The sequence below is a fragment of the Lupinus angustifolius genome, chromosome LG01 (assembly GCF_001865875.1).
Source record: "Lupinus angustifolius cultivar Tanjil chromosome LG01, LupAngTanjil_v1.0, whole genome shotgun sequence".
NCBI lineage: Eukaryota > Viridiplantae > Streptophyta > Magnoliopsida > Fabales > Fabaceae > Lupinus > Lupinus angustifolius.
In genome coordinates, this window is record NC_032009.1 from 33,887,743 (window position 1) to 34,031,921 (window position 144,179).

At 32.3% G+C, this 144,179-nt stretch overlaps 15 protein-coding genes and 1 long non-coding RNA gene across 27 annotated transcripts in view; 8 read left to right on the top strand and 8 right to left on the bottom strand.

Annotated features, from left to right (window-relative positions):
* The window catches only part of LOC109361689 (abnormal spindle-like microcephaly-associated protein homolog), a 15,446-nt gene extending 4,817 nt beyond the window's left edge, over positions 1-10,629 (bottom strand). Inside the window, exons 1-22 of one of the 7 annotated variants that reach the window (XM_019607222.1) lie at positions 9,879-10,629; positions 9,095-9,563; positions 8,909-8,994; positions 8,559-8,672; positions 8,273-8,461; positions 8,091-8,156; positions 7,911-7,967; positions 7,271-7,393; positions 7,040-7,156; positions 6,216-6,323; positions 6,002-6,127; positions 5,347-5,479; positions 5,024-5,200; positions 4,326-4,939; positions 3,575-3,752; positions 3,250-3,485; positions 2,986-3,064; positions 2,633-2,871; positions 2,113-2,302; positions 1,602-1,827; positions 1,358-1,513; positions 814-1,062 (exon numbers count right to left, since the gene is read on the bottom strand). In XM_019607222.1, the coding sequence (XP_019462767.1) occupies positions 969-1,062; positions 1,358-1,513; positions 1,602-1,827; positions 2,113-2,302; positions 2,633-2,871; positions 2,986-3,064; positions 3,250-3,485; positions 3,575-3,752; positions 4,326-4,939; positions 5,024-5,200; positions 5,347-5,479; positions 6,002-6,127; positions 6,216-6,323; positions 7,040-7,156; positions 7,271-7,393; positions 7,911-7,967; positions 8,091-8,156; positions 8,273-8,461; positions 8,559-8,672; positions 8,909-8,994; positions 9,095-9,563; positions 9,879-10,547 (4,446 nt within the window). In that variant the 5' untranslated portion in view covers positions 10,548-10,629 and the 3' untranslated portion in view covers positions 814-968. Of the gene's footprint in view, positions 1-813; positions 1,063-1,357; positions 1,514-1,601; positions 1,828-2,112; positions 2,303-2,632; positions 2,872-2,985; positions 3,065-3,249; positions 3,486-3,574; positions 3,753-4,325; positions 4,940-5,023; positions 5,201-5,346; positions 5,480-5,991; positions 6,128-6,215; positions 6,324-7,039; positions 7,157-7,270; positions 7,394-7,910; positions 7,968-8,090; positions 8,157-8,272; positions 8,462-8,554; positions 8,673-8,908; positions 8,995-9,094; positions 9,564-9,878 lie in introns of those variants that run through there. The other 6 variants (XM_019607253.1, XM_019607244.1, XM_019607214.1 and 3 more) reach the window with 6 other exon arrangements.
* Positions 11,706-12,000, bottom strand: LOC109343248. The gene is made up of 3 exons (XR_002107185.1): positions 11,970-12,000; positions 11,803-11,892; positions 11,706-11,726 (listed from the first exon to the last, which is right to left on the bottom strand). It is a non-coding gene; the product is annotated as an uncharacterized LOC109343248 (long non-coding RNA).
* LOC109343183 (RING-H2 finger protein ATL78-like) lies at positions 20,655-21,900 on the bottom strand. The gene has a single exon (XM_019581374.1). It carries the CDS (start codon positions 21,803-21,805, stop codon positions 21,113-21,115), a length of 693 nt encoding a protein of 230 aa, XP_019436919.1. The 5' UTR covers positions 21,806-21,900; the 3' UTR covers positions 20,655-21,112.
* Positions 26,466-27,783, bottom strand: LOC109361752 (RING-H2 finger protein ATL78-like). Its single transcript, XM_019607295.1, has one exon. It carries the CDS (start codon positions 27,686-27,688, stop codon positions 27,011-27,013), a length of 678 nt encoding a protein of 225 aa, XP_019462840.1. The 5' UTR covers positions 27,689-27,783; the 3' UTR covers positions 26,466-27,010.
* Positions 32,699-33,595, bottom strand: LOC109361763 (RING-H2 finger protein ATL78-like). The gene has a single exon (XM_019607306.1). It carries the CDS (start codon positions 33,560-33,562, stop codon positions 32,894-32,896), a length of 669 nt encoding a protein of 222 aa, XP_019462851.1. The 5' UTR covers positions 33,563-33,595; the 3' UTR covers positions 32,699-32,893.
* Positions 49,205-54,452, top strand: LOC109361774 (autophagy-related protein 13b-like). Of its 2 annotated transcripts, XM_019607323.1 has the most exons (5): positions 49,205-49,331; positions 49,711-51,073; positions 51,143-51,186; positions 51,272-51,447; positions 53,852-54,452. In XM_019607323.1, the coding sequence occupies exons 2-5, from the start codon at positions 49,831-49,833 to the stop codon at positions 54,201-54,203; spliced, it is 1,815 nt and encodes a 604-aa protein (XP_019462868.1). In that variant the 5' UTR covers positions 49,205-49,331; positions 49,711-49,830; the 3' UTR covers positions 54,204-54,452. The 2 variants fall into 2 exon arrangements, with proteins under 2 accessions (XP_019462868.1, XP_019462862.1); XM_019607317.1 differs by having other exon boundaries at positions 49,711-51,186.
* Positions 55,463-66,327, top strand: LOC109361790 (protein TONSOKU-like). 4 transcript variants are annotated; one of them, XM_019607336.1, is made up of 20 exons: positions 55,464-55,856; positions 55,932-56,729; positions 57,979-58,155; positions 58,965-59,056; positions 59,602-59,700; positions 59,894-60,342; positions 60,429-60,463; positions 60,544-60,771; positions 60,870-61,017; positions 62,027-62,143; positions 62,514-62,614; positions 62,744-62,867; positions 63,180-63,292; positions 63,766-63,877; positions 64,006-64,110; positions 64,195-64,261; positions 64,357-64,477; positions 64,589-64,756; positions 65,291-65,408; positions 65,495-66,327. In XM_019607336.1, the coding sequence occupies exons 1-20, from the start codon at positions 55,593-55,595 to the stop codon at positions 65,998-66,000; spliced, it is 3,942 nt and encodes a 1,313-aa protein (XP_019462881.1). In that variant the 5' UTR covers positions 55,464-55,592; the 3' UTR covers positions 66,001-66,327. The 4 variants fall into 4 exon arrangements, with proteins under 4 accessions (XP_019462892.1, XP_019462881.1, XP_019462886.1 ...); XM_019607341.1 differs by having other exon boundaries at positions 60,864-61,017; positions 62,514-62,587; positions 65,495-66,326; XM_019607329.1 differs by having other exon boundaries at positions 55,465-55,856; positions 60,864-61,017; positions 65,495-66,325.
* On the top strand, positions 78,352-81,535 carry LOC109361815 (uridylate kinase-like). Its single transcript, XM_019607353.1, has 7 exons — positions 78,352-78,600; positions 78,781-78,925; positions 79,013-79,066; positions 79,525-79,616; positions 79,862-80,088; positions 80,722-80,898; positions 81,245-81,535. Exons 1-7 carry the CDS (start codon positions 78,431-78,433, stop codon positions 81,352-81,354), a joined length of 975 nt encoding a protein of 324 aa, XP_019462898.1. The 5' UTR covers positions 78,352-78,430; the 3' UTR covers positions 81,355-81,535.
* LOC109361819 (protein MKS1-like) lies at positions 82,760-84,134 on the bottom strand. Its single transcript, XM_019607356.1, has 2 exons — positions 83,183-84,134; positions 82,760-82,856 (listed from the first exon to the last, which is right to left on the bottom strand). Exon 1 carries the CDS (start codon positions 83,983-83,985, stop codon positions 83,344-83,346), a length of 642 nt encoding a protein of 213 aa, XP_019462901.1. The 5' UTR covers positions 83,986-84,134; the 3' UTR covers positions 82,760-82,856; positions 83,183-83,343.
* On the top strand, positions 111,685-113,466 carry LOC109343194 (transcription factor HEC3-like). The gene has a single exon (XM_019581384.1). It carries the CDS (start codon positions 112,331-112,333, stop codon positions 113,147-113,149), a length of 819 nt encoding a protein of 272 aa, XP_019436929.1. The 5' UTR covers positions 111,685-112,330; the 3' UTR covers positions 113,150-113,466.
* Positions 114,068-116,501, top strand: LOC109361823 (ABC transporter G family member 5-like). The gene has a single exon (XM_019607361.1). The coding sequence runs from the start codon at positions 114,323-114,325 to the stop codon at positions 116,246-116,248; it is 1,926 nt and encodes a 641-aa protein (XP_019462906.1). The 5' UTR covers positions 114,068-114,322; the 3' UTR covers positions 116,249-116,501.
* LOC109361826 lies at positions 117,335-121,741 on the bottom strand. 2 transcript variants are annotated; one of them, XM_019607362.1, is made up of 8 exons: positions 121,515-121,741; positions 121,164-121,401; positions 120,296-120,407; positions 119,653-119,814; positions 118,836-118,882; positions 118,167-118,302; positions 117,677-117,734; positions 117,335-117,589 (listed from the first exon to the last, which is right to left on the bottom strand). In XM_019607362.1, exons 2-8 carry the CDS (start codon positions 121,353-121,355, stop codon positions 117,544-117,546), a joined length of 753 nt encoding a protein of 250 aa, XP_019462907.1. In that variant the 5' UTR covers positions 121,356-121,401; positions 121,515-121,741; the 3' UTR covers positions 117,335-117,543. The 2 variants fall into 2 exon arrangements, with proteins under 2 accessions (XP_019462907.1, XP_019462911.1); XM_019607366.1 differs by having other exon boundaries at positions 118,167-118,275; positions 121,515-121,736.
* Positions 125,341-130,607, top strand: LOC109361833 (probable methyltransferase PMT26). The gene is made up of 9 exons (XM_019607370.1): positions 125,341-125,488; positions 125,935-127,106; positions 127,195-127,344; positions 128,076-128,346; positions 128,531-128,641; positions 128,729-128,903; positions 129,466-129,735; positions 129,813-130,007; positions 130,112-130,607. Exons 2-9 carry the CDS (start codon positions 125,970-125,972, stop codon positions 130,347-130,349), a joined length of 2,547 nt encoding a protein of 848 aa, XP_019462915.1. The 5' UTR covers positions 125,341-125,488; positions 125,935-125,969; the 3' UTR covers positions 130,350-130,607.
* Positions 136,405-138,447, top strand: LOC109361838 (gibberellin 20 oxidase 1-D-like). Its single transcript, XM_019607376.1, has 3 exons — positions 136,405-136,974; positions 137,563-137,884; positions 137,970-138,447. The coding sequence occupies exons 1-3, from the start codon at positions 136,430-136,432 to the stop codon at positions 138,237-138,239; spliced, it is 1,137 nt and encodes a 378-aa protein (XP_019462921.1). The 5' UTR covers positions 136,405-136,429; the 3' UTR covers positions 138,240-138,447.
* On the top strand, positions 139,333-140,152 carry LOC109343203 (nuclear transcription factor Y subunit B-1-like). Its single transcript, XM_019581394.1, has one exon. It carries the CDS (start codon positions 139,382-139,384, stop codon positions 140,009-140,011), a length of 630 nt encoding a protein of 209 aa, XP_019436939.1. The 5' UTR covers positions 139,333-139,381; the 3' UTR covers positions 140,012-140,152.
* LOC109361847 (gibberellin 20 oxidase 1-D-like) overlaps positions 140,514-144,179 on the bottom strand; it is a 4,084-nt gene continuing 418 nt past the window's right edge. The window contains exons 1-3 of the mRNA XM_019607383.1: positions 143,969-144,179; positions 141,607-141,928; positions 140,514-140,971 (exon numbers count right to left, since the gene is read on the bottom strand). The exon at positions 143,969-144,179 is cut by the window's right edge and continues 418 nt beyond it. Of these exons, the coding sequence (XP_019462928.1) occupies positions 140,693-140,971; positions 141,607-141,928; positions 143,969-144,179 (812 nt within the window). The 3' untranslated portion in view covers positions 140,514-140,692. The remainder of the gene's footprint in view (positions 140,972-141,606; positions 141,929-143,968) is intronic.

Sequence of the window (144,179 nt, forward strand, 5' to 3'; positions counted from 1 at the left end):
GAGGAAAATTATGTTGCTAGGTTTATACTCTATATTCAAATTTTATGTTATACAACTTCTAATTGTGTTGACTTTAAAAAAAATATCTTTTGTGAATTCTTTCTTGTCTCATGATATTGTTTTTGTAGAGTAAATTACACTGAAACCCCTTGAGTTTTAGTGAAATTACACAAACCACTCAGGCCTTTTTAAAACCTACACAAACCCCCCTAATTATATATATACATTACACTGACTACCCCTATAAGATAGATAAATGTAATTTCTTAAATAAAAAATGGTGACGGGTGTAATTAAGTCAAACAAAATACGATATATTGTGAAAACAAGTCCAAATAGTATAAGAGTCGATATTTATTCTTTATTTTGGTTAGTTAAAATACAATATGAGAGTAATTTAAACACCTCCTTAGACTTATTGATATAGTTTGTAACGAATAAAAATAATGAATATACATTAAGTTCATACTATTTGGATTTGTCTCCACAATATAACATTTTGTTTGACTTAATTACATCCGTCACTATTTTTGTTCAAAAAATTACACTTATATCTCTTACGAGGGTAGTCATTATAATATATATGTATAAATAGGGGAGGTTTGTGTTGGTTTTAAAAAAGTATAGGTAATTTGTATAATTTTACCAAAACTCATGGGATGTCAGAGTAATTTTTTTTTTATGACCATTAATATGAACTATTTTAATTTACATTTGTCATCATTAAGTAATAATTTGTACTTTTTATTTTTTTTGGAACCATATTAGTATATGTAAATTTTTTTATGTACTAAAATAAATATTCACTCTTAATTAAAATAATCAAAACTTTAAATTTTCACTGCTAGACCTGCATCACCAATTCAATTAAGATCATTATTGTTGAATAAACAGTTACTTCCTTTTGAGAGAATGAGTTACATGTTACATCAATATCATACATAAGTAGTGACTAATTGAGTCACATGTTAGGCAGGTGCTATCAATTTTAGAATCTCAGCAGCTTCCTTCAATCTCCTTTCTCCATTCTCTCTAATAATTGGACTAGGACCCCTACCATTTCTGCATTTCAGGAAAAAATTAACAGTCAACAGAAAAACAAATTCAACAAACTTAGGATAAAAGAATTATTAGACTATCTTTGGGTAAAATAGCTCATAAGCAAGTTAATAGGTATGAAATTAAATAAACCTCACATATGTCATAAGCCACCTCCCAGTGATTTTTTTAATGTGGATTTGTAAGTTACTTCATAAACTTATAAACACAATTAACTAGCAATATGGATTGACCTACTTCTAATTCATAACACTTGCTAAGCATAGTCTTCTTAATAATCTATTAGTTATGATCTAACCTTTTCTCATAAACTGCCTTTCTTGTAAGCTCCTCAACGAGACCGTGCAGCCGTTTAAGTAGGGCAGGTGATTTGAGTAATGCCTCAGCTCCAATATGAGTTGAACATATCTTCTTCAATAGTTCAGAAGCAATGAAGTAGCCATCCTCCTTATTCCTGCAAGAACAAGTTAAATTTATTAGTAAAATAGAAAACAATCCTACATCATCAACTTTAAAGGGGTACCACTATTGAGTATTGAAACCTCAATAACTCCATGACAACGATCTGTAGAGAATCACGAGTCTGGATCAAGACTTGTAGTAGATGAGGATAGCGGGCAAGGTTTCGAAGAGTTGACAGAGCATGCTTTAGAACCTCCTGATCAGGTTTACTCCGACTTAGTGATCGAGTTAGCCTCAACAAGGTGACAATTGCCCCTGCTGCCACAAGTTCTTCACAACATTTCTGAGAATATCCTGTAGCCATATCTGTCACAGAATGTATTGAGTTAAAAGGCAGTACTTGAACTTGTATATATGTTTTCCCAATTTGTAGAAAGAAATAAGCATAGCAATAATTGGCTCTTTTATGTCTAAACTCTTCTACTCGCCTAGACACACTCTAAAATGAAAAATTACCACGTAGCTCGCTATGCAAATTGGAATAAGAGCACATACTTGAAGAAACTAGAGGTCAAGGTTGAGAGGTTATCTACATAGTTAAAAAATAACAATGATAGCAACAAAAATCAACTAAGGTAATAGAGCTCTTACCTAGTGTTGAACAAGTATGAAGGATGTCGCTTACACTCTTCATATTAAGTAACTCAGAAAGAGCTGCTAAGAGTCTGTTTATGAGGCGCTTACTATCTTCCACATTTCTGGCAGACTCCTGCAGTCTCAAACGTAAATCTAATAGCTGTTGTTTTGACTCTTTACGTGCAAGGTAACCTTTCCAGCAGGACTACAAAATTTATAACAAAAAATTCAGCTTGGGTTATAATCAACAACTGTACATAAGAATTAGATTGATATATAGTAATGAAATATATGCATCTGTACGGATATTGAGAAGGTTTCAGATAAGACCAAATATTAAGTAAGCAAAAAAGATTTCTTCCGTTCAACACCAGAAATTCCTTTAAAATTTCCCATGAAAGAACAAAAGCTCGACCAGTGACCAACAACCACAAACAAAATCTTTTGAACTATAATACTTGTGTGAACAGCTAATCAAACAAAATCTAAAAGAACTACAGCGTAGTATAAGTTGATAATAAGTAAAATATCATACTTGAATGACAGCTATATTGTGTCTATGAATAGTTGCCTTTCGCTTGGCCATCCACCCACGAGCACAAGACTGAATAATAATGGCAGACTTCGTCATCAATCTACGTAACAAGACACGCTTCCACCACCGTTGCAACCTCACAACTGAAATCAAGAATAGTTCCAGTTGAAAACTATAACAGCCAATTGGTCTTGAATTGAGACCAGCAGGAATGACAGCATGCAACTTAGAAGCATTGCCTACATCATGATCATGACAACATGAGATACGAATAGTAATAAAATGAGAAACCATAACTAAATCAAGAATTCACTAGATTAGTGCGATAAATATAAAAGCACTCAGCCAATTACCTAACAGTAGGTTTCGAGTTAAATGCCCCCTAATAAAGCATTGGATCTTCAATGCAGCATCATTCTGGCAATACAAAGCCTTTGATAACACATAGGAACTAAAGGTTAGCAAAAGGTAAAAGATATAGATTCATGCAGCGCTAGTTCAATCCTGAGGAATTATGTGTTAGAGAAATGTCATATCTGCATTTTCTAAATTACCTCAGGAATATAAAACCTTTTAAGGAATTTAAATAATAAATCATAAGAGCATAGGAAACCTACTTGAGGGGCAATAAGGTGTCTGTGAACAGTTGATTTTTGCCTGGCTATCCACCCACGAGTGCATGACTGAATGACGATGGCTGACTTATTCATAATTTTAAGCAACAAGATACCCTTCCACCATCGTTGCAATTTCTTTACTGAAGTCAAGTATAGTTCTAATTGAAAACTACAACAGCCAATTGGTCTTGAAATGTAACTAACAGGAATGATTGCGCATAACTGTGAAGCACCACCTACATCACAAAACCTTGACATTGTACTACGGAAACATGAAACAATTGAGTATAAAAAATATTAGCTTCATAAAAGTTGCACTAATAACCTAATAGCCGATTTCGAGATAAATGCCCCCTGATAAAGCACTGGATCTTCGATGCAGCAACTTTCTGACAATCAAGAGCTTTCTGGCATTTCAAACTTCGAATTACACACTGGATCTTAACTACAGCATCTGTTTGCAACAAGAAGTCCCGTTTTACCAGCCAACCACGACATTGCCTCTGGAATTGTTCAAGAAAAGTAGCAAATTATATAATATTTCCCACTAAACCAATAAAAACACAAGACATTTCTCCTATGTTCGGATAGACAACAGTACAATAGCAACTGAAAGACAACGCAAAATTGAGCTGATTAAAAAGTCCCTCAATAATTAGTTGAGTTTACTAAAATAATATTTTTTTGTCTAGCCACATGTATCGTTCACAAGAGACAATCTTATTCGAGTTAGGAATATCCACATTATAGTGGGGCTAGCTTTTAGAGTGAGGGTTTTCTCCATATATGATATTGGAACCTCGATTTGTTTAAGGGGGAAACGCATGTACCAATTGAAGTAACTTGCTAGTTCACTGAAATAATATGAAGCCAGGAAAATGCTACGTCCATTAGTTTACCAATGACCATATGCATTTTTCTGACCAAATGGGGCAATGGGGTCTGAACCTATACAAATTACCCTACTTCTTAGCCTTCTAAATGTAACACCAGAATCACTTATTAATTTCCTCATGTCAAACTGGAAAGTCAAACAATGTTAAAGGGTAGGAACAGAACACACGTAAATGTCTTACTTGAATTTCGACAACGTGATTCTTATGTGCATAAGCTTTCTTCCGTGCAAGCCATCCACGTAAACAAGACTGAATGACAATAGCTGCCTTAAACGCAATTTTGAAGTGCTGAAAAGCCTTTATGCATCTCCACATTCGAAAAGAAGATTGAATTTTTACTACAGATTGAATCTGTTGTAAAAATCTTTTTCTCGATAACCACCTACGGAAATTACATTGAATTTTAGTTGCAAAATAGTGCTGCTTCTGAGTAGACTTGCAGCACTTGAACTTCTTCCAGGCATGCTGAATAGTAAGAGCTGCATTTATTTGAAGATCTAATATAACTTTCTTCTGTGCTAAATATAATGCTTTATCTTTCTGATTCAGCTGACGAATATATCCAGATCGTGCTATCCAACCACGAACAAATTTTTGAACAATAGTAGCAGCAGTGACTGGATCTGAAGCCATAAGTTTTATACTACATCCTTGCAGCCGCTGATGCCTCCAACAGAGCCAACTCCTCACTCTTTGCTGGATAAGCTGTGTTGATCTCTTCAATCTCAAAAAGGAATGTCTATGAACGAAAAGCATGGCATATCTCTGATATGTTTCTGGTTGTCTCAGTATTTCTGTGGTTTAACATGCATGACATACCAATTAGTAATGAACCATAATAGAGAGAAATGTTTGCGACAAGCTGATAAACTGTATACCATGTGAAAATTTGTAGGCTGGAATGGTGGTGGGTATCAAGCATCTTGACTCCAGCCTTACTTTTAGCCATGCTCTGAAAACAGTTTGCAAAAGGGAAACTGCATTTTTCACCTTCAGAAACTTGTGACGTACAACCAATCCTCTGATATGAGATTGTATTGTTCTTGCAGCATTTTCTAAAGTAAATCACAGCATTTGAAGATTTTTTAAGTTCAAATAACATTTAACTAGAATTAAAGGTGTACACAAATCAATATTTTTTCACCTCTACAGTAAATATGTGAAAGTGGCAACAGGAACAGTGCATGTCGTATTTAGTTACCTCTTCTAATGTTTGTGCTGCACTCAATAATTTTGGATGTCTGCAAATCAGAGATAGCTGGTTTCAGGATTTGGTTTCGTTCGGCCATATCTTGCCACCAAGCCTGGATGGCCCTGAATTTTCTTGTTGCATCTATGTTAAGATAACACAAGATTTTAGTCAAAGATTAAGTTTGCATCAGACTTTTTAATTCTTGAATATGATTATAGCATTTTCTATTGGTGGTCGTATATTTATAGGGACTATGATATAATCACTTCGATAAACATGACAACTGCACACTGTGCTCTACTCAGAGCCTATCATAGTATCATTCAGTGCAAGAACCACATATGGATACCCATAAATTCCAGAAAAACCAATAATGGCACACAACGGTATTATATTATAATTGTATATTTATATATAGTTTAAAGAGAAAGCCCATTTAAGGTTAACAGGACTAATGCTACTTTAAAATGTGGATTTTTGTCACTTTTAATATCCTTAATTCTAGAGTCATGCAAATCCAACTGATACAACTATCTGAATGAAGGCTCCACTGAAATCAAAGTCATTGATATATGCACAGAAAAGAAGTATTATAAGAAATATAAACAATGGCATGCATGAATAACTAAAACAACTAGAAAGTCAACAACAAACCTTCATTCACAAGCACATCTGAAGCATCTGGGTTTTGGACAGGTTTAGAACTTGAAAGGCACTCTACCATCCTCAAATGTCTACGGTAGGGACTGTGGCAATCAAAGCCTAGGAGCTTATGGAAATTTAAGTGATCCTAGAAAGGAAGAAAAGAAAGACTATTTGAATACAAACTCTGGAGTACAACAATAACAGTATGTGACCAAAATCTTTGTTCAGTTTACCACATTTTTCTTGACAAATAATTGGCTTGCTAGGAAAACCAACAATATCACCACACTATGATCATTGCAAGCACCATTGTATTCAAGTAGCTCGCTTATTTGAAGTACCTGTAAAATAATGTATGCTCAAGTTCCATTATGCCACCAAACAGTATAAAGATACTTATATGCACATGTATAATTTTCTATTTGGGCTACTCAGCTATAATAATTGCGAATATTTATATGCATAAATTATATATACAACTTAAATGTCCATAGATTTTTTTTCACTATACCATAAGAGTTAATATTCAAATAATACATCAATTTCAAACATGAATACATACATATATAGTTCTCATGCAAGTTCTAATGCAATGCACTCTATAAATTTAGGAACTTTCACATGCATGCAAATCTAAGAAAATGACCACTCATTTCCATAATCAGTCCAAAGTTTGATATTTTCCACTACAATACTTATAATCAAATTTTAGCACAAGGTTTTTTGAGGCTTGTGCTTTGTCCAGATTCGGACCCAGTAGGCTTTCGCCTGAGAGAGTCAGATAAGCAAAATCAATCTTTTGTCCCATTTAAAACTGTAAATAGTTCAACTCAGTAATAAATATTAGACTACATCAATAAGGCAATATCTGTTAAAGAATGTATTGTTATGATTCTAGCATACGCTTCCCAAGTAAATCATAGAACAGTATATCATCGATCAACCACAAAACTTAATGAGTTTCTACCAATGTACTAGATATACGTGGTGTGACCATGTCTTAAAAATAATTACAGCATGCATACAAGTAGATGTTTACACAAATTAGAGAATTTACCTCTGGAAAATTCCCCAGTAATGTGGCCAATTTCTGAGACAATATAAAATTGTACAGTGCATCTGAATAATCATGGACTGACACAATTGATGACTTGACACTTTTCATTTTAACTTCCTATAAGAAAACATAAAAACAAATAAAGCTAAAGAACATAACAAATAAATAAATACAGCTAAAGAAGATGAAGTTGTTATTGGCATCCACCAGGAACCTAAAGAAATTCAAGACCTTCAATGAACCGGAATCATGAAGTACCTTCTGGAAGTAATAATCAAGTATGCACCAGATAGCTTTGCCATCAACCAGGGAACGAAAATTGTCAACTTCACAGCCATAATTTTCACAAACGGCCTGTGGAAAGGAAATGACAATGTTAAAAAGCAGATAAAATAATGACCGATTTCTTTAACCATATGCAAATGCATGAGATATAAGCAAAACGAATGCACCATTTGTGGAACCATACAAACATAAGCAAAACGAAATTGCTTTTATCTAACTATTAATCACATGATTCTTGATAAATTTGGAAGAAACGTTATGTTGTACAAGACTCCAGCATAAGTTCATGATACTGATCAAGCCAGCATTCTATATTAAAGCTGTTATGTTACCATATAGATAGAACATTACAAACGAGCCTCTTGTAAAATTAGAATAAAACATCAAGGGAAATTACTACCCTTTTTTATAGTCAGACCTTACTAGCTATCATATTATACTATAAGATGTTAGCAGCAGTTTGCAGTTGAGTATGGTAAGCAATTTCACAAAGCATGCAGCCATGAAAGTGAGATCAAATATTATGTGGGATTCTCATTCTTTTTGGTCTCTGAAGGAAACTATCTAAAGGAAACTAGGAACGTACCCGAATCCAGTTCAAAAGCAATTCCAGAGAACTACAATTTGCACTGTTTGTAAGGTCCTGTAAGATTGAAAACTATTACATCAGAATAATGATGGAAGATATGAGCATAAAGAAAAGAGGACAATAAGTGGATGTACTCCATGTTAACGAAACACAAAACTCATCTAACTGGGAACATACCGTGCTAAGTCCTCGAATTTTAGAAATTTCCGCAGCTAAACTTCTTTTGTCAACCAAAAGAGGAAGCTACAGGTCCAATGACAAAGTAAATTACATTGTTGTCTGAATTAAAATTTAATATTAATCAACTCCTGTCGAAAATAATTACAAATTAAAGAATCATCTAAAAACAAAGGTGTCACCTGCAAGTGAACAAACATATTCCAAAGCATGGAAAGTGTAAGTTCCTTATCTCCATTAACAAGGTCATCTGCCACAATCATCATCCCATCTTCATCTTGCAGTGAGACACCCGCTTGTCTAAGATATTGAAGGGCAAGAACACAATTTGCCATTTTTTTCTTAGTTGTATCTGAGGGAACTGCAATTTTCTGTCCAGATAATGATGAAGAATCAGAATCTATAAATAATGGCATTATCCATAAAAATAAATATGCTGATATATAGACATACAGATATGTAACCAACCATGATGATAGAAGAATTATGTTGCAATAGCTGAATAGCTCTACACAGTTTTATTCCATCCTGAAGATCTACAAATAAATCACTGACATTGAAATCATACTCAACAAGAGATCCCTACAAAATCAGAAAGCAGACAGATCAAATTAATAATCACCATAAATCATATCTTGAGCTCAACGCTATGTGCTTCACTAATTGATTAGGGCATAAAAATAAAGTGAAACATCTGCCACTGCCAAAAAAATGCTGCAAAACCACAAAAAATGTTGTTGCCAACATGCAGATGTGAGCTCACTAACAGACAACCTCACTCAACCAAATGAGAATATAGTGTGGAAGGAGTAACTGACCTGCTGATGAGATACTTTGTACCTTAAAATTACCAAATGTGCTAGAAGATTGCCTTCTCCATGCATTACATCAGACGATAGAAATTCTAATTTTGAAATTAAAGAGAGAAAAGTCACCCTAAGCACAGAAACTACTATTACAAAATATCATGAGATAATAGGACTAAAGCAAAAAGAAGGACTTACCATGGATCACTTGATTACTTGATTTTATCCAGGATTCTGCTTTGAATAACAAAGGGGATCCTCCATCTAATCCATCGATACCATATTCGAGTGGGAGGCAACTTTGACATTTAGCTCTATCCAAGAAAAGCACAAGTAACAAAATTCTCTTAAGGATCACTTTCCCTAAATTCTCATAGTAACCTGACCTATATACGCCTTCGACCATTTTGTTATAAACATATTGTTTTGCCAGACCCTCGTGTGAAAAGAATAGCTTATCAATGACCATTCTCAAAAATACAACATCTTCATCAGAATCAACTTTGCCATTTAACAACAAAGAGTCACCACCAAAAATTATATATAATCCAATTCGGAGCCAAATCGGATTATAACACATGAGGATTCTTGTGGCCTTATCCTTTAACCCAACATCTGTTACTATCGGGCAATGTGCCTTCAAAGTCAGCCTTCCATCATCAATTGCCTGAGAAATAAAACAATGTACATTTACACAAAATTCAATTCCATAAAAATAAATGCATCTTTCATTTGCCAGTCCATAGCAATGAAGCCTTTCCAGATGTTAATCACAGCTATTCAAATATTGCTAATTACTAACAACCAAATGCCGAGTTATGATCACAGGCTCACAGCATAAACAGTGTTTAAAAATCACAGTGCGATAATGAAAGCGCAGAAGACTAGAATATGAATAGTACCACTATCCTCATTCCTTAGCCCTCTAACTAATGGAATAAACTTGAAATTTCAATCTAAGTGAATGGAAGAGAAAACAAACCTTAGCAACTGGATTCAATGTTTGAAAGATCTCTTTACAACTTGAGAGGCTTAGATAAACCTTCATTCGCTGCTTCAAATCATCGAAACTGCACACATCCTTGAGAGACTCCTTCAAGTTCGAAAAAGTCGAATAAGGCAACTCCACTCGACCATTCTCTTTACTAACAGTACAGTTCTCTTTCTCATCACGCGAACACGTCTTCCTCTGGCGCTTGGGAATTCGCCACGTGGAATCAACTCCAACAGAAACTCCAGGAGCACTGTCTCTCTTGCCGTTAGTCAACGGCGCAGCGGAACCAACACCTTCAGAGATTGACACGTGGCAACCGCATGAGGAAGGGTTTTGGAGCAAGAAGTTAAGCCAAACGGTTAATGACTTGGCTAGGGATTTAAGCGACTGCTCCTTTTTAATTAGTGCCTTTCTAGAAGACTGAGATTGTTCTAATTGGAATGCATTGAGTTTCCTGGCGGCGGCGGTGGAGTGTTTATTTGGGGGACGGCGGCGGAAGGTGGAGGAGGAGCGAGGTGTTTGTTTGGAAGCGGTGAAGAATGAGGTGGTGGAGGGGGATTTCACGGTGAGAGAGAGTGGTGGACGTCTAGGAGTTCGGAAATTTGAGATGTCTTTGAGAAGGGGGAAAGGAGAAGGAGCTTCGTCGCCAGCATCCATTGATATCGAAAATAAAGAGAAATGAAGTTCAAAGTATGGTATCAATGTTTTTGCATTTTCGATTTTGAAATTCAAATGCGTGGAGGAGGGCGGGGAAGGAAGAGCTGGTGCGGTTCACGTGACTAGAAAGGTACTACAAACGTTCATAATCTATCAATAGTTGATTCTAGATCTAGCAAAGAACTAAATCAACTCGGTATTTAAAGTAGATGAAAATAATAGGAAAAAGTAAATACTTTATATTGTAGTAAATAGCAAATTCATACACAATACAATTTTTCACCACTTATAAAAATAAGCAGTGATACCAAAAAAAGTCAGAAATATTCATACAAAACATGACTATATACCAAAAAGCAAAAAATAGTAGATGTAATCTTCATATGAAAGGCAACTTGGATCACATCAACATAGTTTTGGTCCTAACATCCTACTTCATTTTGTTCAAGTCATGCATTACCAACTTTAGAGTAGTCTTCATTTGCACGGTTTCATCATAAAGCTAGGTTTATTAAACAATTATTAGTTTCATTGTAATTCACAAATTGAATATTATATTAACATAGTTAAAATAATTGTACATCTCCAATGACACTAGCAATGAATAAGTCCTCCATTTCGAGCTATTACATAACCTAAGTTGTCATAAAATGCTGAGAAAAAATAACTTTTTACAAATATTTATATCTATTTCATAAATTAGGTTGACCCTCTCCAATTTTTAATGTCTTAGGTTGACAACTTGGGAAAGTATGACATTTTTCTCTTGTATTCTGGTTAGTCAATGACCTTGTCCAAAATAGAGGCCTACATTGTGTATTATTTGTCAATAATTATTATAATTTACAAAAAATATTGAACAAGAAGGTATAAAGTATTTCAAACCAGTTTTGCAATATCAGAATGCTTTCTTTAGCAAATAGACTTCATATCCCAAGTGTCGAGCTTATAAATGGCATAGTCATCAACTACCATCAAGTACCAGTGGAAATTATCTTCAACTATCAGCACATATATCTTGTTTCATAAAAAAATATTAGGATTAAATTTTATTAATTTGTAGGAGAGCATAAAAAACTTTTAAAATATTATATATTTTAGATGAGGAGAGGGAGGCATCCACATATTCATATAATTTGTAAGGATGACATTGTCGGGCTTTCCAAGAAGGACATCAACCTAAACATAACAAAGTTGTAGTTAATTACATATTGAAAATTGTAGACTTACTAAATTTTTATCTTTTTGTCCTTACCGAAAATGAAGGTGGTATGTACCAAGTTGTGATGGGAGCATCACCATGTCTCTCCACATGTGTTCTTAGTTTGGCAAGAAGGGTGAAAACCTAATGAAGTTGTCTATTAATAATTTATTGCAAGTTTAAAAGTAGATATAACTTAGTTTGAAATGTTTGAATCTTACTTTGTCATTAATATCTCTTCCGAAAGCAAGATAAATTAATTCAAGACATGTATCAGTCTCATCCCTAATCATGAATAAGTCCTCACTAGTGAAAATAAAAAGTTAATATGTAACGATAATGTTTTGTATGAAAATTAAGGAATATTGAATATTTCTTACTTCATATCTAATTAATCCTTAAAAATATATGCGGAGACTCTAGAATCCTCCCAAGTAAGGTCCATCATAGGAGTGGGTTGAAAACAAGTTTTAACTTCCTGATAAAATAAATAAGTCATCAAATTAAATTCAATGTTTATGTAATATTAAAGAAATAAGTCATCAGATTATGTACGTTTACCCTTACAAACAAACTTGTCGTCCACATTATCATCGTTAGAGATTGTCACATTATTCGTTGTGGTGTTATAATGATATTTTTCTTTTCTACGTTTGCATTTTTAAGAATCAACATTTCATTTTTTAAAGTTCCAAACTCTTGCTCCAAATACTCCACCTGTTCAATCAAAAGTTGTATTTAGTGATAAATTTTTAAAATAGTTTCATTAAACCAAATTTAACAAAAATGAAGCTAAGTTCATTTGGCAAATTTTGTTACTCATAACGACTTTGATGTGGGTTCGAATCCCAGTCTGAAACATCTTAGGCTTTATTTTCAAAAGCAATAGACAAATAGAAAATGAAACAAATACTCCCAAACAAACTAAAATGAAGCTTAGTTCATTTGGGAAGTCGGTTTCCCTTGAACCAACATCTCACTATCGGGAACTCTATTTTCACGAAACCGACTTCGACCCATTAAGGCTTTTTGACATGCTTCTTCGCAGATAATAATAGTGGCTTGACTATATTGTATACGCACTAAATGATAAATTCAACTACCGAAAAAATTTCTACTACTACTCTATAAAGTAACACCACCATCCTATCAATATATCTTCATCAACAATTATATCTTACTTTCTACATCAACCATATACTATTTCATATTCTTAACTAAAATGGCTCAATTGTTAAAGTTACAAAACGAACACAGATCATCTGTGATTAATTATTCAGTTAGTTTATTTCTTATATTACTATATTATATAGTTTTTAATTATTTTACTTAAATACACGTTAAACATTTTTTAACTATTCTCTTAGACTAATATACTTCATTAACTATTCGGTTAGACCAACATATACTTTATTTAATCATATACATGTAAGGTTTTTAGTTTATTTCGTTAACTACACAACATTTCCTTTTAACCATTCCATAATAAAATTGATGATGTCATTCGCTTAATTTTTCTATAATTATTCAATACTTTATGAATAAAATAATAATTTTACTTCATTTACTTTATGATGTCATTAAAACAAATTTACATGACCAGGATATAGGATCAAGTCCTACCCTCATCATTTTATAAAAAATTTAAAAATATTTATGAATATCTATATAATCATATATAACTTTAGTATAATAAATATACACTTCTTGTTATATTTTCTAATAAAATTTATTTCTTATACAAGACTCCACTAGAGATCAAATGAAATTGAGACATGTCAATGTCATTGGAGAAGAACCACTACTAGAAGATCTATTAAAACGTAATGGTTTTTCACAAATATCTCGTCTCCAACCTTACAACATAGATACATTTTTAGTTACGACTCTAGTTGAAAGATGGATGCATGAGACTCACACATTTCATCTTCCATGTAGTGAATGCACCATTACTTTGGAAGATGTTTCACTCCAAGTAAGAGTTGTTAATGGCCTCCCGATAGCAGGACCCTTTTTTTTATTGGAATGAACTGTGTATGGACTTTTTGGGAAAGGTTCCAATTGAAGGAATAGACATGCGAGAGTGTGAGTTAAAATTAACTTGGTTAATTCAAAACTTTAGCAACCTCCCATCTAAACCTACACAACTACAATTAGAACAATATTGTAAGGCATGCATCCTCTGGATTATTGGGAGAGAGTTGATACCCGATAAATACAACAGTCGAGTACATTTAATATACTTACCTTTACTTCACGACCTATCAAGAGTTAGCCGATATAGTTGGGGTTCAGCTTGTTTGACTAATTTTTATAAAGAGTTGTGTAAGGCAACAAAACCAAATGTGTGGAACATGGGCAACTACTTGCTACTTTTAGAATATTGGGTGTGGTATCGCTTACCTTTCATTGCACCCGCGGTGAATGTTACACCAACTTATCCATTTGTTGCGAGGTAATATATATTTCTAAGTAAACAACAAATTTCATTTACAAGCAATATATTTCTTTTTTTCATGCTAATTATTATAAATTTATATAGGTGGGGTCTCGAAAATTGTAGCTTTACAGGAGTTCCACGTGGAGATTTGGCAGGATTTAGGTCACGTATAGATCAAATGGACATCAATGAAATAACATATTAAACTCATACAATTACAAGTTGACACAATATTTTCATTTCATAACAATATGCTTAATTCATTTTTTGTAGTTTAAATGGCTCTCATATCATGCTTATAGCAACAATCTCTCACGTCATGTCCAGAAAGATAAGAAGGTGTCAGACTACAGTTCGGCTTGGTTCAAGAAATTTCACTCCCACCACACACTATTGATTGACAAACGCGAAAATCAAGACACAAATTGGGTTGTCAAGCATGCAAAGTGGATTTATCAATGGAGTCATCGCAAGGATCAGTTCTTGCAATGACCTCCAATCCAATCTCCGTACCATACACAACAATATATGAATTGGTATCTAACCAATTCTAGACCTTTCTTGTCTTTTGAATTACTACTTCGAGACCCACGCCAAATAAATTACCAACAAAGTCAACCACACCCCTATACCCCTACAGCTCCTACACCACAAACTCCAATGTACCAACCTATGATGTCACAACAATTTATGTGTGAACATCCGATGTTTCAACTGTCAATGTCCAACTCTTACAATATTCAACCAGGAAGAATGTTTTTTCAATATGAAATGTCACACCACCAACGCATTGATGATATCATGTCTCACCGTTACTCTTTCTCTGCAGAGGATAATGATTTCATGAATAATTTATTGGGTACACCTTAATCAGTAAATGTTTTCAATGATATGAGGTTTACCTACAATCAAGATGATGGTGTTGGACCAAGTTCTTTCATGGTTGATGATAATATTTTCCCTACTAGAGAGATAAATACAATTGAACATCACACTACAGTTGAAGACCAGACTAGAAATGAAGATCGAGTAAGGTCACGACGTCATAGGCAACCACGTAGGTATGGAACAGGAGGACATTTAGGAAATTGATAAATTTATTATTATTGTAACTTAATTAGAAATGAATTTAATTTTTATTATAATCCTGCAACTACAACTATTTTTATATTCCACAAAAAAAAAAGTGCCTCAACCCATTAAATATGTCTAATAAATCAATTAAGTTAATGTTACTAAATATTTAAATCTTAAAAAAATAATCAAATTTCAAAAAAGGCCACCAACAAATAAAAAAAATTAGGCCCAACAAATAATTTTTTAATTCAGCCCATTCTAATTACCACATTCAGAAGTCGGTGTCGTCCAACTGAAGTTCCCCCTTCTCAGACGTCATCTTCGTTAGGAAAGACATCACCATGTTCAAAAGTTACTTCGTGCAAAACCGACTTCTGTGGAGGCAGAAGTTGTCTTCTGCAAAATCGACTTATGTAAATAACAAGTTCCCAGTCACCATTTTGACGGCACAGATTCAAACACTTTTCATCCAACGGGTACAAAAGGAATTCGCATGGAAGCGAACTAACCCTTAGTTCGGAGGTTAAACTCCACCAACTATTGTTTATGGATTTTATTGAAGGGAGTGTTTGGTGTTGGAAAACATTCATATGGGTGTATATCCCCTAAAGTAAATTTAGTGTAGAGCTGTCAAAATGGGTCGGTCTGATTGGGCCAGTCTGATCGGGCCGGGCCGCCAAAGCCCAAAAATCTATAGGACTTTGGTATCATTTTAGGTACTTTTTATAAATTCGGGCTCGGATCGGGCTTACCCGGGTGGGTTTGGGCTACCCGTTTTACTTATATGTTTTAATCTTTTTTGAGACTTTTGGCTTGATAATAAGCACTAAATGAACATTTACAAAACAACTTATAATAAAAAATAGATAATAAGTATTATGTTATTGTGTATTTAATTAGATTTAACTTTTACCAAAAAAATATAATAAAGAAAATAACGTTCACAACAAAACTAAAATCAAAATAAATTGTTTATCATAGAGAACTCCACACAACCAAAATTAATATAATTGTTCCCAATGAAAGTATTGACAAAGAACATACAAAAGATAATATTTTTGTTAGTATCCAAATGTTTATATATTAAAGTGAAGTTACAAATTATATTGTGTTAGAGATTGAGAGTCCAATAGAAATGAGAGATTTAATAAAAGAGTTATGTTAAAAATCATACACGTCGACTTAACATCACGTCTTAACTCAAACACAATGCATGAGATCTATAAGTTTGGTTGCATTTGCATAACAAATATGTTAAGAAAAATTATACGTTAATATCAAATGATACATATTTTTTGAATAGATTAAATATATTAAAAGTTTAAAAAAAGTATTTTTAGTTTATGCGGGTCGGCCCGCCACAACCCACAACCCGCTTAGGGCGGGTTTGGGCTACCATTTTATATGCATAAATTATATCCGGGCTTTTTAGCCCGGCCCAGTTTAGCCCAAACTCGATGTGGGCTAACCCAAACTCGTCTAGGTAGTCCATTTTGACACCTCTAATTAAGTGAATGAGTGAGATATGAAATTCCATTTGTTTAAACAGATTTTCCTCTTCATGAGAATCCACTCACTACTCACAAGTGGTTGATTTAAGAAGTGAAAGGTTGCTTTGCATTTGCATTAGTCTAGAATTTTGCAGTTTCTTCTACCAGGTGATTAATTTTTTATTTTGTTTCAATATGACCAACTTGTTTCATTAGTAATTAGTAATCACTAAACATCATTATCTATCTAGTGTTATGTTTACAGAGTTAGTGTCACATTTGAGACCTTAGTCCTAGCAAGGAATTTATTTTTTGGACTGAGAGTAAAGAAAATCTCTTTAGAGATATGTATGTATGGAGTATGAATCTTCTCTATTAATAGAGAGATATTAGTTATAAAAAAACAACATGATATGACATTTATAATATTTTATATACAATAAAATCATAGTTTTGTCATAGAAAATAAAAGAAAAAGAAGAACTTTATCTAGTAATGAAGATAATCATGTTTCGTACTTATCATGTTAGTATAATATACTCAAGTTACTAACTATCATGCCAAAAATATAGTTGAAATTGCAGAGGAAAAATATGAGATGCAGCTACAATAATCTTTTTATTGTTAAACTTCTTATTACATATTCTAACTATTTCAATCAAATCAAATCCTCACTATTAGGGATATATTAATAACTTAAAATTTAAATGTGCTTATTTCAAATCAATAATATAGATGTAATTAAGATCATTAATCTTGTACCATATAATAATACCCAGTTTATATATAACTATATTACATTCATGCATTAATCAACTATATTTTACTTTTATGTCACATGTCATAAACTGATAAACCTCCATAACACTAAAATTGCAAAATAAGTGCGATGCTACAGGAAATCAAAGGACACTAGTAGTATTGCGGCTTATAGTTTGTGCAGATAGGATTAAATTATTTCTTCCAAGATCTAGTGGTTGATCTCTCTCAGGATTGAATATTCACTTCTTCTTTTTTGCTTTCCCTTGTTTTTTTGCCTAGTATTTGTTTCTGGTTTATTAGGTTATTCCTTCATATATGATTTTATTTTTGAATTCATATGTGTTATCTAACATTTACCATAGGCACGATAACTAATAATATTAGAGATGTATCATTTCCGATCCTCTCGGACTAAGGAAATATCCTCTCAATACTCTAATTTCCCATACCGAATATGGACCGAACTATCTCACGACTTTATAAACTTAGCTCACATATTGATAATGGGTAAGTACAATCCTAAGTGGTGAGGAGCTGGCATCAAAAACCTAATCTTGGAGAAGATTAGCATGTTATCCTAGAGTAACTTTTATCTTTTGAGCAACTACCAAGCTTAACATGAATGCAACTTTCCCGTCGTTATTCACATGTCATGTACTGAGCATTACTTGAACAAAGTGAACTCAAGGTATATATGAGGACGAGCATCACATGTACTCATTCATGTCTCACTTCGTATCCTAAACCAATTAGAAAACTTCATTTCATTAAAAAGAAAAATAAAAAAACAAAAATAATATTTTAATATTATTTTATAAAGTTTGATTGATTATAAATATGAGTACATGAAAATTCTAAGACAAAGGATCCTTGTCCAGACATATGGTGATACTACAATTGATTTGTCCAAAGTGAACCTATCATTTTTCATTCTTATCATAAAGGACACTAAGCTTATATCAAATTTACAGAGTAGATTTACTCAAACTGTTGAAAAATAAAGTTGTCACATTTTACATATTTTACACATTTAACACATATTGAATTGTTTTTTAACATGTGTTTATTAGTTTGTTAGTTAATTAACTAATTAGTTTACACTATAAATAAGGTTTTTCATGCTTTGATAATTTAATGAGAAAAATTCACGATATTCATTTTATCATTTTATCATTTGTAATACAAAACTTAAATATGATACCTACATAATCATCTAGACTATATTAGGGTACAGTAGACACACTAATATTATACATACAACTAGCTAGCTAGTAGGATATATATCTTTCCTAAAGGAGGCATGCTCCTTATATATTCCAATTGGCACTGATAGCATTCTCCATGTGTATATATGAGTCAGCAGGAATTCTCATAGCACTTTACTACCAAACCTTATCCATAATTGAAACTAGTGGATAGGTTTGTTGGGAATAGAGAGGAAAGGACTGAATTATTGTTGTGTTGGGTGTATATGGGATATTCTTGTCTATATGATTGATACCAAATATTGAATCTAATAACAAATCAAATCTTAGCTTAATTATATAACCAAATTACATTAAACTTTAAAAAAACTAAATAAAATCCGAAACATATTCTAACATAATAGAAATTATAATTATATCTCTAACATCCCATCGAACTCAAGTGAATGTATATCAAGTTGAGTATGAAAATCAAAGTAATAAGCAGACAAAATAAGAATTATACTGTGTTTGAGATGTATCATATGCATTTGAAAATTGAAATCACGAAACATGAAATGAAACTGGAGCAACGATGAGATTAAACGGAGCTATCAGTGATAGTGGTTGGATCTTATATAACTGATTAAAGGCAACATGATGACTCAGAACTTAGGCACATAAGCAACAAAAATGACAAGCTTATAAAAAACAATCGAGATGACAATAACTACAGAGAACAACTCAAAATGAATTGACAAACCAACTAGAAGAAGGATCAGGAGCCTAACTTCTTCTTATCTAAAATTAAAAATTATTGAGTCAGTTGACACATAAATAGACACTATACATGAGGTACCGTTATCACATCATATCCTCATTTATGTCTAATTCCTATATCAGTTTAATGAAAAACTGTCATTTAATAAAAAAGAAATTTTTTTAAAATATAAATTAATATTTTTATATTACTTAGAGGATATTGATTGGTTAAGAACGTCTTGATTATAAGATAAGTGATCATTGTCCATCATGTTCCCCACTATTCACACTTGCACTCATGAGGTACCAAAATAATACTTTTTATTTATTTTGGCTGCTCTTTCATGACTTTGGGTGGTTGCATAGGGCTCTTATTAATCTTAAAATTTTGGTATTAAATTCCACATACTTAATTTGTTTTTACATTTGTTCTCTATTTTTATTTCATCATCATAATTTCCATGTTAGACCTTCTCATTTTTATTTAGTCTGCCTGCCTAACCTCCATTACCTTCCCTAAATTGATATGGCATTTTGGATTTTAGACTAAGTGGCATACCCATATAATTTGGAGTACGAGTACTCTCCATTAATGGAGAGACAATTTCTATTTTGTAGTGTATTTTTAAGCTCAAAATTATAACTTTAATGAAAATTAAAGGTAATAAGTGTTATTATCTTTTAATTTTTTAGTGTATTTTCCCATAACTTGTCTCTCCAGTAATGAAGAAGAGGAGTCTCACTCTATAATTTGTTCCGAACATGTTATTACTTAAAAGCACACTTTTTCAAAAAAAAACAAAAGATAATTTATTTTGAATTAAAAGTGATCATTAAGGCCATAAAAACATGATCAATGGAAAGCTATATAGCCTTGATCATGAAGCATAAGCAAGAAAATAAAAACCAACACACAATGAAAATAAAAAACAGAAACTGATGTGTAAACATCCTATTGAATTGATGTATTGTGATATATGGGAACCTTATATGGACCTATTTGATAAAGTATAAATTGAAAAATCCTACACAAAAAAATGATAACATTAAATTTATGATTGTTATCAAATAACTAAGGTTTGATCACTTGTTCTAAATAATATCTCATTTCATATCTGGGTCGATCAGAATGTTCTTTTTGTTTCTAAAAATTATTTTATTTTATTCATGTGACAATATCTCATTAGCCCGAGAAAAAATGATACTGTTTAGGACAGATAATCTCTATCCAGGCCTAATTATGCCAAAGCATACGCCCTCACTCAATTCCTTGAACAGCCAAGGACACTTCACCAATTCTCATGTGTATAGAAAGGCCATAGCAGAATTCCATTGCTGACAGGAAACCCCATGTTTAATGTGACAAGGACCTTGCTATTTAGTCCAGGGTGCCTATGTCATCTTGGGGATTTTGCTTAGTACTCCATCTCCAAACCTCCACAAGTTCTTCACAGCCTTGCTTCAAGCAATCCAATAGTGAATATTCACTCTTTGGTTGTCCTATTATCTGAATCATAGTTACATGGTACCTACCACGTATCGAATTGCATATACTGCATATCAGGTACTAGTACCGAGTATCATGTAACTACAATCCAAACCCAGCCCAACCATGATTCATAAAGAGCAGTTCACACTCGAACAATCTTTCAATCTCCCCTATAGTTACGTACCAAACTTTCTGGCTCAAGTGGGTCAATCCTTATAATGGTTTCTATGGTTTCTGGCACTGGCACTAGGAGTGGTACCACACGTCCAGGTTGTGATCTAACAATCTTGTGGCTTGTCTCAATGAGACACTGTCTGCACTTAGGGCAAGATGAGTGTGAACTAAGCCACTTATCGATGCAAGGAACATGAAAACCATGGTTGCATTTTGGTAAAAGTCGCACTTTATCATCATTGGTGAACTCTGAGAGACATATCACACACTCAGTGTCCAAACCTGGAAGATTCATCTCAGCTGAGTAGGTCACTATAGGGAAAGTCTTAAGAGTTTTCTTCTTGATTCCTATGTTGGCTAATTTTGGTGAAGGGTTGCTTGTGATGGATGATGATGAGTCAATATTAATGACTAAATTTGAACACCTAAGGGCACACCTTATGATAGAGTTCAACCCCAATGAACAAATAACAGCACACAATAGGATAGAGAGTATCATGACAACATTTGCATCAAAGTTATGACCTTCAAGATATAGATTTGTTGAGTTGTAGCTGTTAATGGAAGCTTCGGGGGCATTTGTTTGATTAAGTGGATTTTGAAGGAGTAATTTTCTTGAGTGGGAGTGCCCAAGAAGTTCATGGACGAAGTGTGAAGTAAAGGAAGTAGAAGCATACATGTTTGTTGTTGGTGTTCTTTGTTGTTCTTGATGAGTTAATTAGGTAGCTTACTTAGGTTGGTTACCTTCGGGGATTTATATATATAGGCTAGGGAAGTTAACGAGGTATGGGTCCTATAGGATATGGTATTTGGCTTTAATATAGAGTATGGAACAAACTATATTATAAGTTATTAGAGAATAATATTCAAGAGGGAGGGATTTTGTTGGCTTTTAAATTTTTATCTTGCTCACTAGTTGTAGCTTAGAATGTGAGTCTCATCATAATACTGATATTGATTATTTTATAACTTATAGATAATGAATTCAAATTTTAGAAATATCATTTTCACTTATAAATAAAGTTAAATTAAAATCATATACATCTATTCTCCCCAAATCCGAGCTTCACTACTAATTTTTTTACTTAGTAGGCATTATGTATACCAAAATGCCAATGAATCCAAATGGCCCCCTTTTTGCCACATGGAATTGTTTAAAATTGTCCAATGAGGAAAACCATGTCCTATAACCTTTTTTAATTTTATTAAGTTATAATTGGATGCACATGTTTCATCGAGTTTAAAATCAGGTTCAGATTTAAAAAAGACCCAATCATATTTTAGGGATGGATAAGGGACAAACATGACTTGTCTTATCATCATCAATAATTTTTATTTGCATGTGTTTGTTTAGTTGTATAAAGAACAATAACATTTCTTCCCCGAAGTAAATAGTATATTTTGTTGCAACAACCTATTTACTAATATAATTTTATATATTTTTAATAGAGTTTTTTCAATTGTTTGTGTTGTTTATTGAGGAGACATTTTTGCAAATGATTTATTGCAACAATGTGTAATTCATTTGATATGCCATTGATTCTCTAATGTTTTTATTATATGTATATGTAAATGATTAATATGATATTTATATATATATTTCATATGTCAAATTACATATACATAATAATAGATAATATTAAAAATATTTTATCAATACATTATATTAAATTGAGTTAATATAATGACTTAGAATCATATTCAACTCAAGAAATAGTTAGATCAATATGCAGAGTAGGTCCAGGACAAGCATTACCTAATACATGTTCACCCACCAACTTGCGTTGTGATTAATAACAAATCGTCCAAATGGCAATATGTTTAAGCCATGGATTTGATTTGCAATCTAAATCTACTATTCTCCTACTGCCCTTTTATTTGGAAAGTGCTTGTGTATAGTGGTATGCTAGTATAAATTTAATGAAAAAATGTACGAGGAGACTAGTGGAGAGGCTTCTTTTTTTGTTGCTTTTTATTTGTTTAACTTTGAGGTGCTTAACAAATTGGATAAGTAGCATATAGTGATTAGTTATTGGCTTGACAATCTTCAAAGGCAATGCACCTTTCGCTTTTAGCTCTCTGGCTATAATTACAATTATCTCCATTACTTGGATTCGTATCTTTTTGGGTTGGATCTGACTAGTGACTATTATTGAGTAGCTCTCTATCATAATTAAGTCGCATAATTATATACATAACATAGTAATCAATGACTTATTAGATTCTCTTTAAGTTCAAGTTGTTCTAGACTAATGATCATACTACAAATAAAAAGACTAATGATCAAGTTGATGCATAGGCACAAGCTACATTTCTTAGTCTATGATTTCCTTATGGATACCAAGAAATAATTGCAGAAAACTTATTTTGTCTCCTTAAAAATGTTCTAAAGACATTTGTTAATATTTTCATCAAAATTATGAGTTCACTATAAGAATTTTTTTATAAGTGATGTCTCACATTATATAAGGATAATTAGAATATTTTTTTATGAATGTAATATCTATGTATTCACAGTGTAAAAGTTTAAACACAATTACTTCATCATCCGTCATTCACTTAGATTATTACTTTTTTAAATAGTCGGTGATAATTAAATATGAATGATAGATAATATAGTGGCAGTGTATAAAACTCATATATTATAATACATACATTTTTTTCTCATTTTGTATAAGTAAAAAGGCTTATGAAATCAATGTTTTAAATTTTTAGTTCAAAACATGTAATCTCACTTGTGTTTGTTTAATCTTCTCATGTCCCAATAAAATAGATTTTTTTCATGGTTGAACGTAACAATAAAACTTATAGTATTGGTGGATGATACTATAATTTCTATATAAGGTGGATACACCCTTTTTCAGGTAGTTGAAATTGGTATATACAGCCATGGAAATTAAGGAAGCACTATTGCTTGTGGATTTAATTGAAGGGAATGTTTGGTGGTGGAAAGCACTCATACGGGTAGTGTATCCCATAAAGCTAATTCAGTGAATGAGTGAGATATGCTATTGGATTTGTTTAAAATGATATCCTTTTCCATCATACAATATATTGTAAGAAATCATCCAAAGAAATGATATTGAAACAAAATCAGAAAAAATAATAAATATTAATTTTTTTAATTGATATAATATATTTTTATTATGAGGAAATACAGCTTAGGATATGATTTAGGATAATAGATTATTGTCTCATTTCCCCGTTCACTACTCACTCATAAGTGGTTGACTTAAACAAATGAAAGGTTGCCTTGTATTTGCATTAGTGTAAAACTTTGCAGTTTTCCCAACCAGCTGCTGATTAATTGCTTCATTAATAATCCATGCCCAAATTCGTCTATTAGGTATAGCATCCCTTATACTTTTTTAATATATTTTTGACGTATAAAATATAGTTCCTCACCAACTTATTTCATTAATAACCACTATCTTTTAATTTGTAGACCCAGAATTAAACCTTAATTTGTATTGCTTTGTTGGGAATTCTATTTTAATTTTAGTTTTCCGCCATGGATTTGATGCCAGAATTTCCGACATCTTCACCTATTATTACCATCACTAATCCTCATCATCTCTCTGCTAGTAAACTTGTTCCTTAACATGTTACTTGGGGCATACTTTTTTTAAAACAAATGACAGTTCATAGAATTAAAAGTGATCATGAGAACAATATCTTACGGTATTACTTAGTTTACGGGGGATATGGGTAATGATTATCAGATAAGAATGACAATCTAACTCTCGGTATCCACCCAAATTTAACGGGGAAAAGTCACCTTGATTAGGTATGGGTTCAGGTTTTTTTCAATTTCAAATAGTAAGTCCATGGTCCTATTTGATCTAGGTGATATACCTGACCTTTTATAATACTAAAAGATAAAGAGAATCATTTAATTGATAAGATAATATGTTTTAATCGGGTCATACAAGTTTCGGATACTCAAAACTTGATAGAGTAAGGATGGTAATATTTTTTAAGTCATGATGTATTCGGGTTTGAGATTAGGTAAGCAAAAACTTTGCCTCAATATCATTCTAATATACACTTGGAAATTGCTTTTTTAGTCACGTCATACAAGTTTCGGATACTCAAAACTCGATAGGATAGGAATGATAATCTTTTTTAAGTCATGATGTATTCAGGTTTGAGATTAGGTAAGCAAAACATCTGCCTCGATATCATTCTAATATACCCTTGCAAATTGCTTTTCTCATACATTATCACCTTTATTGGTGACTCTTTCATCATGCAAAACAACAAACAGCTGAGGATAATTATTGGCAAGAATATCAATGTTTTTTTCAAGTAGCATCCTAAAAAAGTTTTGGATTAACTGTGTGCCTTGAAAAGTTTGTTGTTTGTTTGGAAACTTTTAAGAGGAAGATTGTCGATAAATGATGAACTGCTTCAAAGGAATGTGATAATTATGATTGTTGATATGAGTTGTATCACGTGCAATAATCATGTGGAATCTATTGAGTATTTATTCTTATCTTGCGAGTTTACCATGAGTGTGTAGAAAGGCTTCTACTTTTGGTTATAAATTCCTTTTCAGGCTCTGCCAACAATTATAGAGTTGTTTAATCTTCATGAATTGTTTGGTACAACTAAAGGTTTAAAGTTTTGGAGAATGATATGGTTTGTTGTGGTGAGGTTATTATGGATTACGAGAAATGAAGTCACTTTGGGGAGAAGGAAGTGAGCTATATTCATTTATTGGACTTGATTCAAACTAGATCTTGGAAATGATTTTCTTCATTTGTACCATCAATTTCTTTAACTTTTGCAAATTGATATAATGATCAAAAAACTTGTATTCATCTAGCTTCTAAAAATATCAATAATTGATCTTCTCTTTATATTAGGAGGGCACTCCTTATATGCTCCTATTAATTAAATTTTTCCATTATAGAAAAAAAACATATTCGAAGGACTATACATTTTTCAAAGAAAAGTGAAGAGTGACAGGTCTTGATCATGATTCAGTTTCTAGTTTCAACAATATGCACGTAGTACATTTTGCTATGACTGTTGATAATAATCCACAATTGTGGTATGCAAGATTTGGTGGCTTGTAAATCAAAGTATTGAATTTTTTTAGCAATAAAGTTCCCTTCCATTTTTTCTGATTCATACAACTCTTCTAGCTGTGAAATTTGCCATTTAGCAATATTTAGATTCTAGTATTTTCAATCTCAACCTAAGTCTAAACATTCTTTTGAATTGGTGCAATGTGATATATGGGGCCTTAATACCAAGCTATCTATGAGGGGAAGCTATAAATCTTGATTATTGTGAATGACTGCACCAGATTTACATGGACCTACTTGATCAAGTATAAAATCAGAAACTCCTAAGTTCTTAAACATTCAAGTTGTCTCTGTAAGTGAATAACAAAGGTCTTATAATGCAAAAGCATTGCCCCTCACTCAGTTCCTTGAGCAGCAAGGAACACTTCACCTATTCCCATTGAGGAGAGAAAACATCAATAGCTTCTTAATGTGACTTGGTACTTGTTATTTCAGTCCACAAGTACTTTTCTCATCAACAGAACTCCATCTCCAAACCTCCAAAAAATCGTCACTGCCCTGCTTCAAGCAATTAAAGAGTGACTAGTCACTCTTTACAGTTGGCACTCTACCTTCTTCGGTTGCCCTGTTGGCGTAGGTGTACGCATTATCGCGAGCAAGTCCAGTTCAAGCCATGATTCATAAAGTTCAGCTCCCACTAGAACAATCTTTCAAGCTTTGGCAATATGGAGCATTATAAATATGCATCATATTCACTTACATCGCAGGATGAAAAAAGGCAGCTCAGTGCACAAAGCTATCGCCTAGTATGGTCTGGGAAGGACAGATATATGCAATCCTTTTTGGCAAAATTAGTTTGCTTCCCTGTAGTTACGTACCAAACCTTCAGGCTCAAGTGGTTCAATCCTTATAACGGTTTCTGGCACTGGCAGTGGCACCACAGTTGCTTGTGATCCAACAATCTTGTGGGAAGTCTCAATGAGGCATTGTCTACACTTAGGGCAAGATGAGTGTGAACTAAGCCATTTATCAATGCAAGTAACATGGAAAGCATGGTTGCATTTCGGCAAAAGCCGCACCTTATCATCATTGTCGAACTCCGAGAGACATATCACACACTCAGTGTCCAAACTTGGAAGATTCATCTCAGCTGAGTAGGTCACTATAGGGAAAGTCTTAAGAGTTTTCTTCTTGATTCCTATGTTGGCTAATTTTGGTGAAGGGTTGCTTGTGATGGATGATGATGAGTCAATATTAATGACTAAATTTGAACACCTAAGGGCACACCTTATGATAGAGTTCAACCCCAATGAACAAATAACAGCACACAATAGGATAGAGAGTATCATGACAACATTTGCATCAAAGTTATGACCTTCAAGATATAGATTTGTTGAGTTGTAGCTGTTAATGGAAGCTTCGGGGGCATTTGTTTGATTAAGTGGATTTTGAAGGAGTAATTTTCTTGAGTGGGAGTGCCCAAGAAGTTCATGGACGAAGTGTGAAGTAAAGGAAGTAGAAGCATACATGTTTGTTGTTGGTGTTCTTTGTTGTTCTTGATGAGTTAATTAGGTAGCTTACTTAGGTTGGTTACCTTCGGGGATTTATATATATAGGCTAGGGAAGTTAACGAGGTATGGGTCCTATAGGATATGGTATTTGGCTTTAATATAGAGTATGGAACAAACTATATTATAAGTTATTAGAGAATAATATTCAAGAGGGAGGGATTTTGTTGGCTTTTAAATTTTTATCTTGCTCACTAGTTGTAGCTTAGAATGTGAGTCTCATCATAATACTGATATTGATTATTTTATAACTTATAGATAATGAATTCAAATTTTAGAAATATCATTTTCACTTATAAATAAAGTTAAATTAAAATCATATACATCTATTCTCCCCAAATCCGAGCTTCACTACTAATTTTTTTACTTAGTAGGCATTATGTATACCAAAATGCCAATGAATCCAAATGGCCCCCTTTTTGCCACATGGAATTGTTTAAAATTGTCCAATGAGGAAAACCATGTCCTATAACCTTTTTTAATTTTATTAAGTTATAATTGGATGCACATGTTTCATCGAGTTTAAAATCAGGTTCAGATTTAAAAAAGACCCAATCATATTTTAGGGATGGATAAGGGACAAACATGACTTGTCTTATCATCATCAATAATTTTTATTTGCATGTGTTTGTTTAGTTGTATAAAGAACAATAACATTTCTTCCCCGAAGTAAATAGTATATTTTGTTGCAACAACCTATTTACTAATATAATTTTATATATTTTTAATAGAGTTTTTTCAATTGTTTGTGTTGTTTATTGAGGAGACATTTTTGCAAATGATTTATTGCAACAATGTGTAATTCATTTGATATGCCATTGATTCTCTAATGTTTTTATTATATGTATATGTAAATGATTAATATGATATTTATATATATATTTCATATGTCAAATTACATATACATAATAATAGATAATATTAAAAATATTTTATCAATACATTATATTAAATTGAGTTAATATAATGACTTAGAATCATATTCAACTCAAGAAATAGTTAGATCAATATGCAGAGTAGGTCCAGGACAAGCATTACCTAATACATGTTCACCCACCAACTTGCGTTGTGATTAATAACAAATCGTCCAAATGGCAATATGTTTAAGCCATGGATTTGATTTGCAATCTAAATCTACTATTCTCCTACTGCCCTTTTATTTGGAAAGTGCTTGTGTATAGTGGTATGCTAGTATAAATTTAATGAAAAAATGTACGAGGAGACTAGTGGAGAGGCTTCTTTTTTTGTTGCTTTTTATTTGTTTAACTTTGAGGTGCTTAACAAATTGGATAAGTAGCATATAGTGATTAGTTATTGGCTTGACAATCTTCAAAGGCAATGCACCTTTCGCTTTTAGCTCTCTGGCTATAATTACAATTATCTCCATTACTTGGATTCGTATCTTTTTGGGTTGGATCTGACTAGTGACTATTATTGAGTAGCTCTCTATCATAATTAAGTCGCATAATTATATACATAACATAGTAATCAATGACTTATTAGATTCTCTTTAAGTTCAAGTTGTTCTAGACTAATGATCATACTACAAATAAAAAGACTAATGATCAAGTTGATGCATAGGCACAAGCTACATTTCTTAGTCTATGATTTCCTTATGGATACCAAGAAATAATTGCAGAAAACTTATTTTGTCTCCTTAAAAATGTTCTAAAGACATTTGTTAATATTTTCATCAAAATTATGAGTTCACTATAAGAATTTTTTTATAAGTGATGTCTCACATTATATAAGGATAATTAGAATATTTTTTTATGAATGTAATATCTATGTATTCACAGTGTAAAAGTTTAAACACAATTACTTCATCATCCGTCATTCACTTAGATTATTACTTTTTTAAATAGTCGGTGATAATTAAATATGAATGATAGATAATATAGTGGCAGTGTATAAAACTCATATATTATAATACATACATTTTTTTCTCATTTTGTATAAGTAAAAAGGCTTATGAAATCAATGTTTTAAATTTTTAGTTCAAAACATGTAATCTCACTTGTGTTTGTTTAATCTTCTCATGTCCCAATAAAATAGATTTTTTTCATGGTTGAACGTAACAATAAAACTTATAGTATTGGTGGATGATACTATAATTTCTATATAAGGTGGATACACCCTTTTTCAGGTAGTTGAAATTGGTATATACAGCCATGGAAATTAAGGAAGCACTATTGCTTGTGGATTTAATTGAAGGGAATGTTTGGTGGTGGAAAGCACTCATACGGGTAGTGTATCCCATAAAGCTAATTCAGTGAATGAGTGAGATATGCTATTGGATTTGTTTAAAATGATATCCTTTTCCATCATACAATATATTGTAAGAAATCATCCAAAGAAATGATATTGAAACAAAATCAGAAAAAATAATAAATATTAATTTTTTTAATTGATATAATATATTTTTATTATGAGGAAATACAGCTTAGGATATGATTTAGGATAATAGATTATTGTCTCATTTCCCCGTTCACTACTCACTCATAAGTGGTTGACTTAAACAAATGAAAGGTTGCCTTGTATTTGCATTAGTGTAAAACTTTGCAGTTTTCCCAACCAGCTGCTGATTAATTGCTTCATTAATAATCCATGCCCAAATTCGTCTATTAGGTATAGCATCCCTTATACTTTTTTAATATATTTTTGACGTATAAAATATAGTTCCTCACCAACTTATTTCATTAATAACCACTATCTTTTAATTTGTAGACCCAGAATTAAACCTTAATTTGTATTGCTTTGTTGGGAATTCTATTTTAATTTTAGTTTTCCGCCATGGATTTGATGCCAGAATTTCCGACATCTTCACCTATTATTACCATCACTAATCCTCATCATCTCTCTGCTAGTAAACTTGTTCCTTAACATGTTACTTGGGGCATACTTTTTTTAAAACAAATGACAGTTCATAGAATTAAAAGTGATCATGAGAACAATATCTTACGGTATTACTTAGTTTACGGGGGATATGGGTAATGATTATCAGATAAGAATGACAATCTAACTCTCGGTATCCACCCAAATTTAACGGGGAAAAGTCACCTTGATTAGGTATGGGTTCAGGTTTTTTTCAATTTCAAATAGTAAGTCCATGGTCCTATTTGATCTAGGTGATATACCTGACCTTTTATAATACTAAAAGATAAAGAGAATCATTTAATTGATAAGATAATATGTTTTAATCGGGTCATACAAGTTTCGGATACTCAAAACTTGATAGAGTAAGGATGGTAATATTTTTTAAGTCATGATGTATTCGGGTTTGAGATTAGGTAAGCAAAAACTTTGCCTCAATATCATTCTAATATACACTTGGAAATTGCTTTTTTAGTCACGTCATACAAGTTTCGGATACTCAAAACTCGATAGGATAGGAATGATAATCTTTTTTAAGTCATGATGTATTCAGGTTTGAGATTAGGTAAGCAAAACATCTGCCTCGATATCATTCTAATATACCCTTGCAAATTGCTTTTCTCATACATTATCACCTTTATTGGTGACTCTTTCATCATGCAAAACAACAAACAGCTGAGGATAATTATTGGCAAGAATATCAATGTTTTTTTCAAGTAGCATCCTAAAAAAGTTTTGGATTAACTGTGTGCCTTGAAAAGTTTGTTGTTTGTTTGGAAACTTTTAAGAGGAAGATTGTCGATAAATGATGAACTGCTTCAAAGGAATGTGATAATTATGATTGTTGATATGAGTTGTATCACGTGCAATAATCATGTGGAATCTATTGAGTATTTATTCTTATCTTGCGAGTTTACCATGAGTGTGTAGAAAGGCTTCTACTTTTGGTTATAAATTCCTTTTCAGGCTCTGCCAACAATTATAGAGTTGTTTAATCTTCATGAATTGTTTGGTACAACTAAAGGTTTAAAGTTTTGGAGAATGATATGGTTTGTTGTGGTGAGGTTATTATGGATTACGAGAAATGAAGTCACTTTGGGGAGAAGGAAGTGAGCTATATTCATTTATTGGACTTGATTCAAACTAGATCTTGGAAATGATTTTCTTCATTTGTACCATCAATTTCTTTAACTTTTGCAAATTGATATAATGATCAAAAAACTTGTATTCATCTAGCTTCTAAAAATATCAATAATTGATCTTCTCTTTATATTAGGAGGGCACTCCTTATATGCTCCTATTAATTAAATTTTTCCATTATAGAAAAAAAACATATTCGAAGGACTATACATTTTTCAAAGAAAAGTGAAGAGTGACAGGTCTTGATCATGATTCAGTTTCTAGTTTCAACAATATGCACGTAGTACATTTTGCTATGACTGTTGATAATAATCCACAATTGTGGTATGCAAGATTTGGTGGCTTGTAAATCAAAGTATTGAATTTTTTTAGCAATAAAGTTCCCTTCCATTTTTTCTGATTCATACAACTCTTCTAGCTGTGAAATTTGCCATTTAGCAATATTTAGATTCTAGTATTTTCAATCTCAACCTAAGTCTAAACATTCTTTTGAATTGGTGCAATGTGATATATGGGGCCTTAATACCAAGCTATCTATGAGGGGAAGCTATAAATCTTGATTATTGTGAATGACTGCACCAGATTTACATGGACCTACTTGATCAAGTATAAAATCAGAAACTCCTAAGTTCTTAAACATTCAAGTTGTCTCTGTAAGTGAATAACAAAGGTCTTATAATGCAAAAGCATTGCCCCTCACTCAGTTCCTTGAGCAGCAAGGAACACTTCACCTATTCCCATTGAGGAGAGAAAACATCAATAGCTTCTTAATGTGACTTGGTACTTGTTATTTCAGTCCACAAGTACTTTTCTCATCAACAGAACTCCATCTCCAAACCTCCAAAAAATCGTCACTGCCCTGCTTCAAGCAATTAAAGAGTGACTAGTCACTCTTTACAGTTGGCACTCTACCTTCTTCGGTTGCCCTGTTGGCGTAGGTGTACGCATTATCGCGAGCAAGTCCAGTTCAAGCCATGATTCATAAAGTTCAGCTCCCACTAGAACAATCTTTCAAGCTTTGGCAATATGGAGCATTATAAATATGCATCATATTCACTTACATCGCAGGATGAAAAAAGGCAGCTCAGTGCACAAAGCTATCGCCTAGTATGGTCTGGGAAGGACAGATATATGCAATCCTTTTTGGCAAAATTAGTTTGCTTCCCTGTAGTTACGTACCAAACCTTCAGGCTCAAGTGGTTCAATCCTTATAACGGTTTCTGGCACTGGCAGTGGCACCACAGTTGCTTGTGATCCAACAATCTTGTGGGAAGTCTCAATGAGGCATTGTCTACACTTAGGGCAAGATGAGTGTGAACTAAGCCATTTATCAATGCAAGTAACATGGAAAGCATGGTTGCATTTCGGCAAAAGCCGCACCTTATCATCATTGTCGAACTCCGAGAGACATATCACACACTCAGTGTCCAAACTTGGAAGATTCATCTCAGCTGAGTAGGTCACTATAGGGAAAGTCTTAAGAGTTTTCTTCTTAATTCCTATGTTGGCTAATTTTAGTGAAGGGTTGGATGATGATGAGTCAATATTAATGACTAAATTTGAACACCTAAAGACACATCTTATGATAGAGTTCAACCCCAATGAGCAAATAACAGCACACAATAGGACTAAGAGTATCATGACAACATTTGCATCAAAATTAGGGCTACCAAGATATAAATCTGTTGAGTTATGGCTGTTAATGGAAGTTGTGGGGGGATTGGTTTGATTAAGTGGATTTTGAAGGAGTAACTTTCTTGAGTGGGAGTGCTCAAGAATTTCATGGACAAAGTGTGAAGTAAAGGAAGTAGAAGCATACATGTTTGTTGTTGGTGTTCTTTGTTGTTCTTGATGAGTTAGTTAGTTAGGTTTTACTTAGATTGGTTACCATAGGGGATTTATATATATAGGCTTGGGACATTAGCACACTATATAGATTTGGTATCTGATTTTGATTTAGAGTATCAAAATATGGTTATTAATTATTTGGTTACTGATTGCTATATTAGAATATTCCATCTTGGTTTTAACCATATTTAGGTTCTTAACTTTTTATCTTGATAAATTGTAAGATAGATTTAGAAGCATACTTCGGATCTTCCACTCACTGAGCTTTTGTGTATCTGGCTTGCTAATTAAGATGTGTACATTTCAATTTATTTAACTTTTAATCAAAAATTTAGGTGAGTTGTATAAAGTATTGAGACTCATAAAGTTAGTGCAAAGCTCAAAACTCTATGACTTCTTACAAAAAGATTTATAGATTATCTATTAATGAAATCTTTATATCAATACTGGAATTTAAATTTATAATCTTACAAGTTATGAGTTAATTCTTTATTTAAGGATATATTTTCCAAATTTACTCCAAGCATGAATTGACAATTATGTGCTATTTATTTTTATTAGTAGAAAATATAATTTATTTATTTAATTATCACTCCTCTAAATTAATTAACCTATTAAAAAGAATGACATGTAATGGTATATTGATTCTTATTCTTGTATTGAACTATATCATAATTTGTAATTGAGTTGGTATCCCTTGTATCCGTTTCTAATGCATTGGCTTATTAAAAAAATTATATACTACTAGAGTGGCAGAGTATATAGTACACAACTTTCACTATCTTCAGACTGTGCAAATTGATAGATCACAACAATCTTTTGGACTTTACGAGTTGAAGCACCTAATTAGAAAAGTATTGTAATTAATACTAAAAATAATCCAAATGGCAAGATGTTTAAGCCAGATTTGATCTGCAATCAGAGTCTAATACTCTGCATAAGTACTTTTATGCTGAAAGTGCTTATTGTAGTGGTGTGATAATATAAATTTAATGAAGAAAGGTACAAGTAGACAAATGGAGAGGGCTTCTTTTTTTGCTTTTTTCTGTTTAGCTTTTGTGATGATTGATGAATAACAAAGTGGAGTAGCATATAGTGATTAGCTAGTAAAAGTGGAATACAAGGATAAGAAAGTAATAACATCTTGGCTTGACAATCTTGAAAGTCTCTTTTGGTTATAATTATATTACAAGTATCACTATTATTTGGATTCGTATCTTTGTGGGTTGAATCTGACTAGTGGCTACTATTGCTTTTTCTCATGACCCACATCAATGGAGAAATAAAAAAGAGAACTTTTAAAAATAAAAAGTAATCTTTTTATATTACTTATTAAAACGTGATTAAACTGAGACATGGAATGAGATATCATTGGTGATAGATAAATGATCTTTGTCCAAATTAAGTGTATAGTGTAATTATTGATTTTAGATTTTTTATGGAGATTGTGGATTTAATTGATGGACGGTCTTATTTATTTGGAATGCAAACATATAGGGTATCCCATAAGGCTAATTGAGCTAGATATGCAATTGGATTTGCTTAAACGATTTTCCTAATCCATTTGTCTGGTTTGAACTAAATTGTTTTCCATCATGGAGAATATAAGTGATTTTAGATTTAAAAAATGAAAGATTGCTTTGCAAGTAATCCCTTGATCAGAATACTTAATTAGTGATTTATTGTTTCCTAATATCTATTTATTGTTTAAACTACTCTCTCAGCCCATCACTAGTAACCCATGAACAAATTAAATTGCGCAATTAATATTGTGTTATACACCTCAGTTTTGAAGACAGTCTCCTACATTATTTCGTATCCATGAAAATATATTGATTAAAAAATTTAAATTTTCATTTTTATTATATTATTTTATTTCATTATCATTAACACGAGATATTCCATGAATTATGATCTAAGACATCCTATTTATGTTCCTCAATTTTATGGAGGACATATTCTCCAAAAGTGGGTACTAATTATGATACGGCCCCTGTTATACACTAGTACTAAAAATATAGTTGCATTTAAAAAATGATAACTTTAATAAAGTTGGAATAATACACATTTAATAATAAAATGTAATATTTATATACTGAAAGTATAAAAGTTTATACATAGTTAGTGATCATTCACCATTTATTTGTATTATTTTTTATTTAAAATATAATAATAATTGAAAATGAGAAGTAAATAATACAATGATAATATAAAAATTTTTACATTGCCTATACACATATCTTCTTCTCTTAATAATATGGGAAAATAGATTTTATTTTTCTCATATCAGGCCAGAATCTCTTTGCAGGCAAGTTGCAACAAAGTGAGCAACTAGTTTGCAGAAGTAGGGTACTCCGCATATACATAAATATATAAATATATGAAAAAGTATATATACACTCATGTTATTATGTTATGACAGGACAGCAAAAGGACCATTACTTATAATTTGTGCAAATTGGATTTTAATTATTTCCTTCCAAGATCTCTTTTTTCAGGATTGAATATTTCACTTTTCGGCTTTCCCTGTTTTCTTTTCTCCTTTTTCTAAGTTTTGATGTTGGCCATCATTAATCAGATTACCCACTCTATACAAGATTTTACTTCTGCACGCGTAGCATTGGCTAAGGCTTCTACTTTAATTTCGTTAATAATTTTTTGCCTTATCCAAAAAGGCCTAACAGGGATACAACTTTTTAGTTGATTCTGTTATATTTCCCTTTTTGTTAAACATTATCCAAACATTGAATAAATGAAACCAGCTGGCCACTAACCGACAGTGCGGTGTGCATCTTGCGTGGACACTTGTGGTAAGCCACTGGTACTTGTACCAGACATAATAACAATAAAACAGCTGAAATACCGATGACTATATTGTTACCTAGGTACATAAAGAGTGGAAAATAACTTGTGAGACATCACGTTTTGAGCCAAATAATTTTTCCCTCAAGTGTGGCAAAACCATCGGCTCACACCAGAATAAACCTAAGAATCAATGTGGGACTTATAGTGCATCATCCACTATCGGCTCTTTCAATCTTCCTTGCATATTCAATGTGAGACTTCAACTTAAATAAATTCAACAATCTCCCCCTCAAGTGTGGGTACTACACACTTTTCGGTATGCTCCCCCATAAGCCCACCATATCTCAGTCGAAGCATCGACTCTGATACCACTTGTTGGACCATACTGTGACTGAGGAGCTTCAACCACTGGAAGGTTCCATTGTTGCAGGTGTATGAGAAGAGCATAAAGCCACAAGTGAGACACCACATGAGAATAGGGTTTTGGAAGGGAATGAAAGGGAATGAAAGGGAAGAGCGTTTTGGAAAGTCTTTCCCTTGTTTGGAAGTTGGATGAGGGAGAAGAGAAGGTTTTGTAGGGTTTCTCAAACCCTCCAAAATCGTCTGGGTGTTTATTTTTAAAATTCCCCCAATTTGGGGTTTTTGGAGATAAAATGTCAAATTAGCTAAATATTTTTAGTAATATTATATAATTATTCATGATTGTTCATTTCTCATTGTTAATTATATTTTTAAAGTAAAGATAAAAAATATTCTTACATTATTATTAGTTTACTCTCCCTCATCTAAATATTATACTCTCAAACAAGGGAGAATATTTCCTTCCTTTCCATTTCCCTTCTTCCCTCTTTCTAACCTATGATCTATCTCCTTCTTTTTCCCTTATAACTCCCAAACAAAGCCTAAAACTTTGTTTGGGAGTATGGTTTTTGAGGGGAAGGGAAGGGAGCGCTTTGGAAAGTCTTTCCATTGTTTGAGAGTTGGATGAGGGAGATGAGAAGGTTTTGGAGGGTTTCTCCCTCCATTTGTCTATTTTTAAAGTTCCCACAATTTGAGGTTTTTTGGAGATAAAATGTCAAAATAGCTAAATATTTTTTGTAATATTATATAATTATACATTATTTTTCATTTCTTATTTTAATTACATTTTTAAAGTAAATATAAAAAATATTCTTATATTATTATTAGTTTACCTTCTCTCATCTAAATTTTATACTCCCTACAATGGAGATGATTTTCTTCCTTTCTCATTCTCTTCCTCCCCTTTTCTAACCCTTTAATTTATCTCATTCTCTTTCCCTCATAACTCCTAAACAAAGCCTAAAACATTAGTTCCATGGTCCACTTATAAAATATTTCCCTCCTTCCACACAATGGCAGATCTTAATGCAAAATGGCAATAATATGTACTTGCAATTAATAATTAAGATTAATTTATTAATAAAAATATTAAAAAATAAATATGATTGTTTTAAAGTTTTAGAATAACATATTAGTTCTAAATAACCATAATTAATAATTAAAAGCATTAAAGAAAAATATGTATTCATTTAAAGTTATATTATTCATTCTTTTAAAGACTTAAACTCATCAATGATTGAATTATGAGAAATTTTTCAAGTCATTTCCTTTTCAATATAAATCAACATGTTGTCTATAAGAAATTCATATCATATCTTACTCTATAATTTTGTTTTGTTATCTTTGTTACTGAAAATGACTTTTTTGTAGCACTTAAACCAAAATATTAAGATAAGACGAATAATTAAATCAAGTAAATAATATGCATTCACTTTTCTCGTATTGTCAAAGTTACATTTAATTTAGAGATGATTGAAAGTTTTCACACATGAATAACTAACAACATCAACCATAAAAACATTGATATTGACCATTTCAAACTAATTTGTTCTTACTCATTGAAAAATATATATATGTTATCAATATTAAATGATTTATAAAAAATACACAGCATCTTAAGACTTTTGTTACAAAGTTTGACAAATATAATATATGATCCTTCATAATATATTTTACAAATGTAAAATTATTATGAACATAATATTATAAACAATATCATCGTCTATACATGTAAAAGAATTTATCAATTGTCTATGAACTTTGGAAGGATTACACAAATTAGACAAAGTACAAAAAAAATATTTTAAAATAAAAGGTAAAAAATATTAAACTAACTTTGGGGGAAAAAATCTAGGGGAGGCAGTTGCCCCCACCTGCTTCAACAATGATCTGCCCCTGCTCCTGCATACCCAATGTGAGATTTCGCATTTCAATAAATCAAACAATGAATTTTTGATACAGTGGAAATGATCGTTGTACAGTGTTGGCCACAGATAATCAAATAAAGAGCATAGAATAAATAGAAGTTAAGAAATAAGACAATTTGATAACGAGTTCGACCAATTGTTCCTACGTCCCCTAGGAGCGTTGAGTGACTACCAAGATATTATTAGAGAATAAGAATTACAAACTCTATCACTCTCATGGGCCCAAGTGTTCATGGAGTATTTCTATTTGGTGCTTATATCTAGTGCACATTATAACAAGGGACTTGAGTATAATATATAACATTGGTTACTCTACTCTATTCCATACTAGACAATGTCAAACTAATATAATAACATATTTCAATCATCCCAAACAATCTTCGTCTTGATTGAAATAGACGGATATCTCGTTCCTTAAGAAATCTATACAAGAATCTTCACATTAGCGAATATATGACTCCACATTAATCAATGTCTAATTCTCTTTAACAACTCCTCCACATAAAAGTTTGCTCTCCTACAACATAAACCTTCTGAGTATTCTTGGCGATCTTACAAAGAGCTTAGCTCTCCAAACTTGTAGTGTAGCTTCTCGTACCGCCATTTAATGGAACATGCCGCTTAGCCACCTATTGCTAGGAAGTCTTTTGATATATTGGAACCTATACACATAATTTCACCAACAACTGTCATCTTCAATATTGAGTCAAACTGGACCTTGGAGAGCCTCAACTGCTACCATCTTGTCTAGTCTGACAATCATAGTTCAAAAGAACTATCTTACTCCACCATAAGAAGTATACCCACAGCAGACACTTACGTCAATCTTGCATCCGAGCTAATACTCATGTCACACCCCACATCTATACCAATGTATGTGTTACACTTTACATAAAAGTCAATGTTCATGTTACACCCTGCATCAAAGTCATTCAGCGCCTCTGTGCTTTTGTGGATCTACTAACAATTAATATCTTTCACTATGATATCTCAAACGCACCATTATGATATTCCACCTTCTGATCTCAACATCTAAAGAGATATTGTCAACACCTGACTCAGGGTCAAACTCAACACTTAAGTCTCTATCTCCACCTTGATCCTAATCGAGTACATGAACTTATAGGGTTCTTGAGCAACATATATCGCTCCCGCCACAGTTCCACCATGTTTTCTTCTCCTTCAACTCATATACTTTATCCTTGCACAAGACCTTTGATACGCCTTGTCTAGCCATCATGCTTTCACCCTCTTTAGCCATTATTTGGCGCATGGGTTAAGAGGCATCTACCAATTGACTTAGATACTAATTGTTGGTGCAGCGGAAGCGATCTTTGTGCAGGGTTAGCCACAAACAATCAAATAAAGAGCATAGACTAAATAGAAGAGAAGAAACAAGAGAATTTGGCAACAGGGTTCGACCAATTGTGTTTACGTCCCTAGGAGCGTTGAACGGCTACTAATATATTATTAGAGAATAAGAATTACAAATCCTAACACACGCATTAGTCCAAGTGTTCATGTGGTATTTCTATTTGGTGTTTATATCTTGTGCACATTATAACAAGGAACTTGAGTCCAATATATAACATTGGCTATTCTACTCTATTCACATACAAGACAACGTGAGACTAATACAATAACATATTTCAAGCATCTATAATATTTATTGTTATATTCACCATTAATGATTACTTATTACTAACTCTTTAAAAATGTAATACAAATATATGGTTAATAATGTGTTTATTGTATAAAAAAATTTACAATAACAATACATACATATTACATTTTAAAAATATTAGTAAAATAATTGTTTGGGATGAGTAGGATGATGAAAACTGATTACATTCCGCCTTAAATAGACTCAACGGATATAATATATAGTAGTCTGGTCATTTATCTATTTTAACTTTTTTTAAGGCTTAGACATAATTTGTAAGCCTATTATACTATAATGTTTTTAAATATATACCAATATGGACTCTATAAATAGGCTAACACATCTATTTGTAAATGGCTATCTAACACCAACAAATAATTACATTTTTTATTTTTATATAGTAAATTTCATATATAATATTAGTTTTATTAAAATTGTACAATATATCAACAATAAATTAGTCTAGTAGTGTATGGTCTCATTGAACCCTCAAATAGACCAAATGTTAGAGTTTAATTCTTGAGAGTGATATTTATTGAGTGAAAAGCACACAACCTAAAAGAAATTAATTCGTTATTCATAAAGTGAGATGATACCCTCAATTATAACAAAAAATAATATAACATAAATATTAATACTTCATGTAATGAATAAACTCGCATGTTAAGTTTAACATATTTTTAAATAGTTTAAAGTCTGACTCAATATTGTGAAACCTGAGCTGAACGTCAAACTGAAAGAGATCTCGTATTATATTTAATCGATTTAAATAGTTAAACCGTTCAGTCTGACCAAGTGGTTTTATACATAATTAGTAATTTTTATCTAAAAATATATAATTGTATGTAAATGTAAAGTTTTATATAATTAATAATTATGTATAATTATATTGAAGTAACATATATTCACCTTTTTGGACCAGAGTAAAACAAATATTTGATTGGTGTTCCATTTTTTAATTTTTTTAATTGAATCATTCGGTTTACTTCTCGGGTTAATGCAGTTGAACCGAGTTTAACACGGTCAGATCGGAATTTCTCCGTTCAAAGCGGTTTAACCCTCATTCAATTAAGATTACAAACCAAAATCATTTTCAAGTCCGGTTAGCGGTCAGTCGGTCGAACCGTCTAGTCTGGTCAAATTCTCAATTAAACTAAATAAGTGTTATGTACCAAAAAACTAAATAAGTTTTAATAAAAATCTTAACCTATGTTTATGAAAAAAATTTGGTTCGGCCTATTATTGGCCGAGTAATTAGCCCATGACCTGTTAAGCATGTTTCCAACCCCGTTAGGTGGGATAACTGGATAAGTAATCTTGCCAGTACCTACATAAGTCATATATTTATTTTTTAATAAAATATTTTATATATTATAATTTTCTATCACTTTAATATTATATATAATCCTTTTATTATTTTGAACTTATAAATTTACAAAATATATATACATATATATATATTTTATGTAATAATTATTTTTATATATTGTTTTATTATCATAAAATATATAAATATAATTAAACTTTAAAAAATATTTTCTACCTTAGATAGTTGCTACTTGAGCGTCCATAAATAGGTGTTGATATGAGCAGGAGTAGTCATTATTCACCTCTTCATAGAGCTAGTATAAGTATATGTCTTTTTACTCATCTTTACCCGCAAATAAAATCTTCATTTTTATTTGGATCTCATATATTATTTTATAATTTATTACAATTTTATACGAAATAAGAATAACATATTTTTTTCACAATAGCAAAAATTAATCTTATTTTTATTTGGGTCCTACAACATCTATCTTTTTCCCACAACTTCTATCTCTTTTCTCACTTTCTCTTGAACAACGAATAATTATTTATATCTAAGAACAAAAATCAGAAAATATGAATGAAACAGTAGATAATAGAGTAAAAATATTCTTATTTAATTAAAGACAACCTTAAAAACAACTATTGTGATTGTTGTTACTGTAAAAAATTGAAAAACTAATATACTTGAACAAGATCATGCATTATAAAAAAGAACCGTAGATTTTAACATAGGTGAACAAGGACACTTACAAATTATAACGTAAGTGAGCAAAGTCACTTATGATATCAAAAAAATTAAAACATAGTGAATCAAGATTAGGGTTATTGATGACACGCAAAGAGAGATAATGGTGGAGGTGGGTGAATGGGTGAGAGTGAGATGACTTGGGGAGTGAATGAGTATAAAGAAGAGGTGAGTGGGAGACAAGAAAAGTTAATGTCTTTATATTTAAGTGAGAAGATTGTTCCATGATTTCAAAAAAGAGCCTAGAGCAAATTTTAAATGGAAGTTCAAAAATCTTAAATTTCATGTGTTTAACATAGGGTTATGATAAATTATTTTTCTTTTTAATTATTCATTAAACTTTATTATAAAAAAAGTAGTCTATATATATATACATATATATTAAGTTCCTGATATTAATAAATTCTCACTTATACATTTGGTTTAATTTCTAGACTATATGATCATATTATTTAATTTTTATTTTTATATATTAATATTATTATATTGTCCCATTTTAACTTTGAAATCTAATTATCATATTCTGCTCAACCATATTATGACGATAATGATTTATTTTGGTCATTGACATTAGTTAACATGCAGTGTTATTAGTATTGGCAATTATGGTTGTATTGTTCATCCTACTCATATAATGTCCATCCTAAATATAACAAGGCAAACTTACTGGTCAATCTAAATAAAATTACAATATATATATATATATGCAAATATATAACTGTATATACATTAGTCATACAAAATAAAAAAATACATACTTTGCATATAAATATACAATTGTATTTATCATAATAAATAATCATACAATAGAACAATACATACAAAATACAAATGTATATATTTACAGAATGTACATATTTACAGAATGTACATAGTACATAATTTGCATACAAAAGGAACAATTCATATAGATATATAATATAAAAAATATAAATGTATATATATAATAAGAAAATAATAGCTTTTTTCACATTTGATATACAAATTCATGTAACAAATGGAACACACTTCCTCACAAAATACATATACATTTGTATATTTGATGTCTAATATTTTCTCCATTAATGCCTATGGGCCGCCCATTTTTCACGCTTGAAATGTCTGTGAGTGAATATGGCATGTTGGGCGGACATTTTAAGGCGGATGAACTCATTTTTATACTCTTCCCGTGCAATAAGTGCAAGAGGACAACCCCATAAACTTTGCCCAAATTACCTATGATAAATGTTACATCGGTGGATTTATTACTACTACTATGAGTCTCATCAAGATATTTTCTTTCTTAAAACATTATATTTATAGAGATTTGGATAGTTTCTAGGACAATTAAGAACAAAAAAAATTAAAGTGAAAAATTACAAAAGGCATAAAGTTACTTTGTGGAGTTTTTATCTATTGCCCCCCGAAATTTTTAAAATGCTGAGGGTGTAAATAAAACTCACGGTGAATTGATGATAAGTTCAAGATTCAAGAAGCCTGAATAACGAGGGACACATGATTCACTTAGTAGACTCGCAATGATCGGGTTATGGCCCATATTTATACCATTCATATGATATGGGCCAACACCGTGCACATCCTGTACATGTAATATCAACTTATCAGTGTAAAAATTTATATACAACTAGTATATTATTCACTACTTATTTATATTAATTTTATTTAAGAGTCAATGATAATTGAAAATAAATAATAAATAATACACTGATAGTAAAAAATTCATACACTGTCAGTATATATATCTTTTTTCTCATAATGAATATATATATTGTGTTGTAGATGTTTTTACATATTATTTATATGCTAATTATTTTTTTTGTGGTTATTAGGAGGGGAAAATGCATTCTCATACAATCAACTACGATTATATCCCTACACCCTATTGAAGGATGATCCATCACATGATAATCCATTTCTAATTATATATATATATATATATATATTATGGAATCCGTTACTTGATTTGTTTCTTTATGAATGTGAACATGACAAAATTGTTTAATCTATTTCCAACCAGGTTCTAATCACTTTCACAAAAAGTATGTTTCCTGTTAATTATTATTGATTTTTAGCAAAAGTAATACAAATACAGAGATCTTAAATTCATTAAATAGATTGAAGGGTGAGTAATGTGAGTACAAACCTGTGCAAGTAATGTTACCTATATTATGAAAATTATTTTAATAAGTATTATATTAAAATCATATCATTCTCCACGTCTTAATGAAATGAAATAAAAAATTAAGGTGGGGGCAAATCTTTCCATTTCATGATAGGCATGCAACCTATAATCAACCTTCATAAAAAAAATTAATATGAAAACAGTTTATCAACTAGCAAAAGAATTTTGGATTTTTTACCATAAAAACAAAGAGAATTATGAATTTAAATTCAATTCATACATTATTAGGGTAAAAATGTTGCTCTCTTTGTGTCCCAAAATAAACAATCACAATGTAAGTAACTATTAATCTTTATATTCTATTGAGAGATAGTGTTGTATGTCCTCTCAAAACGTTGCTTTCTTTGTGGAAAATTATAAAATAGAAAGCCTCTAATAGTAACATTTCAAAATTTTGAAACATTTTCATGACATTATTAGTTGCAAAATTTTGTTTTGTCTTTTTAATTTGGATAAGATTTAGTGTAACTAGTGTAAATTTAATTTGAGTGTAAACGAATCCTTTCTCTAATTACAAATACCTATATTTTATTTTAGAAATTTTGTAAGTCATTTGATATTTCATTTTCCATTATATATAGGAATTGCATGGGTTTTTGGCACGTGGGGCATTTGGATTTACCGATAATAATGTTTTTGACAATTGAAATGCAGCAACTTGCTTTCAAATTTTACTGTATTGTTTAGATGAGTAAGTTATGAATGTTGATTATGTTTTGACAAAGTTTTAAAATGTCTTATTCTAACTGCTTGAAAAACATTTAGATCTTTAAAAAATTGACCTATCATTGCTATTATGAACGGTATGATGCCTTTAGTATATATATATCGAGTCAATTCATGAACTAAACGAGTCAAACTATATCCAACTCAAGTTCGGCTCATTTATTTAACGAGCTCAATTTCCAGCTCAAGTTCAGCTCATTTGGTTTATGAGTCAAATTTATCGAACTAAATAACGAATCAATTTTTGAACGAATACCGAATTGCTTCGGTTCATTGTCAGCCCTATTATCCCCCATGTGCAAGCATGATTGTCTAAAAGTTGGTAACATATATAGTAGTTACAAAGCATCTTTTAGTCTTCATTTGATTGTGTAGAAAAAGAGAGGAAATAAATTAGGAGAAAAGTTGTAGAATAAAATATTTTCTCTCAAGTTGGTTGAGAAGAGAGAAAGAGGAAAGGGTTGGATAGTATGAAATAACAAATATGACATTGGTATATAATAATATAATAGTATTCTATTCTTTTTGTCATAGGGGTATTTTCGTATTTTCAAATATAATAATGTTCTATCTTAAATCTTTATTTTATCTTTCTTTTTCATTTCACTCGTACTGGACAATATAAAAATCAACTTCTTTTCTCATATATTTTTCATTTGCTTCTTTATCTTTACTATCTCTCTTACATGTTTCTCACTCTCTTCCCACTTTCTCCTCTCAGCTAAAGAAAAATGAGTGATGATATCTCTACTATGCTATGCTATTTTGTTTTCTAAATTTATAAGACAAAAGTATGTATATACCGATAATATAAGAGTTTCACATTATCATTGTATCATCTATTATTCATTTTCAATCATCATTGACTCTTAAATAAAACTATTATAAATGAATGGTATAGGATATATTGACTATGCATAAATATTATATTGTCCCTTAATAAATATTACACTCAATTTATAATAGTTGGTTGCTTGTGAAGACATTCTTTGCAACACTTCTCATTAGGTGTGTTATATCATAAACAGCCAAGATGATAAAATGATACATAATGACCAAGTTTTGCAGGAAATTAATTGCTAAGCTAGAAGAAGTTAGCATTTATTCATGAAAACTATAGTGTCATGAATAATATGACATGACCCTGTGCACATCTATTGTCTCAGACTTAGTGTCATTCCATGTATCATGATTTTGTGATTAGTCAGAAACCTACTTAAAAATTAAATTTTAATTTAAGTATATTTTTCAACCAATCATAAGGTCATAGTATAGGTAATAACACTAAGTATGAGATAACAGATGTGTATCCGACATGAGCTAGATATAAGACACATATAATTTAAAAGTTAGAGTGAGTCATTGTAAATATAATACAATACTAAAATTTATTTAATTATTATAAATATTTTAAAAGTAAGTACAAAATATAAAATACTATAAATATTTGTGAAGTGGTGAAAGAACCATGTTCTTGTTTATATATAGCAGCAGTTAGAAACTATTGTGACCATGAACAACAACTATGTCTATGTATTGCAAATGCCCAAACATGTAGAATGCTCATTCCAGGTGGATAACAATTTCCTCAAAAAACATACAAGGAACACTCCAATATGCGTATTACTATCTCAATTAAAAAATTTATTTCCTTAAAGTTAAAAAATAAAATTTGCAAAAGTTATCATGTCAAGACTACAATCAGAGTTAAATATCTTTATATTTAAAAAACATACACTAATGTAAAACTATTAATTTCGTTGTAGACAACATAGCAACATCACCTCATTATCATATTACTAACCAAAAACTTACCCATACAGTTTACATAAATATGCATGTCAAATTTTTATTTATTTATTTTCATAAATTCAAATAATAACTTAAATCATATCAACATTTCACTGTTATATGTTTTAATAAATGTAATTATGTTTTAAAATTTTGATGTAATCATTGTACACATGACTTAAGTGGTACAATTTATTAAATGTTTATTTATTTATATATATCAATCGTGTTAAACAAGGTATCAAAGAACCTACCACAAGGAAGCAGATATGAGTCGTCATAATCCAAAAATAAACAATAGTCAATATATTGTTTACTTTTTTTTAATATATATATATATCATATATCAAAATAAATGCTTATTAATTATTTAATTTTTTTGGATTTAAGTTACAACTCTGGTATAACAATGAATCACATAACATATTATGATAAGGCTGGACTAAGTCATCTACAAACATCTCCAAGTATTAATACTCTTGTATTTGAACTTTTTGTGATTAATTAAAAATGTATATCATATAAAAAATTACAAAAAAAATCTATTTTCATTGATTATAAACATTTTTTAAAGTATAGATTTCTCACAAATCATATAATTTTACTACTGTTTTATCAACATATTTCCAATCTGATGCACCAAGTTATCCTAAAGCCATGATAATGATTCATGCCTAAGTCATCTACAAAACCCTAAAAATTATATTGGTTCGTGTATTGTTATCACATCATTGGATAAATTATTTAAATCAACATTAAAATCACTACAGGTCTTCCAAAATTTTGAAGAAAGCTTCAATGTCCACCTTTCAACCACACATATTTTAATAATTTTTAACATTGTTCAAACATACAGGTGGTCATTTTTTATCGAGATAGATCCCTTATCCAAAAAGAGGATATCATTTTAAATCATTGCATAATAGTGCCATAAATTCCAAAAATTAACAACATGATGATTACATCCCGGTTACCCGTACTAACTTCATGTACATGTTGCAATGCAAGTTCTCACTCTCACCATGAAACACAAACTATTTGCTCATTTGTCGTACATTAATTACTCATTTATCCTACATTTATCGTACAATAATGCATAAATCACAACTCCATTTTATTGATAATTCTCTTTTGTGGGCTTATACCAATGTTTTGTATTTTGGTTCAAAATATGCATTCATTGTAATCAGTGAGAATATCGTTTTAATATAGATAGATATAGTGTTAATATATTCTTCAATTCATAGCCATATTCATAACTTTTGGTTTAAAGAACATGCTATCTAATTTGAACCTAAAAAATAATTTTCTATCTTTTAATTACAAAAAATGTACTATGACTCCAAGTTATTTAGGAGAGGTCGAAATTTAGTTCAATCTCTTAAGTCGTATAACTAGTGCTTAAATGAAAATTGATTCACCACACACATATATTTACTAGACTAATAATAAATTTAGTTATTTTATTTATTTTTGTTTGTTGATTGTTTAGCCAATCCCTTTAATAAGGGAGATTAGTTTGTTTTGGGTTCTTTTGGTTGTTGGTCTCTTGTTCATTAAAATATAGGATTTTTTTGGTACATCCTTTGACAACATCCAACTTTTATTTAAGGGTAGATTTATTATTTTATATAATTTAAACATATCATTTCATTTTCTTATAGATTATCTTAGGTAAACCAATTCAAACATATCACAACTTTCTTTTCATATTTATCTATGGAGAAGTGATATATATTTCAGGTAAAATAGACTTAAACAAAACGAACTTTCTTTGTTGCTTATTAGAGAGGAGTTCAACTCCTCTCCGGTACTGGAATATGAGGTTGAGAATTTTTTAAAGAATTTTTATTTATTTTTAATAAAAAACAACATGTAATTATAGTCATTAAAAATTTTTTTTGGCCACATGTCATCATCCTATCTAGCACTGGAGACTGGAGAGGATCCATTTCCATTAGAGAGAGAATGTGAGTGGGCTCCATAAAGTGAGTTATTAGGAATGAAAATCACAGGACTTGATCAAGTCATGTAATCCGGTTTGAGCCAACACCAGCCACTGCCAAATGGTCCCACTCTTCACCACTCCTTACTCTTCTTCATTTCGTGTATATGTCACTGGAATAAAATAACACCACACCCAAACAAACCTTATAATAATAGAAACTCACCCAATCACTCTTCTTCTCTACACTCTTTTAATCGAACCTTCCCTTCGTTTCTCACACAAGGTACAATCTTTCTTCTCTGTCTCTTAACTCCTCTGTGCTATTCCTCATGACCCCACCTACGATTTCTGAATATAAACATCAAAGCTTCAAAATTTAGAATATTCTTTTGTTAAGGATAAGAATTTCAAACGTGTTAATCTATTATCACGGGCAAACGTGTTTTTTCTTCTATATAACACAAACTTTTCCTTACTTCATTCTTCTTTACTAAAATCGTTTTTTTAGCACTGATTCGAGTACCCTTTTGATTATTAAGTGTGCTGGTTGGTTGATTTTGATGTTTTTTATTATGTTCTTACTTTCTCTTATAGCAACCTAGTAATTGGTTATTGCTTCAATAACATTTGAATTTTGAACTTTGTGTTTGATGTTGTTGTAGTGAATTAACTGTTAAGAGATGTTGCTTTTGGGGTTTAAGCTGTAAGCGGTATTAATTTGACTTCTGCTGAAATGGGTTTGATTTTGTTTTTTGGCTGATTGACACTTGACACATAAAACAATGACATCTTCTCATGGTAATGCACACTCGGAAGGTGCTGAGATGGAACAGATAATCACGGAATTTTTCGCTAAAAGTCTTCACATAATACTCGAATCCAGGGCACTCTATGTGTCCTCGCGTAATTCCTTTGGTGATCAAGTTGTGTCATCTCCATCTTCGTCATCTTCATCCTCATCCAGTGTGCGGCCGAGGGATAAATGGTTCAATTTGGCGCTCCGGGAATGCCCTGCAGCATTGGAGAACATCGACCTATGGCGCCAAAGCAATCTTGAGCCGATTGTGATTGATGTGGTTTTGGTGCAGAGGCCTGTGAACTGGGACCCTGCAAGTTTCCCCCCGAAAAGGGTTCTTCCTAGGAGTTCTTCAATGAAAGAAAGATACCCATTTTCCTGGAATAGTGATCAAGAAGAATTGGGAATTGAAACAAAGAGTGAGAAGATTATAGAGAGATGGGTGTTGCAGTATGAGAGTGGAAAAACAAGAGATTCTAATTCCAATAGTAGGAGGTCAAGCAACATTTCTTTGCATACTTTGTATAAGAAATCAACTTTACTTTTGAGGTCTTTGTATTCCACTGTTAGACTTTTACCTGCCCATAAAATTTTCAGAGAGCTTAATTCATCTGCGCAGATTCGTCCATTTACCCTTGTGCACCGCATATCTTCTTTCATTGAGCCCTTCACCCGTAGAGAAGAGGCAGAAATGCTGAAATTTGGGTTCACCCCTGTGGATACTGCGTCCGGTAGGCTCTGCCTTTCAGTGATGTATTTACCATCAGCCTCAGAAGTGAGCTCTGAACCGACAACTCCTATGTCCCCACAAGTTATAACTGATTATGTCGGGAGTCCTTTGGCTGATCCTCTGAGGAGGTTTCCATTGATACCGGTGACAGGATTACCGTCATATGGGTCTCCATCGTCATTGCCATTTTCAAGGCGACATAGTTGGAGTTATGACCATTTTAGAGCTTCTTCTCCTTCCATTGCTTGTTCACCTTCACCTACATATTCAGAATCACACACATCAGTGTCTAATGCAAATTCTCGGCATTTTCCACCTGCAAGTTTGCCTCCACAACCAACTGAGTTATCATTGATTCAGAAGAAGAATACAGGTTTTGATGATCGTTATCCCCATCCATCACACTCAATAGACAATTTTGGGTCATTACCAACTACAACAATTTTACGAACTGAAAGTGCTCCAGTCAGGATACCTGCTGCTGAAGTTACTAATTCCCCAGCGTTCTCTAATAGGCAATATTTGCTTCCATCTCCTCCCCTTGGAGGTTCAAGGCGGGCTTCTAAGACTGATACAAATATGAGCATACAAACAGGTGCGACAGCTGAGAAGGTATGCTGGATGATAACCACAATGCGCTTCTTTTCTTTTGTTTCAATGTATCAGATTTGTTAAGGATGTCTTCTGCTTTCTGTAGTTGTTTTCTCTTGGAAAAGATGAACCGCAAAAATATTCTGGAGTGAAGATATCAGCTAACAGCTCGCCACATATTTCATTTTCCAGAAGCTCCAGTAGATCTTATCAGGATGATTTTGATGATTCTGATTTTACTTGTCCTTTTAATGAAGATGATTTGACAGATCCAGAAAGCAGGTATTTTGTGACAGAAATTCACTACGATTTATGCTTCCTTTTACATTCATTTTGCACATAAGATATCTGTTTTATTAAGTAGTTGATGACTTGGTGCTTCCTATGGTGATGTTTACATTCTTAAAGAAAATAGTATGCATAACTTCTACCATGTTCTATCGTACTTGCATGGAAGGAAGGTCATGCTTTTGGTCTGGGCTAGTCTAGGGTAACAAACTTGCAAGTTCTTGGTGGCTTAGATATCAAATTATATGCTAACAATTTATCAAGGAATCCGCATGTTATATGAGAGACAATGCTCTACTAATTCTGGGTTCATAAATTGTTTTCCATTGACCTAAAAGGAAAAAAACCGACTAAACTGGTAAATCAAAGTAAAATAAGAAACACATTTATTTATTTATAATTCATTATTTCTGTCTCGGATGAAGTTTTTGACATGTACGATCAAAACAGTGTGTTAATCACTCCTCTTCCTCCTTGTCTGCTTTGGAGATTGACATCTAGACTAATCGGCATACACCACTGTGGTGAAACATTACATTTTCTTTTCTTCAGACAACGTTTAGGTTTGTACTATCGGATCTTGAAATTGTATAAATATTTATGATTTATATACCAATGACAATGTTATTGAACTGATTTAGATGCACTATTCTCTTATTTATTTAACCAAAGTTTGAAAGTGTATTTTATTGGTGTGTAATGCTATATTTCCCAAAGTAAGCAAACCAATCAATGTGGCATGTTTTACGTTAATGTTGTCCTTTAATGATATATTTTATTGGTTATGTTTTTTCTTCTTTAATGTTGTCTTATGGTCCTGTCACTTAAACAATCAACATTGATCTAGTTTACTTTTTCACCCATCTGTCCTGTTCTCCCTTTTACCAATTCTTTGGCTGGCAAAAATTCAATCCAGTTCAGGTGGTTATGTCTAAAATCCATTTATTTCCTGAAGGGATGTTAGCACGACTGAATAGACAAAGTAATAGGGTTATCATTATTTTATTTATTCTTACTGTTAATTTATTGCAATAGGGGATCCACAATTCTTTGTTGATGGAGAGAGGGATGTGTGTATCCTTTCTGGAATCTTCATTCTGCCACATTACTGATTCCAATATAAAACCAGTGTTAAAATGTCTTTCCATTTAATGTGGTGAGTTTTATTGTATTATGCCTATAGAAGAAACAAGGTTTAGTGAGAAAAGTGGGAAAACAGCTTAGGAAAGGATGATATATCCTTAAAAGGGCGACTTAGTGCACGAGACTCCCACCTAGTGGGGTCTGGGAGGGTAGAGGTACATAATCTTACCCTCGCAAGCAAAGCAATCAATATTACCGTTGCACTTGCACTGAGGCTCACCCTTAGGTTTGTACTATTGGTTCTTGAACCAATGACCTCCGGGTCACAAGGCAAGCAATCTTACCGTTGCACTGAGGCTCACCCTTAGAGGATAATATATCCTTCAAGAAAGAAAAAGAAAATACAACAGAGAATATGAAAAAATCCAGAGTGCATCAATACTGCTTAGTTTCCCCATGAAAGCTTGTTTTTTTTATTTATTATTCCTAAACAAGTGTGGTGCGCACACAATACAAAAACCATAATTATTATTTAGTTTTTATTGAGAAGGTTAGTGGTATTGGTACATGACTACTACTAGACACTAATTTCTGAAGGAGTTCTGGATTGTAATTTTATTTAGCAGAAACTCTTGTCATTCTTCAGAATAGCTGTTATCTACTGTTCAGCATGCGTTTAGGAGATTCAGTAAATTGGAACTGTCCTGCTCTGCTAATGAAGAAGGATTTGCTTTAGCAACTGACATGTCATTTTGAGAGATGATTGAAGACAAAGACATTAGGTGGTATGTTTGTGTGAGAGTATAAAAACTACCCTGATTGCTGACCATATATTGTTTTTTTGTAATTTAGATAGTAAGAATTAGTTTGTATGTCGGGTATTCGGTGTTGCATATGGGCATTGCTTGCTAGATAAAGAACACTGTTTGTTGGAATTTTTTTGTGGACCATTCTGATATGTCATTTAGTCATTCTTGTAAATCTTTGAACTGTTTTCTCATGCAATCAGATTTGAATTTTGACTGAATAAAGAAATGAGCTGAATTCAAATACAAATCATGGGTCGCTGGCAGACATGTTATTCGTCTTAATTTTCGTTGTGAATAGTTGTTATCCATCGAGATAGGGGTGTCCATTCAAGTTGGAGACGCGGTTCACAACTTCACTCTGATACTTGTGCTGATTACATTTCAGTTTTGCTTTTAGAATTAAAATATAATCTATTTTTGATAGCTTTTGTTTCACTATGATGACATAACTTTGCTTAATTGTCTTTTATTTAGAAATTCTAACACAATTCATCGCACATAACCAGAGCGGAATCTTTTGATCATGGACATATGGCTGACGCGCTCGAAGCCGGAGGATTCTTTCCTATCAGAAAGTCCCATGATGCTGCTGTTGGCACACTTGTACATTTGCTGAAGAAAGCACCACCTCTCCGTCAAGATCTCTCCACTTCCGAGCACTTGTCACAAGGCGCACACTCAGAAATCTGGAACAACAACATTAAAGAGTCCAACCAGATCCCAGATGCTCTAATGCCAGTGAGCATGACGTCTTCGGGTCTCATAGCCACTAGGAAAACAACAGCTGATGCATTGGAAGAGTTCCATAGTTACAGAGAGATGAAAAACTTGTTGCTTACGCGAGGTAGTAAGAACTAGATATAGTACACTTTTGCTTCTGTGAATAAGTTCATGCTGATGTTAAATTGGCAAAACGCATGTACAGCTTTTTTACTTGATAACTTCTTTGTATCGAAAATATGTGTAAATATGATGATCAAGAAAACCTTAGTCCTACTAGGTGGGTCGACTATATAAATCGAGTGCGTGTCTTTTGGCACACTACAACCTTATATTGTGTAAAATACATGAAACTGATGATCAAATCTGATCCATTTGGGCACACTACTATATTTTATTGTGTAAAATACATGAAACTGTAGAATCATCACCCTTACCTTATTATTTCATGGAATTGTGTGTTTGTGGTAGTGCTATATAAATTTATCATTAGTAATAATAACATATTTAATTTTATAGAGATATTAATAATAAAATGTAAGTTATAGCTAATTTAAGCCTTTTAGATTTTGAGGAAAAAAGTACATACTCATGATGTTTGAGTTTTATAGATTGTTATTGTATTATCTATCATTCATGTTTAACTATCATTGACTTATCAAAAAGTAATATAAATGAATAATGAATATATAATGAGTGTGTATAAATCTTTACTCTAACGGTGCACAAATATTAAATTCTTAGATTTTAACTAATATTACTTGAATTAGTTTTATCATATTTTACTTTATTACTGATTTAATTTTGTAATAAAACTATGAATGTAATATGTATACAGTGGTGTAAAGGTTTAAACACTATATTATCGATCATTTATTTGAATTTTTTTTAAGACTCAATGATAATTAAATATCAATGATAGATAATATAATAACAATGTATAAATTATAAAACTCATACATCGTCAGAATATACATTTATTTCTCTAAAACTAGTAGTAATTAGCATTTTAACACCCACTTAATATCTATTGATTTGCATTTTTAGTTTAATGTATTATATGAAATAGTAACTTAAATCAAAACTATATATATAAATTAAAATATATAAAATTATTTTTTGATATCACAAGTATGAAATTAATATATTTCGGGATACATAACTGCTTCTCAATATATAGATATGAAACAAATCTATTTTAGATTACACAATTATTATCCAACAAATTTCACTTATAAAAATAGAATATTTGACTTTTAGTAAAGATCTTGTGAAACCTTAAACCCATATACCAACATATAAAATTAGTTATGCCACGTAATCATTTTACATTATTAAAACAATTTTGAAAATAGGAATTAAAAATAAAATAAAATAAAATAGCTCTTGGCGGGACGGGGGAAAATTTCTTTTCAACCAGCAACAAGGACGGCGGGAGTAACATTTATTTTCAGAAATTGAACCCTCACACAAGAATTGAGAAGTGAAGAGAACCTAAAACGACACCGTTCCTCCCTTGTTTTGGAGATGGACTCTGAACTGAAGGCGGCGAGATCCGCCTACCGGAACGCCAAGGCGGATGGCAACCACCGCGAGGAGGCGCGTTGGGCGAACGTCATCAGCAATATTCTAAAAAACAAAGGAGAATATTTTGAATCCCTTAAATGGCTTCGAATCGATTACGAAGTATCGCTAAAGTACTTGCCCGAGAAAGACTTGCTTTCAACGTGTCAATCCCTCGGAGAAATCTACCTCCGTCTCGAACAATTCTCTGATGCACTCATTTATCAGGTAAATTTCCATTTATTTCATACACTAAACCCTAATTTTGATCGTTTTATAATATCGTTACATTTTTTGTTGCAGAAAAAACATCTAGATCTCGCTAGGGAAGCTAACGACATTGTGGAGCAGCAGAGAGCGAGCACCCAGCTCGGTCGAACATATTACGAACTGTTTTCGAGATCGGAACATGATCATCACTCGATTCGTAATGCGAAGAAGTATTTCAATTGTGCGATGGAGCTGGCGGTTACTCTCAAGCAGAATCCCCCGAATAACAAGTCTTCGTTCCTCAAGGAATACATTGATGCACATAACAATATAGGAATGCTGGAAATGGAGCTTGATAGTTTGGATGAGGCAAAGAGGATATTAAATCGAGGACTAGAGATTTGTGATGAAGAGGAGATTAGTGAATTTGATGATGGGAGAAGTAGGCTTCATCATAACCTTGGAAATGTGTATATGGAACTTAGGGTTTGGGATCATGCTAGAAAGCATGTCAGAAGGGATATTATAATTTGTAACAGGATAAGACATTGCCAAGGGGAAGCAAAGGGGTATATTAACCTTGGTGAGGTGCATTATAGGACTCAGAAGTATGAGGATGCAAGGTCTTCTTATGAAAGGGCGCTTGCTTTGGCCAAGCTGCTAGAGGACGAAGATGGTTTGGTTAGGCAAATTGATCGGAATATTGAGATTGTGAAAGAAGCCATGAAAGTGATGAGTGAAATAAAGAAAGAAGAGCAGAACCTTAAGAAGCTTAGAAGAGATGCAGCAAATGCAAGAGAGACACCACATGAGAGGAAATGTTTGCTGCAGACAATTAAGTCTCTTGATGGCCTCATTGATAAATCAAGGTCGATCTCTGTGTGGGAGAAGGTATTGATTATGTGTTCATATATTATAATAATTATGTTACCTAGAAGCCATTTGTTTTGCAATTACCTGAAAGTTTAACAATGTACAAATGTGGCAATTCTAGTTTTACTCTGATTCCAGAACATTTATCTGTACCAATTAGGATTTTTTTGGTCAGTTTGGTTCACTAATGTTGGTTGGTGGAACTATGTGCATTTAGAGTTGCTCATACTTCGTTATGGATTAACCACGTACTTGTTAAATTTTGCTGTAACCATGGTTCTTTCTTTCTTTCTTTTCTGCAATTTGTTAAGTTGGTTAGAGCACCCGTTTAGTAAATGGGAGGTCTTGAGTTCAACTCTCAATAAAAGCATTATTTTTAGAGAGGATGAGCCTCAACGTAACATTAGGTAGTCAATTGCGGATAGCAGACGACCCCAAGAACGCAAGCGGGATGACTGCTACAACTAAAGGATTTTTTTACAGAGAGTCGAAGGGAAGGAACCAAGGCTGAGAGTCACATGTTTTTAGTGTCTTTTAAAAGGTAAAGTGTTTTCACGTGTCTTTTTAAAAGGGAAGGAAGGGGAAGAGTTTTTTTTAATAAAAAACCCCAAAAAATCAATGCCATGTAATAACAAATAAGGGCAAAAAGGACATTTCACATTAAAATTAGGGTTCTTAGCGTTGGAGTGGTTTTTACAGCCAGTTCTGAAGCATGATTTTGCTGCTAATCAACCTGCAACGGGCACGACAACCAACCACGCTGCTATATGCCATTTCGTTGTGGGGAAGGCTGACAACGTCCACAACCAACCCTACTGTGTGCGATCGGCTACCTAGGTGTAACGGTAAGGTTGATACATAGTGACCATGAGGACATAAGTTCGAATCCTAGAAACAACCTCTCTGTTTGCAGGTGTAAGGTTACATATATCTATCCTCCCCAGACCCCACTAAGTGAGAGTCTCGTGCATTGGACCACCCTTTCTTTTGTTCAATTGGAAAGCCTATATATGAATTTATTACGAAGAAAAAGTGAGAGTTTATTTAGTTGTGTTGAAATTTTATATTGTTAGAGCACTAAAATATGTCTTCACATATTTTCTTAAAGCAAGCGTTATAGTGCATGTGTTATTGAAACTTGCTGATATGATGTTTTACTCCATGTTTGATTTATTTGACTATCTACTAGGATTATTCGGTGAATACATAGCCCTTTTGAAGCTATGGTATGTTTAGTAATTACTAGCATGTCATCATTCTTGTTTAGCAATGTGAATTTGCAAAGGAGAAGAAGAAAATAGCAAGTGAACTCTGTGACAGCCTAAAGCTGGCTGATTCATATCTGGATGTTGGAGAATCATATCAGAAGCTCAGAAAATTCAACAAAGCAATCAAATGGTATAAAAAAAGTTGGGAAACATACAAAACAATTCGTTACTTGGAGGTAAAATGTCATTGTTTCATCATATAAGTTCAACAGGAATGGGTCCTCTTATGATTTTAACATGACTTTGTCATTTGAAAAGAGAGATAGATGCAAATACTTCAGATAGTGGGGCCTTCTTAAAATGTGTGGGATCCTGTTTTTAAGTTTTTTCCTGTCTATCTCTCTCCACATGAATTTGTCCTTTGAAAATTTGACATGAGAGGATTCATTCTGTAAGTTGAACACCTTTGTTCTATTTTTCCTTCTGACTTTAATTCAATATGGATTATTACACAAATCTGACTTTAAAAACTCCATATGTGATCATTTGAAAATATTTGTAATGTGTATTGCAACTTAGTTGCTTGCACTGAAACATGGGGTCCTTTCTGGAGCAGAGTTCTGTCCATGTTAGTAGAAATTTATATACCCTAATAGTAATACACTAGTGGAACTAAAGGAGTTAGGTGACTCAGAAATTAACTATGTTGTGAGACTATCATTATAATTCTTCATAATAAAATCTAGGAAATTGAGTGTATTACTCTCATTGTACATCAGATTTCTTGTGTGCCAGACATGTATTGAACTCTCATATTATAATATTATATTCAACATAACACTTGAAATCCTGATGGGACAATGGAAGTTGGGCACTTCAATTTTTCTGTCTATGTGTCAGTGTCCTTGCTTCTTAGGTTGCTTGGTATCCAAACTCCAAAGATATATGTAGCTGAAATAGTTATACACACACACATGTTCTCCACTTTGCCCATGGCAAAGTTGCTGCTTGGTTGATTCTTATGCTTTGCTGGTAATGATTATAGGGGCAAGCGCTAGTGAAAATTAATATGGGTAATGTGTTGGATTCTACCCATGATTGGAGAGGAGCATTAGCTGCTTTTCAAGAGAGCTACAGGTAATGGTATCCAGATATTAAAATTTACACCTTGGTTTTGTTTTCTGAATTTTGAGAACTAGAGTGTGTCTAACAAGAATAAATTTGTAATTATAACTATTCTCCAAGAAGCTGAATTTATTCTCTCATGCTTTGATGCATCTGGGTTGCAAAAGACATGTGACCAACATGTTGTATATTGTGGGAGCACTACAGATGTTTCTTGGTGTATGGAAGAAAATTACTAGAGTGAGATTCTTCTCATCATGCAGTTCCTTACCGTGTTGATGACCAAGTCATACTGGTTTCTTTAAAAATTCTCAAAAGTTATTGCTGTGTTAATATATGTTTGGCTGCTATAGATTTTTTTATTTGATTTGTGACACATCATGAAATTCACATTTTAAAGGTGCAGTGAAGAACACATTGTCATGCTACAAGGTGCATCTAACAGTTGCAGCATCATATGCAACCCACCCTAAAGTTGTTTGACAAAATACATCCTTGTTGGCTTCCTTGTGGTGGTTTTATATGACCTATGCTCATTTGTTTGTGCGGTAATGCAGTATTGCTGTTGAAGCTGACCTCCCTGATGTACAGCTTATGGCCTTGGAAAATATGCATTATAGCAACATGGTACGATTTGATGACGAGGGCGAGACAAGGTAAATGATTCGTGGAAATCTATAATCCTTATATACACATTTCTGTGGTTATTAAGTTACTCAAGGACTCATTTTAATATTCTAACCCTCAGAGGCCGAAATCTTGTAATCTACAAAGTGGAATTTGTTTTATTTTGTTTGCGCTTACATATTACATGTTCTATTACTGCTGATCAATCGTGATCCTCTGTAGGAGGTTGAAACTTCTAATTGATAAGCTGAGTAAGTCAACAGAAAAAGATGCAGAAGCTAAAAACATAGCAGAGGATTGTTGCTCTGAGACTGATACTGATGCAGATGATAATCTGTCAAACAGTGGGTCTGATAATTTCTGCTCTCGCAAGACAGTTTCCAGATCAAAAACTGTGACTACTGGAGAAGTATTGAAAGATGACACACCTCTTATGTCACTCTCTCAGTCCATAAAAGGCTCATCCCGAAAGATAACAGGCCATGTGGAAAAAATTGCCAGCTCTACGAAGCAAGCGGAGCAGTCAACCAATCTAACCAGCAATCATCAGACAGCAGCTGGTCGTAAACGTGTCCGTGTAATTCTTTCTGACGACGATGATGATGAGATGGAGAGTTCAAGCAGAAAGGATCATCATTGCCTGTTTGAGGATTTGTCAACTGATGATGCAAGTATGTTTCACCATTACTTGCTTTGCTCTGATCCTTAGACTTCCTATTCCAAAATTAAGTACTGACTGATACTTGCCCGATTGCAGTTAAGGGGAAATCCAGTCCTTCTCATAATATTCAGGTAATGAAATCTCAGATTGTTGTTTTCATGAGTTTTATTTGAGTATCAACATGTGGGTGCTCAGCCTTTTTGGATGGCAGATGGTCTCAGAGTATGGATCTAAACATGCACATAATGTTGAAGAAAGTAGTAGTTCTTTCAAATGCTGGAGTCCGCATAGGGCCACTAGACCTGGCAGACATTCTCGATCTTTGAGCAATGATATAGTTACCGAACTAGATTTTCCTAGTTGTTCAAAATGTGACACAGATGTCTCTGGCAAACAAAATGTTGATGTCCATCCCATGATGAAATATTCCCAGAATGATGTGAGTTCTGTTATGGCTTGAATAAGAATATATTTGAGAGTTCATTCTTTCGCCAAATTTTTCTCACCTCTTACCTTGTTTATTTTCTCTAGTTGCAGCAATATATTACATGCTGGATTGGGAATGATCCAATTCACATAGAAGAATCCATGTGTACTGCCAACGATCAGTTGAACATTGAGTCTTTGAAGGCTGTAGTTGCATGCTCATACTATCTACAACTTCCCACAGAAAAGAGATCAGAGGGTAGGCAGTTCCTAGTTTGAGTGTTTTCTGTTGCAGTTAATATTAGCATAGAAGATCAACAAGCAGCTTACGAATTAACTTGGTATAAATTAAATCCAAAAAGAAAGGACAGTGGATTTAGGTATCCTGGGTGTGCACATAAAATGTGATGGATGCTCATCGTCGTTAATATTAAACAGGACACTGATGCTGTCTGGCAAAAACATTTCCAATCAAGAAAAATTAAACAGAGCTGGCAACAATATTTTCATGTTGGGGTACTGTTAATAATTCTTTTGGACATGGATCAACCATTATTTCCTACTTAAGTTTATTCTTCTTGAACTGCAAATATGTTTGGCAAGATTTCCTTAGTTATAATTCTCTATAATTCTCTCATTTTATTATTGGCACATGTCTGAAACTTTCCATTTAGTTACTATCAATATGAATATTTTTTGCTCAATGGTTCTACCAGGGTTAGGGGTGATTTGGTTTTGCTGTGTCTATTGGTTGGTCTACCTGAGGTATTTGGGTAGAGTAGTCAAGTTTCACTAAGTGACAGAATTCATTCTTCCCTTTGTACTGAACATAGTGTACTTATCTCTTAGACTTGTACTGTTGTACATGGTTTTAAGCTTTCTATAGATCGTAATGTTTGCTTTGGCACTGGTGGATGGATAGAGGCACAAAACGAGACACTGCATGAGGCATAGATTGTCACATAGCAAGAACTAATAAATGCTTGAACACAATTTTTGCCTAAATATATCCTGCTTGTGCCCAAGCTTTTTGCAACAAATTCTTGTACTGCATAGGACTATATTAAGTATCATGGACTTAATTCCATGCTTCGTTATTTGTCAACTGACAATTAATCCGCAGCTTTATCAACCCCCTTATTAACTTCTAATACATTTACTTCATTAGTTTTTATTCATTTATTTGTGTTGTTTTGCAGTTTTACTTCACTTTACCTTTTCTTAACTCCTGAATTCACTTTACTGTACTAATATAAATTTATGAGTAGGTCTGTTGCCCATTGTTCAGTACATAAAATGTGCTGGAAGAGATTTAGAATCTATGGAAAACGTTGAAAGTGTTAAGGAACACCTGAGAAATGGCACAGTTGAAGCTTCCATTGATGGTATGCAATACTAATGCTTTTTGGTTTCCATTCATCTGCATTATCACCATGCTATTATTTTTCTGCTATGTCCGTAACTTTTTTATTTTATCTGTCTTCTGTCAAGAACTTCTTCTCTAATTATTTCTTGCATGATGCCCATAAACATTTCCATCTCAAGAATAGCTCACATGTTATCAATGGATAAAAATTTATTCAACTCATTGTCATTTGATATTCATTGATCTTGCAATTTATGTAAGCATTGAAAGTAGACAGCAGAAGAGGTGTATGATTCATTTGATAAAGCAGACAGTCATAGGCATGTGCTGTATAGCTTTCTATCATTTATCTCCAACTGAGAAATGTGGTTGATTTCTATCCTTTACAGGGTGGATTCACAAGCGCCTAATAAAAATGTACACCGACTGCTGCAAAGAGTTGTCTGAGATACCTAATATGAAGGTACTGAAGAAACTTTATAATTTAGAGGTAAGAAAGATCTTAGTTGTATAAATTCTTTTATTTCCACTTCAGAGTGACAAATATGCCTTTTCATTTTCACCTGTTGGACTGAATTTGGATATTTACTACAACTGATTTACTTATTGTTGTCAACAGGTTTCAGATGATGAAATTGTTGTGTCTGAGTGTGATCTGCATGATTTGTCTATAACTCCATTGATAAATGCACTGCATTCCCAACAAGCGTTTGCAATGCTTGACCTCTCACACAATTTGTTAGGTACACTGTTCTGATTTGTGGTCTTTTTATTGCTTTAGATTCTGCTGTATTGTTTCAGCCTGCATATTGTCTAGTGAGTAGTGACCACTCTTTCTTTACTTTCCTTTTTGTATGCCTATGCTCCAAGGAGAGCCATTCTTTTTTACTCTCAAGTCTCTTCTGTATTTTATTGACAAAAAAGTCTTGCAATAAGTCCTTGGTTGGTAACTAAAAAGAATACTAAAAGCATAAAAGGATTAAAAGAGAAAATTAGATTATAATGAGTGAAATCTATTGAATAGTTTCTTATTTGTATTGAATTGCTATATTTAGGAAATGGGACAATGGAGAAACTTCAAAAGGTATTCACAGCATCAGGCCAATCTTATTGTGACTTGACTCTGGATTTGCATTGCAATCGATTTGGCCCAACAGCTTTGTTTCAGGTATGATACCACTTGTGACCCCTTTTGCCCTCTGCCTGTCTTTCTTCTTCCTCTTGCTCCATCTTCTAAAATTGGTTCTCGTTAAATGCAAATTTTAGGTATGATGGTCTGGGGTGATATTTTCACTTTATCACCCTTTATAGAAAAATATTCCCAAAGATTGAACTCATGTGAATATAATGGGGCCATGAGAACATACACTAGATATTAGTTGTGGTGTGTTGTGTTGTGAAAAATTAATTATTTATCAAGCCTTAGAGCACTGAAATAACAACTAACTTCACCTGCCTTGCTCCCTCAAGGCCATTTCAATAGTTTTCAAATCTCAGTCTCTTCCAGAAGAACTTTCTAATCAATGAAATTCTTCATTAATATATGATTAAAGAATGTCTCTATTTGCATGGCTAAGATACTATTAATCATCATGTGTTCACAACTTACTGATGTGTTAACTTTGCTTATTCTTCTGTTAGATTTGTGAATGTCCAGTCCTATTTGCTCGACTAGAAGTGCTTAACATTTCTGGAAACCGTCTTACTGATGCATGTGGATCATATCTTTCAACTATCTTAAAAAGATGTACAGGTGAGATGCATGATCTGAAGCTCTTTTGAAAATGTGGAGACACTGTCTCTTGAATGTGCTAGTATAGTTTATGTGCATTGCTGCTGCAGACATATCCTTATTTCTACTACAAGTGTTTTGTTTTGTAGCCCTCTGTAGCTTGAATGTAGAGAATTGTTGTATCACATCAAAAACTATTCAAAAGATTGCTGATGCATTGGACTCTAGATCTGTACTTACACATCTTTGTATAGGTATAATGAATAATGAATTTATCATTCTTTTCTAATCCCTTATATCAGAATCATATAGCATAATGGGTGATATTCCTTTGGCAGGAAATAACAGCCCTGTATCTGGAAATGCTATAACCAATCTTCTGTCTAAGCTGTCTACTTTGAAAAGGTTGAAACAACTACACTGACATCATCATCAGCCTCTCTGTAACATCTTTACATAATTTGTATTAACAAGTTTAAATTAAAATTTGCTCATTGTAGGTTTTCTGAGCTAAATCTGCATGGTCTAAAACTAGGCAAACCAGTCGTCGATGCCCTTTGCCATCTTGCAGAGACCATGACTTTATCAGGATTATTACTCGGAGACACGGGTATTGGAACTGTGAGTAAACTTTATCTTCTACCATGTATTAATTTTACTGTTGATATCATTATTTTTTTAGCATGCATAACTAACCTACTCTTCTGACTGGATAGAGGCATTATTTTGCAGGAAGGAGCGATGCAATTAGCAAAATCATTGCTCAAAGGATCAGAAGAGCTGGTGAAACTTGATCTATCATATTGTGGGCTAACATCTAACTTTGCTTTAAATATCAGTGTCAATTTATTTTGGTCCATCCTAGAGCTGAACCTGGAAGGAAATCCTATTATGTTTGAGGTTTGTTGCATGTAATGAAGGATTTCTATTGCTATTATTCTTGTAATGCATCCTGTTTTGTTGACTGTTTTATTTACTTGCTGTTATATGCTGCTGTAACATTCAACATAGAATCTGGCTTCTGTTCCCATTTCCTTACCCAACTAGTTTGCAGTTTCTAGGTTTAGTACTTTTGTTATATCTTTTGCTGATTTTAGTGATGATTTATGGGAATTTAACCAGTTAAATTTATTGTTTCTGTTAAGACAAGAAAGGGCAGTTACTTTAGTTGGTTAGAAGGGGTTGATGTAGTTAGTGAGAGGGAAAGGGGTGGAATAAAGGATGTCTATTGAAATCTTTATAAGCAGAGCTTCTGCTTGGTTGTGAAAGGAGCAACCTTTGGAGAACTCTCTCCGCTTTTCATGTTCAGTTCATTTGATCATTCAATAAAATTCATCCATTACATTTCCCAATTGTTATCAACTTCACAGTTATGTTCTTAGGTTTATGACAGTTATGTACAGTTTTAATATCTCTAATCTCTAATGAATACAGGGCAGCGATACTCTATTTTCTCTTCTCATGAACCCACAGTGCTGTCTTAAAGTTTTGGTCCTTAGTAAGTGTCAACTTGGGCTCGCTGGAGTTCTTCACATAATTGAGGCACTGGCAGGTAGGCATTAAATCCTATTTGGGTGGTAATCCTTATTTCATTTTTTCGAACTACTATGCCATGATTATTTTGTTTTCTTTTATCAGAAAACTGCTGCCTGGAGGAGCTTAATCTTGCTGCTAATTCCGTTCCAAATGAACTTACTGCTCTACAATGTGATGCATCAGTGCAAGGATGCTCACAGAAGCAGGAGCAAAAAGCTGATACTACGAAAGAGGATGAAAATCAAGAGTTCCGTTACACTGATTACGATCAGCTCGAAGTTGCTGATAGTGAAGAATTACCTGTTAGAGTAGAAGCTGCTGCTTCAGGAATCGATGACAGCTGCGCCAGTTCATGTAAAAAAAATTCTTCATCCTCTGAGTGCCATTTCACACAACAGTTTTCGGTTGCTATTGGTAAGGCAAAGAACTTGCAATTACTGGACCTTAGTGATAATGATTTTTCTGCACAAGCTGCAGAAACATTCTACAGTTCATGGACAACTTTAAGACCACTTTCAAGTCAGAAGCACATCACGGAGTGTATCATTCATTTCTCAATGAAGGAAAATAAGTGCTGCAGAGTAAAACCATGCTGCAAGAAAGTTTGATTTTGTTGCTCCCATCCAATGTCACTATCCTGACAAAAGAATAAGACATGAATAAAACATTATTTTTTTATTAATTTTTTCATCGTTAAGAGCTATAATTTCTGAATGTCAGTTGTAAGTAAGACACGAGTGCTCTTGCGTCATTTATCATGTAAAGTAAAAGACCAATGTGAAACACATTCATCCGACTTTCATGTGCATATAGTAGTATGTACAGATTGACCAGCCATACTAACTTGTTGGTAGTTGTAGTTGTGCATCATGCAAAGCTATGTTTCACAAAGCTATGTATTAAACAGAATAATAAGTATTAGGTGTGTAAATGATTAGAGGCAAGTCAGACACTTAAAGCTTAGGCCCCAATTAAATACCCATTAAATTTTAGAGCAAGGTTGAGTTTGGGAGTTTTTAAAGAGGATTTATGATTGATGAGTTAAGCATTCCAACAACTATGAGATTGATGAACATGCTTATAGGATTAGCAACATGTCCTTATAACATTCCATATTGTGTAATACCTACAAGTCCCAAATCTTTATAAAATGGCAGGAATAACCACAAGGGAAAATATGCAAACAGAGAGGAATGGAAGAAAAATGAAAATCAAAGATGTCAAGTTATCAACAGGTCAATATGGTTCAACTTCAGATGTTAATTAAATATTTGAATTTCCTGCAATGCAACCAGAGGGTGGGAAGGAAAACTATAAAAAAATATAACTCTCGTTTCAAATATAATCAACTTTGACATTCTTATTTGGTGAAAGTAAACACTAGAATATAACTTGTGAATGATACCCCGTGCTCAATGTTCAACATTACTGTTTCAGCTTATGGAATGAATTATCAGCTTATGTACCATTTTATTTTGTGGGAACTATTCATTACTTAGTTGAAAGTATTCACTTATTATTAAATCTCGTTTATGTTCCTTGCACATGTCTTTTAGGCATGATGCACTTTTCTCATTGCAACATGTTGTTTTTGACCGAGCCAGATTCCTGACCATGACCAAGCACTTTTGATGCATCATGACCGAACAAGGCAGGAGCACCTGACTGAAGATTTATGACCGAGGAGGCAAAACATGACCGAGCCAACCTGGCGCATCAACACGCATCCTTGGCGCGCATCAGCACGCATCCTTGGCGCACCAATCTGCATCACTTGGCGCAAATCCTTGGCGCACCAACCTGCATCACTTGGCGCACCAATCTGCATCACTTGGCGCATCTTTTCTGCTGCATCAGAATGCATCTTGGTGCCCCTAGATTAGTCATTTGTGCATCATTTTCCTTTACTTAAGATTAGTTTTAGTAGCAGAGTAATATTCCTTTCAAGCATATGTTAAATGTGTTAGTTAATTTGTTACAAGTTTGTTAAGTTTGTTGCATTGCTTCTTCCGCAAGCAATCTAGGCTATATATCATATGAGCCACATCTCTTGTAACAATTCAATTCAATCATTCAATAAAATCATATACTACATCTTCTCATTCATGGATTCCTTTACTTATCATCTTTACAATTCATTGCCTTACAAGTATTAATATTATTGATTTGATATTAAATACTACCACCTACACATTATATACTATGATTCTTATGATTAGGCTTTAACGTGGGGTCATAAATTCAATTATCATGAAGGTAATATAAGCTGTAATTATTATGCATGTGTTTCCTTTGTTTCAAAACCATGCTTGCTTAATGTAGTTATTCTTCTTGTATGGTTGTGTGTAGCTATGACGATGGAGTTTGATGGGTCCGGGTAGTGCATTCTCGATTTCTCATTACTTCATTTTTAGACCCAGATCCGTGCAGATACATGTTGGGTCTGTTACGCACAGATCATACTTGTGAATCCTTCGGTACCTAGTGGATCTGTAGGTACCCACAAATTAAAATATTAAAAATAATTGTGAGTAATTTATGTAATTATGTGTTTATTTTCTACACTCTTATATGTTATTTAAGGAATTGACAAGAGAAAAAATTATAAAACATAATTTAAAGTTTTAAACACAATTTAAGTTGACTATTAAACACAATTGATTTTACTCAAACGATCATAAAAAGACAGTCACTACTTCAATATTTTGATGTAAAATTGATTTAGTAAGAATTATTTGATGGAAAATTCAACACAATAACAATGTAAACTCTAACAGAGTATAGAGTATATGCAGCGGATAATAATTTTCCCAACTTGCTAGAATCTACGAGGAGCAATATCAAATAATGTAGTAACACATTAGGGACACCAAAATTTTAACGTGAAAAACCTTTCCAAAGTGAGAAGTAAAAACCACGAGCACAAGTCAGTCAATCAAGCTCCACTATAATCAAAATAGGAATACAAAAGTGTCTCCAAAATATAGCACAAAACATGCTCAACAATACGACATACAACATAGCAACAAGCTTGAAAATGAGGTCAAGAAAAACCAGAAACACAGCTGTTGTAACAGCTCGATTTCTACCACCTCGGACGTCGTCTCACCGATCCAAACGTTCAGAATGAAGTACTATAAGTTGTGAACCTGTTGTCCAAATTTCAGACCAATCCAACGGTGAACAAAGACGTAGTCGCGAGTTTCCCACGGCTGCTTGGAGTTCCTGCGGGTTGAGTTTACTTATATTCTCTCACACTTTTTAATTGTCTCTTCTTGCATACATTGCTTTGACTCCCTTGCCACATCTGACCCCTATCTATTAGATTAAGTGGGACAAGTAGGCTTTGCCCAACTGAGTCTTTATCCACATAGGAAGGGAGCCCAAACCCAACAGTATTTAATTAACATAACATTAGATTACTCATATGAATTAACAACATAATACTACGTTACACTCCTTAATAATATAGCATCAATGTTTAACAACATTACAATTATGGATTAACAATATAACATTACAATTACGATTAAATAATTTTACAATTATGATACTATATATAGATTTAGGAAGGAATAATGAGTCCGTGTACTACGGGTTTGAGTACCTCATTATCCGGACTCAGACCTATCCAATAATGAATCTCAAAATCTCGAGTCTTAGTTACCAATGAATCCAAAAACATAGACCCATACCCAACCCATTGCCAATATTATTTATGAGTACTAGTGGTCAGGGTCTCATTGCCATCCTAGTTGTGTGTTCACAATATATAAAGGAAGTTATAATATGTAAATGAGACAAAACCCTAAACACCTAAATCTGCTTCTTTTCTGTCTTTTGTCACTTCTTTTGTCACTTCCTTTCTCTGTATCCTTCTCAATATAAGAGTACATGTTCAGTTGTTCTATATTTTTTGAAAATAAGGGTTTATTCTTTCCAATAACACATATATTTGGTGAAGGATCTTCAAGGGGATGAGGATGCATGACTCAAAATACCAACCTTATCAACTTTTTTTTCAATCATATTCTAAGGTTTTTATCAACATTATCAGATTCAGAGCTAGTATATATTTCTCTTTTTTATGAATATATGATGATGTTGTCCTAAATATCACAGTTTAGGTCCTGGGTTTAAATTTGATTCTTATTAAGCAAAGTTTTGGGTTCGAATCTGATAGATGATAAAATATCTACTAGGAGAATTAGTCTTATATATCTGTGAATGTTCCCGACTCAGATAATATTACTTTCAGTGCGAAAATATCCATCGGAAAACGAAAAAAAATATCACACTTGTAGCATTAATCAGTAAGAGTAGATGATTGGTTGACATTACATCCGTGTAGAGGCATCCAATCTATGATAGTGTCCACCTATTTGTCAACATCCGCACAAAGCTATTACATGCCCTACCAATAGCTACTTTGAAAAATAATTTTGTAGGGGCCAAGATGAAAGACCCTTATTAAACAAAAATGTACCCAATTTTAATTAGGTAGGACACACATAATACTCAATTAATATGTATATTCTTCTTCCTTCTAGTTTTTTGTTGATATATTTCTTTCTAGTTTTGGCTAAGAAACAAAGATATTTAATTTGTAGCCTGTGAAAAAAACGTTATTCAGAAACACTCTCTTTATGGAAATGAAAATTGAATACAATTGAGTAAAAGTGGCTTTCAAACAAATAAAAGTTAAAGATATTTGGAAAAGAAATCTTCTATGCATTTTGTTCCCCCAAATCATTCCTATGTAAGTTACAATGAATTGATCTATTAGTATAAGACTTACTAGATTTTTAAGATGATTAAAATGTTAAATGTTCAATTTCTAAAAACGATATTTATTGGAAGAAATAATCACACACCCAAAAAAGTTATAATCCATTTAACCAATTGAGGAAATAACTAATTTTTTCCTCTAATAGTGTGTGAAGAAATAATATCTAAATATTTATTTTTTATTATTCTGGATAGAAACCTATCAATACATATTGAATCTGCAACACTGTGGGCTATTGAATTGGCAACAAATAAAAAAATCACTAACAACAAAACCAAAAAACTCCAATCAAATGGGCAACTTTAAGGAAATGTATAATAAAATATAAAATAAAGGAAAAACTCTCCTCTCATGGCCAAGTTTGGAATGAGAAACTAAAAAATATATAAAATTCCATTTCAATTACCAAATTAATAAAACATATATATTTTATAAACACTCCAACATGATTACTAATCTTGTTTAATTTAGGAAAATAAAATAACAAACTTGACAATTAGGTTGACGAGTTTTAAAAAAGTATTTTAATAATTCATTGAATTGCATCAACTAAGTAAATTTGTGGATTTTAATAACCAACTTTGCACCCTGACCTGTATCCTAAATCCACAAATGATTAAACATGATTAATTTCAACAAGAATGGTTATGAATTATAAATCACTTATCTTATCATAGTCATGTCCCATTACATCCAAACATCATCAAAAGTACAAACCATGAACTAAACTATTCAGAACTACTCTTGCTTCTAGTATTCTGTTTCTTCTTCATGGTGATCTCACACTTATTAAGCCAATACCATTGTGCTTCCTTGAAGGAGTGGAGTATGGTATAGGCATCCCTTTAGGCAAAAACCCAAAAAAGTGACCTTGGTGCTGAGATTTTGACTTCAATTTGTAAACGTCTATGGTTCTTGAACAATGGCAGTGGCTCATGAATATGAAGAGTAGGAAGAAGAGAAGCCAGAGAATTATAATTAGAGGTCTCCTACACATAACCATAGTGAGTCAAAGTATCACTATATAACTCAAAAGGGTGGTGATGAGTGAAGATTAGTAGTTGAAAGCTAGTTTTTGAGGAAACTAAGGTGGAAGTAGGAGGAAAAAGCATGGGAAATTAAGTGCATATTTGAAGCTGTGTGCTATGTTTGAGAGTTCATTTTGGTGTATAATTTGGTATATAGAAAGGGGAGAGACAAAGAGAGTGAAGATATTAAGTGAAAAAGAATTCAGATGGTTCTACAAGTAGTAGAGCAAAGTTAGAAATTGTAAGCAGAAAGTTGAAAAGCCTGAAAAAAGCTTTTTGGAACCGGTCTTGGAAATAGAAATATGTCAGTGTGAATGAAAATATGATATATTAATTAAAAAATTTAAATGTTTATTATTATTATTTTTTATTATCATTAAATGAGACAACAAATCTCTATTATCTTATTAGAGGGATTGATTATTATGTTCGAAATAAAAAAATATATATAATAGAATAATCACCAAACCTTCTGATTGAATATTAGTATTGGACATTTGGAATAAGCTTAATCTAATCTAATTTTATACCCTAAAAGCTAGCTCAAAATGAAAATTGATTAATTATTACTTATTTTTAATCAACAAGGTAGGACTTCAATGCTTTTATATAATAGTATTCAATTTAAAATGAAAAGAAATCAGGACATGAGGCACAAAGAAAAAGCAAATAAAAATGGGATTTGTTCTCCTTTGAATGCCTAGAAAAGAAGGGAATTAATCAAAAGGGTGAGTGAATTATGTCTTTTTTTGTATGGTCAGATCAGATGAATGTTTGGGACCTACACCATATTAATGGTCGACTAAGGTACTGGAAAACTTGTTCATTTGCCATGGAACTTGTTGTAGGCTCTGATTTGAAGCATTTTCTCTGCATCTTTTGTGTTTGATAACATTTTCGTTTTTCAGAGAATACTTACTCTATACTATACTAGTACTAGAGGCAATGCTAATAACAAGTGATACAAATATTAGTACCTGGTTCATTTAGATACTCATCTTGTTTATAATACTATTGTCTATTCCTATAATATTATTTTCTTGAAGATATGTTCGATACATGATGAACAATGAGAACTTTGTTTTCGATAATATTATCTCCTCTTTTTCTATTATAGGATAGGGCATCATGCATGCAATGCCATTTTCTTTCTGCTTCTTTTTTCTTTATCTATATGACTATTCAAATACTGTTGAAAGCAGCAAGGTTACGTTGCTTTTAATCTGTCACCATATTTAGGACACATCACCCTACCATATTTGATAATATCATTATTTTCTTACCACACCAACTCATTCAACTTTCTTTCTCTGACGTCAAAAGAGAATAATTGAAGCTATCCCATCTCATCAAATAAGAGAATAATTGAAGCCTTATATAGCGTTGGAGAGTTTTTTTATAAGTCAAATAATTCAAATAGAAAGGCAGTGTCAACCTAATACAAAGAGAGACTCAATCAAAAGCACTCACCACCATTGATATGAGCTATACAAAACCTAAGATTTATACATTAATGAGCAAAATCATAAAATTTTGTACTAATAATAGAGCAAAATCAAGTCTAAGAACAAATTTGGATCAAATCCATAAGTTGTATATAACTACATTCCTTGACAGAGAATATAATATCATTTCTCATAAGCCAAATTACCACATACCAAAGCATTTTCCAACACTTTCTTCCTTTTATTTGAAGAATTTGGGATGTTACTGAATTAACCATAGGATCTAATCCAGCAACCATATTATAGTAATCAATGCAAGTTACTGAACTTAATTTGGTGGTCCTAGATACTAGAACGTTGGAAGAGAACATCCAAAAAGAAAAAAATGAACATATATACACCACCTGCACATGGTCAATGTCTTCTTACTAAGGTCTTCCCATTGATTTGATGGCATGTTAATGTTGGGGCCCACTATTGTTTAGCAACTCTACCAAAAAAATATTCTACAACCTGTTTCCTCACATGTTTTCACTTTTCTTTATAGCTCTTATGATCCATGGAACAATGTCTAATCTCCTCACTCATGCCTCAGGGTCACTTTAATTTGTCAAGAAAGTGAAAAAATATACCATAACCAAGAAAATATGAGGATATCTTTTCATTGCCTCTCTACTTTACTCTTCATCAATTCAACTGTTTTTTGTTATTTGTTTTTGGGTATGTGGCAATATGATGGATGTTTAGAAAGTTGGCATCTAGTTACCCATTTGGGTCAAAATATCTCATCCCACGTAGGACCAAACATTTGGGACGTGTGAAGGAACTTCATCTAGATTTTGTGGAGAAAAGACTAGATTGTAGGAATGGAATACTATATGCTTTAAATTTATAACATGATTCATTTGGACTGATTTTTTAACAATAGTTGATTTTTTAAAACTCAAACCTGAGGTGTCTGGACTTATAAAGAGCTTTGTTTGTCTCATTCAAACTCAATTTGATATATCATTAAAGTGTGTGAGAAGTGATAATGGAAGGGAGTTTTCCATTCCTAACTTTTATGCTAGTAAGGAAATAGAACACCAAAAAAGTTGTGTTGAAACACCCCAACAAAATGGGGTAGTTGAAAGAAAACACCAACACATACTTGGTGTTGCAAGGTCCCTGATTCTCCAATCTAGAATTCCACACTGTTTCTGGAACTATGTGATGGCACATGCTATTTACCTAATCAATAGGCAACCAAGTAGATACCTATCAAATAAAAGTCTCTTTTGTGTCTTATATGGGAAACTATCTAGCATCTCCAACCTAAGGGTGTTTGGATGCCTATGCTATGCCACTACTATCACTTCTCACAGAAAGAAGTTAGACCCTAGATCAAGAAGAGGTGTTTACTTAGGGATAAAGGAAGGAGTCAAAGGCCACTTAATTTTAGGCACCAAGACTCATGAGATTTTCATATATAGAAATGTCTCATTTTATGAACACATTTTTCCTTTTGAGGAAACTGTTGAGACAAATCAAGATCCCAAACTAAACCTGAGCAGTAACCTTAATCCTGAATCAAAATGTTTTGAGAACATCATTGAGGAACCTGCCATACACCATTCTCAGAATTATACTCATCCTACTAAGACATGTGATAATACAATGGATGAGCATAGCAATGATACTCAACCTATTATCATCACCAATGAGGAGAACACTACTTCTAATAACACTCATAATCTTAGAAAGTCTATTAGAAATAGGATCATACCTCATTACTTGCAAGATTACCATTGCAGCCTAATTGCTTCCACTTCTCTTTCAAACTCATCAAAATCTTCAAAGGAAAGGTATCCCCTATGTGATAATATCTCTTATGAACATCTGTCTTTAGCTCACAAACATTTTTCTCTTAGCATATCTTCCAATATGGAACCTAGAACTTATAATGATACTGTCAAAAATATATGCTGGAGAGATGCAACTCAACAAGAGTTGAGAGCCCTTGATCATAACAATACTTGGAAATTGACCACCTTACCTAAAAACAAAAGAGCAAATGGGTTTTCAAACTAAAATATAAGACAGATGGGTCTATTGAAAGGCACAAGGCAAGACTTGTTGCCAAGGGATTTACCCAAACTGGAGGAGTGGACTACATGGAAACCTTTAACCCTGTAGTCAAGATGACTACCATTAGGGTCATCCTTGCTTTAGCCTCAGCCAACAAATGGCACCTCCACTAGTTAGATGTCAACACAACATTCCTCCATGGTGACTTGAAAGATGAGGTTTACATGAAGATTCCTCAAGGTTTAACAGTTGGCAATCCCAACCTTGTATGCAAACTTGAGAAGTCTTTATATGGGCTCAGGCAAGCCAGTAGGCAATGGCATGCCAAGTTAACAGGTTTTCTCTTACAAACAGGTTATGAAAAGGCTTTTGCTGATCAATATTTATTCATTAAGTCTATTGAATTTAGTTTTACATCTATACTAGTATATGTTGATGATCTTATTCTAGCAGGTAATAGCATCACTGAAATTGATAACATCAAACATCTTCTCAATAAAAAGTTTAGCATAAAAGACCTTGGGCAATTAAAATTCTTCTTAGGAATGGAGATAGCCAGGTCCAACAAAGGGATTTCTCTATATCAAAGAAAATACACCATTGATCTCCTCGAGGAGACTAGTATGCTTGCTTGTAAACCCTGTTCTACACCAATGGAATATGCAAAAAAATTAACCAGCACAGAAAGTGGAGTTCCTCTGGATAATCCAACTACAAACATAAGACTCATTGGTAAAATGTTGTATTTAACTCATTCAAGGCCTGATATTAGTTTCTGTGTTGGCCATTTGAGCCAGTTTTTATCTCATCCAGAACTCATAGTCTTGTTTTGTGACAATGAATATGTCATTCACATAGCTACAAATCTCATCTTTCATGAAAGAACCAAGCACATCGAAGTGGACTGCCATTCAGTAAGGGAGAAGATATAATCAGGCCTCATTCACCTGCTTTCCATTCCAAGTCTCTCTCAAACAGCTGACATTTTCACCAAGGCACTATCTCCATCTCTCTTTCACAAACTTCACTCCAAGCTTGGAATGTTAAACATACACATTCCAGCTTGTGGGAGGCTGTTGGAGTTAAGACATGATCCTTATAATATGATAAAGAAGAAGGAAGATGCAATCATAGAAGACGAAGAAGGAAGTTAGTTAAAAGACTCTTTAACATTCATACCTTCACACCCCTGTTTTTCGGTTTGGACTTTTTCATTCTTAGGCCCAACTTTCTGTTTTTATCTTTTCAGTTGGTTAAAGTTAGTTAAGCCAACTTCTTTTGTTTCTATACATAGCTTCTTCTTCTTCCCTTTGTAATCAATCAAGTTTGATAGAAAATAAAGATTTCAAGAGGCTATTCAAGTAATTCTTGTAATGCGGTACCATGTTCTTCAATAAAGACACTATGTCAGATATCGTAATAAACAATGGTCATTCAACAACACAATTTTGAATGACGTTGTTGAAAACAAGGCGGAAGAATATTGACAGCGCATACTAAAGCATGCACTGTCAATGCGTGTAACTTCAACAACGCATTCTGGACACATCACTGTTGAACATCAGTAATGTTAGCGCTAACTTGAATGAGTTATGTCTAACAACATATTTGATAGAAAGCGTTGTTAATATTAATCAATTCCACAATGCATAACTAAGAAAACGTTGTTGAAGATGACATAGTAACAACACTTTCTTAATTATGCGTTGTTGATTTTATACGACATTTTAAGTGTTAGAGATACTAATGATTGAGTAGTTATGTGTCTCTTTATTTGTTGAAATATTAATGGTTGAGTGGTTATACGTCTCTTTCTTTGTTGAAATATTAATGGTTGAGTAATTATGCGTCTCTTCGTTTGTTGAAATATTAATGGTTGTTTATCTATAAATATTGTGGTTCACTTCATGTTATATTTCATCAGTAAGAGTATGTGTTTCTATATGAGTATATTCAAAGTGTTAAAAATGCTAAAGTTGTGTTTCTGTTTCAGAATCATGTCAATGATGTCTTTAACCTCTTTTGTTTTGGCAAAAGCACCCAAATTTTAGAAGGAATGTTGCTGTTATACAAGATTTGCGTTGGATGAAGATTTAATTTGTAAATTATTTAGTTCATTGATCTCTTTCAATTTATTCAGGTCATTGATCTCCCTCATTAAAATCTTTTGATTTTAAAAAATGGCCTAGATTTCAGAAGGAAAGTAACTATTATACAAAATTTGCGTGAGATGGAGAATTAATTTGTTAATTATTTAGTTCATCGATTTCTCTCATTCGATAAGTTTATTAATTTTCTTCATTGAAATCTTGTCAATGAGGTCTATAATATCTTTTGATTTTCCAAAAGGGCCCAAATTTCAGAAGAAAAGTGGTTGTTATACAAGATTTGCATGAGATGAAGAATTAATTTGTAAATTATTTAGTTCATTGATTTTCTTCATTCGGTTTATTGCAATGTATTTTGTCTCTTTGAACGAAAATGAACAATTATTTTGGATGTTAATTTCAATATTTTTTGTTATTTATTTGAATGAATATTTTCTTTAATATTTCTACAGTTCCATATTATTGAACACAATAAATAAATTAACAAATAAAACTTAATAAACACAAAAAACAAATTAACAAAACTTAATGTTTAATATTTTTTGCAGTTTCATATTAATAAACACAATAATATAGTAATATGCTTAATGACAACTTCATGTTAATTATTAACGTACACTCATGTTGCATATATCGTGACTCGTAATATAAATTGTTAATTTAATAGCACATAATTATGAATACAATGTTAATTTGGAAAATGAGTTCAGTTTAAAAACGCATAATTAATATAGCGCTGTTAATATTCTATTCAACATCATATAATTGAGATAACGCTGTCAATTAGATTCTATTCAACATCGCATATTAGGGATAACATTGTCAATTATATTATATTCAACAACGCATCATCCAGGAAGCGCTATTGATGTATTCATGAAAATGAGTAGTAAACAATTGGATATATAACAACTGTGCAATTCTTAATATGCGCTATTGATGTGTTCATGAATACTTATCTCTCATTTATTTTCTTTTAGCTATACAATAGCGCATTTGATAACGTGCATGGTTCAGGTGACATGACTTGTCTTATAACGTGTAGGAATATTTTACTATTTTGTAGGTGTCGATTAGATGATATCATGTTGTTGTCGTCCTTTTCCCATAGCTATATCGGCCTTCTGGACACAACCGAGAGCAATTGCAGGCCTAATTTGATTAACCACACTCTTTCCATCACTTGAAAAATTGAATTTTGGAATTAACTAAAATACATCATTGTTCTTTATTTTAAATTAACCAATGGCATAAACTCAACATTCAGTACAAAACATCTCCAATATCCAATAAGCAAAAGTCTCTATTATAATTTTATTTTTGAACAAAAAATCCCAAATCAAAATATTTATTCTGGTTGGGAGCCTTGCCCATTGTCTGCTAGTTGCCGCGAGATATTTGGAAATAAGGGAAAAAGGAAACAAACAAATAATATATTCTTTTATAAATATTAGCATACAAAATTACAAATAACAATTTTCAAATAAATAATTATTGTATCCAAATAAATAAAAATAATAATGGATGGGATAAACCCCAGCAGTGGGATGTGAAGAGAAAGAGGGTTTGGCGGCAGAGTAAGTGAGACACAGAATTCTGTTATGGCAATCTCTACCTTCCCTTTACTCTCTTCCTTTCATTCTTCTTTATTATCTTCTTCTACCAAACTCTCTTACCCTTCTACACTTTTTAATTCAACCTCATACCCCACCCTTTTACCAATTTCCTCTTCTTATTCTCAAAATGGTAACGCTGACCCCTTCAATTTCAGGTACTTTCTTTCACTTCTTTTCTTAAATTATGACACTTGTCACCTTAATATATGTTGCCGACTCTACTTACTGAGATTAAGACTTGATTGTTGTTATATACTCGCTTTCAAATCTATACTATTTATTATGTTATGCTTAAAACTTAAAACTGAAAACTGAGAATATTTACTTTGATCCAGGGAACCAGAGATTCCATCTATGTCTTCGTTTCAACTATCAATGAATGAATCTAGCAAGCCTGCATCATCCAGATGGAGAAGGGTTTTGCTCAAAGTCAGTGGAGAAGCACTTGCTGGAGATCAGTTACAGAATATTGACCCTAAGGTCTCCATTTATCAACCCGATAATTGTATCGAGTTTCGGCTAAGGAATAAAATGAATCAACTTACATACACTATTTGTTGATTGTAGATAACTATGGCCATTGCTAGGGAGGTTGCATCTGTTACACGCCTTGGAATTGAGGTAATTGTAGTGCATACTATTTTACTAATATGTTTCTTTTTCTTTTGTTCTGGATTTTATGCTGCATCATTGCGTTGCTTTACATCACTTGTTTAATTTGAATATAACAGTAATTCTTTGGGAATTTATTTTAGAGTGAATACCCAATTTCGTCCTTATAAATTATCGCGTGTACCAATTTGATCCCAGAAACAAATAAAAATCCAAACATGTGCTCAAAGATCACGAATGTGAGTCAAAATAATCTGATATAATATGACCCACATCTAGTATTTTTTGGAACCATTTTGACCATTTCAAATTTTCATGGAACAAATTAGTAGAAACAAAAATTCGAAGGTTCAAAATAGGTCTTTACTCTTTATTATATTATTGCTCATCAATGCATTTAGACTGATAAGAAATCATATGAACTTTTTTTCACGCGTAAGTGTCGAATGCTTACATTGTTCTTCCAGGTTGCACTAGTGGTTGGTGGGGGTAATATATTCCGTGGATCTTCCTGGGCTGGATGTAGTGGCCTGGACCGCTCGTCTGCTGATTATATTGGGTGATCCCTTAATGTCTCTCTACATAAGTTTACCTTTGAACTTCTGTTAGAACTCATTTTGCATGATCACAGAAATCTGTCTTTATTCTATCTCATGCACTAAGTTCACAGCTCTGATGCGCTTGTTGTCCATTCAAAGTTCTTCTTTGTTGTGATTTACACTACCATGTACCATATTCTGGCTAAAAATGCATAGTATTCGGTTTCTGCTTTTTTATATCAATTTTGTATAATTTATCCTCTAGGATGTTGGCAACTGTCATGAATGCTATATTTCTTCAAGCGACAATGGAGAGTATTGGCATTCCTACTCGGGTGCAGACTGCATTCCGTATGTCTGAGGTTGCTGAACCATATATACGCAGAAGGGCTGTTAGGCATTTGGAAAAGGGAAGGGTTGTCATTTTTGCTGCCGGAATTGGAAATCCGTTCTTTACCACTGACACTGCAGCTGCACTCCGATGTGCAGAAAGTAAGATAATTTATTATTCCTGTGATCTAAAGCAAGCATATCACCCTTAGTTTATTTCTGTGATCTAAAGCAAGCATATTGCCCTTAGTTTTATCTGTTATATCATTGGTGGCCTTGTCAATATTGCTTTAGTTCTAGCTTCTTTACAAAGCATGTAGATTATTAAAAAAACAAAACTCCCAATATCCGTTGCAGTAATTCATACTGACTGTTCTAAATTTGTTCTCACTTTAGCATACATAATAACCTTAGGTGTTGTTTTACTTTTATCTCTTCTGTTGTTGATGAAATTAGAGGGTGAGCCTCACCATAACGGTAAGGTTGTTGCCTTGTGACATGAAGGTCATGAGTTCAAATATTGAAAACTTTATCTCCCCTTGCGGGTTATAAAACTATGTCTATTTAGCCGACTCGGACTCCACCAAGTGAGAGCCTCATGCACCAGACTGCCCTACTGTTGATGACATTGTACATGTGGTTTACATCTGGGCTTCTTCAGAAGATGTAGATTTTCAATACAATTGCAAATACATCCCACTGAATTATAGTGTTTTGGCTTACATTTGTTCTCACTTCAGCATACAAATTCAACTTCAGTGCTGCAAACTTATTTTTATTATACCATTTATTCAGTTAATGCAGAGGTTGTACTCAAAGCAACAAATGTTGATGGAGTGTTTGATGATGACCCAAAGCTTAATCCAGAAGCACGTCTTCTTGACACGCTAACTTATCAGGAAGTAATTTCAAAAGATTTGTCAGTGATGGACATGACTGCCATAACTTTATGCCAGGAAAACAATATACCTGGTAAGTCCTGCAGACAAGCATGTATATGAACTACTCTTTGATTTTTTAGTTGAATTAAATTAACTCATGTTGGTTAGTTGGTATTAGATTAATTGTCTCCACCAACAAGACATTTGTCTACTGGTGTTAGGCTCCACTAGATCCCCAGATTAGGCCAAAAGTTTAACGGTTCAATTCCTGGGAGCTACATTTGTTGGGAGGGACAACCATGCACCCCAAAAGAGATTAGTTCCTTACTCATAGGGTGAGGGGATACCCTTGGTTATACCAAAAAGATTAATGGTCTCGTAATCCTCCGAAATGACTCCTCTTTTATAAGCTGACATCCCATTTCCTTATGGTGCAGTTGTTGTCTTCAATCTAAACAAACCAGGTAACATTGAGAAAGCCATTAAAGGCGAAAAGGTTGGTACTTTGATAGGGGCAACTTGGAATTCAACCATGTCAATAACATGAAAAGATCTGAAGTCCAAATAGTGATTCTTGTGTTTCTCCTATACTGCTATACAGTTTTCTAGCTGGGGATGCTAAAAATGTGAGGCATATTATTTTGAAATTGGTTTTGATGTACTTTGTGGGCTTTATTTTGAGTTAGAAATATGTAAATATAAAAGTAAACTACTGTTGTTTCCTTCCACATGGTTTGGCATAATTTTACTTAGCCATCTTGTGGTTTTATATTATTCTTAAAATTGACGTTTTGCTTTTTGAGCTTTGCTCCATTAGCACACTGTTCTTGTCTTAAATTCACATGCTAAGTTTGTTTCGAAATCAAACATGCACTTAGAGCATCTTCAACCCTTCAACTCTATTATTGTCCTGAAGTCCTTAAATGAGTTCCACAACTTGGTTACACTTTCCATAAAATTAAACAACTTTTTCTGTTTTCATTCCAATGGCACAACCCTTTGTCCTTAAAATGTACCTCATGTTAATACAATGTACTGATTTTCTAGTTTATTTACATTCTTTAATTTTTTTTTATGTTAATGTGTAATACCACATATGGACAATGCTCTAATTAGTGAACCATACAGCAATTAGGAAAAAAGCTTGTTCTGAAAATTTCGGAACAAGTTTAAGCAATTGCTGGAGATGCTCTTAGGCTGCATGCCACTCTCCAACTTTCTGAAATATAATTCATTGAAATTGGAATTTAGGGTCATCTTGATCGCTTTGGTTCCATTTCAGCTAAAACATTGAACCATGCAGATAGAGTAAGTAGTAAAAATATTTTTTTAGTAGCTGTGATAAAGAAAATAAACACAAATACTTTTTTATGAACATATTAGGAACATAATCATTTGTAGTCTTTTATTCAGTTGTTTACATATTAGGAACAATTTGTATCCTTAAAAAACATCAACAAGAGCTCTTTCAACACTGAAGAAACATTAAGGGTCAAACTAATAAAATCTTGTATTGTTATAAGATCTGAGATACAACTTTTTGAGAACTAATTTCGAGGAGACCATTATAACGTTTTTAAGATTACTTCTTAAATCACAATCAAGAAAAGTATGCACTTGTACGGGAGAACTAGGATTCCTTAGTAGTTAGCACTAAAGTTTCTTCCTATAGTGATAATCTTGTTCTTAATCTTTATCAGATTCTGCTAAATTATGCCTTTAGTGTGAGAATGTATCTTGTTGGAGATTTATCAATTAATTATTGTTATCCTCAAATTTGTCCTTAATATAACAAGATAATGTTAATATTCACGTGATCTTCAAATTATAAATAACTCAAGACATAGCATTTAGTACTATAAAGATGTGTTATTTTCAACTTTCCAAATATGCCCAACATTGTCCTATGGAGTTACTCCAAATATGTTTGGGATGGGATCTTCAACTTTGGTTCTCTGGACTTTTGTAACCAATAAATTCAGCCAATTGTGTTACAACAGTTGAACCAAATTTATCCAAAAACAAAACAAAGAAACAGTTGGACCAAAGCTTAGTGCATCTCCATCCGTTCCTTTTATAGCATTCTTATTTATTATTTTTTCCTCTTTCATATCATAAGACTCTTATTTCTTAAAAATACTATTTGCACATAAACTTATGTTTATTTTTAGGAGGAAATGTGAGTCAAATGTAAAAAAAAAAGAAATATAAATCATTTATTATTATAAAACATAAAATGATGAGTATGTTATGAAACTTAAATAAAAATAAAATTGGTATTTGTTATTGTGGAAAAAAAATTATATATTAATAATCTATAAAAATGTGTGATAAATTATAAAAAAAGAATTAAAATGACACCAATGGAAATGCACTTAATTGAGCTTTTTTGGTTTCAGTGCAGCAATATACACATGTACAAAATTAATTAAGGGCACTAAAAGTCAGTCAATGTTGAATTTTCCACCCTCCTTTCTCAAATCTCAATCAATTAATAAATTATAAACAAAAAAGATATTGAAAATAAAAATAAAAATTAGTCAAAGAGATTGAAGAGATCCGGCGATGGCAGCGGAGAAACCACGGCGGCGGAAAGCAAACCAGACGGACTTGCCACGAAAGTGTTTGCTGACCAAAACGGACTCAGGTCGTTCCAAAACGACGACGTTTGATGCAGTTCCGTTACCGGCGAAAAAAACCCTGACGATATCGGCGGCAAAGTTGCCGGTGCCGGCGACAATATTCCGGGGAATTGACCCATTTCTACTCCATCTAACAGCCACATCATGTCATCATCATCTCCTCCGCCATGACCCCTTTCCTTCTCCGACGGGCTAGTTTTCTCGATAGACGCAAGTCTTGCCGCCGGCGAGACGTCACCAGATCGAAGTGCGGGGTCGTCGCCGGAGGATGTTCCAGTGAGGCGTTGGACGGTGTTCTTGAAGTCGTTGACGGTGACATGGACGATTTTAGGCGACACAGAGTATATTATTAGCGGTTGCCGGTGCTCCGGCGGAAGAGGGTAGTGTGCAGCCGGAGGCGGCAACGGCGGCTTGCAGATTTTGTGGGATTCTTTGCTTACTCTGAGAGCCGGTGGACGTGGACCTTGAATTTGAAGCTCTTTCTTTGGAGAGGGCGATGAGGTTCCTTCGCCGGAGGAAAATTTCGGCAGGTTCATGATGGAGGAAAATGGTTATGGTTATGGTGGTGGAGCTGAACTGAGAGGGTAAAAATGGAAAATAATATTGGTGTTGAATGCAGAGAGATAAAGTCTAAAAGGTTTAGAACTGAAATAGAAAAATGAAGTTTATAATTGATTGGAATTTAAATATGCTAAATAAATAAATAAATAAAAGGTGGGAGGGTTTGGACCAAAATGTTTGTATTTGTTTATTTTGGCACCAATGAATAATGGTCCTTTGTTGACTTTTAAGCTTATGGGAGGGTGTTTAGTCAAACACATGTTCTTGTTATGTTGAAAATAACAATTTGCAAAACATATGGAGTATACTTTGTGTTCTCCCCACCCCCAATACCTATATATCTCAGTTTTGTGGAGAATTTCAGGGTATGTAAAATATATAATACACTTAAAATTAGTGGATTATTTGGACATCTATTAATCACTCTTTCTCCTATCATTTGATATTTAAGGTTAAGAAATCAGTAAACAATGATATAAAAATATGATATAATTTAACTAAAATGATCTTATTTAAAAATAACTGGAAACTAAATAAAAAAATAAATGATGAAATAATAATAATAATAATAAATAAGTGTATAATAGAAAAATAAGTATAATATATAATATATATATTTAGTTTCCCATTAACATGTGGGAAATATGAAAACAAGTGCATCTAACACCTTGTATGCAATCATGAAAGCACGGGAATTAACCTATGCTTGGTGGTTGGTACCATTAATGAAGATAGTGTGTGAAAATAATAGTCTAGCTGGAGCCACGGTAGGAGATGCCATTATGGTGGTTAGGGGTAGTGTTATTAAAATCGTAGTGATTATCAATCCGGTCAGGATACTGGTACAGTGGTTTAACCGATGGTTCAGTAATTAAATTGCATGTCGGTTAAACCAGACATACCTACTTATATTTTTATATATAAACATATAACAAAAAAAAATTCAAATAGGTAGATACTCAAATTTATAATCTATATTCATAATCTACTCAAAATTCATATAAACAAACAACTTTAAGTCTTTAACAAATTCAAAGTTTAAATTACAAAATATATATCAATCCAAAAGTATCACTTAACAACCGCAAAATATAAATAAATAACACAATTTCACACCTCACTCTACAAAACAAATAAATTTGGAGTTTTAACATTTAACACCAATGAGTCAAAGTTGTCTCACATCTTAGATTATATTTTTTTGCATCAAATCCTATCTTCAGACAATACTCCAAGATTACACAAATACCACTGAGATTACACACGAATGTTATGAACCAAAAGGTGCAATCAAAGTATGCCTTGGAAGCATGTGTCTTGAAGAATGGTTGGAAAGATTGGTCACATTGTAATGAGTTTTGAAGTTTTTTTTAAAAAAAATATGTGTATAAACCAGTCGATTTAGTCAAATACCGGCAGGTTCACCGGTTTTGACCGGTGTTTGACTGGTTTTGATCGGTTTTGATATTTGGCCGGTTCAACATCTGTACCGTACCAGTTAGGGGTCTGGTTCGCCAGTTATCCGGTTAAACCAGCCTGTACGGTATGATTTTTACATCATTGGTTAGGGGTCTCTATTATGGCAAATTATGTCTCATATATTATTTCACATAATAAAGTAAAAACAATAATAATAATAATAGAAATTTAAAATTATTAATTGACATAATATATTTTTATTGACGTGAGAAATTGTATGTGATACAATATGGAATAACAAATTTATATTATATTCAACCGTTCAAATTTAATTAGTGCAAACCTAATGTCCAAGCAAATCTCACCTTTTATATTTAGTGTCACTTCATGTATTAACTTATTGTGATCTCTAATACATAATAAGTTTAATTAGAAACTGAGAAATTTATAATTTTTGGTCAAGTATAATACTTTAACACATAAAATGTGATAACTTATTATTGAACTATGCACACACATAACTTGTGCATCCAGAATGAATGTGAAGAAGAAGTGAAGAATAGTGAATGAGAAACAGAAATAGAACAATGTAGGAGAACAAGAAGTATGTGTATATTACATTGAAGAGAGAAATAATATTACAAAGAAAGAGTATATGACTTGAATTTTTTATTGAAATGTACTTGCTATTTATAGCTACAATGAAATTAACTATACTTCTAAAAACAGAAAGTATTCTAACTATATAAAGTAAATTACAAAAACTATCTAACACTCCTCCTTAATTCAATTTCTCATTGGCTTCTTTTACTCCTATCTTCATTCTTAACTTCTCAAACCTTTCCTTCTTTAAAGGTTTGATAAAGATGTCAACCAACAACTCTTGCAAAATTCTATCTTCAATCTTCCCTTACTTACTTGATCTCTTAAGAAATGAAATATGGTTTCAATGTGCTTGCTTCTCCCATGTGCCCCTAGATTCTTGCCAAGATTCATTGCTGACTTGTTGTCAACCATTAGCAACAAGCTTTCTTCCTCTTTTCCTAGCTTCAGTTCTGTCAGCAAAGTCTCTAGTCACAAGGCTTGACAAGCAGCCATACAAGCAGCTATGTATTCTGCTTCACATGAAGATAAGGAAACCACATCTTGCTTCTTTGAGTACCAAGAGATTGGAGCATCACCAAGCATAAAAATATAACCAATTTTGCTCTTTCTATCACTCTTATCTCCACACCAATCATCAGCATCACAAAAGCCAAGCATAGTTTGATTGAGACTGCTGGTTTTGTTGGGCAACATCAAGCCAAAACTAATTGTTCCCTTCACATATCTGAGTAATCTCTTGGCTACTCGTAGATGCGACTTCTTTGGTGCCCCCATACGTTTACTCACAAGCCCTACTCCAAATGCAATGTCTGGTCTTCTATGGCATACATGCCTTATGCATCATATCATCTGTCTATCAGTTTTATTGCCAACTTCAATATGAGTGGATACTGAATTGCAGCCTTCCATTTGAAATATTTTCAACACATCAGAGGTGTATTTCTTCTCATGCATGAAGATTCTAACCTTGGTTCTTGTGAATTCTATCCCAAGGAAGTAGGATAGATTTCCCAAGTCACTCAACTTTCATATCTTCCTTGAATGCACCAATTTCTTTAATGTTGCTGCCAGTTACTAATAGATCATCAACATATAAGCATACTACTAGTAATTCATCTATGTTTGAGCCCATAATGTACACTCCATACTCAGGTATGCACTTGACAAAACCAAGCTGCGATAGGAACCCATCAATTCTTATATTCCAGACCCTTGGAGCTTGCTTGAGGCCATAAAGAGCCTTATGCAATATATATACCAAATTTTCCTTGCCTGAAACCTCAAAACCAGGTGGTTGAGTGACAAAGACTTCTTCTTATAGTGGTCCATTAAGGAAGGAAGATTTAACATCCATCTGATGTATGGGCCAACTGTGATAGCTTGCCAAGGAAACCACCAGTCTTATGGTTTCTAACCTTGCAACAAGAGCAAACACCTCATCATAGTCAAAGCATTGGCTTTGAAGAAAGCCTTTTGCTACAAGCCTTGCCTTGTACTTGACCACCTCTCCTTCTGGATTTATTTTAACCTTATATACCCATCTCACAAAGATTTCCTTCTTGCCTATTGGTAATGAAGTGAGCTTCCAGGTTTGATTCTTCTGAATGGATCTATGTTCTTCTTTCATAGTATTCAACCAATGACCCTTATTAACTGTCTCATCAAAATTCACAAGTTCCATTTCTGCTAATAGGGCCATGTGAACCAATTCACCTTCTACAAAGATTTTGAATCTGGAAAGACTTCATAGTCACCCAATCTTGATGGAACTTGTCTAATTCTCTGAGATCTTCTCTAATTCTGAGCCTCAACAGCAGTTAGTTGCTCAACAAGCAATGATTGGTCTTCTAGTGCATCTTCATCACGGTGCACCATAGGATGCTTTTCTGAACCATCACTATTGTCACTTAAATTCCATCCTTATGTTTCATCAAACTTCACATCTCTGCTCAGCATTATCTTATGTGTCAGAGGATTGAAGACTTTTTATGCACCCACAGAGTGGTGGCCAAGTAGGACTAGCTACTCACCTCTATCACCTAACTTCCTCATTTTCACTTCAGGAACATGCTTGTATCAGATTGAACTAAAGATTCTAAAGTGGCCAATACTTGGTTTCAAACCTGACCAAGCTTCTTCACGAGTAACTTCACCAAGTCTTCTTGCAAGGCATCTATTCAACATGTACACAATTGTTGAGACAACGTTTCCCTAAAACTTCTTGGGCATTTTCTTTGTTTGGAGTGTATTGTTCTTTTACTTCATGGATCAACCCCTCCTTATCACAATACTCCTTTCATTCACTTGATAGGTATTCACCACCACCATATTTTCTCAAGGATTTCAGCTTCTGCTCACTTTGTCTTTCAACTTGAGCCTTGAAGTTGAGAAAAGTAGTAAATAAATCACTATTCCTTTTGATTATGTACACCCAAGTTTTCCTTGTGAAATCATCTATGAAGGTCACAAAATACCTATTGCCCCCTAGTGAGTTTTCCTCAAAAGGCCCACACACATCTTAGTATACCAACTCAAGTGGCCTTGCTGACTTCGTTGGGACATAGGATGCAAATGAGTTCCTTGTCTGCTTACTTGAAAGGCAAACATCACATAGCTCACTATGAGTTTTGATAGGAGGCAAACCACTTACAATTCCATTCCTACTCAGGAAGTCAAGGCCATTGAAATTAAAAATGGTCATACCTTTGATGCCAAATCCAACTTTCATGAGCAGCCTTGGACAATAAGCATTTGTGATTGTCCACTTGAATTCTAACTTTGAAAGTTCTGTTGGTGGATAATGGAACTTTGTTTGGAGTGTATTGTTCTTTTACTTCATGGATCAACCCCTTCTTATCACAATACTCCTTTCATTCACTTGATAGATATTCACCACCACCATATTTTCTCAAGGATTTCAGCTTCTGCTCACTTTGTCTTTCAACTTGAGTCTTGAAGTTGAGAAAAGTAGTAAATAAATCACTATTCCTTTTGATTATGTACACCCAAGTTTTCCTTGTGAAATCATCTATGAAGGTCACAAAGTACCTATTGCCCCCTAGTGAGTTTTCCTCAAAAGGCCCACACACATCTTAGTATACCAACTCAAGTGGCCTTGCTGACTTCGTTGGGACATAGGATGCAAATGAGTTCCTGTCTGCTTACTTGAAAGGCAAACATCACATAGCTCACTATGAGTTTTGATAGGAGGCAAACTAGTTACAATTCCATTCCTACTCAGGAAGTCAAGGCCATTGAAATTAAAAATGGTCATACCTTTGATGCCAAATCCAACTTTCATGAGCAGCCTTGGACAATAAGCATTTGCGATTGTCCACTTGAATTCTAACTTTGAAAGTTCTGTTGGTGGATAATGGAACTTTCAAGATCATATTCTTATCATAATCATTCTTGGCATGTTCCTTTTCTGTTGTGACCATGAGAAACACATGGTCCTCTTCTGATTCTTCTCATTGAGTCATTCTTGCTTTAGTTGTTGGTCCACTACTGATATGCTTGAATCTGCACTCAGATGCATAGTGGCCAAAGTTCTTACAATTGAAGCACTAATTTTTCTTCTTCTCAAGTTTCTTCTTATCCCTTTTGGCTGCTTGATATTTTCTAATGAATTTATGTGAGTAGTTTGTACTAGAATGTTGTCTCGTTCCATCATAACTCTTTCCTTTATCACTCTTCCATCTGCCCTTTGATCTCTTATACATACTTCCTTGGCCGGAATATCATTTAAAGGATTGGAACTGAAGAGCTTGATCATCACTTCTATCTTGGTTTGTCTCCTTAATTCTCTACTCATGTGCCTCCAAGGAGCTATGCAATTCCTCAATCTTGAAATTCTTAAGATTATTTGATTCTTCTATTGCAACAACCACATGATCAAACTTAGGAGTTAAAGTTCTCAACACCTTCTCCACTACTAACTGATCTCTCATCACTTCACCACATCTCTTCATCGAATTTGTTAGGATCTAATCTTGGTGAAGTAATCTGAGATGGTGTCACCATCCCTCATTTGCAGAAGTTCATACTCCCTTCGTAAGGTCTGCAACTTCACATTCTTGACTTTCTCAGCTCCTGTATAACATTTTCCAAGATTGTCTCAAGCTTCCTTTGATGTTTTGGTTTGGCAATCTTTTCAATGTTTGATTCATCCATGCATTGATGAATCATGAACAAAGCCTTGTAGTGTTTCTTCTTGCATTCTCTGAAGATGAATATCTAGGCTTCAGTGGCATCTTCTCCCATTGTTTGATACCCATCTTGCACTACTTCAAGAACCTCTTGATAACCAAAGAGGACCTTCATTTGAACATGCCATCTTTCATAGTTCTTACCATCAAGGGTTGGTAGTGTCATTGTGAATCCATTGTTATTTGCCATAAGGAGGTTGTTCCTGCTTTCTTCCTTCTTTTCACATATCCAAGATCGAAACAAGAGCTCTAGATACCACTATTGAACTATGCACACACACATAGCTTGTGCAACCAGAATGAATGTGAAGAAGAAGTGAATGAGAAATAGTAACAAAACAATGTAGGAGAAGAAGAAGTATGTGTGTATTAGATTGAAGAGGGAAAGAATATTATAGAGAAAGAGTAATGAAATGAAGAGTATATAACTTGAATCTTTCATTGAAATGCATTTGTTATTTATTGCTACAATGAAACTAACTATACTTCTAAAAACATAAAGTATTCTAATTATATAAACTGAATTACAAAAACTATATAACACTTATAATGTTGTGGCTTCTAATTTCATTCCAATCCAAGTTCAATTTGTAACTATTTTAGTAACATAAAGTATTCTAACTATTTTAGTAACGATAAGTTCAATTTGTATTGGGAATTTTTGAAATATGTTATTATATGAAGTTTTGCACTACTTAATATTATAATAGAGTAAAATATCAATGTTATATATTTGACCCAAATATCTTGTTATAAAGTACACAAAATATAAGCATCACATGTACACTTCGGATCATAGGTATGCTAGAGTTTGTAATCCTTATTCTCTAGTAATATGTTGGTAGTCGTTCAATGTTCTCGGGGACATAGGTACAATTGGATGAACCCTATATCAAATTCTCTTGTTTATTTTCTTCTATTTAATCTATACATTTATTTGATTGCTTGTGATCAACACTGCGCAACGGTCGCTTCCGCTGCACCAACAATCGGTATCAGAGTCGATGGTTCAGCGGAGACATGATAGACTTAATGTGGAGCTGATCTAAAAGTGTGTGGTACCCACATTCGAGGGAGAAATTGTTGTATTTATTCAAGTGTGAAATCTCACATTGAGTACAAGGGGATGAGTGAAATAGTTTATAAGTAGAAAAAATACATAAAATTAATGTCTTAATGTTTTTTGGTTCAAAACATGGTATCTCACTTGTGGCTCCTCACTTTTCCACAACCAATATAGTTTTAAATTATAGTAATCAATATTTTATCGAACCAGACGCTTCAACTATAATTGTGTTGAACTGATCTCATGTCAATAAAGTACAATAATTATATCATTGATGTAATTAATTCGGTCTAAAAAGTGGAAATTGAAAAATACCAATCAAACTATTGAATTGGTCAAAATTGATTTGTGCATGAGAAATTTCATTTTTTTTTAAAACAAAACACATCAAAGAATTTACAATTGTTAATAATATTGCTAACCATTATATCATTGTAATAATTAACTTATATGTTCTAAACAACAATATTAACATCTATAAATTTATTATAATATATATAATGTAATTATAATGCAATTTAATTAGTGAATAATTGGTTAAACCAATATATTTTGACTAGTTTTATAACCGATATAATAATAAGTGTAATATTAAAAACCAAATGGAAATCAATTGTAAGACATTATTTGTATGAAAACTAAAATGATTTAAAACTAATTTATCAAATTCTATTCTCCATCATGCTTTAAATAGATTGATAGTGCAGTTTTCAATTATTTTTTCACAATTTTCTAATTATCAATCAAACTTGGTAGATATAAACCAAAGATAGATATTATTTGGGCTTGAGATTTATTAATTAGTATAGTAACTGATAGCCCAAAAGATGATAGCACTACGGTAACTTGATTGGGAGGATTCTATTGCTTGAAATCATTGTCATTCTTCATATGAAGACTATTTAATGAACCATATTATTTCCAGATAGAATTACACATTGAAGTCACTAAATTATCTTGCATTGGTTATTTATATATATTGTTAAATTTAAAAATGATAACAGATAACAAGACTCATAGGACTATTTTACCAACCATATGGCCAATGTTTTTTTATACTTCACCCAAACTAATGCGACAATTAATTTTATAGAGAAATAAGACTCATAGGTTGCAACGTGAACCAAATAATTTCAAATCAATTGGCAGCATGTGAATTCTACTATATTCGGCAGCACGTGTCAAAAAGCACATCATTATTCTACTTCATGTAATGAAATTAGTTGCAGGGACAAGCAACGTTGTAAAGTTTAGATTATTTTTCCACGCTAGTTGTTTGTTTTAGACTAATAATAATAATATTAGCAATAAACCCATTCAAATATCAGGTGAGTTTGTTGAGTATTCATTAATTTTGCATTATTGGGTTATCCACTCTTAGATTCTTAGTGGGTTAAAACTATAATGCATTTACCGAGCCTTTGCGCAACCATAAGACTATTAACCTTGGTCACGACTTCAAATTCCGGAAATAGCTTTTCTATGAAGTAAAGTTGTATGCATTTACCCTCCCGAAACCCTATTGAATGAGTGTATCATGCAATTGATCACCCTTTCCGGTTGATCCCACCACATGCTCATCTGCTTATGTTTTTGAAAATCATTCTCGATCTTGACTATATTTTGAGTGTTGTTACAAGACGCTGTACCAATTTCATCATGTACATTACTCATGGTTTTCTGAGAATCAGAGTAAATTTTTGAAAATCATTGGGAAGTTTTAAAGTGTTAGGTTATTGTATTTGTTTGAAGATTGAAATATCAGGTGAAACTGCTTGTATTAATACATTTTAAATATAAGTCTATCATTCATTTAGTGATTTTCTGTTTAAATTTCCTAGCATGCCATATTCTTATAATGAAGAAAAGTATTAGAAGAATGAGGATATATTTCAGGTTTTTATTTTTTTGGTTGTTTCTATTTCAGAGCACTCTGCATTAATCTAAGTAAAGATTCAAGGCTTTGAGAAGTGATATGAGTGGAAGTGGCACAAAGCGCTCTTCAAAGTCGAGATGAACTTGATTATGCGCGCGATAATAAGCAATCACGGTCTGGGCAGTTATCTGCAGATGTTGCTGATAGCATTAGTCCAAATAAGGATGACATTATGAAGAAAGACTAAAGAGTCTCAGATGCAACAATTGCATTGGACACTGATGGAAGTCACAGCATGAAGATGTCATAGTCAATCCCCGAAAAATGGTTTCGGAAGGTCAGACAGGTTCGTTTCTCTATACACATCTGTGCTGATCCCATTTTTGAAAACTATGGAAAAGTTTAACCAATCATTGTTTATGAGAAACTTTTTTTATAAACAATCCTGCCATGCATATTATTGTAAACTAACATTTGAAAAATTGTAAATATGCTCTTATTTTTCTATGAAGCTCTGGCACTTCAATGGAGTTGTGTGCAGCCATGAAAATACTCTTAACACCCCTGAGTACCGATTAGTACTGTTGGGAATCTAATTTAATATTCACTAGATACTCTCTTTACATATTGAGACACATTTCGAACTTATCTTGGTATAATTTTCCTTTTTCTTGTTGTATTTTAGATTATCATGTGATATTTAGGTGATTTTTAACATCGGCCATTTATGCAACATCTTCTAGTTCTACATTAAAAGTTTTAGATTCTTGAGAAAAGCTCAGAAGCTGAAGTTTAGGGTTTGTCATAAGAAGTTGTAAATAGCATATTTGGGATTTTGCTTAATAGGATGTATCAATGTCATGTTCTGTACCATTGTTTCAGATTCTGCTGTGTCCCATGTCTCATGTCTGGTGTCTCTGTTTGTCTTTGTCCTCAAGAGCTTGTTTCTTTATGGGTACCTATTTCTATTTTCTTTAATTTGAAGGTCATCTTAGTATTTTTGTACTGCTTTATCTATTATATCTTGAACAGCAAGGTTGCTATTATTTCAGATTACATCGCGTCCTCTAAGAAATTTTAGATCATTGTCATGGCTGTGTGCATAAGTTTCCAGACACAATTGTTGTTGTTAATTGTCTACCTTTTTTGGTTTATGACATTTCCGGGAGTAGCCAGAGCAGGAGCCCTCGATCTTCGGTTCGATTCAGGTGTCAATGACAGAAATAGAGCGGGAGCTGGAGAATTAACACAATCATGTAGACCTTTTGCTGCTGGGAAATGCAGAAGAGGAAGTCGTTGCCACTTCCTTCACCATGATAATCAAAATTTTGTGGATAACGACGAAATTAGACACAGGCAAGATGGAGCTCCCAGATAATCGGCTCTGCATGAAACGGGGATATTTACTTAAGTGTGGAAGATCTAATGAATCTTGTATTAATTTTGCAAAAGGAGGGTGTAGAATGGGAGCATCGTGCAAGTATGAGCATCACGCAGTTACAAATTCTGCTGTGTTTGGTAAACTTTCTGTGGATGAATCAATTAGATAAAGGGAAATTGATAGGAGGTGCATGGAAAATTCTTTTGGAAATCGTCAAAATGGTCAGCATTGTAGGTTTTTCATGATAAAGAAGCATGTAGGAGCCCTGATAGAAGATTAAGGGATGAAAGCTGAAGGAGTAATCATAGTGTAGATCATGTATTGAGTAATTGGGTAGTCATAATGGAAGGGTTAGATGTGATAGGTGGAGTCAAATGGCAATGTGGCTGATGTAGATGAAGTTTGGGACCGTCCAAAACAGATTGATTTAGTTGCTGCCTCTGGGTGATGGATGGGACTATAGTTTAGATAAGAACATACTACATGGGTGAATCACCATTTTCAAGCAATGATAAAGAAACCAACTGTTGGACCTTAGAAAATACTGTTGCCAACATTCAGATTTCCCTGTCAATAACAAATGAAGAAATGTCTCCAGATTGAAATATGGTGTGGGAAGAATAAGCCACAAGGTTATCCCGGTAATGATATACTTAATGTTTTTATTGAACATATCTACCAACCACCGTGACAAATCAATGAAGTCTAGCTTGGGTATCATGGCCAAAGAGATTGACCAAAATGAACGAGACATATTTGGACCTGACTGAGGGATTGTGACCGAGGAGCATAGGGCCTAACCGAGGAATCGAGACCGAGGCGCATGGGACTTGACCGAGGGATACATGAGCGAGGCGCATGGGACTTGACCGAAGGATCATGACCGCTTCGCGTGGAGACTAACCGAGGTTGACGCATGAAGATTGACTGAGGTTGGCGCACCAGATCTGACTCAGGTTGGCACACCAGAGGTCCTAGCCTAGTATAGGCAATCTGACCGAGAATGGCCCACCAGACTCTTGTCCTGGGTGTACCAGATTCTTAGTCTGACCCATAAGCTTCCCTTGATATTTTTAGGCACAAATGTTTCTAGAATGGTCTAGTTGTTCAGTTGGAATTAGTTGGTTAAGTAGGTTAGAGGGGTTGTTATTGTTTTTAAATTCTTATTAGCTTTACTTGGGTCTCAAGTAAGTGCAAAACTTTGTATAAATACTCTTTAACGGTTGCTTTTCAATACAAGTTTTTAGAGGTATTTTTCATACAAAAGTAATAGTTTTTGTGTTACATTCTTTGTCCATTGAAAAATCATTTACTGTACTAGTGCACAACCTAAACTTTTGTACCGTTCACTGCCAGGGCAAGGATTAATCAGAATGCTCAAGCTGTGAATGCTTCACATTCTTCAAGCTGTCATGTGTTTGGACAAGGTGAAGTGGAAATTTCTCTTGTTCCTCCAAGAGTAGGAACTGTTGAAGGGGATGCACTATGCAGAACATGAATTATGTCCTGAGAAAAAATACCATTATTGGGCCAAATGTCATGGATCCAAGTCTATCACAAGCTGGTTCAAGAACTTAGGAAAATGTTAGAAACGTTAAAATAATTTAGGAAAATAAAAAGAGAATAAAGTATCTTCTCGTATCAGATAATTTATCACCTTCAAGAAGATTTTATTTTAAAATATATTATAAAAAAAAAATAAGCCACATGTCAAATACTGTGTGGATTTAAGTAGATAAATTATCTCCTTGTATAAAGAGATATTTTATTCTCAAGTAAAAATACAATCTAAATTAGTGTGTTATTTATTTTAACAATTTTTTTGTACTACCAAAATATTTTCTCATATTTTGGTAAGAAACTAATTCATTTCAAAGTATTTGGCTATCACTTGCAACAATTGTTGTTATCAGCAATCAAACATTTGACATTTTAATCATTCTATAGACCTACATAATGTTGGATTTACAATCTATCAAATAATTTTATTGTTGTAGCTACCATACATATTTCTCCTGTGCATATATTATTCTAAATTATAATATAATGATGAAAAATAAAAATAGATATTTCTCCTGTGCATATATTATTCTAAATTATAATATAATGATGAAAAATAAAAATAGATTTTATTAATTAATTCCTTTTATACTTTTCATAATTCTAAATTATTAAGTAAAAGATTACTCAAAATGGACATCGAATGATTCCTAAATGGATTTTGTTTGCTACCCACACCAAAATTTAGTGAGTAAATTATTATCAGATAATGTCAAAGACTAAAAACACTATAATGAAAGAATTTTGTCCACATACGTCATATGCCGCCGGTTTTCTCAAATCCATGATGAATATTTATGGTTTGAACAGCGAATTGATTTTATTGTGTCGATCGAATTGTTTTGTTCTTTATGTTGATGTTATATGTCGTTAATCTTAGAATAATTAAGTTATGGGGTTAGACTGATTGATAAGATCGAAGGTTTTATATCATGTGTCAATATAGGGATAATGATAAAGTATAATATCTATATAGTATGAGTGAAAAATTTATAAACAATCAATATATTATTTTCATAATTTATTTTTATTATTTTTATTTAAAAATTAATAATAATTAAATATGAATGATTAATTATATAAAAAAACTCTTGCACAATTAATATATATATTTTTATCATAATCATTTATCATCCTTGCTCACCAAATGGTTGCACATGTTGAGTTAGGACATTTCTACGGTACTGTATAAGCACCATCTTGTCATAAAGATAATCATATTAATGTTGATTGAAGTGCAACTTTATCTTAGTCCTAAAAGCGATGCCAAGTTAAAATAATGCCCAAGCATCATCAACATAATTGGCACAGTTCAATGATAAAAATTAGGGAGATTAAAATTGTACCAAATTATATTTGGTATAGTTTCATTAAACTTGTTTCAAAGTTATAATTCACATTTCTTATATAAGACATTAGTATCAAGGAATTTATTTAAATGTAAAAATTATTTAATTGCAATTTACCTAATTGAGAGCAACCTTATCAAGTATGGCAAATGGGTATATTCTGGAGATAATTGTAATAATAATTAAACTTTGTGGGAAGTGATATAACTTTTAAAACTACAAAAATGTTGATGTAGTGAAGCTAATTCTCAATGAATTAGGTCTATTTTTTCCTAAAATCATATTGATAAGAAATTATATATATATATATATATATATATATGTATAAACGGATATAAATAATAATATTTTTAAGATTTGACTATTCTCTTTATTCTCAATTTATTTGTGTTTACCTATGATATAAATACTTATATATATGTGTGTGTGAGAGTGTTGGGGAGAGTCCATAAAAATAACTAATGTTTTCCCATAGACACTTCTTAAGCATATTTTCATTAAGCTCTAGAGCTTATTATGAATATAAATCTTATCCGGCTATGCAAAGTATACTTGGTATTTTCTAGCTTCGAAAGAGGCTTCACACAAAAAGCCCATTCTTTTCATATTTTGTGGGTGATAGAATTCTTAGTTCATAAGCTCTTATGAGAAGTGTTTACCATAAGTATTTAATTAAGTTTTTTACTCAAATCTTAATTCTCAATTTGTCATCAATAGCTATTAATAGTACAAGGTATCTTCCAAAGTAGATCTATCTAAAATTTAATCAGCAAAAGAAGCTAACCAATTTTTATGATAACCATTTAGGAAACTCACAACTAATATTGCTATTTACTAGAGGATAAGTATAACCAAACAATGAATTTATATTCCAAAAGATGTTGAATGATCACAATCCTGAGAAAAAAAGTGTGCTATGGGAGTTTTTTGTCATTATATTCTTCATATCAGTAATTAATTGCATTTCCTTAAGTGATTGGAGACATGCACATATATATAGTAATGAATACAACAAGTTTAATTCGTACGACTTTACTGCATGCATATCGTTTAATATTACAGCATGTAGCAACAAATTAAAGATCAAATATAAATTGACAAGTAGACAAACACAAATCACTATCAAATATCAATAATGGCATGTTAATTAATCAATCAATGATATATAACGTACCCTTATCTTTTTCCACTCTTATTACCATGCCAACGAAACTATGTCGAAATTAGATTCCAAAGGCTCTAAATATGTCACAAAACCATATAAAAAAACTTGGTTAGGATAGAACTCCAAAGAAGAGCTTTCCAAGTGCCATAATTAGACCAAACAAGGATAGAAGCACTTTTCTTTTCCTTTTTCCAAAAATGGAAATATGAAATTCATGACTCTAAACAAGTCACTATAGTCCTGACTCTGAGGAGGCCATTTTGAAGAGGTTGAGTTGAATTCTATGACACCCTTTAACTCTCTTTAGTATGGTGGTGGGAAAGTGAATGCATGGGTTGGTGTCAGATCTGACCCCAATCCTCCTCGTAAAGCATGTTCTTCCATATATACTAACTATTCTTAAAAGTAAGTATCCTTGTGCTAAGGGGAATTACCACCTACCCTTTTTATTCTCATACACTAATTCCATCTCTATAGTTTCTGACTGGTTCCATTGTGGAATTCAACTAAGTTCCATTCCTAGCTAGGATATTGTATTTTCATAAATCCCTTCTTTCATAACTTCTAAATCATTTCTTCAACATATTTTCCATTCATAGAAACCTATTCTAAGCCAACTATAGTTCGCCAAATACACATAGCAAGTCTTAGTTTTGTTTATTGCTCATCAAGATTTATAGGCTCATCCACTTCAAATTATTGCATCATCTCAAATCGTAGTCAATATAAAGATTTATAACAATTAATATATCATTTTTTATAAGCAAGAGATTGGATTAAAGCACAAGGGGTGCAACCCAAAAGAGCACAAAGAGACAAAGAGAAACGTTAGGTGATGCCCAAAATACAAGACCAAGGGTCAACACACCAATTCGTAAAAGAAAACAAATTACACAATTATATTACTTATATTTATTAGTTAAAAATGATTATAAATAAATAATAGTTAAAGTAACAATAATGTCAAAATTCTCACACTATTAATATATGTTTTATTTGTATTTATAATTGGATTTTATCATTAATCATACATTAATGAATTAAAATTATAAGAATACTAATTTCAAATTAATAATAAAGACTTTTCGTTTATAAAATAACAATAATTTCTAGGATATCCACAATAAAAGTTTGCATATAGATATGGACTTCATTTCAATATTAATCTTTGGGCATTAATAATCCAAAATATTAATAGTCTCTTCTTCATTTATCTTCTTAAAAGTTTATATTCATAAACACTAGATGGAATCTAGTGGTGATTGGAATCAATCAAATTTTGTTGACGTGTAAGGTAGGTACACTTTGATTATTACTTTTCAGGCTTCAATACAAACTTTCGCAAAGTGTGTAAGACAGTAAATGCAAATTAAATTGGCATTAGTCCCCACCCTCACAAAAAATTGAAGACCCCTCTCCCGGAGAAATACACATATTTTGATAGCAATATGTGTATTGAATATTAATTTAAATGTTTTTATACCATTTATAAATTTGATATATTTTTGTATCACGTGTTAGGATTTTTTGTTTGTTATGATTTACTCTTGTCAAATTAAGTACAACAATTTTCTTTTTTCTTGTCTACATGATTAATGAATGGTCTTAAATCTCATCAATAAATTTCATCTAGATGCAAACAGTACACGTACATTCACATGGATGGTACAATAAATGTCCATGGCGCAATAATTTCTAGTCGACCAAAACAATGCGAAAAACTAGAAAAGAAAATTAAATGGATTAGTTCAAGTTACAAGGATGAAAAATAAATAAAGAAAGCTAGAGTAGTAGTATGGGGATTAATCTTAGTCACAATAAAGAAAGGAAATGAAAAAGTTTTAATTTCTCTAGGTAGTGTTTTAAATTATAGTTTTTTTTTTTTTTGTATAACCAAGCATATCTATATCTTATGGGTAAGGAACAAATCTCTTCTGAAATATGTAGTAGTCTCTCTCAATGAATGACACTCTCAAGAATTAAATCATTGAACTTTTAATCTAGACGAGGATCCAATAAAATCTTTTAATTATCACAATGTTGCATATAGTGCAATCGTGAAAATTGTTATCACAATTTAGTCGTAACTATAGTTGTGCCTAGACTCACAAAATCACAATATTATAATTACAATTACAGCGGTAGAATGCACACTTTAAAACAATGTTCATATCAAATCATAGAACATACACATCCTGTTTTGAACTCTGGATTTATCTAAGATTATTTTCACTAATCACGAAGTCTATTACTAGTTTTTCAATCGTCAATTCTGCCCTGAGAAATATTTAATTGGACAAGGAATTTTTTCTTTCTGTTGTCTTTGGTCCCAGATTAATATATATATTGTGTAATTGAGAGTGAATAGCTAGTGTGCAGAGAAATATGCAAAGGCCACGGTGACGAAACGTGTGATATTTTTGATTTTGTAGCTAAAGACAAGTGACATGGAGAATGGAGGATTGGAAACCCTAAGAAGCATAGAATGATGGTTTTGTGCATGCGCAAGGTTAGAAGAACATAGAATTATAACATATATGGATACAGTGAAAGTCATGAGGTGGTGCGTGTTGTACTTGAACACACTGAAAAATCATTAAAAAACCAAAAGGAGAAGAAATCATCACACACCAATGTTACCCCACCGTTTTATGGATACATATATGCTATCTCATAATTTGTATCATTCCATATGCCATGAATTTATGATTGGTCAGAAAAATATATTTAAGTTAAAATTTAATTATTAAATATTTTTCTGACCAATCACAAGCTTATAACACATGGAGTGACACAAATTATGGGTAAACATATATATTAACCTGTTTCATATCATCATCACTCATCACTCTCAGTTTGGCTGATGTGGTTTGGTTTGGCATATCAACTTTAATTTGTTGCTTCTCATTTTGTAATTTCTTATTTATTTTATTTCATATCACTTGTGTATGTATAAAAATGTTTGGTATACATTTTTTTCAGTATCATTATCCTCTCTAGTACTAGTGAGAGGAAGTACATGAAAAAACAAAAATAAAAATGATATAATATAATATAATAATTTTATCATTTAAATATAATGTTAAGATACTTTTGTCTTAAATACAAAAAAAAAACCAATAACCTGCGTATATGATATTAGAGATTATTCTTTTCTCATATTTGATAACGTATATTAGGGGCACAATGCTATGACTTATCCATTTTAAGATAGAAAAATGAACTTTTATTTTTGGGATTTGTAACCTATAGTTAATATCATGCTGAAAGAACTCCACTATTTACCAACTTTACTGGGTCATGTTCCTTCAAGTTTTAAATATTATGTTTTTTTATAAGCAAATTGTATTTAAGAAGAGTAAGGGTGAAAATCAATATAAAAAGATCAACTTGTAATCTTTCTCTAATACAAAGTTATATAAGACATAGGATTATTAGATCAATTAAAAAAAGTTAAAGAAGTTAAATCTATTTTTGAACTATAAACTAAATCCAAGATCTTGCTTGAATCAAATCTATAATATACATGTAATTCACCTCCTTATTAGAAAATATGACGTCATTCCTCATAATTCATATACACCACAATAAATATCAATATGTACATTTATCTCTAATTTTCATTTGATTTGATTTTCTTTACCTACATTATTTTAAAAATACATTGAAAAATCAAATTAAAGATGAATATAGTATTCTTGTATATGTATATGTACCATCTCCTCCATCTATGTCTGAGTGGTCAGAAACACAAAAACACATATCTCTTTCTATTTCATTTGCTTCTATTTTCATGTTGTGCTCTCTCTCCCTCTACTCTCATTTCTTCCATGTTCAGAAGTTTGTGTCCCACAGATATGAGAATTGAATTTAACTACACGTAAATTGTAATGTAACTACATATATTTCCTGCCCCAGTAACAGAAAAACTTGTCTGCTCCAAACCCTTTCAATTTGCTGCATACACCAGCATCTGGTATACCTTGACTGAATATGATATATGCTAATCTTCTACTCATTATTATTGCTTCAATAATCAGCATTAATTTATACCTAATTATGTACTTCAAAGCAGATTATGTCTTCAATTATTTACTGTCTTCTTTAACTAATATGACCCAAGCAAACTAAACAAGGGTTCTTTATTAATTAATGTTTGGAGACCTTGGTTGAATTTGAATAGTTTTCTTGATTTCCTTTGGATGGGTAAGTAAGGGGAACAAATCCTTCATCCTACCATTTGTGTCATTTTATGTGTCATTATAATTGGTAAGAAAAATACTTAATAATTAAATTTTTAACTTAAATATATTTTTTTCAACCAATCACAATTCATCACAAATAAAATGACACACATTATGAAACAGCATATGTTAAACCGTTATTAAGACGGTCTACAATTGTTTTTACCCTCTTTGAATTTGTTTGGGAGAAAGGTTTTGTTATTAAACTAAATGACATCAACATTCAAGGTAAATCAATGCAAGATAATAAATTAGGTTGTGTATGGTTTTTCAAATTTTCATGCGTTGGATAATGCTCTTTGATGGGGAAAAACTTCTTCTTTTGGAATATATAACATCACCTTCTGCTTTTAAAGATTAGTTGGCTTGAAGAACACGATACCATCTTAATTATTTGGTGGTAAGCTCATTTCTCATTAAATACAATGATCACCAATGATATTGATATTTCAATCGTTTTGTATGTTGATGTTTAATGGAATTAATTAAATCAATCATTAATTCAATATGATTAGTCCAGTTTGCTTCCCTTCATAATGTTTCGTGGCTCAATACAGTAGAAACATTTGTCATAAGTTTCTTTTGGGTAAAATTTGTCATAAGGGTTAAGCACCCATTGCCTATTACAATGTTATTTTATTTTATAAAAAAAAAAGAGGTATACAATTACAACGTATAAATTTTATATATTATTACTGTATTATTCACTATTCATATTTTTTATCATTAATTCTTAAAAATAATATAAATAAATGATAAATTATATGATGATTATGTATAAATTTTTATATCTGCAAATTTAAATAGGATTAGTCCGGGAATACATGTAGTATACGACATATGAGGGTGATGTCAAAATTAATTATGACTTTGGACTTGTCTTCTCAGACATCAATAAATTACCCCAATTGTTCAACCCACTGAGAAAGGGATCGGATCAAATTAAAGGGAAACTTCCATATATCAATGATGGTATATAAATTCTACAGTATATGGTTTTCTGGAAAAAGACAAAATAACAACTGATTGATCATTAATTATGAAAGACACATTTAATTATTCTTGCAATTCTAGGAATCATGGGAAGTCCCACATTTCCTCTTTTATTCTTCATATTAAAATTTCTGATTACTTTTATTATCCTCAATCAATTGACATAGAATCTTAATACCATGGACTAAATTTATATTGGGAGGTAGTAGTTTGTCTTTTGATGAATTTATTCACTTATTACTCTTGAGTAATATTTTTTGCTTTTTTAGTTTGATATGTTTTGATGTTTAAAGAATTAAGAAATTATTAAATAAGGTAGAAATTGAATACTTTTAACTTAAACACATCAATTTAATTCTCATATTCCTAACTGGCAAATTTGTTGTTATCTTTGACCAAACAAACTATCACAAACAAGTATATAAGATTGTCAAAATTATAAGGACTTGTTTGATATTCTTTCAATTAGCAAACTAATTGAATTTGGAATGAAAAAGATTTTGATTGAGTAAAGTATTAATATTAAACTAATACAAAAGTAAGTGATCTAAAGATATTAAATTTGAAGATGAAGAACTTGAAATTAGATTTCATTATTTGTCCTCTAGTATTTAATTCACATATGATTATTCCTATGATTTTCCTACCATCAGTACTTATCTATTTATCAATTCTTTGAGTAAATAGATTAAATGATTTAATAAAGTAATTCTCAATTTCTTGACAAATTAATTATCTAATTATAATAATATGAGTGTTAGAATGACTAGTTCAATTAATCTAATTCCTAGGCATCAATATGTTACTAGTTGATATATTCTAGATATCGTTTAAACATGAAAATTCTCATTACTCATCTTTAAACCTTAGATCATGTATTAGGTGATCAAACCAAAACAAACATTACGAATAAGAATAATCAAGAAAAAAATGAAATAATATTAAATAATTAAATAGTCATATTGGACTATTGAGTTCAAATAATTACATCTAACTCCAGACAAAAGGAAATTATAATTATCTGGTTGGTTGACATTCTTCTTCTTTCCAAGCTCCCTTAAGTGGTTACTCCCTCAGTTGTTCCTAATATTTTATGATTCTAAGTAATGATTAGTGGTGATGAGTCATAATTACCCATAGCTACTCTCCAAATTTATCCTAATCCTCCATAAAAAAATTATTTTATTTTCAGGATATACTATTAAGATTAAGTGATTCAGTCTTTATCTTCAAAGATTCTGATTAGAATTAGGTGATTGAATCTTTATCTTCAAATATTATGAGAATTCAAGTAATTTCGTTGGGCACGAGCTTCGCGTTGAGTGCAGATTTTACTCAGCCTAGATCCTAAGCTAAGTGCAATTACTTTTCTTCGCTATACTTAGATTTCCTTTGACAACTTTTGTTCCTTTTAGCCTCTAATAACCTAAAATAGCATAAAAGCGTATGTCCTCAGATTTTATGCAAATATTGGACTCGATATATATTATGAGTTACATTTATGTAGACTTTTAGAATTAAAAGATGCTCAACTATCCTTATTATTTAAGGTAATTTTCACATTTAACACACACTTCTCATAAATAATAAGATAAATAAATAAATAGAAGGTGAAAATATGATGCAATAAATAATAAATAATGATATAATTGAAAACAAAAATAAAATTAGTTTTAAGATTCTAAAACATTAAGAGACTTTGAATAAATGAAAATTTGTGGAACAAAGAAAGTATATCTTAAGCCATTCTATAAATAGCATTTCTGTAGTTCGATTGAATGTATGTGGTTCCAAAATTATGTGCCAAATAATAACCTCAATCATAGTATGAGACAGTAAATATATATTATCCTCCATAGCTCAAGCTCTTAGTGAAAGCATCAAAAGTTAAGACCTAGCCCTAATCTAATATTTCTCAATATGTTTAAACATATTTCCTTTAAAAAACCTTTAACTTTGTCTTTCTTAAACAAACATCTTTAAACACGTGTAAACATTCCCTAAGAAAATTTCTAAGAATCCTTCTTAACACCAAATTTCTTCAATTTTTTTTGATAAAGACGGTTAGATTCTCTCTCAAAATACTGGTAATAATATTAACGATTTTCAAATGTGGTGTTCTAAATTATGGTTTGATGTATGTGTGCTTACCACAATTGTGGGAAAATGACTAATGCAACCACAACTATGAACGTGATATTATTATAGAGATTCCCGAAATTATAGTTGTGAAGTGTAATTTAAAGTACTCGTTAAAGCTTTATAATCTTATTTGTATATATCTGTACAGCTAAATGAATTCTACCTAGCTCGTCACATTCTGATTCCAGTTAGAATCGTTTGTTTTTAAAATTTACAAATATTCACTTAATAATGTGCGCTTCACCTTGCATTTGAGGTTTTTTTTTTCAATAAAGAAATTGTATTTAAAGGGAGCACAAGAGTGCTCACCAACACAAGAAAAATATTAACATTAACTTTGCAATTCCTTTTCTTCTTCTTCTTCTTCTTCACTATTTTTTGTCTTCTAGTTGTACCTAGACTCTCCCCTCATTTTAACTACTCTTACCTTTACATCATCTAAGGTAATCTCTACAAACAATTGTTTTTAGTTTTTTCTCTATTTTGTTTGCGTTTTTTCTTAAGGTTATGTTACTATCCGATAACCTATCTTATATAGTACAAATCTTTCAGGCTATTCCGATAGGTGCTTTTTATCCACTTGTACAAATTATCTAAACTTTAAACATGCAGACACGAATAGAAATAAAAACGAAAACAAAAAAACACGGACACAATGAAATTAAACGAACGAAATCTAAAAGAAAATTTACCTTCTAAAATCTGGTTAGGGAGTTAGAAGAGGGGGAAGGAGAGGGTTTAGTGGCTAAGGATATGTGAAAGTGTATTTTTTAGTGTTCTACGTATTATTTTTTAAAAAGTGGGTGGTAAACTAAAATGTTTGGCTACAAGAGAAGATTCCTTTCTCTTTAGTGATTTAAGATAATAATTACTCGTATTAAACAATGCTCTATAGGAAATTTATTTTTTTAGATATATTATAGTGATATAAAACAAGGGCTTAAATAATTGCAATGCACTAGTTAATTTTTATTTGGATAGAGTAATTTCATTTACAACTGATAGTGAATTGAATCAACTTTGACACCCATTCAAATCTTGATTTTTTATTTAGTTCGATAAACTTAGTTCATAAATCGAACAAATTAAACTTAAGATAAAAATTAAACTACTTAAATAAACGAGCTAAACTTAAGCCAATTACATGTACACAATCTTTATTACATAAACTTTTATTAATAATTATATTTATTATTAAAATTCATAAACTTTCTCTACGTATATAATCCATTAACACATTGCATGCCATTAAATTTGGTGATGAGCAACATAAATTAAGCTCATTAAGTCGCTTGAAAGTTCATCAATTTTAATTAAGCTAAAAAAATAATTTGACATTGAATTCAGCTCAAAACTTAACTCAAAACTCAACTCTAAACAACCCTTAACAAGTGGAGTCAAATTGAGCAAGTTTTCCACCCATAATACTTTCTATATTTTTTAAGATGCCCTTCAAAAATTAACATGTTTAATTTTCTCCTTATTTACAATGTCATGTATTATAAGGGTTTATTTACGAGTTGGATTTTAAAGGAAGATGAAAAAAAAATAGAATGTTTGAGAGTTGTGTAATATACATATAAGATGGCTCTAAAGCCTTCATTTTTTTCATTTTCCTTCAAAACTCAATTGGTAAACTGGACTTGAAAAAATTTCCACCACAAACTTTTCCCCAAAATTTCATTGCATTTGACTCCCAATATCTTACTCTAAAAAAATACTAACTCACACCCGTCCTTTTTTACCACCCTCTATTTTAACTCTCATTCCTCCTTTACTAGCTAACATCATACCACTTTACCCATGATACATTTTTCCTCTCCTTACTTTTCCCCAGAGTTAATTTCTATAAATAGAAATCACAACGTTTATGACTTTTCTCTAAATAGAAATCACAATGTTTATGACTTTTTAGGGATCCTAAAACTTGATAAATAGTAACCCTCAAACTATTTATAATAAATTGATGTAAATTGGATATAAATATTTGACATTATTATCTTTAGGGATTTATTATTATTATGTCGAGGGATTTAATAATTAGGGTTTTAATTTCAGATTCTGTTTTGCCAATTGTGGATTTGAATGTAGGAAATCGGATCCACTACCTTATGCGCAAACTCTTTCCAACGATTGTGCCTGAGAGGAAATTAAGTTCTAGCCATTTGTTGAAATATATTTTGATATTGGATTAGTACTGTATTGTGTTAATTATTAGTTTAAACTTATTTACTTTTTTAGTTAGAGTTATTTGTTGTTTTAGTTACTTAGGTTTTATTTTCATGTATATATAGTTTACTTTTATTTGTGAACCATCATTAAATATATTTTTTTTCGGCAGAAGAAAAATTTTATTAGAAAAAATAAGAGTTAGAAAAGGGAAAGAAGAAAAAGCTAAACAAAAATAGTTATAATGCAATATTTAAACAAATACGGGAGTTAGCAATCCATTCGGAATAGAGAATTGAGTTTTTTCTCATTGGTCGTTGATCCAAAGCCAAAATTTCTCCCTTGCTGGTTCCATAATCTATCATTAAATATTGAACTCATTCAATTCAATTCTTTTATTTTCAATCAATAAAAATATGTATTCTTTTCTTGCTTATTGATTTCTAACATTCATGTTGAAACACAACTTTGATTGTGCGTAAGTTGTCACATGATACTCCCCAATATTTGTCCTATCATTGTAAAATTGAAAAAGTGAAATACCATAGCTTGTTTCTCTCACATTATACCCGACAAACTTCTATTGGTAAGTATTATATGATTGAAGCGTGTATAATTGATGACAAGAGTCATAGACCAAATATCATAAGATTTTGAGTAAGGATGTGATATCAAACTTATTTATATAATTCTTCACTTAGCTCATTTGTTAGATCCTCCAATGCCTTTGAGTTTCCCCAATCCTAACAAATGATATGAGTGACAAAGGCTAGATTGGGACTTGTTATTTTTTTTGATAAAGAAAAATTGTATTAAAGGAGCATAAGAAGTGCTCACCCAATACAAGAAGGAAACAAATCACAACTTAGTCGCACTTAGCGTTATACAAAGATTAGGATCCATACACCAATTAGCAAAGATCGGGACTTGTTATTATTGATGATAGTTGTTTGTGGATTCACATGTGGGGGTCCTTTGGGTTTGTGTTGAAGGTCTTCATAGCAATGTGAAGGCTAGTCGTCGTGTTCCATTTGGAGCTGTGTTACAAGCATATGAAGAAGTTCTTGGAAGTAGTTGTCGCAGCAATACCTTCATATGAAGAAGCTCCTTGAATATGGTTTCAAGTGTGAGTATATGTGGGAAAAAGAAGTTTAACATTGGTGAGTGTTGAATAAGTTGAAGTAAATATAAGTAACAAGACTTAAATATATATATTGCTTTTAGATCATGATATCATGTTAAACTTTTTATGTGATTATTTACTTAGCCCATTTTTAGGTCTCTCATTGCTATTAGGCTCCCCATTTTTAGGTCTCTCATTGCTATTAGGCTCCCCATTTCTAATTAACACTTTCGAAAAGGGGAGCACATATGTTGTATCACAAAGTGTATCACTTCATGTGTTACTGTTTGTGATTGGTTGAAAAAATATATTTGAATTAAAATTTTAATAGTTGATTATTTTTCTGACCAATCACAAGTAGTAACACATGGAGTAGCAGATTATTTTGGGACAAGAGATGTCCACCCTTCCAAAAGAGACAACAAACCACTAATACCTTCATCCAAAAAACAAAAAAAGTGTCGATGCGTCTACTTTAACCCTCTCTCTATGTGTTAACTTCACTTGTACATCTCCCATTTAGAAGAACAGAATGACTACTTGTATATATGTGCATGACTTTATTCAATTTCTCCATGTGTTGTCCAATCTAAATTTGATACATCATGTACTCTAACAATGATCATTTGACATAGTTGTATTCCTTCTCAAACTGCACCATCATTATGGACCATTTCTTGTCAGAATTGTTGCTAACTCTACTACTTCGTTCAAACCTACAAACTCCTTCCAAAAAAATTAAGTTATCCGAAAAAAATTAAGAAAATTTGGTAGAAATTTAAGGATCCAAAATCTGCTCAAACCATTTGGTGGAAATTTGAAAATAAACCTATACAAACAAATAGGAATGATACTTACTCTTTTGCTCAATGGTACATTTATCTTACTACTTATATTAAATTTTCTTGTAATCTATAATAGGTTGGCTTCCCTTGTACCTTAATTAATATATTTGCTTATATAAAAAACAAATAGCAATATGCTTAAGGTCACCAAGCTTATGAGGATATATTTTTTTTAAAATTAGAGATAGAAAACATGTGAACCCTTTTGGAAGTTCAGCATTGGCACCAAATTCCATCACCATCTCCCATAGTAAAATTAAAGCGGTCAAGAACAACACCCTTATTTTTACCATATATCACAGGTTCTATCACATCCTCTAATTCCTCATAATCAAAGGGGCGATTAATTTTTCATTTTCAGCACAACCTAGAGTAGGAAAAGGCATATCATGTAATAAATACATGTATCTCTACAAGTATCATTGTTACTCTTATCAATAATATTTTTTAATTATAAAAACAAAATCTAATAGCAACCATGCTAATAAGATAATAAAGTGCAATAAAATTTTCGTTTCTCCTCCACCCATCTGTCTGAAATGAAAAGTATTGAAATATTTTTTCCTCCTCCACTCTAATAGAATTGCATGGAAAAAATGATTGTTTACGTCCCTTGTTCAAAAGTACTTCCTTCATATATTTAACATAGCTATATGCCAAGAACTCAATTACTCAAGACTACTAATTAAAATGAACCTTATCTAGCTAATTAATGTGCTGAGTAGTGATATTACTCAAATCAATCATCAAAACCGGGAAACAACTATACAACCTAACTTTTATTCATTGCCTTAACTTTTGTTTGGTCTCACTTTTACAACATATCATACATTGAATGATACAATATTACCGTGATAAAATGATGTGGTTTGGGATCTAGTTTTTGGTATTAATTAGCTTCTTTTTAATAGTTGATATGATTACCTTGATGGATTAATTAAGACCAACTAATTTGGTCTTGGTTTCAATGGGTTAACCAACATACAATATGATACAAATATGTTGATATATAAATAATTCAAACAATAATTTAAAAATACAAATATACTTAAAAAGCATTGAATTGATATTATGGGACCATGTATGTATAAATTGTGGGGAGTAAAACTTTATTTCAAGTAATATTTCACCTAATATGTGAAGGGAGATATAAACATAAATACTCAAACACATTGATCCCACAAATTTTGATAGAGATTGGCTATTTAATTATTTATATCATTTCCTATCTTCATATCCTTGTGGTGTAAGACATCACTAGATATCCGGAATAACTAAAGGGTAAGGGTTCAATTACTAGGAACAATACTGGTTGGGATGGACAATCACGAACCCCAAAATAGATCAAGTTTTTATCATAAGGTGATGAAATACTGTTGATAGTAACAAAAAAAATATTCACATTGTTGTTATGTCAAAATATTGATAAGAGAAGATTCATTCCCATGAGCTGCCATCCATCCATTCCAAAATTGAGTGAATGAGACTAGGGGCGAAATTATACCAAGGAGAGAGAGGCATATAAAAATGGTAATAAAGGATAAGCAGCCCTAGGATTTCAGTGCCAAAAAATCAAGAGAAGAATTCAAATTGGAGAGAGAGAGAGAGAGAGAGAGAGAGATAAATTCTTGTAATGTAACTAAGTCATTAGTTGGTCTTCCCTAGGTGCAATTCTTTTCACCCCTAGCTACACTACTTTTTTCCCCTTAATCTTTGATATATACTGATATTTTGTAGAACCGCATTGAATCCCTTTAATTCCATACACAACACCTTTTCTTTATATTCATTCATCTTACATGCTTTTTGCAGTGACTCCCCTTTCAGTAAAAACCCGTTTTCATATACTTCCCCTTCTCTTTCTCACATAGGGCCCCCTCACACACTATATACCTTTGTTGTGAACCATAAAATTCCAACAAGGTAATTAACTATCTAACTAGCCCTTCCCCTTCTTCACCACACAGCTGGCACCCTTTTACTATAGAAGATAGATTGATATATCATGATGAATTAGATTATTTATAAGTGATCTTTCATTTCCACTTATCAGATCAAAATCTAGTTTATTGAAGCTTTCTCTTGCTTTTCTTTTAGACCATTTTAATTAATAAAATATCTCCAAATTAAAGCAACTTCAGAAGCTGCCAATTTTTCATATTTGTTTCATCATCATGGATACCAACCAGCACACTTCATCATTCACAAATGTTAACAACAACACTTGGAATCTTGAGAAGATGGAAACAAATGAACATGATGGTATCATTCTCCAAGTTCAAGATCAACACCAAATCCCTATGGCTTCTACAATTTGGCAAAACAACTACCACCACCTTCTTCAAATACCACCATCTTCATCTTCATCAACCATACTAGCTCCTAATTCTTCTTCTTCATCAGGGTTTCTTAGTGACATACTTGGAATCCGCATAGAAGAAGATGAAGAACCTGAAGAGGAGCTTGGAGCCATGAAGGAAATGATGTACAAGATTGCAGCTATGCAACCAGTGGATATAGACCCTGCCACTATAAGGAAGCCTAAGAGAAGAAACGTTAGGATTAGCGACGATCCTCAAAGCGTCGCTGCGCGTCACAGGCGAGAGAGGATTAGTGAGAAGATCCGAATCCTCCAAAGACTCGTCCCTGGAGGAACAAAGATGGACACAGCATCCATGCTCGACGAAGCAATTCGCTATGTCAAATTCTTGAAGAGACAAATTAGGTTGCTTCAATCAACTCCTCAAAACCCTCCACAACAACAACCACAGTGCAATGTTGGTGTTGCTTCTACTAGCGCGTTGTTTTTAGCCTCGAATGGTTGTGATTGGCCTTTTGCACCCAATATGTCACAAAGTTCCATCGCTATCGCCGCCACCACCACCACCGCCTCCATGGAAATGCCCGCTCGACTAGGATTCAACACAGGTAGCCATGGACAAACATATGATGGCTCCTCAAGCTTTACTCATCATGAGGTAATTAGTGAATAATTAGCTAGTGTTTGATTAATTAGGTTATATATATAAATATGCTATAGCTTATATAAATATGTATGTATATGGAATCCATGAGTGATTAATATTAGTATATGCATATTTGAGTTTGAGGGAAAAATTGAACAAAAAACTGAGAAAAAGAAAAGATTGAAGAGGTGGCTAAAGGCATGTGTGAAGAAAATGGTTTGTTAGGATATTGTTGACTAAAGGGTCTGTAGAATAATCATAATGGTTGGCTTTGGTTACGTATAGCCATATATATAATATATAGAAATACAATAATAATCATAATGTATGTGCAGTTTGTTTGAGTGTTGGCCTGAAAGTTAGTTTGGCTCACTCTCTCTTCTGGGAATAAATTAAACTGTGACGTTATGGTTACAAGAAGCCGATTGTTACATCTTGAAAGGGTTAATGTTTATTGAGTTAAACTTTTTTTCCTTAATGGAAATGAAAGTGTTGTATAAAATAAGAAAAAATGTAAAATGAAATGACAATTATATCATTTTATTTATATTTATAATAATATTTTTATCTTTAAAATTAGTGTAAAAATAATACTTCTCTATCATGTAATCGAGAAGATCCATAGTCATGTTTACTTCCTACCCAAAACCATTTACAAGCTGGTTTAGCAGCCTACCCTTGTTTTACAATTACCTGCTGCACAATGTTTAATGTAGAGCTGTTTATGTTAACAGAGAACAACCAAGAATACTACTAATTAATGAAGAGACGTGAATTATTAAATTTTCCATGTTATAATAGAATTTAATATATATAGAGAGACATTGTTGCAGTAAAAAATATTGTACAATTACTATATTATTTACGATTCTTCTATATTACTTTTATCTGAATAATTGATAATAAACATATGAATAAATATTATATACTAACAATGAAAGATATTAAATTTGTTATAACGTATCAAAAATATATATAAAATAGGTAGAGAAATATAAGAAATACTGCACGTGAACCAAGTATAGAACCAGCCATTGTTTCACTGTGAGCAGCTAAGGCCAAAAGTGTTGATTTAAATAAGAAGACACAGAACTAGAGAGGTAGAGAGAACCAAATGAGTTTGAAATAAGAAAAGAGTAGAAAATACTGAGAGGAGAAAAAAGCAAAGCAAAACAAAACAAAACAAAACAACCTATTCAAATGAAGATGCAAGGTTGTGAGGTTGAGGCTATTAGCATCAACTACAAGATCAACACAAAGAAAACAAAGCACCCTTTTAAAATCTTCACCAAACCTCCAACACCAGATATCAAACAAGATGGTCAAGAACCAGAAGAGGAAGTAAAAGCTGAACAAAGTTGCACTGGAGTTAAGCATGTCCTCAAGAATGTGACTTGCAGAGCCAAACCATGGGAAATCCTAGCAATTGTTGGGCCAAGTGGAGCTGGAAAATCATCACTGCTTGAAATTCTTGCTGGTAAAGTTACTCCACAGAGTGGTACTATCTTGGTGAACCACAAGCCTGTGGACAAATCTCAGTTCAAGAAGTTTTCAGGGTATGTTACACAAAAGGATACATTGTTCCCTTTACTTACAGTTGAAGAAACCATGATGTTCAGTGCAAAGCTAAAGCTAAAACTTCCACAAGAAAAACTATGTTCCAAGGTCAAGTCACTGATTAAGGAGCTTGGACTTGACCATGTTGCTGGGACTAGAATTGGCGATGACAGGGTCAGAGGGATATCCGGTGGAGAAAGGCGCCGAGTTTCTATTGGTGTTGAAGTTATACATGACCCAAGAGTGCTAATTCTGGATGAACCAACTTCAGGGCTAGATAGTAACTCAGCTTTGCAGATAGTTGAAATGCTTAAGGTCATGGCTGACACTAAGGGAAGAACTATAATCCTTAGTATCCATCAACCTGGGTTCAGAATAGTAAAATTGTTCAATTCAATGCTATTGTTAGCTAATGGATGTGTGTTACACCATGGCACTGTGGAGTTGTTGGATGTGAATCTAAGGCTAATGGGTTTAGAGCTTCCTCTTTATGTTAATGTTGTTGAATTTGCCATCGAGTCCATTGATGCCATTCAGCTAGAAACTCCGAGGCGATTGCAAGGGGCAATGCAACAGAAGAAAGGTGATGATACAGAAGAACCAAGTGAGTGTAGGAGTGGTAAGTTTACTCTACAACAGCTCTTTCAACAGTCCAAGGTGATTGATGAAGAAATCATCAATGCTGGGATGGATTTCCCTTGTGATTTTGCTAATTCTAGACTGGGAGAAACTGTGATTCTCACTCGAAGGTTCTCGAAAAACATTTTTCGTACAAAAGAGCTATTTGCGTGTAGGACAATCCAGATGCTGGTTTCAGGGCTTGTTCTGGGTTCCATCTTTTGTAACCTGAAGGATGATCTAGTGGGAGCAAGAGAAAGGGTTGGCCTATTTGCTTTCATATTAACATTTTTGTTATCAACCAGCATAGAAGCTCTACCAATCTTTCTGCAGGAAAGGGAGATTCTGATGAAGGAGACTTCTTCTGGAAGCTACCGCGTATCGTCCTATGCTATCGCCAATGGCCTAGTTTACTTGCCATTTCTACTCATCTTAGCCATTTTGTTCTCATTGCCCTTATACTGGCTTGTTGGTCTCAACAGGAATTTCATGGCATTTTTGCAGTTTCTGTTGCTGATATGGCTGATTCTTTATACAGCAAATTCAGTTGTGGTGTGTTTCAGTGCTTTAGTTCCTAATTTCATTGTTGGGAATTCATTGATTGCTGGTGTCATTGGCTCATTCTTCTTATTCTCTGGATACTTCATATCAAATCATGAAATTCCTAACTACTGGGTTTTCATGCATTACATATCTCTGTTCAAGTATCCCTTTGAAGGGTTCCTGATAAATGAGTTCTCCAACTCAGGGAAATGCTTGCAGTACATGTTTGGGGAATGCATGCTGAGAGGGGAAGGTGTGCTTAAAGAAGAAGGATATGGAGGAGAGAGCAGTAGATGGAAGAATGTGGGGGTCATGGTGTCCTTCATCTTCTTTTACAGGTTCATTTATTATGTCATTCTTAGATACAGATGCTCACAGAGAGGGTTCAAGAGTGTTATCATCATCTAAAACATATCATTTTTTTAGTATCCTCTCACCATATGGTAAGGAACTAATTATTTTCGGGATGTGTGACTACATCTTCCAATAAGTGTTGCTCCCAAAAATCGAACAATTGACATTTTAGTCTATTTAAGAATCTAGTAGAGCCTTACATTACTAGACTAACGTCTTGTTGGTATCCAAAGCTATCATGACTCTCTCTCAAGAGGTTCACATGTCTTGGATTTTACTTCTGATAGCAACCAAAGAAGATATTATCGTAAAAAATATATGTAAAGAAGCATTACAGGTTTGGTCAGTGCAAAAAATTGTAGTAAACATGACTATATTGATTTTTGTTTTATATGCTTACTTTATTCATTCCACTGTGTTTTCTCCTCTACATCCAAATTCCTTCTTCCCTCCTAACTTCTTGTTCATTATCAAGCTTTTGGTCAATGTCCTAATTCACCAGCTTCATTGCTAAAAATTATGTAAATAGTTATTATACAGTAACTAAAATTAGAGATTTTTCACCAGGCTTGTCCAGTAAGAGTAATTTCAAGTACAACTACATATCTTGGGTATGAAATAACTGAGTGTTTACATTAATATGAAACATCTGCAATATACCATTTTATTATTGTTATTATTTTTTTATGCTCTATATACAAAAGATACATCATTTGTGTAAAGTGGCACTTAAGCCTTTTTGAGCTCACTGTTAAACAAGCTGAGTCATTACAAGTATCAATGATGTAGACACCTCTATTATAGTGTAACATTAGTGCAGTCACTTTCCTCATCACAAATCAACTTTTATGTGAGAAATTCCAAAACTAAATAGGTTTTCTTCCAAGGGTGCCTTTCATCTTTTACCAAGAAACCATGCACACTTACCTCTCACCACATCTTCCATCTACCAAGGTCAGCAAAAATATCTGGAATGCAAGGGATCAATCTCAAGAGCTTTTTCCACCACACACTTCCCTTGTTTATTGTTTTGTATTCTCCTCACAGAGAAAGAATGAAAAAATACTGGATCTCTCCATCCAAATTAAACAATATTTGATACGCAGAAAGGACACTAAATGAAGGCTTAGAAACAAGGTAGGGGAGGAACATGCATCAAATGAACAATTTTCAATTCCATAGTTAACAAGGTAATGAGCCACTGAATTCTTTTATGACTGGACTAATAATAATGTATGCTTCCCATCTTATACAATATGATACAAGATTATAGAATGCAAAGGAAGTGAACATGTATGGACCATCATTTCACTTTCCAACTAAGTAACTGGTCAGATATAATAGCTGAGTTATTCATCATCACTATTATGCAAGAGGGCCCCTCTTACTTTGGTCCTGCCCATGAAAAAAAAAGGGATGAGTATACTAGGATAATAGCAGCAGCACTAAGACTGAAGTTAATATGTTAATAAGAACAGTTACCTGCGATGTGTTGGCACCACACGATTCTTAACTTTTGTATCACGAGCTGCTTGCTTATCTGTGAGTCGGCAACAAGGTGGAAAAAATTCATTAACCCTAGGAGATTGCAGAGAAGATGTATAATGTTTGCAAAAACAAGCCAAAAACAACTTGCACAACCAATAACAATAAAATATAAGCAGAAGTTCCCAAATTACTCTTCACATTCCAGAATATTGAAGTTGGGCTAGATGTAGCATTTCTTCTTGACACACAAGAAAATGGATCTAAGACACAATTACCAATTCTCTAACAGGATAAATAGTTAAACAGCTAAAAAATGGTAGATAGATCTGATCTGATAACTTGCATAGTTTACATAGTCAGCCTTCAGATATTTTTTAACAAAACAAACTCACAGCGTGCACTTTACACACTAGCCAGTAAAAGTGTAAAATCTTCAAACCAGGTAAAGAACATACTTTTCAAAATGATAGAGTACATAACACACCTGGAGAGTTTTGTTGTCCGTTAGTAGAAACTCCCGCTTTTTCTGAGTCACTAATCTTTTGAAATTTCTGCCTCTGTTCCAGTTGTTTTTGCATGATTTCATTTCTTTCCTGACAGATTGGGTACCCATCAATAAGCTGACAATGGTATCGACAGAAAAAAATCCAAGTGTACTGAATTATTACAAGCAGTAAATGAGTTAAAGTCAAAGCGTTTGTTCCAGACATCTAAGATTGACAACATTATCAGATTATGTTCAAAATTTGAGGAGACCTTAAAGGTGTAGAATAGCGAAAAAATTTCATAGGCTTAGAACTCGTTCAGGCACAACTACTTGTCCAGTTTGAGGAATGAAAAACCAACACTGGCCTTGGGAAATATGAAATGAAACATATCATACTGCATAATTTGTAAGACCTTCAGAATACATTAATGAATCCCACACTAAAAGAATGAGAAGTTGAGAACTCTATAATCTTCAGCTATTACTAATGAGTAATGACACTCAGAACTTTCCAGCTATAATTTTGATACTGCTGGAAAGTAAGAATGCCATATCAATTCCCAACCCTTCCCCAACAAAAAGAAAATATGATATGAGAAATTATTAACCAAAACTACTAAAAATAAATACTCAATTGTAATAGTTGGATCTCATTTGCTACTTCACCTTTTCAGCTGCTCTCAAGTTCGTCAACCGGATAGATTGCTCTTGCTCTGAGGGCACAATAAATAAAAGAAATAGTTAATTCTAGCATAGGTCCATATAAATCCAAATTAAGCAATATATAAGTTTGCTTACATTTATGGAAGGCACATGTAATTATATGAATTACACTATGAGATAGATAGATAAAGAAAGAAAAAGATAGATAGGAGGAGAGAAGGTGCAAGTGTGTAACATAGCAAGAGAGTCCAATATGTGTGCATAAAGCTTCACAGACAACAGAAAATGAAAACCATTTGATGAACCAGAATTGTAAAACTGAACGAATGCTTGTCCTACCCAAGTAGTATCCTGATTAAGAACAATAGCATACTTTTCTAAAGCTGACTATTGTTAAAACCAAAGCAATTTATGTCTTCTGATCAGAACTAAAAAAATGTAGGATGCACAAGGAAGACGATATATAATATTGAAAGAAAGAAATATACATGGAGAACGAAAAAGAATCCACGCTTTTCACAAAAGCAAAAAAAGGAGGGTTTTGTCAAGTACGCAAGGACATGATAACAACCACACAATGAAGATTGGAGATAGATACTTGTGTTAATCTGACAAATTACAACAGTAGCTTGATAGATGACCAAGGATAAATTTCAGAATGCCTATTCAAGTAAATATTTTTTTACAACAATTGAGCTTCTAATGCCAAAAATATAGCCTAAAATTCAACATAATATAGTCCTCATTTATACACATAAGTAGGAAGAACCAAAATAATCAAGACCTCCCGTATGATTCAAAATAGAGAGGATGGTCTAACCTTCTACAAGAGAACACTTGATGCTTTGGTATTCCTTAAAGAGCCTCAAGGATAAATTTGACATAGCCTCATTAGCAGTGGAATCTAAAAGTTTGATAAGCGGGATGGTGATTACAGGCATTCCTTTTGATTTCTGAGCAATTAATTTTGCATTACTAACACCTGAAAAGTGTAACACAAAACAGATTGTAATGACCAGTGATTATGCTTCCTTAAAATGACTTCTGCAAAAATAGTATGGCATTCTTTTTGTATCAGAAAACTTTTAAAATCAAACATATCAAAAAGGTCTGTAATTTATATTCCAAGGTTTTAAAAGAAAACATATAATCTCTCGTACTTAACACAGTAAACTGAGTAAGCAATTACAAATTTAATGCCATAAAAAACATTTCCACAAGAGCCACACGGATGCAAATTTCATAAGCTAGTCAACAATTACTATCATATCCATGCCATCAACAAGAGGTTATAGTGTGAACACCAAATCTAGATTTACTTCAACCAACCTTGAAACATGATAACAAAAATGATTTTGACATAAATTTACTAACCACCATAGTACTAGTTACTTTGAATTTTCGAAGGAAAGAAGCAAAGAATAGAACTGCAAAAGTAATAAGAATTTTAGAATACTAGTTACCATCGGAGTTCGAATTTGCCTCTAAAACCAGCTTAAGATTTTCTGACTTGAGGGAATCTATAAAATAATCGGCAAACTCTGACCATGAGCCCCCTAATCCAATGATGTCCCTCTGCACAAAAGATCATAAGACAACAGCTAATATAAATAAGTATACCGATCTTACACAAATTTTAAGCAAAATCATATAACACTGCAAGGAAAAAGAAAGACCAGTTGATTTTGGGATTAATAGCACCATAACATCAATGTCTCCAAATACCTAAAAACTAAAACCCCAAAGATGGATCAATTCGTTTAGTGTAATGTGTGATGTTAGACACTCATTTTAAATTAAATGTAATTGACACACACCATCATGGACCAAATAGACCAATGATTGCCAAAGTCAACAGCAACAACCAAGCCTTTGACTTTACAAAAAAATAGGCTTTGACTTTGACAACGGAAATGGCTGCCAAAGTCGAAGCCTATTTTTTGTAAAATTAAAACAATGCGGTTTACCAAGTTGGTACTTAACGTGCCACGTGAGATATAAAAGGACACCTCAGTGCCTGAGACTCTCACCTAGTGGGGTCTAGGAAGGATAGATGTATGTAATCTTACTCTCGCAAGCGAAACCCAAGACCTTTGTGCTACATGAAACATATGGTAATTAAAATGCACTAACATCAGGTACCAAATTGATTGAGACTAATCACTAAACTTTATTTTTTGAAAAATCGAAGACAGATATAACCAACCACAATATTTTCATAGAGTTGCCTCATTATTAGACCATTCCTGTTTGAACCAACAAAACACTATGACTCACATTTACTTATAATAGAGAGAATAAAAGCAGAAACAAGAGAATGAGAATGCTCACAATGTCCTCAAGCATGGAAATAGAAAGATGAACTCCCCAAGTATCAGAATGAAAATCAGTTACATGAATCACAAGGTGAAAAGAATCAGGTACATAGACATGGAACAAAAAAGGTCTCAAAGGACAAGAACTATGTCCTACCCACTCCACTTTGGGTTCACCAAATATTGGTTCCAAATTCTCAAACACCATTGCCACTTAATATGATGATGCTTCCTTATCTAACAGATTGAATACACTGTTACAAATGATAAAACTTGAGTTACCAATAAGAAGATTAAAAGAATCTAGGGTTTCTTCTGATAAGTGAGGCATGTTAAAATTGTAATGCTAGTTCGAAAAAATCATTACCTGTGGCATATGGGTATGAGACATTTCATCGAGAGAAGAAGGAAAGGTTCCAACTTTGGAATTTGGATTAAGCTCCTGATGATTCTCCGTTTTTCACTTCCTATTATTTTCGGTTCATTTTCTCAGCATCCAAATAACTATGTGTTGACAATTACTCCATGGTTATCAAAATTATGGTTGATTATAATACTTTTCTCAATTGTTAGTTTTTTTTCATTTTCCTTTTCTTTGGTGCGATTTTGTTTTGAGTATGATGACAATGAAAACTGAAACTCAACCCGAATTTAATAGAAAAAATCTAATATAATTGTGTTTGAGTTCCGATTTTACCTGATTTAAATTTTGGGTTCGGGTTTGGTAGAGCAAAGACTCTACCTCGAACACAACTCAAAGTAATGTAATTCAAATTAAAGTTGTGAGTTCTATCATGTATCCATTGTTTTTGACTTTTCAAACATAAAAGAAATGAAATAATACAAGAGAAAATAGAAATGCTAAAAAAAATGAAACAAAATGATATCATAACTTTCTTTAGTACATTTATTATTTTTGGGTTTTTTTATTGAGTTCAGGTTATCTGAAACTCGGCGGGTTCGGGGTTGATATCTTTATTTTCAACCTCGTTGGGTTCAGATATTGAATTTTGGGTTCGAGTATGAGTACGTACAAACCCGAACTCGATTCATCTCTTATTGTCATTCCTACTTTTGAGAATGGGTTGTTGAGAAAAAGAATTGACAAAAAATGTATGTGAAAAAAATATATGTATCGAGAATGTAAAAGTTTTGTAAAATGTGAGTCTATTATCCACCATTCATTTTTAATTATCATTGATTCTTAAAAAAGTAACACAAATATATGATTAATGATATATTGTATGCGTGAGCATGGGTCGGGTAAGGCTTGTTCGTTATGCGACTATAAATGTTGTTCGAGTCATTTTTTAACATGAATATGACTCTAGACGTGAAGTTAGCTTGATCATAAATGTTGATCGGGTCGGCCTTTGAATCTGAACCCAACCCTAAACCTGATTAAATATAATACATACATTTTTTTAGATAAATCTTAATATTATTTATTATTATTGATATATAATTTAACATATAAAATTATATACGTATATATTGTTAATCATATAATATGATAAAAAATAGATAATCAATGATATTTTCGACCAAAGAGATATCATTACTAAATAATTGAATGAACACACATACAAACATGATGAGTGAACAACTATGGGATAGGTCAAGGCGGTGTCGTGTCATACTGGTCCCCTACCTGACCCTATAAATTGTCTGGATCTAATTTTTAAACATTAACCTAGACCCGATGAGACCGACTCTATGCAGACCTAAACATGATTGGACCAAGTCGGTTGAGTGGGTAAGACCAGATCTTGATCATCTTAATATACTCATTGTGTATAAATCTTTATAGTGATTATTTATTTTGTATTAAAAAATGAAGAAGTATTGGTTATTTATCAGAAAGCTTCAATTTCCAAATAAGTTTTTTTTATTTACTATCCAATTTGAATGTAAAATTCTTATGAGTTTAATATTTAGTACAATTTTTTACAACGGAACCATAATCAACATTTGAATGATAAATGATAATATAAAAATTACTTACATTATCTCATAATATACATGTTATTTTTATTTAATAGTAAATAATTAATTCATATAAGAGTTAATGATATGTAATAAACTAAAAAAAAGTAATATATATTGAAATGTAAATTATTTTCTTCAACTCTGCCACAGTGTCAAAACCCGAAAATCCGAAAGAATTTGATTTATTAGATATTTTATCAAATACCGACTTTTTAGCCCAAATTGTTCAAACTACTTTAATGTCAAGTTTAACGAGATAAATTTGGATTGTTTTTTTCTTTTCTTTCTTTCTTTGAGACATTTGATTTGGCAATAAGCAATTCATAGCATAGTTTATCAAGTGTCTTGAGTGGAAATGATAATATTTCATAGAGGAATATATCACATGCCTCCAAGATCATATCTATTGCAAATAAATTAAAGAAAGTTGCTTTTATAAATAAGCATTTGATTCATTGGAGTTTTCCATTGTATGTTTGGTTCCAATTTCATAAAGAAAAAAGGCAATAAAAAATAAAGTCGAAGGAGACATGAAAGAAAATATCAATGCACTTATTACTTTCGAGTTCAAATGTTTGATACATTTCCTGATTAATCAAAATAAGTAGCATATAGTGCGACACATTTTATGGAATAATAGATATGGTTTCCTTCATTAAATATTGAAGTCAAATGGCTAATAATTTAATATCTCTCAAATTCACTTTTCAATCACTAGTAATGACAGTAAATTCTATAGAGGAATGCTACTTTGATTTAACTTTTGTTTTCCCCAATCATATGCTTATATTAGCTAGCAACTTTTAAGAATTTAGATGAAAACCAAAATTGATTTTGTAGTAGTATTTATGACAAACCAAAATATTCATTTCATTTCAATTAGTAGTCCATATTCATATGAAGGCATATTATCTATCTTATTCGGTGTCTCTATTCGGTATCCAAGTCCAATTAAAAAGTGACATTTTATTAAAATGAAAAATTATAAAAATATAAAGTTGAAATTTGATGAATACATAATTTTTTTGGGATATATCATTTTTGTTTATTCAATATATGTTTTCCCAGTTTGGTTATGCTTATCAGTATAATGTGTAAAATTCTTTACCTCGACATAACTTTTACTATATTGCATGAAATTAAAAACATGTGCTACTGATCTGTGTGTGCAACACACTTGTGTCATGAAATTAAGGCAATTATATCTTAATTTAAAATACATGTCATCAATCTTATATCTTTACTATATATATATATTTTATATTTGTTTGATTTAGGGACTATGAAGGAATATCTTGATTTCATAATAATAGAAAAAGATGAGAATGCTATATAATAAAGAAGCTTGGAATTGTCTCATATATGATTTCATTTTTCTTATAGTAGTGCTTATTTATTTAATTACCAACAAAGTTGAGTTATGTTAGTACACTTTGCCCTATTAGCAACTTTCTGTTACTCATACTACAGTAGTTACATGTATAATCTATATGTAAGCCAATATATACAACTAATCAATGAAATGAAAGTGGATCATTTCACCAAGTTTCTCTTATCTTCTCTTTAATCTCTCGTATTAGTTTCTCTATCTCATCAAAATTATTGTACTTTCTTCAATGTTTCTCATTTTACTTAATTCAATTATATATATAATATTTAAACTTATACATGGAAAATAAAATATTATCCTACTAAATCCTGGTACAGATCATTTTATCCACAAACACAAATATAAAATAAAACTTTTTTTTGAGTAAAAAGATTTATAAGATAATTTAGGGATAATATAATAATATTTATAAGCGAACTCAAATTGAATTCTAACTGAAAAAATAAGCATATATAGATAGCAACCGAGTTCAACTCCTCTCCAGTATTGGAGAAACCTGTACTGAAATATGAGATTGAGAATTTTTTAAAGAGTTTTTATTTAATTTTAATAGAAAATAACATATAATCATAGTCGTTAAAAAAAAGAATTCGCCACGTGTCATTATCCTATTCTGGGCACTTGCCTCTCCAATACTTGGAGAGAGGATCCATTTCCGATAGCAACCCCATTTCTTCTCTTCAACCCTCCTCATATAAATACATTCCACCTCTCATTTTTTTTTTCTTTTCTTTGTCCTCTATTTTTTGTTGCTCTTTGTAAATAACACAATGCATACATAACCGCTTCATATTCCTTTTCAGATCTTCACTCATTTCATTCACTTCAAACAAATCTCTCTTTTGATTCGTTACAACAACAACAAAGCTTGAATCGAACTATTTCATAATCTTCTATCAAAATTCGCATTTCATTCTTTAATATCCTTAAGAATTCGCGGTTTCGCTGCTTTGAATTTGAAGGTTTGCGTTTTACTGTTATTTTAACATTAAACGCGTCGTTTCTGAGCTAATCATACATGCGTTTTTCTTTAGTAATGTAGACCTATGTGATCATTTTTTATTTTACGTCAGATATGTTTTTTCTTTCTGTTTTTATGTTTTCAACGTTTCCAAATTTGGCGCGGTTCGGTATTCCTCAGTTTGAGACTCTATGTTGTGGAATTTCATCGAGTGTAAAATTTCTGATTCGCTTTTTATGATTCCTATGATTTTTACTGGAATGGATTCATGTGATTTTTACATGAATGTGTTTTTTCTTTCATTTCACAACATTGCAATTTAATGGATTAATGAGAATGAGAGAATTGACATTATATATATGTAAAACCTACACATTTTAGTTGATTGAAATATACTAATCAAACAGTTGGAATGAGTGTTTGATTTTTTGTTTGGTTCATGACCAGGTTTAAACTATTGGAGAAGTTTTGTGCCACCAAACATGGCTATGGCAAGATATTCTAGGATAGACAACAATAAACGAAAATCGCCGAGTTATTGTTTGACTATGACTATTGTTGTGTTTGTGGCTCTATGCTTGGTCGGGGTTTGGATGATGACATCATCCACTGTTGTTCCTGTAAATGAAGATGTGGCTCAGGAGATGAATAAGAATGAGGTGAAAGATGAGAGTCAGGTGAAACAACTGGTGACTGACACGGCGAGTAATAGCAATACTCGACGGTTTGAAGATAATCCTGGTGATCTGCCTGAGGACGCAACTAAGGGGGGCAATAGTGTTCCTGTCACTTCTGAAGACAATCCTGCGGTGTCGGACGAACAGGAAGAGAAATCGGAGGGAAAGAATGAAGAGAAGTCTACTGAAGATACTAAGACAGAAGATGGAGGAGATAAGAAAATAGAGGCTAAGGATTCTCAGACAGAAAATGCTGAATCAAACTTAGAATCTACAGAAAACAAAAAGGATGGTGTTGGTGATTCATCTGAAGGAGATTCTGAAGAGACTTCATCTAAGAGATCTGATTCTTATGCAGGCGAGAAGAAATCAGATTCTGACGAGAGTGAGAAGAAATCTGAATTTGATGAGGTCGAGAAGAAATCTGAATCAAATGATAACAAACAGTCTGATTCAGATGAAAATGGGAATAAAATCAATAAATCTGATCCAGATGAAACTGAAAAGAAATCTGATGACTCAAGTAAAACGACAGAAGAGAATGTCGAACAAATCAGTAACAAAGAGCCTGATGAAGGCTCTAAATCTAAAGAGAAGAAAACAGATGATATTGTTTCTGGGACTCAGTCAGATCTTTTCAATGAAAGTACCACTCAAAATGGATCCTTTTCAACTCAGGCAACCGAGTCGAAGAAGGAAAAGGAGTCTCAAGGTCAAGGAATCTCCGAGCAATCTACTTCACACAATTGGAAACTTTGCAATGTCACTGCTGGCCCTGACTACATCCCATGCCTTGACAACTTGAAAGAAATTAAGCAGCTGAAGACTACTAAACACTATGAACACCGAGAAAGGCATTGTCCTGAAGAACCTCCTACCTGCCTTGTTGCTCTTCCTGAAGGATACAGACACTCAATTGGATGGCCTAAAAGCAGAGAGAAGGTAGAAATTATAACTCAGATGCTTGTCATTTATTATTCTTGGTTTGCAAGTTTATTCTTACATAAAATAATGATCTTTTTTCATGCAGATATGGTATTACAATGTTCCACACACTAAGCTTGCTGAATATAAGGGGCGCCAGAATTGGGTTAAAGTTACAGGTGAGTACCTCACTTTCCCTGGTGGTGGAACCCAATTCAAGCATGGGGCACTTCATTACATTGACTTTATACAAAAGGTAAAATATATGTTCATTTCGTCATGGTTGACTTTTATTTGTTGCTTTTAATGTTAATTGTCCATATATGTTCATCTGGATAAACTTTTGCTGCATTTTCTGTGAATCCATGTTACTTGGTCTGTAACAAACTGGATCTGCCAGTCTTATTCGATCTCCACCTGAGCAAATTTATCATCTTATAATTTCATATCCCATCTTATTTTTTTTAATGTATTAATCTCTACATCTACATCTAAATGAAGTTTAACTTTATAAGAAATAAAGCAAAGTTTTAGGACATTATTGTTACATATGCTATAAATGTCAATAAAACTTGTTTGTGGTCAAATATTTATGATTTATGTAGATTTCACAACCATTTTTCGAAAACATTATCCCATCTATTCATGTACCTAAAGGAAAAATCCAATTAGATATGAACCTTACATTAGGAGACTAATAAATAGGGAATGACATACATAAGTGGCATTCCTACTATGGTACTTGATGTTCTGTGTTGCATTTCTTTGCCAATAGGAGAAATAGTGCTACCAGGATGGTAAAGATGGCATGCTAGTAGGTCTAACATGATATTGCATGGTTCTGTAAATAATTTCTTTAGCAATGGTAGTTTATATAACAATGAGAAAATTTTATGCTTTCATCCTAGAATTGCTCCATGGATATGTACTTTGTTTTCTTGATGCTATTGAGCATTTTACTTAGTATAAGGAGCTTTGGTGATGCAGTCTGTACCTGGTATTGCTTGGGGCAAACGCTCACGTGTGATATTAGATGTTGGATGTGGTGTTGCCAGCTTTGGTGGATTTCTCTTTGAGAGAGACACACTTGCAATGTCTTTGGCCCCAAAAGATGAGCATGAAGCTCAGGTACAATTTGCTCTTGAGAGAGGAATTCCTGCTATATCTGCTGTGATGGGCACAAAGAGACTTCCCTACCCTGGGAGAGTATTTGATATAGTCCATTGTGCACGCTGTAGAGTTCCATGGCATATAGAAGGTATTTCAATGGCAACATTTTATGTACCACTATTGTGTACTTCATCTACTTTCGTTTGGGACTTTGAGTATTTAGAATGTAACTTTTAACAATTTCCTTATATAGATAGATAGTTATGAAACAAAAGGGATGCAAACACAACTGGCTTATATTTTTTTGAAGCTTACTGTTTGTATAACCGTAGGTGGTAAACTTCTTCTGGAGCTGAATAGACTATTGAGGCCTGGTGGCTTTTTTGTGTGGTCTGCTACTCCTATTTATAAGAAGCTGCCTGAAGACGTTGAAATATGGAATGGTAGATGATACCTAGACTACCATATGCCTTTCTTAAGCATTTTATTGTAGGTATTTTAATTTTGACATTTTATGAATTTATTTGCAGCAATGAAGGCACTAACAAAAGCAATGTGTTGGGAAGTAGTGTCCATCACCAAGGATAGACTAAATGGAATTGGTATAGCTGTTTACAAGAAGCCAACTTCTAATGAATGCTATGACAAGCGTTCTAAGAATGAGCCTCCGATATGTCCAGATTCTGATGATCCTGATGCTGCATGGTATTTCTTCATTAACTAAGACATTTGTAGTTTTTATTCTATCATATTTATTTATTATTATTATTATATATTTGTATGTATAATTTAAAACCAAACATAAAACAGAAGTTTCTGACTCATTCAATTGTTGATGTTCATCTTTAAATGTAACAACATAATAAAATTTATTTGTAACAGCTGCATACGTTTTTTTTTTCTTAATTCATTTCCCCCAAAGGAACATGTGTATGAACTATGAAGCATAGAAACATCAACAAATGAAGCTTAATATGGTCCCTTTGATACAGTTGGAGGAATGTTAAGAATTTCTCTACCATTGAACAGTGTTTTGTTCAAAGTTTAACCGCGTCTCACAAAACCTGCATTATAGGATATGATACTAATACTCTCATATCCTGCACCCCTTTTCCAGCATTGGAATTGATCTCCCTACTATCCACACACATGGTTGGATCCCTTGTCCAAGATTTAATTGGTCATAGTTACATTTTGTCCCCAAAAAGGGTGTGGAAGATTTGTCTTTTGATAGCAAATGGTTGTTTTCTAATATTTTTGGTGGCAGGAACATAACATTGCAAGCTTGCATGCACAAAGTGCCAGTGAGTACAACAGTACGTGGCTCACAATGGCCAGAGCAGTGGCCAGCAAGACTGACCAAAACACCTTACTGGTTGAGGAGTACCCAAGTTGGAGTTTATGGAAAGCCTGCCCCTGAAGATTTTACTGCTGATTATGAACACTGGAAACATGTAGTTTCTAATTATCTAAATGGAATGGGAATTCAATGGCCGAATGTGCGTAATGTCATGGATATGAGATCAGTCTATGGAGGGTGAGCAAAATGCACTGTTTCGAATGTTAACATGGATTATATTAACCTGACATCTTTTTGTTTTTTTTGGGTTCAAGATTTGCTGCAGCTTTGAAGGATTTAAATATTTGGGTAATGAATGTGGTTTCAGTTGATTCCCCAGACACTCTTCCTATTATTTATGAACGAGGTCTTTTTGGCATATATCATGATTGGTGTGAATCATTTAGCACCTATCCCAGGTCCTATGATCTTCTCCATGCAGATCATCTGTTTTCAAAGCTTAAGAAAAGGTGCTAATAACTCCTTGGTTTCTTATTCATCTCCATAATCTGTTATCTGGTTACTAATAATCCACATGTTTGTCTCATTTTGCTCATGTTTATTGGTCAAACAGGTGCAATTTTGAAGCTGTAGTGGCTGAGGTTGACCGGATTCTCAGGCCTGAGGGAATGCTTATTGTCCGGGACGCTGTTGAGACCATTAACGAGCTTGAGAGTTTGGTGAAGTCTATGCAGTGGGAGGTCCGCATGTCTTCCTCTAAAGATAATGAGGGCGTTTTGTGTGTCCAGAAATCCATGTGGCGGCCTACAGAGTTGGAGACACTCGAGTATTCTATTGGTATACCAATATAGTTAAGTGAGTTTTGGGTTTGGGGTGCTAGAAATTTTTGTGTAATTGCTCTTCAGCCATTATTTATGTATCATGTTAGTTAGACATTGTTGTATTCTTCTTTTTTCCACTGGTAGTTAAATTTGATCCCCTCAATTTAGAGGTTGGTGTCTTTTGCTGTAACACGTTGCTGATAGTTAAGGAAATATGATCACATTCATGCAAATGTAGAGATCCTTGGTTTAGAAATATAATAGATGAGAGAGATTCTGGAATGTTACAGTGAATTGCTCACTAGAAATTGGTATTAGTTTTGGACTTTTTTGAATATTTGGACCAGGAAATAGCATATCTTTTGATTTCAAATGTCAGACACTTTATACTGGTAGTTTAAGGTTTGCAAACTGCATCTAGGGATGGCAAAAAAACCCGTACCCGTGGGTACCTGCAGATAAAACCCATACGGGCACAGGTACGGGTCACAAACGGGTACCCGCGGGTATTATAAATGGGTTTTCAAAAATACTCGTAGTGCATACGGGCGGGTACGGGTATTATGGTACCCGTGCCCGTGGGTACCCGTTATTTATATGTTTAATATATTATATTTAATTAAAATAAAAAGTACATTATTCTAATATTCACTACACTATGTATATTTTTTCATTTTACTTTGTTTACATATTTCATTGAGTTTGGTGGTGAAACACCCTATAAATATTATTACATGTGTAGAAACACATGTTTACAAAGAAAATATATACTTTTTGTTAAGGAAATGAGAACATAAAATCATGCAAATAGAAAACACCAATAAATTTAGCATTTTTGTCAAATATTCAATCAAAAGTACAAAAATAATTAAGTTTTATCTCAAGTAAAAAATTAAAAATTGATTTATAATAAAGGAAACCCGCGGGTACCCGTTGTACCCGCGGGTATCCAGAAATACCCGCAAATACCCGCACACGGGTACCCGTACAGGTACGGGTGGGTATGGGTATTGTTATCTTATTTTGAAACGGGTAGCGGATAGCTACTACCCGTGCCCGCCCGTGCCCGTTGCCATCCCTAACTGCATCCGCTTGGTATCTATAAAATTTGTTTTATTAAAACGTGTCCTTGTTAATTATCACAGCGGCATTCTTATCCAATTTCCCAGTACATGACAGTGTCTGGATTGAAATTTTTGAGCGAGCTAGTAATTTTTTAGTAATTTGTAGGTTTCTAATTAGTCAATAAGTTACTAGGGTCATTCCATAAATAAAATATTTTCAAAAAATGAACTTATATCATTTAAAAGTTTCTTTTTAAAAATTTACTTCAAAACAGCTTTCAATAATTCATCCATTAGTTTTACCCTTTCAATAATTCATCCATTAGTTTTACCCTTTCTTAGTTTTAGGGATAAGGATATTTATTGGGAGAAACACTCGTGCATTCCCAGAGTGACACTTATTTGGATTTGGGAGTAATATTTATTGGATCTCCAGGTAGATTAAAAAGTCAAATGTTTAATTCTTGTGAGCGATATTTATTGAAAAAATATTCATATATCCTAAAAATGATTAATTCCTTACCCATGGATGAGTAGATAAATACATTGGTTATAGAAAAAATACATTAATTATATCAAACAAAAATACTTCCTAAAATTACAAAGAGTTTAAAATTTATGCTTCTATGCACTGTCAGTGTAAATTTTTTACAATGTCAATACATACATGTCAGTATATATATTTTAAATTCAATTACAAATAGTTATTATGAATAATTTCTGAAGATAATTAAATAAGTAATTATATAATTAATAAATATTACCAAGTTCGTAATATTTATTTAATTATAAAATTAATAATAGCTTTACTACATTATTAGTATTTATTTATTTTTTGTCTACATACTTTATTACTTCAATTACTAATTATAATTTAAGTAATAAAAAACTAAACAATAAATAATTAAATAAGTAATATATGTTCTTTTTAGCAAAAAGTAACTAAACAAATAGTAATAAATAAATAACTAAAAAATAGTAACTAATTATAATTTGCTTATATTACTTATATTTTATGTTTTTTTTTTGTTACGACTTAAATATTAGAAAACTCTCCAACACTATTTTATCAACCTCATTAATTAACTTGTTATGCTATCTAATGTGATATTTTTAACATTATTGTACTCATTAAGTGTCAATGCCAACATCCACTATCATATTATCGGTTTTAGCTTGATGATAGCCTTTTCTATTTTAGGGATTCTACTCATCTATCAGTATTTAATAATATATTTTAATCGAATTAAGTAATTCTTTCCGTAACACAACTCAATAAAAACACCAAATTGTTGAGATTTAAGGGATAAAAAATAACAAAAACCAAAAGCTGTACATTAATTTAGAGATTCTTCTTACCATTTCATAATTTAAATCCGGTACTTAAAAACACATGGTAATCCTAATTGAAAAGATACTCATACACTTTGACATCATCCTAATTAGTACTTACAACATTATTAAAAGTAAATTAATAATTCGCCCATTGGACATAATCTCCATTCAGATCGAGGCTTGTCTGTTTCTCTTGCCTTTGGGCTAATAGTTATTTCCTGAACTATCATTGGGCTGGCGTATATCAGTTTCGTACTTTAACGAATTTTGTTGGTTTAGAAAGATTATGGCATTCTATATAAGGGTAATTAGGACAAGGAAAATGAACCATAGAAGAGTAATTTTTTGTGAAAAAAAATCCTAAATGAGATTTTGAATAAGGCAATATATTTATTCTTTTCCATAAGTTTAAATGTAATGAATTATAAGCACCAAAACAATTCAATGAAAAGATGTTAGATATGGGGTGGGACTTCTACCCATCAACCAACCAATCATTCAAATCCATTATAAAAGGAGTCTATTAAAATCTAATAGACCACTTGTAAAGAAAAAGAACACAATACTTGTTAAGAAAAAAAAATCTAGAGAGACAAACACATTTTTTTTAAGAAAATTAAAATATTTGAAAAAATTGAACAGTTTAAATAATGATTTAGATATATTAAGTTAGGTTATGAATATAATGAATACATTTATATATGACTTAATGAATCTTACATGAATTAATTATTAGATTATTTTGTATTCTTCACCTGAAACCCGAGCTGAACGTCAAATTAGTAGATGTCTCATATTAGGTTTAATCGGTTTAAACGATTAAACTATCCGGTCTGACCGATGATTCTATACATAATTAATATTTTTTATCTATAAATATATAGTTATATATAAATGTAAAACTTTATATAATTAATAATTATACATAATTATATTGAAGTAATAACATCTTCAATTTTTTTGGATGGTAGTAAAACAAAATATTAGAGCAATGTTTCATTTTTATTTATTTTTAAGTGAACCATCCGGTTATCTTCCCGGGTTAATTTGGTTTAACCGGGTTTAACATGGTCCGATGGGAATTTCCACGGTTCAAAGCTGTCCAACTCTCATTCAGTTAAGACTACAATATAGAGTCGTTTTAAAGTCCGGTCAGCGATTAAACTGGTCGGACCATCCGGTCCGGTCCGGTTCTCACAATACTCATTCCTCACTTAGAATCCTAATTCAAATTCATCAAATCTTATTATTTACTAACAATGCATTGATTAAGTGGTATAAGGTCCTACTAGAAAATCAGAAGGTTAAAAGTTTGATTGTTGTGAGTGACACTTGATGAAAGCGGCAGTCGCACATCACAAAATGGATTAGTTTCATACCCACAAGTAAGTCTTGCAATAAACCGAACCAACTCGGTATTCGTTCGAAAATCGATTCATTATTTAAATCGAGAAACTTGGTTCATAAACCAAACGAGTCGAACTTAAGCTGAAAATTGAGTTCGTTAAATAAACGAGCCGAACTTGAGTTTAATACAGTTTGACTCGTTAAGTTCATGAGTTGACTCGATATATATATATATATATATAATATATATATATATTATAAACAAAGTTATATTTATTTATATAAACAATATTTATTTAACATAACCGAACTCGAGCTAAAAAAATAACTCATATCGAACTCGAGTTTTGAACTGAACTAATTCTTATCGAGCTGAACTCTGGTTTGACTCAATTCTGCTCGTTTTTAACCATACCCACAAGGTGAAAAAAATACTACTCTTAATACAAAAAAAAATCTTATCAATTTGGCACCACTAGTTAAATACTCCATATTACCTTGGTTACTTGACAATGTATCTACCTTTTAATATTTCACTTTATAATTATTAAAACAAATTCCAATGACAATTTTAATAAGACAATATTATGATTTTCATAAATTAAATGTATTGAATTAGAAGCACCAAAAGAATTGAATAATAAATATTATCCATAATGGTGCAACATATTTTTTTATTCTTGTCTTATCGATTATTTTATATTTGTTTACATTTTTTAATAACTTAAACAACTCATGCCTAAATCACATCCAATATTATAACTCTATTTTTGTTCTTAAATGAATCGCACAAACCTACCTCACATTTATATTTCTCTCTTTTGTAACAATTTTTTTTTTCTATTTTTAATGTTAACTCACAACTGTAAGAATAATGCTTATTTAGCTTACCGTTGTGAAAGAAGAACAAGAATGACTCATCTCCAATGGTAAACTTGGACGAAGAACATGCTTATTTCACTATGAATGATTTTTTTGTTACCATTGTGGATACTCTTAAGGGTAATTAGTATATAAACTCAATTTGATAATTTGAAAAGGATTAGTCTTTGATCTTTGACAAGAGGACACAGTAACATAAGAAGAACAATGTTTTTTGTGTTCTATTTCACTTTATTTGTTGGACGTTTGAAAATTAAGAGGCTTATTTTATTTTGGTACTATCAATATATCTCTTCACCTTTTTTTTTTGTAAGAATTAATCCTCGAAAAATAAAGGATAGACTAGTAGGAACTAGTATCATAATTTTTTATTTAAAAACCAAAAAGTTACCAAAATAATTAATGAGTACTAAAAATAGTTAATGAGGATTCATTAGATTGTTCAGGTACGTATAATTCATTAAAATTTATTGAAAAGCGTTATTAAAATACTCATTCATTTTGGATATTTTCAAAAGTGAAATATTAAAATCGGAGTGGATTTTCTTATTATTATTAGAGTATTTGTAGTTTTGTACATTTAAAATTTTACAACCTTTTACTTTAAAGGATTGATACTTAATTGATAGTTACAAAACATCACATAACGTAAGCAGGTGGGTCTTCTTTTGTTAATAACATTGTATCATCATCTTTTTAGATCAGAACCTAATATTTTTTTAGGATTTATATCCCTCACTCTAAACTAATTTTTTTCAGGATTCATGATTGCTCTTCCAACAAATATCGCTCATATAAATTAAATTTTCGATCTTGAAGATCCAATATGACTTTACACTACTAGATGTTTGGTTGGTGTAAGTAAGCAGGTGAGTTTAAATCTTGCTCTATTTTTATTTTTGTTAATATGCTCAACTCCAAAACAATATCACAAAATCAAAGGAAGAACAACTGCATAGAAATAATTGTAAATATCACATTACTCCTTCTCTATTATCATTTCTAAAATTAGGTGTTTTAGGTGAACATAGATAGTCTATCTCACTTTTGGTATTTTATTTGTGTACAAATCCAATTAAAAAATAATATTTAATTGCAAGAAAAATAATAAAAACATAAAATATTTTTTATATTATTTGGTAAAATGTAATTGATATAAAACATGAAGACGGTAATTATTTAGGACATATAATTCTTGTTCTTTTTAGATACTCTTAAGTTGTTATCAAAGCTCTCTTTTTATTATATTTTTATTTAAAAATAATAATAGCATCAAAAAATCTAGAGACATGAGTATCCAATAGAAATCACATATCCTATTTTATATATTATAATGATAATAAAACAAAAATAATAATAATTTAATATTTTAATTGGCATAACACTACTAGGAATAACCCCTTCCACCTATATATATCTTCCTTCATAGTTGTGCAGCACAAGTAGTTCTCTTTCTACTAAAAAATATTATTTTGATTTGGAATGGATCCAAGTGCTGCAACTCTTTTGCACTCTCCTTTACCAAAAGAGCTGATAGATGAAAAAGGTGGTATGATTTTTGACAAACATGTGTTACAACAACTAGAACACATTCCCAAAGAATATCATTGGCCATCTTCTGATTTAGTTGAAACTTCTCAAGAAGAACTCAATGAACCTCTCATAGATATAGGGGTCATGATGAATGGTGATGAAGTTTCTATTGCTAAAGCTGCTGAACTTGTTAGGGATGCATGCATGAAGCATGGCTTCTTCCAAGTTATTAACCATGGTGTTGATCAAAATCTCATTACTGAAGCTTATGAAGGAACAAAGCACATTTTTAACCTTCCTTTGAGCATGAAAATGGTTGCTAGGAATGTACGTGGTGAATTGGAGGGTTACTCTGGTGCACATGTTGAAAAGTTTTCTTCTAAGTTGCCATGGAAGGAGACTTTTACTTGGAGATACCATCATGATGATGAATCTGAATCACAAGTTGTTGAGTACTTCAAGTCTGCCCTAGGAGAAGAATTTCAACACATTGGGTAAGTTCCATCTCAAATTGATTTCATCATTACGATATATAAATGTACTGGATACACTATCAACGCATTATCTATCATTCATATTTAATTATCGTTGATTCTTCAAAAAATTAATACAAATGAGTGGTGGATAATGAATTGGCTATATATAAACTTTATAGCGCATACATATTACACTTAATAATAATTAAATATAAATATTAAATGAAGTAGTGACAATGTAAAAATTGTTACTATAATAGTTACCATCTAAATGTTTATTTCTCTTTAAAAAAAATAGAAAATTAAAGAAGCATGTCATTAATAGTTTTGACGTGATTAGTCTTAAAACCTTAATATTTTACAGATTTAGTTTTTTGATAATGCCAACAAAGAGTATGTTTTTATTTTATATTTCATTTCAATTTATATCGTTCATCATAATTATCAAAACAACCCTTTAATTTCATGATCATGAAATCCAAAAAAGTGAAGCAAAAAACAATTTTTTATTTCATCTCATATGATTATTAAACATGACTCTGTAGTTAAGATATAAACATGTTACTACGAATAATGTTATTGATTTGTATTGAAAAATTGGAACAGGTTGGTGTTTGAAAGGTACTGTAAAGCCATGAAGGAATTATGTCTGATGATCATGGAGCTGTTAGCCATTAGCTTGGGTGTGGATCGTTTGCACTATAGGAATTATTTTCTAGATGGTGAGCAAACTATGAGACTCAATTCTTATCCACCTTGCAAGGAAAATCACCTCACCCTTGGCAATGGTCCTCACACTGACCCAATCTCATTAACTCTTCTTCATCAAGACCATGTTGGAGGTCTAGAAGCTTTTCTTGATAACAAATGGCTGCCTGTTCGCCCTCGACCCGATGCTTTCGTTATAAACCTAGGCGACACTTTCGTGGTATGATGTAGTGAATGTGTATAAATGCTATGAGTACATGGATATTATACTATTTATCTAATGGTGTTTTATGATGTTGTGTTAGGCATTGTCTAATGGGAGATACAAGAGTTGCATGCATAGGACAAGAATTAACAAGGAGAATGAGAGGTTTTCAATGACGTGCTTTGTGAACTCAAGAGTGGATAAAATAGTGAGACCCCCAGAAACTCTATTTGGCGAAGATGAACCAAGGAAGTACCCTGATTATGTTTGGTCCGATTTGGAAAATTTTACTCAATTGCATCATAGGGTTGATGCTGCTAATCTTGAATCTTTCTTCCAGTGGATTCGCTCTTCAAAATCATCCAATTAATCATGCCATTCTTGAATCCTTGATCAAGTGTGTACCCATCAAAATAATAGTGCACTAGCCTAATTTATCTTGCTTGCATAGGTAATTAAGGTTATGTGTACATGGGAGAAAATAAGAAGTTTCAAGTTTATGTAATAATCAAACAGTTGTTAATAATACAATCAGTATGCACAAACATTATCATGTACAGTGCATGCAATTTGATATCCCTTATGTGATGTTACACCCATTTAATGGTGTGCTGCTATGTTTTCTTCTTGGTGGTAAGTTTCTGGTTTAAACATTCATAGACTAAGTGAAAATGCATCTGAAAGTTGATGGATTATTTGGTATGTACTTACATTTGTCATCAATTAAACAACTTACCGGTCTATTTTTGAGTTGGATTCTGGAGAGGAAAGAATAGAAAGGAAAGAGTTCAAAGCCATTTTATAAATGTATTTCGTAGTTTGAAAAATCTTTCATCTCTATTTTCCCCTTCTAAAACTCAACTGACAAACAAACTTTTAGTATGATAACATGCTATATATGCAGCACATCAATTACCTCAAATAGACCTTAATCCATGGACTGAAGGATTAATTAGCATGTCCTTTTTTTCTAATCAGCAACGAATTAAGATGTCTGCCTTATGGTTTCACAATTTTAGGGACTTGCTGATTTATTTTGAAGAGTGGGTGTTGTTAGTATTTCAATGTGTAACAATAAGTCACCTGAATTAGAACACTGCATTATGAATAAGTAGTGTTTTTATTTGCTCAAAAAGAAGAGTACAATGTGAAAGGGGGAAGAAAAATAACAGCTAAAACTGAAAAATGTTATTTCTTTTATAATATTTCAATTCATTATGGAACAAAACATTATTCTTGTCAATAATAGTGTTTCATTAGTCAATAATAGTGTTATCAAAGTTGGATTTGGTCCTAGCAGTTATATGAAGTGCTTCACATTTAGAGCGAGTCTAGGGGATTTCATTGGTGAAAATCAAAATACCATTTTTTTTATATTTTCTTTTTCAGTTTTCACTTGTCCTAACCCTACTTACTTGCCTATTTTTATGCCCCACTTTCAAGTTTATATCAATACAATATGTAATGTAACATTAATATCCTAAAAGCTTATACCACTACTCCACAACCTCTATGGAAGATGATCATAAGAATCATATTAATTTGCCAAATGGGTTCAATAGTGGAAGCCCTGAAAGTCCATCCTTAAAAGTAAACAACAATAACAACAACCATAATAGTAACAAAGAACAAGACCGTTTTCTACCTATAGCCAATGTTGGTAGAATCATGAAAAAAGTGATTCCTGCTAATGGAAAAATCTCAAAGGATGCAAAAGAGACAGTTCAAGAATGTGTATCTGAGTTCATAAGTTTTGTAACAGGAGAAGCTTCTGATAAATGTCAAAGAGAGAAGAGAAAGACTATCAATGGAGACGATGTTATATGGGCTATTACAACCTTAGGTTTTGATGATTATGTTGAACCATTGAAAATCTACCTTCAGAAATATAGAGAAATTGAAGGAGAGAAACTTAATGTTCCAAAGCAACAACGTTCTGAACAAAGATTACATCAACATCATAACCAAGATGAAAATGTTCAATCATTAAATGGGAGTTTATATTCTTCAACAAATCTCATTTCTCAGTCTCCTTATGTGGCTACAGATCAATCATTTTCACAACCATTCTCACCAAATTCGATTCAGAAACAGTTACGACCGCATGATCAGATTGACTCAATGGGGCATTGGTATGAGTAAGACCAAGATTTTATGTACCTTGGCTACATTTTAATTTCACTATATTAAAATTTTAAAAGCATAGTTGTTATTGTTATATGCTTTTAAAAGCATAATGTAACGTTTATATTTATACACATGTATCAAAATTGGTTGTGCTTACATTATTTTGTTTTTTTATACTACCAATGATATCATCTTACCTTAATGGGTAAAGAACTAGTCCCTTATGGGTGTGTAACTGTCCCTCCTAACGAGTATCACTTAAAGGAATTGAATCATTGACCAGTTGACCTTTTTGGGAATCCAATGGACCTTACACTAGACCAATGACATATTGGTTCACATTATTTTGTTTGTGCTTGTAAACATAGCTTGATAATATATCTAGCTTGTGGTGATCATTCTCAGTATATATATTTGCCTTATGTATCATCAACAACACAATTTGAAAATAGTAGTTCTCCTTAAGAATGCTATAATTTTATAATTTAAAATTATCATTGATTAATAAAAGTAAAAATAGATAATATGGATTATTACTAATAACCTCATCAAATTAGTTGAGAACACTGGATTGTTTTATTGGCATACATTTCTGAAACACTTGATTATTTTATTTGCATAAACCATGATAACCAGAACCAAAAATGGTTGTTTGTTCAAATCCAAAAAACATAATCAGTCCAAACTCCAAAGTAACTAGAAGTTGGATATGGATGGCTTAGAAGATTGAAGCCATGGGATGAAACCTTGAAGTGTAGCAACATCAGGCCTATAATGTTTCTGTGTGAACTCAAATAAATCAGCCCATTTGAAATCAGGGTACTTTCTTGGCTCTTCTGTGCCTATAAGGCTCTCTGGGGGTGTCACTGTTTTGTCCTCTTTTGGGGACACAAAGTAAACCAGTGACTTTCTCTTCACTTCACTGTTAACCAGTGCCCTGTGCAAGCAACTCTTGTATATCCCATTAGTCAATGCCTAAAACAATCAAACATAACATTATCCATTTTTTTGTGTGTTCCATAATATACCAAATTATATCACATGTCTTCAATGGTGTCTAATTTTATGTTCCGGACCCAATCAGATTGTGACATAAATAAAAAAATTAAAAACAAAAAAATAATATTTTATTAGCTCAGGACAATAAATAAAAAATCATTTAAAACATGGGACCTCGGTCGAAAATCTTATTGTATGTATATGCAAGAGAACAAGGTGGACCAATTATATAATTAGATGGTGAGACATGTACAGATGTAGAGCATGTGTGTGTGTGGGTGGCACTATTCTGTCAATATTTACCTATGAGTATTTGAGATATCATGTGATTTCCAACCACACTTGTGGTGGTGATATTATTATAACTGCAATTGGAGCTTATTGACTATATTTTCTAGTAATTGCATAAAGCCATAAACGAAACACAAACACAAGTATAATTTAAAACATACCGATCTCATATCTAGAATGAGTAATATGAAAAATGCTTCTAAGTTCTAACCTTCATGATATGGGATATATTAGGTGAAAAATAGAACATCTTAAAATCCTTTATTACTTGCATGCATGAAAAGTGTCAACAAGAAAAACAAAATGACAAGTTTACATACCATGAAAGTGTCACCTATGTTTATGACAAATGCATCAGATCGAGGACGAACAGCGAGCCATTTGTTATCAACATAAACTTCCAAACCTCCAACTTGGTCTTGATGAAGAAGGGTCAGTGAGGTTGGATCACTGTGAGGACCAGTGCCAAGAGTGAGCTTAGAACCATTGCAAGGTGGGTATAAGTTGCACCTCATTATTCCTTCACCATTTTTGAAATATTCCCCAAAATACAAACGATCCAAACCCAAGCTAATGGCCAATAGCTCCATAATTAGAAGACTTAATTCCTTCATTGCTTCACAGTACTTTTCATATACCAACCTATTCAAAGATTCAAAATTCAAAAATAATACAATCATGTTATGTTGTGCCTACGTCGACTAATTAAGCTATAGAGCGAACAAGAATATGTTGTTCCAAACAATGTTTCAAGTTATACCTATACCAAAATAAAAACATAAAAAAATCATAAGTTATTTCTTTTAATTAACATATTATATTTTTATTAGTGTAATACATGATTTTGGATAACAAATCTTGATTAGTATGTTCAATTATATATGTTGACATCTTATAAATAAAGAAAGTATATAGTGCAATAATCAAGGAGGATAGATTATGAAGAAGTATGATAATTCAATTATGAGATATCATCTTAAAAAATCCTTCTACTCATAATTGAGTTTATCATATTTCTCCATAATCTATATTTCCCTTAATCATTGATTGCACCATATGTTTTTTCCATAAATAAGTTATCAACTTTACTTAATTATATTTTTTATTTAATTGGTTTCCTTTGTTAAATTAATATTAATAATTATTAATTATTATAATCATCATAATTACTATACTTCCGTCAATTAAATAGTAAAATTATCAAACTCACTTAGCAGTTCATTTCATTTAATTCCTTTTAATTTCTTTTTGAGAAAATATTTCTAATTGCTATAATTACTATATTATTAAGAATTAAGTCTCAGATAACCAAACTCGTTTAAATATTTTTTATTGTCTCAAATATATTTTTTGTTACCACATTTGTATTGAATTTTGATTTTAGGCCTTGGACTTTTTATTTTTTGGTTTTAGTCCTTACATTTTGAATATTTTAGAATTGTTTCTATCATTGGTTTTAGATTGAAAATTATGACATGGGTCATGGAAGTCATGTCAGCAATTCTATTTAGCTTTTTTTTTTAATTTCAATCCCTATAGATTAAGTAATTTTAGTTTTAATCCCTATAAGCTCACTACTTTTGATTTTAGTCATACATCCAAATTTGGATATATATACTTTTGATAATTGTTATTTTGTTTCCGTACATTTTTTAATTATTGTATTTAACATTTTTTTGGTCACATGAAGCCTAAATTAATATTTTTTGCTTATTTATTATATTAATGAGTTGCTTCCATATTGTTCAAATGTTACTTTTTATATTCTAAAATCTTTTTACTTCATTTAAAATGTGGTGATATAATGTTCCATATTAAACAAAAAAAACAAATGTTTCCACTATAAAAATTAAGAACTAAAATTAAAACTAGTGTATAGAGAATAAAATAAAAAACAGCTAAATTTATAGAAACTGAAATCAAAATTACTTAATTTTAGTGAATAAAATCAAAACACATAAATCTAAATGAATGAACTAGCCAGACATATGACACTGCTGACATGATGTCTGTTAGACACTCCAAAATTTTCTGTCCAAAGCTAACAATAATAAGTACTAATTGCAAAACATCTTAATCACCGGATTAATAGTCTAAGGGTTTATCGCTTTTAAACTATTTTGAATTGAACCCCAATTTACTCATCTGACGAATATGTGTTATGTTTTTAGATTATATATTTCATAGATACAAATATAATCAAAATACTAAATTTTAATTATATAAAATTCTCCTACTTGAAATCTTCATGGGTTGTAAAATAAATAAATTAAATTTGCAAATCACCTTTACAATTAAAGTGTGGGCAAATAACAATGTAATATAGATCAAATATGTTAAAGATAAATATTCCACATGATGATTAAGTGATTGACAACCTATCCTGTATGAATTAGTTTTTGATATTGAGTTAAGTCTAATCATTCAATATTTTATCAAAGTCTACTTCCATAATGAGTTGTCTACAACTATTATTTATAAGAGAATAACATTTGTTTTCAATTTATCTTCTTCACCAAATAAAAATATGACATAATTCACATTATTTTGTTTAATTTTAAAAATATTTTTATAAAAAATTATTAAATAAAATATATATCATGATTTTTGTGGTCACATAAGATAATTTATATTTTTATTCTATGAGAACTTTCAAATATAAAATATAGTTGTAGAACTTACCCGGTGTGATTCAGGTCTTCTCCTAAGACACGGTTGAAGTATTCAACAGCTTGTGACTCAGATTCATTTCTTTCGTAAAAGTATTTGAATGAAAATGTCTCTTTCCATGGCAACTTGGAAGAGAATCGTTCTGCATGAGCACCAGAATAGCCCTCAACCGAACCAGGTTTGATTTTAGCACTGACCTTCTTGTTCAAAGGAAGGTTGAAAA

What these genes read in the sequence shown, in the direction of transcription:
- LOC109361823 (XM_019607361.1), top strand. Translation starts at nt 114,323, where the DNA reads ATGAAGATGCAAGGTTGTGAGGTTGAGGCTATTAGCATCAACTACAAG.
- LOC109361790 (XM_019607329.1), top strand. Translation starts at nt 55,593, where the DNA reads ATGGACTCTGAACTGAAGGCGGCGAGATCCGCCTACCGGAACGCCAAG. An exon ending in TATCTTAAAAAGATGTACAG is followed by an intron (nt 63,878 to 64,005) that starts GTGAGATGCATG and finishes TTTGTTTTGTAG; the next exon opens with CCCTCTGTAGCTTGAATGTA. An exon ending in CATAATTGAGGCACTGGCAG is followed by an intron (nt 65,409 to 65,494) that starts GTAGGCATTAAA and finishes TTCTTTTATCAG; the next exon opens with AAAACTGCTGCCTGGAGGAG.
- LOC109361819 (XM_019607356.1), bottom strand. Translation starts at nt 83,985, where the DNA reads ATGAACCTGCCGAAATTTTCCTCCGGCGAAGGAACCTCATCGCCCTCT.
- LOC109361833 (XM_019607370.1), top strand. Translation starts at nt 125,970, where the DNA reads ATGGCTATGGCAAGATATTCTAGGATAGACAACAATAAACGAAAATCG. An exon ending in ATGAGATCAGTCTATGGAGG is followed by an intron (nt 129,736 to 129,812) that starts GTGAGCAAAATG and finishes TTTGGGTTCAAG; the next exon opens with ATTTGCTGCAGCTTTGAAGG. An exon ending in TTTTCAAAGCTTAAGAAAAG is followed by an intron (nt 130,008 to 130,111) that starts GTGCTAATAACT and finishes TTGGTCAAACAG; the next exon opens with GTGCAATTTTGAAGCTGTAG.
- LOC109361826 (XM_019607362.1), bottom strand. Translation starts at nt 121,355, where the DNA reads ATGGTGTTTGAGAATTTGGAACCAATATTTGGTGAACCCAAAGTGGAG. An exon ending in GGCAAATTCGAACTCCGATG is followed by an intron (nt 119,815 to 120,295) that starts GTAACTAGTATT and finishes TACACTTTTCAG; the next exon opens with GTGTTAGTAATGCAAAATTA. An exon ending in GTGGTGCCAACACATCGCAG is followed by an intron (nt 117,590 to 117,676) that starts GTAACTGTTCTT and finishes TTTCATGGGCAG; the next exon opens with GACCAAAGTAAGAGGGGCCC.
- LOC109361838 (XM_019607376.1), top strand. Translation starts at nt 136,430, where the DNA reads ATGGATCCAAGTGCTGCAACTCTTTTGCACTCTCCTTTACCAAAAGAG. An exon ending in GAAGAATTTCAACACATTGG is followed by an intron (nt 136,975 to 137,562) that starts GTAAGTTCCATC and finishes AAATTGGAACAG; the next exon opens with GTTGGTGTTTGAAAGGTACT. An exon ending in ACCTAGGCGACACTTTCGTG is followed by an intron (nt 137,885 to 137,969) that starts GTATGATGTAGT and finishes ATGTTGTGTTAG; the next exon opens with GCATTGTCTAATGGGAGATA.
- LOC109361752 (XM_019607295.1), bottom strand. Translation starts at nt 27,688, where the DNA reads ATGTATGCTTCTACTTCCTTTACTTCACACTTCGTCCATGAACTTCTT.
- LOC109361774 (XM_019607317.1), top strand. Translation starts at nt 49,831, where the DNA reads ATGACATCTTCTCATGGTAATGCACACTCGGAAGGTGCTGAGATGGAA. An exon ending in CAGGTGCGACAGCTGAGAAG is followed by an intron (nt 51,187 to 51,271) that starts GTATGCTGGATG and finishes TGCTTTCTGTAG; the next exon opens with TTGTTTTCTCTTGGAAAAGA. An exon ending in TTGACAGATCCAGAAAGCAG is followed by an intron (nt 51,448 to 53,851) that starts GTATTTTGTGAC and finishes GCACATAACCAG; the next exon opens with AGCGGAATCTTTTGATCATG.
- LOC109361763 (XM_019607306.1), bottom strand. Translation starts at nt 33,562, where the DNA reads ATGTATGCTTCTACTTCCTTTACTTCACACTTTGTCCATGAAATTCTT.
- LOC109343183 (XM_019581374.1), bottom strand. Translation starts at nt 21,805, where the DNA reads ATGTATGCTTCTACTTCCTTTACTTCACACTTCGTCCATGAACTTCTT.
- LOC109343203 (XM_019581394.1), top strand. Translation starts at nt 139,382, where the DNA reads ATGGAAGATGATCATAAGAATCATATTAATTTGCCAAATGGGTTCAAT.
- LOC109343194 (XM_019581384.1), top strand. Translation starts at nt 112,331, where the DNA reads ATGGATACCAACCAGCACACTTCATCATTCACAAATGTTAACAACAAC.
- LOC109361815 (XM_019607353.1), top strand. Translation starts at nt 78,431, where the DNA reads ATGGCAATCTCTACCTTCCCTTTACTCTCTTCCTTTCATTCTTCTTTA. An exon ending in TACAGAATATTGACCCTAAG is followed by an intron (nt 78,926 to 79,012) that starts GTCTCCATTTAT and finishes TGTTGATTGTAG; the next exon opens with ATAACTATGGCCATTGCTAG. An exon ending in CCAGGAAAACAATATACCTG is followed by an intron (nt 80,899 to 81,244) that starts GTAAGTCCTGCA and finishes CTTATGGTGCAG; the next exon opens with TTGTTGTCTTCAATCTAAAC.